At 39.7% G+C, this 144,179-nt stretch overlaps 2 protein-coding genes across 7 annotated transcripts; one reads left to right on the forward strand and one right to left on the reverse strand.

Annotated features, from left to right (window-relative positions):
- Positions 1-15,196: 15,196 nt before the first annotated feature.
- On the reverse strand, positions 15,197-23,921 carry GPR65 (G protein-coupled receptor 65). The gene is made up of 2 exons (XM_060003360.1): positions 23,857-23,921; positions 15,197-16,823 (listed from the first exon to the last, which is right to left on the reverse strand). The coding sequence occupies exon 2, from the start codon at positions 16,366-16,368 to the stop codon at positions 15,343-15,345; it is 1,026 nt and encodes a 341-aa protein (XP_059859343.1). The 5' UTR covers positions 16,369-16,823; positions 23,857-23,921; the 3' UTR covers positions 15,197-15,342.
- A 13,454-nt stretch (positions 23,922-37,375) lies between these two features.
- On the forward strand, positions 37,376-96,467 carry GALC (galactosylceramidase). 6 transcript variants are annotated; one of them, XM_060004092.1, is made up of 17 exons: positions 37,376-37,570; positions 54,362-54,430; positions 54,691-54,754; positions 56,323-56,436; positions 58,448-58,587; positions 60,477-60,515; positions 64,678-64,808; positions 72,012-72,167; positions 73,113-73,237; positions 74,868-74,995; positions 80,157-80,246; positions 80,962-81,048; positions 83,112-83,262; positions 84,273-84,453; positions 88,555-88,718; positions 90,131-90,207; positions 95,795-96,467. In XM_060004092.1, the coding sequence occupies exons 1-17, from the start codon at positions 37,376-37,378 to the stop codon at positions 95,939-95,941; spliced, it is 2,058 nt and encodes a 685-aa protein (XP_059860075.1). In that variant the 3' UTR covers positions 95,942-96,467. The 6 variants fall into 6 exon arrangements, with proteins under 6 accessions (XP_059860075.1, XP_059860078.1, XP_059860080.1 ...); XM_060004095.1 differs by having other exon boundaries at positions 58,448-58,530; XM_060004098.1 differs by lacking the exon at positions 37,376-37,570 and adding an exon at positions 37,800-37,805.
- The last annotated feature ends 47,712 nt before the right edge of the window (positions 96,468-144,179 follow it).

Here is a 144,179-nt window from a genome sequence, read left to right on the forward strand (position 1 = left end):
GGTGTATCTGGACCACACAGCCTAGAAGGATGCTGTCATAGAAACAGACTCTTTTCCCTCCTCCTTTTGGTAACAATATTCTGATTTTCCATTGAGAAGCCACTCTCTCTTCTCCTTTCAGTCTCTGAGCTTAGGGTTTGACTGTCTTATACTCCAGGAGCATGTGTCATCTATGAGAGAAACTCTAACCACAGTGACTGGTTTAAAGCAGTGAACAAAGGCAGGGGAACCAGCATCTTGAGTCAGGAAAGAGACTCTCTCTTCCCACTGGATTTTCTAAGTTGTGGAACCTTAGGCTGGAGGTGCCAGTAGCCATCTTTGACATGACATAAAAGCCAAAATAGCAGAAGGTGGAAAGGAATGATGATGAAATATGTCTTCCTGGCAAACTGAGTTGAGCATTTGAATTCAGCCATACCCGAAATTTCCCCTGGACTTTACTTCTCTGGGCCAATAATTTTTTTTCCCCTCTGACAGTTTGATTTGTTGCTTGCATCCAGAGGAGTCTGCAGTAAAGGAAAAACCTGACCTGGGAGGCTTGAAAGTTATTCCAGTCTCTGTCATTTAGGAGTTGTGTAAATTATTTTACCTCTGTGAGCTCAGGTTCCTCACCCATAATAGGAGGATTTTGTTCTAGATGTTCTTCACATGCCTCTCTAGAGCAGAATATGGAGAAGGAGAAAAAGAGGCCAACCTTCCAACTCAGTTGGAACTAAGAGGAAAGTCATGTCTCAAAGCGAGCTCATTCTCTGTTTCCAGCGCATCTAGGACAGCAGACAGGTAGCCCTGCTCTCCATCCAATAGCAGCTACTACAAAGTATGACCATACCCAGCCCTTGTCAGCTCCATGGATATTCCTAGGAGCTCTCATCTTGTCTTCCCTTCTTTAAATCAACCAAGTACACCACGTAATTTTCATGATATCTCTCTTCAAATCTAATTAGCACATCGAATGACCAAATAAATCTTCAATGCCTACTGTAAGTAAGCTGAGGTGCTAGGTATTGTGGTTATTAGCATTCTATCTTTGTGTGTATCCTCCTTGGGAGGGGCAATTCATTTCAACAGATGAATGCCAGAGGGGGGGAAAATGAGTTTTGAAGTAAAGAGGAAGGAAACTTTTGAAGAGTAGGTCATCCTCCTTATTATCTATCCATCCATTCTTGCCACACACAGTGTCCTGGATACTGTTTCTGGGCTGTTCCCAGTAGCTCCATTTTCTGCTATTATTTTCCAGTGGAAGAAACTTCAGCTTAAATAAACTAGGCTTATACAAAATGAATGTAACAGCAAAATCCTACACACTTTGTCACATTTTTGTTGAGTTTCAAGGACACATTTTTACATGGACATTTGGATGTGGAGAAGAAACTATTATTATCTTCTTTCTCCCCCCATTCCCACTGAAGGTGGGGAAAAAACTGAAATTTTCACATTGAGGATATTTCAGGCTCTGCTGCTTAAACAGTCTTTTAGAGATTTGTTTAGTATCTTTTGGATAAATACTCAAAGTCAAGATTCCTGTTTCCTCTTAGGACTCACCTTAGATATCCACAAGATGACTCCAGGGTGGAAAGGAAGCTTAGCTGTCCTCTTTGTGGTGAGGAAAGGGGTGATGTCCACCTACAGGTCCTGATGCTGTCCCCTGGTCCCCTCTAGCCTTTGAGATGATGTCCTGTCCATCCACTGGGGATCCTCCTGGTAGAAACTGCTGACAGTGCAGTCAGCATGACTTGCGATGTGGTGGCCTACTGGGGTCCAGGGTTTCTCCGTCACCTTGGTCCTCACTAAAGCTGCAGATTCTCTGGGTCTCAGCCACCTCCCTCCATCCTGGGTCTATGGTTTTCCACCATATAGCTTCTGCCACAGGGTCAGTTTCCCCCTGCTCTTCCCACCGCCCTCCTCACTCTTCCACACCTTTCCACCTCTGGGAGCATGTCAGAGTGTTTGGATACCTACCCTGCCCCACATGAGCTGACCGTTCCCAGATACCTTTTTTTGCACCCTCATGGTATACTACCATGTCTATTTTTCTCTTCTGTTGCCATTTTCTCTTTCTATTTTTTGCAGGAGTTCTCTGAAGGTGGTCTCCTCCTCAGGCCCCAAACAGGAAAGCCCCCTCTGCTTCTGCCTTTCCTCCTTGACCTCTCTTGATTTGACCCCAGGGGCATGTCCTCTCTCTTGCTCTAGCTTTCTCTACCTCATGGCTTCCTCCTAGAATCAGAAGGTATATCTGCTTCAGCTTTCTACCCAGTGGGACATCACTTAGTAATATCTTCTTTCATGAACTATGACTCTTTGATACCTCCCTCTTTTTTCCTGGGCAGTAAACTGAGCTTTAATGATGGATGGGCTTTGAGAGAACATCAGTCATATGAGAATAGAAAGTGTAGCTGTTTAATATCTTCTAAATGTGATTCCTGTTACATCTAGAATGTGCAAAACTTTATGTTCATTTTTAGCAAGAGAGCTGAGCACGGGCTTGGAAGAGATACAGAGGTGAATAAAATGTGGTTTCTACTCTCCAACAGCTTCTGACCTGGTGGAAGAGATACAGGAGATCACTATTGGCAAAAGAACCAAACGTAGCCTCCACTTCAGTGCCATGAGACCAGAGAGGTGAAAGGCTATACAGGCCCTTAAAACCCGGCAGCTTTCAGTCTAATTGCTTCTGTTCAATTCTGCGAGTTAGAAACCACAGCCAGAAACCTACCTGGACACAGTTTTTGAAACGTAATGATTCCTGTCTCTTAGTAAACTGCAGGTAGGGACTGGCCTTGGGAGTGGGAGGGACCCACAGATATACTCCCTGCCTGCAGGCTGTATACATTTGTACCTTCACTGTGGGAGAGGCAGTACTTTTTCTCTGGTAGGTGGTAATTGACAAAGAAGATCCTGGGAGAGAGTGGCATGAGATTAGAGCTGGGGTCTCAGTGTGTAGCTCGCCCACATCAGGGTTACTGGGAAACTTGTCAGAAATGCAAATTCTCAGACCCCACCCTAGCCCTCCTGGATCCGAAGCTCTGGGAATTGGGGCTTTAAAGAAAAAACATACCCAGTTTTTCCTTTACTATTGTGTTCCATGTGTCTTCTTTAGCACTCACACAAAACACCACTTCTGACACTTCTGGTCACAAAATGTGTGGAGGTTTTTCCCCACACCAAGCAAATCCCGGCAACACCAGCTGGGTGTCCTCCAGTTTAACTCAATTCTGATACTATCTACATGGAGAGGGAGTCAGATCCCACACGTTAAGGGGTCAGTCCCAGAAGACGGCTCCTGCCTCACTTCAGAGGCCAGTCACAAGTAGCAGGAGCCCAGGTTACCCACAGCTTCTGTCCAGTTGGACTTCAGATCAGAGGTTCCTATAACCCTCCTTCAGGTTTGATTAATTTGCTAGAGTGGCTCACAGAACTCAGGGCAACACTTAGGTTTACCAGTTTACTAAAGGATATGAAGAAGGATACAGATGAACACAGGTGAAGAGACACACAGGGCGAGGTCTGGGAGGGTCCTGAGCGCAAGAGCTTCTGTCCCTGTGGTATAGGGGTGTGTCACCCTCCTGACATGGATGTGTTGCCCAACTTGGAAGCTCCACACCCCATACTTTGGGGATTTTTATGGAGGCTTCCTCATGTAGGCATGATGAACTATGAACCCCATTTTCAGCCCTTCTCCCTTCTCAAGAGAAAGGAGGGTGGGGTTGAAAGTTCCAAGCTTCTAATCATGGCTTGTTCTTTCAGGTGACCAACCTTCATCCAGGAGCCATTCAGGAGCCCACCCAGTCACTTCATTAAAATTCCTATCACCAAGGAAATTTCAAGGGTTTCAGGAGCCCTGGTTCAGGGATGGGGTCAAACGCCAAATATTAGAACACGAGATGCTCCTGGTGCTCTTGTCACTTAGGAAATTACAAGAGTTTTAGGAGCTCTGTGCTAGAAATGAGGATGAAGACCAGATATTTCTTACTATAAATCACAGTACCACAGGGGCCCAGCACTCTGTTTCAACAAGCCCTCAGGGTGGTTCTGTTGCACGTGAAAGTCCGAGAACCACTTTCTAGACTCTAAAACTGTGCAACTCAACACCCGGACCCAGGGCCTGGCAGCATTGGCATTACCTAGGAATTTGTTAGAAATGCAGTATCTCACAGTCCACCTAAGATTTACTGAATAAAAATCTTTTAAACCAAGATTCCCAGGTGATTCTTATAAACATGAAAGTTTGAGAACCATTGCACTTGTGATTGGACCTGTAGTCAACCTGACTTGTAGGTCACAGGTAGACAGGATTATTTTAAAGAAAGGTATGTTCTCCTCTCTCTCTGTTCCAGTGGGCCCCCTTTAGTCAAAACCTGGGCATCTGAGAGACAATGATCACGCTGGTCTGAATCACCAACTTGCTGGATAGCAGGGAGCAAAAAATTATTCTCCTTGTGAATTAAAGATATATCCACTTCTTCCTGCTTAAACTGTCTCATTGGGTTAACTCAGTTACTTTGGGGTAGATGTTCAATCTTTCAAATATACTCCACCTCTCCTAGCTCCTCCCATGAAGGCTGTGTGAAATGGAAGATGCTTATATAATCTTGTGGTGCCAGGGGAAAGGCAGGGTTAAGCTACTCACATGGCATTCTGTGCAAATTAGAAAAAGATGAGTCTTCCTTAAGACACTCTCCTTCCAGTGTTGGGACATTGTCACACTGATTTTGTTAGAACTTGTTGCTGCCATATGCTCTAAAACTGCCATAATAAATGTATGAATCTATGATGTCTGTGAAATGAGTGTTGCCCTACAGACATGGATTTCTTGTGCAGTGCTCAACCTGCACAACTGTAGGCTGATCTCTAGTTTTGTACCACATTGCTGTGTATCAGGATGCATACGGGACTTCTCCCAGAGACTTGCAGCTCCCTGCAGGGAAAGCAGATTATTAGCATTGACTATTCCCCCCTACACACTCTGAAGTTTCTGCTGCTCCTCAGACCATGAGGTTCCACATTTGCCTCTGATGTCCTCATTGTAATTTTTACTACCTCCTCCCTACAGTCCACTGGAGTCAGGCGGCCAGGCTTTTCCATTTTCTTGCAAAACAGGAACTTTTGTTTACATCATGACTGCATCGTCACTTCCCTTGGCTTAAAGAAAAATGCAAATTTAAGTCATCCAGGCCTGGTTCTTGGTATGAAATGGGAGCCCAAGGGATTTTAAAAATTCTTTTCTTTCTCCATAATGTCTAGCTTTTGAGACTCTGCTCTCGAGTGACTCACAATTAATATTAGCTTCCCTTTTCTAGCTAAAATTCCCCCTTTTCCTGAAGCGTGAAAACATATTGCTCCAGGGGATAGGCCCCTCGGGCAGCAATATTTTCTAGATTTGAAAATATATCAGGAAAGGTCTCACAAAAAATTGTGTTATTGTACCTTTCTCTTGTGGGACCTTATTGAGGGCTATAAAAGAAGCCCAAAGACTCCAATGTCTTGAGTTTTTCCTAACAATTCCCTAATGGGAGAGCCTTGGTAGGCATTTTCTGAGTCCCAGGACATAGCAGAAAACAGTTGATGAAGCAGTTATTTTGCTACCATTTAGTAACAAGGGCTGCCAACATCGTTCTCAATGGTGAAAAATTGAAACCATTTCCAGTAAGATCAGGAACAAGACAAGGTTGCCCTCTCTCACCACTTTTATTCAACATAGTTTTGGAAGTTTTAGCCACAGCAATCAGAGAAGAAAAAGAAATAAAAGGAATCCAAATCGGAAAAGAAGAAGTAAAACTGTCACTGTTTGCAGATGACATGATACTATACATAGAGAATCCTAAAGATGCTACCAGAAAACTGCTAGAGCTCATCAATGAATTTGGCAAAGTAGCAGGATACAAAAGTAATGCACAGAAATATCTTGCATTCCTATACATTAATGATGAAAAATCTGAAAGAGAAATTAAGGAAACACTCTCATTTACCATTGCAACAAAAAGAATAAAATACCTAGGAATAAACCTACCTAAGGAGACAAAAGACCTGTATGCAGAAAACTATGACACTGATGAAAAAAATTAAAGATGATACAAATAGATGGAGAGATATACCGTGATCTTGGATTGGAAGAATCAACACTGTGAAAATGACTATACTACCCAAAGCAACCTGCAAATTCAATGCAATCCCTATCAAACTACCAACAAACTAGTTCTGTTTGTTCTACAGAACTAGGACAAAAAATTTCACAATTTGTATGGAAACACAAAAGACCCCGAATAGCCAAAACAATCTTGAGAAAGAAAAATGGAGCTGGAAGAATCAGGCCCCTGGACTTCAGACTATACTACAAAGCTACAGTAATCAAGACAGCATGGTACTGGCACAAAAGTAGATATATAGATCAAAGGAACAGGATAGAAAGCCCAGAGATAAACCCACACACATATGGTCAACCTTATCTTTGACAATGGAGGCGAGAATGTACAATGGAGAAAAGACAGCCTCTTCAGTGAGTGGTGCTGGGAAAACTGCACAGCTACATGTAAAAGAATGAAATTAGAACACTCCCTAACACCATACACAACAATAAACTCAAAATGGATTAAAGACCTAACTGTAAGGCCAAACACTATAAAACTCTTAGAGGAAAACATAGGCAGAACACTCCATGACATAAATTACAGCGAGATCCTTTTTGACCCACCTCCTAGAGAAATGGACATAAAAACAAAAATAAACAAATGGGACCTAATGAAACTTAAAAGCTTTTGCACAGCAAAAGAAACCATAAACAAGATGAAAAGACAACCCTCAGAATGGGAGAAAGTATTTGCAAATGAAACAACTGACAAATGATTAATCTCCAAAATATACAAGCAGCTCATGAAGCTCAATATCAAAAAACAACCACCCTATCCAAAAATGGGCAGAAGACCTAAATAGACATTTCTCCAAAGAAGATATACAGATTGCCAACAAACACATGAAAGGATGCTCAACATCCCTAATCATTAGAGATACGCAAATCAAAACTACAATGAGGTATCACCTCACACCTGTCAGAATGGCCATCATCAAAAAATCTACAAACAATAAATGCTGGAGAGGGTGTGGAGAGAAGGAACCCTCTTGCACTGTTTGTGGGAATGTAAATTGATACAGCCACTGTGGAGAATAGTATGGAGGTTCCTCAGAAAACTAAAAATAGAAGTACCATACGATCCAGCAATTCCACTACTGGGCATATACCCTGAGAAAACCATAATTCAAAAAGAGTCATGTACCAAAATGTTCATTGCAGCTCTATTTACAATAGCCAGGACATGGAAGTCACCTAAGTGTCCATCGACAGGTGAATGGATAAAGAAGATGTGGCACATATATACAATGGAATTTTACTCAGCCATAAAAAGAAACGAAACTGAGCTATTTGTAGTGAGGTGGATGGACCAGAGACTGTCATTCAGAGTGAAGTAAGTCAGAAAGAGAAAAACAAATACTGTATGCTAACACATATATATGGAATCTTCAAAAAACAAAAAATGGTTCTGAAGTAGCTAGGGGCAGGAGAGGAATAAAGACGCAGACATAGAGAATGGACTTGAGGACACAGGGAGGGGGAAGGGTAAGCTGGGATGAAGTGAGAGAGTGGCATGGACATATATACACTACCAAATGTAAAATACATAGCTAGTGGGAAGCAGCTGCATAGCACAGGGAGATCAGCTTGGTGTTTTGTGTCCACCTAGAGGGGTGGGATAGGGAGGGTGGGAGGGAGATGCAAGAAGGAGGAGATGTGAGGATGTATGTGTATGTATAGCTGATTCACTTTGTTATACAGCCGAAACTAACACACCATTGTAAGGCAATTATACTCCAATAAAGATGTTAAAAAAAAAGTAACAAGGGCTGCTAATTTCATAAGCTAGAGCTGTCCCTATTGTCCTTTCCTTCAGACCTCTTCAGTCCTATTTCTTCAACAATCTTAGTCTGTAACTTACATCACCTTCACCTTCACTTCCATGTGCACTTCCACATTCCATTAGGACCCTAATGGAACCCTTTGGGGTTCAAGAAAGGAAAAAAATCTGACTCAGACTGATTTACAGAATAAGGAGGCTGATGTGGTTCACATAATTGCCATGTGTGGAGAATCATTGTCTCAGAAGAACCAGCTCCAGTGCTCTGATTCCCTGACCTGAGGGAATTCCCTGACCTGAGGAAACTCTGATTCACTGAGTTCTTTCTTCCGTATGTTGGCTATTTCATGACCACAAAATGGCCACGGAGATTCCAGGAAGCTCATCGTCATTTGACATCATCCAGAGTGAAACAAAGAGCCTTTGTCCCAGCATTCTAAGCAGGTTAAGCCACCTGGACACCACTGAACCAATCATAGTTCCAGGGAATTGATCTATTTTGATTGGCTTAACTTAAGTACATGCTCCACTCCTAAACCACGTGGATTTTGAAGAGAATGTCGACCTGATGCACAGGACTCTGGGTCATTAGCTGGCTTCTAGTCAGTCTTGTCAATGAGCCCTGGCCCCAGGATAATCAGGGAGGCAGCAAAGAATAACTGAGGTTCAAAGAACCACTGAAAGCTTAGATAATGTCATTGTCAACTGTGATCATTAGAGACTGGAAATCAAAGGTCCCTCCTCCATTTTCTTAACATCATGTAAACCTCCCTGATTCTGGTGTGAACCTGAAAAAGGACAGCCCAGTAATGACTGAGATGGAATTTCCTATAGCTTGGTGGTATGTGGGCTGGGAGTTACATATTTTTTTTGTAGCACTGAGTCAGTGAATAGAGGCAGTCATGTCATTGTATAGTCTGCAACAAAATTTAGTCCATATATGAACAGCTGACTAAAAATTTAAGGGAAGAACAACCTAAAAAACAATTTTCATGAGCACAGAATGATAGATGTTAATCAATATAATACCTATTTTTACCAATTTAAAATGAATGTCATTGAAAATATTTGTTTCTATTTTACTTTAACAAATGTAAGAAATATTAATAAAATCTTTCTTAAAACTATTTCTCCATAACCTCATTTTCCCATATAATCTTAAAGTTTTTCAACTGGAAGTACAAATAGTTCCAAGGGTTTCAGAAACTGAACTCTGGGGTTAGGACAAAGGGTGAAATTGTACCATTTTTAGTTCATTCCGTTAAAGAACTTTATTCACTTAACAAACAATTCCGATTACCAGTGAGAACACCCTTAATAATAGTCCTTTTAGGAGTCAGAACAAGATTTGCAGAGCAAGAATCTCTGCTTATTCCAGACCCTGATTTGGCTTGGCAATTCTTTCATCCAAGGGGAACTGGATGAGTTTTGAAAAGCATTAGGTCTTTCTGTCCCATAGTCTTTTTTTCTTTTTTCAAAAAATAAATTTATTTAATTTTGGCTGCGTTGGGTCTTTGCTGCTGCGCGTGGGCTTTCTCCAGTTGTCTCGAGTGGGGGCTATTCTTTGTTGCAGTGCGTGGACTCTAGGCCACTGGCTCAGCAGTTGTGGCTCGCGGGCTCTAGAGTGCAGGCTCAGCAGTGTGGCACACGGGCTCAGTTGCTCCGCGGCATGTGGGATCTTCCCGGACCAGGACTTGAACCCATGTCCGCTGCATTGGCAGGTGGATTCTTAACCACTGCGCCACCAAGGAAGTCCCTGTCCCATACTCTTTTTGAACATAGGGTGTCACATGCTCCTTTCTTGGGTGAACTGCCAGAGAAGCACAGAAGGCATTGCCCCAAAGATTCAAAACAGATTTCCTTAGCATCAGCGAGTGTCACTTCCATGAATGGGTGAGTGGTATGACAGAGGATTTTTTGTTATTTATATATATATATATATATATATATATATATATATATAAACATCTTTAATGGAGTATAATTGCTTTACAATGGTGTGTTAGTTTCTGCTTTATAACAAAGTGAATCAGCTATACATATATCCCTGGATCTCCTCCCTCTTGTGTCTCCCTCCCACCTTCCCTGTCCCACCCCTGTTATATATATTTTTAAAACACTAATAAAGCTTAACAGAGCTGGCACTTATCATGCACACGCTTCTAAGGTTGCCGGTACGCCGCTCTGTGGCATTCCTACAGAGGCACTTTTTAGTCCATTATCTCAATTCTTTGATTTGATCCATTTAACTATCAAAAGAAAACAGGGTTTCCAAGTTAATCTATTTGTTAGTAAGTGTCAGTAGTCTTAGAAGCAAGATCAGAAATTTTACAATAATTTTGAAAAGGTTTCTTTTAGAAGGATGTTTACAAGTTCAATCACATTTCCAAGAAGGATTGATGAAATGCTGAGAACTGAAGTTAATATTTTTCATATCATGGGCAAGTCCAGTCATTGCAGAACAAGATTTCTTGATTGTATTTGATTTTGAAATTAACTGAACACACATTTCCTAGATAATGAAATTTGTATTTTTATTTAAAAGTTTGCACTGAACAATGACATGCAGACTTCCCTAGCCCATTTCTATATTGGCTTGCTTTTTGAACACCTAATTACAACATTATTTGAGGAATCATAACCTATTTTTTAAATGTGTAAAAACCCATTGGTGCTTCATAAAGAGCTTAAGAAAATTATAGGCAGAAGAAAAGTAGATTATAAGCCATTAATGTGTTTAATGATATGCAAATGGTGTTAAACTAGAAGATGATTGTATTACTGTTCTTTGGGGAAGAACAGATTTAAACAATTCAAAATAACAGACGTAAGTTTTTAGTGCTGAGATCTAACAGTAATAAATTAGAAATGAAAGTCATACGTGTATTGAATTACATCTTGACTTTCATAGATTATAATTTCATCACAGTAGACAAAATTGCAAACTGCTTACAGCTCATATGTTTTATGTTTCTCTTCATGTGAAAGGTGGCCAGTACTTTCTTCTATGGGTAAGTTAGCTGAATTAGAACAAGTCATCAGTGTTATACCCACGATCCTGCAGAAATGATATGATTTAGCCTACGTTCTCTCACATGTAGACTGACCAATTTAACCAACTGGAAAAAAAAAAAATTAGAATGACATAGGGAGTTTAAACCAAGTGAAATTATCTGATGGTTACTGAGCTTTCTAGAAAGCAGAGAAATAAATAATGCAAACTGAATTTCAGCAGTTGCCCCTATTCATTTCCAATTCATAGGGAATCTTTCTTGTTTCTTGGATGGAAAAATGTCATTCTAAGCTCCTCTTTGCTTCTGGGGGGTGGCAGCTAGCCGTGAATTACAGGGTCCTGAATAGAACACGATCAACACCTAGTGGCCACAGACAAGTCTTGAGTGTGATTTTTCTTGGCCAGCAACAAGTGATGTCGTAAGAAAAGGATCTTTGGAAAAGAAGAGGAATCTTAGCTCCCACATCACTTTTCCCTCACCCAGGTTTGACCCGATGCTGCCATTGCCACCTTATTACTGCAAACAAGGGGCATTCAACTAACGCAACTAACAAATGCTACCATCACACTGTCGTGATGGGTAAGCTGTATGAAATGTGAAAGAATAAAAGAAATAATAGGGGTCAAAAATTTTTTTTTTAACTTGAATTGAATCAAGTGTTTATACCATGAACGAAGAATAAAACAGGACATCCCTGCTTTCGTTTAAATTAACCTTATGTTATTTTCCCCCCAGGACATGTAAATAAAACATCTCAGTCAGAACTAGATTTTTCCAGAATAGTAGAGCAATGGAAACAATGCAGATACAAGTTTTCTTACCATGGCTTCCTTGGCAGCCACTTCTGGTAGAAGGAGAAAGAAGGGAGGAGGGAAGGGAGGGAAGAATCTCAACAGTGTCTCCCAGCTGCTGACTCAGTAAACAAGAAAATAAAACACTCATGCGTGCATTATTTCAGAAGGCAAAGAGGTCATATGTGTTCTACTTGTTGCTATTAGACATCTTGCAAAAGAGTACAAACATAGGTTAAAAGGTCCCAAGGAATTTTTGTTTGTTTGTTTTTGTGAGGTGAGGCAGGTTGTTGGAGTCTATGAGTACGTGTTCTTTGTGTGTTGTAGCATCTATTCGATGAACAGACTTCTGATTCACAGCAGAGTCACCTGATGGACCTAGACAAAGAAGTCTCTAATCACAAAGGCCTTCACAGGTCAGGGTGTTATTGTAGCTGATGTGTTTCCATAGCAACCTGTGGATGGGTTTCACCAGAAGAGAGGCCCACGTGTAAATGACAGAATGATGACAGTGATGTTTGGGCAAAAAAGAAGCCCAGGGCAAGATAAACATGTTTTAAACAGAAATGCCTACAAGCTATGTATCACAAATTCTATTTAAAAGTAGGTACTGTCTAGTTAAAAACAGGCGAAGTCAACAGAGGCAATTGGTAAATAATTATGTATTTGATCATAACATTAAGGATTGGAAATATACTTTCTTGGGGAGAACATTTAGCTTAAATTAAAAAGAGAAAAGGGAATAAATCAGGTCGGAGAGACAAATTTTCTCAGGATGCTCCTAGGGAAGTGATGCTATGTAATTTGAACAAAATGAGGTGATTTTTTTATGTCTTTTAACTTCTTCACCCATGAAGCTTCTCCCAGACTAGGTAGAGAAAAGGGAGGTTTTAAAAAGCTCTTCTCAGTCTCTTCACTGACCTATCCAAGATGTCTAATTGAGTTCATTCAAATAAAAAATAACATTCTGAATAAAGAACAGAAGGTCAAAAACTTAAATTAAAAATGGATCTCTACCTGTTTATGGTGATGTACATAGCATGTGTCTCCTCAGAAATGTGAACTCCTAGAAGCAGGCACTATTGAGGATGTAGAAGCAACAATAAAGGCCCTTAAGTTACCATAATGGACTTGTTGAACCATCTGGGAGAAGTAACCATAGCAGTGTTGTGTGAGAGCCAGCCCCTACTAGCTCACGCTGCTATATTCCTACGCTCAGAGTGCCTCCAGGGACTGTTCTGTCTTGTGGGTAGCTATCCACTAATCATGATGAAGATGAGAATAACTGATAATAAGAAACATTTAGAAAACTCATCATAGTTTACAAAGTGTTTTCACATCTACTTGTTAAAAGCAAGTGATGCTACTCTCCCTGCTGTTTATAATAAATTGAGCCTTAGGGAGAGCTGAACATTTTTTGAGATCAAACGGTTCATAAGTGGATAACTGCTGGTGTTCTAATCTAGGTCTTCTGACACAGGCGTCCCAGGTAATAATAGCTACAAGGTCTTATTCCTTCCAGAAATCCTTTTAGTTTAATGGAGAACTGTAATCAGGAACCTATAAAGCCGTTCAAGACTAAAGGATTAACTTCCCAATGTTGGGATTGTCCATAATTTTAGATCATGTCTAGAGTGCTTTACCCTAAATCATACGAGCATCCTCCTAATGTGGGTTCTCCATGGTTGGCCCTGCTTATAGGTTTTGGCGGCCTGGTTCATTTTGGAACTTACATGTTAGATCAATGGTTTTGCTGTTACTTATTAAATAGAACGTTCTTACTAAGGGGGCCATAAATTTGTATCTGCCACATCTCTTGATATAACCAACTGAGGTCAAGTTCTAACCAGTTCTCTGTAACAGATCAGCTTAATTGCTATCTATATGACTTATTTTATTTCCAGAGGTATTAATTTATGAAATAACTCTCCTCTTCCTCCTTATTCTTATCTTAAATCCAATGACTATCTTGAACAACTCTCGATGTATATATGCCTTTTGCATCCCTAAAGAAAGAAATGGTAAAAATGTCAAAAAAAACCCCAAAAAATAAACGCGTGAAGGAGGAAGAGCAACTCTGGAGGGAAGTCGGGGTTTCTGGGCTCAAGATGTGGCTCTGCTTCCAACGAACTGTGTGACCTCAGACAAGACAATCTGCATCTGAGTTTCCAATGTGGGCAAAATTGTTCCTGGATCTTTTACTTTCACACGTATTCAATGTAGGTGCTGCCAATAATTTATCAGGAAAGAATCGAACAGCCCAAACTATTTTAGTTCCTTTTCGTTTCATTGGTGTATCTTTAGCCTTTAAGTATGTATAAGTGTATCTCAGGGTGCCCAGACTCAATCTATTAATTCTCCAGAAACTTTATGATGAGAAAAGTGCAAAGAGCAGAGAAAGCACATAGGGCCTCAAAGCAAGGTGGTTTTCTCTTGTGCACCCAAACTGTCATGGACAACTTTAATAGAAAATGGAGTCAGTTTGTGCACTAACTGAGTTTTTTCAGTGTATATCTAGAAATTCATTATTTGTCTTTTTTGTTATCAGATTTTTGTTTTCTAATATGAGGGCACAAATGATACCAAGACATTTACTATCTGATCAATTTTGGGGACTGGAAGGAACAGATAGTAAAGAGAAGGGAGAGAAGGAGAAAAGGAGAATAGGAGGATAAAAACATCTTCGAAAATCTTAAAAAATACTTTGGTTAAGAAAAATGTTTACCTGATGCCTACTTAAAACTAGGTGGAGTAATTTCTGTAATGAGAAAATATAAATATAAAAGAATATATTATATCAAGATTCTCTAAATACTCTAAACCCCCAAAGAAGTCTCTGAATGTAAGATTTAATATAATAAATGTCTTTTTTGTTTATAGTATATCTTTTTGTCTAAACATTAAACTTCTAATACTGTACTCAACAGCAAATTTTGAAAGAATCAAAATTTTAAAAATTGTGATTTTAAAGAAAGTAAAAAGTTCTCTGATTAACTGAAAGAACTTTCACAAAGCTCATGTCCTTTATATCATGGATGAGGCCTTCAGACTGTCACTCAGAGACTATTTACTTTTATAAAGAACACTTACAAGCTCAGTGGCTATGTTTCCAAACTGATACAAGCTTCAAAAGGCTTATGAGATCATTTCTGTTGTAACCCCAGTACTTACCACAAAACCTAGCACATAGAGTGGGCTCAATAAATGTTTGTTATCTAATGAGAAGATTAGAAGCAGTATTTAGTAGTTGGTGTTGTTGGCTGGGAGAAATGATAGTCTGAGATCCATAGAAAGAGTGAGAAAAATCACAACAACCAGACACGAAGCTCACCAATTTAAAAACACACGGTCCAGTACATCTTACTGGACTGAGCGATTAGAGCACAGATGCAAAAGCAATTGCCATTCTACAGTGATGACCCTGAGTCATTAGGAATATATTCAATTTTGTTTCATTCTTGTTTAATAAAAGTCAGGGAGCTATAGAGCACACGTTTGAAATATTTCCATCGGAGAGGATTAAAATAGTCCCTCAGTGGGAACCTTTACTCCCCTCTCATGCTGAGATTTCCTTTTGAAAATATAATCTTGATGGTATAATATTGCATATCTTTAAAAAATTAGACCTTGGTTCTATTCCAGGATGTCTAATTCCACAGTATCTTTTGTAGACATAGAAAGTATGCTTTTTCCTTGTCTTTTTGATTTATTAAGCTTCTTAGTAAAGACTCTGAATACATTCCACATATCCGATCTTCCTGTTTCAGTTACGAAACAGTACAGAATTGGATCAGCAACACAATTTAAACTTGTTAATGCAACTGTGATTCTATAGATTTTATAACTCTGCTTCCCAGGCTTGTTATGGTCAAACATACGTTCATCTAAGCTCACATCATGCTCTAAAACGCTGCGAATCAGCAACATCACATGAAAGGGGGTAAAACACAAGATAAAAGTCAACGTGATACTAACAAGTAGTTTTATGATTCTCTTCTTTTCACTGTTTTCTGTAGCTTGATTTTGCTGCACAGCTTTGTAGACTTTCTGGTTGCAAGCCATTATGATGACCAAAGGTATTATATAGCCTACACACGTCCTAGCAAAGTTAAACCGGATTTGCCATTTCTCCAAAGGATATTTGTCATAGCATAAAGTAAAGTTAGACTTTGTGGCATCACAATATTCAACAGCTGTTTCATCTTCCCACAGAATGACAGCATTGAAGATGGTTTCCAATATCCAGATGAAAAGGCTCACCATGAACGCACATCTTCTTGACCTAAGAAAAGAAAACTTCAAAGGGTAGACAACTGCTAAATACCGATCAATCGCGATGCAGGTGAGGAAAGCTGTGCTACTGTAAAAGTTCATGTACATGAAGAAGGCACTCCCTTTGCACAGGGCAGGAGAGAATGTCCAGTTGTCTTTATTCCAAGTATAATCAATCCATAGAGGGAGAGTTAAGGCATACAGCAGATCCGATAAGGATAAACTGAAGAGGTAAATGCCTAATTCATTTTCCTTCTTTGCTTGCAGATAAGACACATATAGAGAACCGATGTTGGCTGGAATGCTGACTATTGTCACAAAGATGTAAACAACTGGAAACAAATAGTGATCCAAGTCATGCTGTTCTTCAATACATGTGCTGTTCATGTTTTCTTTTTTAGGTGCTGATTATATGTGTTCTTAGATGGTAAGTACCAAGATAAGTCTTGTCTCTTGGTAGTTTGTTTTCAACACCTAACTCTCTTTCACTAAGATTTCTTCAGTTGTCCTTTGCTTTCAAAAGTTCTGATGGATTCATCAATGGTCATAAAGGATGAGTGGAGATCAAGTTTCACACAGGTATCGATGGCTGGAAGTCAGGATCCAGGTTCCCGGCAGTTACTAAAGTGATCAGTGATTTTAATGTGCAGAAGTCCATGTGCTTACCCACAGCTTGCTGATGAAGAACCCTGGAGGATTCGTCACATTATCCATCAGTTTTCATAGAATGCTGTCTTCAGTTTGGTTTTCTTCGTGAAACTCAGAGGAGACTGGTGCGAACGTGAATATAGAAGGCTTTATTTTCACAAAGGTTGACATCTCTTTTTAAAATGCCTTCGTTTCTGTAATGAAAGACAAACTAGAATAGTTTGGGTGCTTAAAAGAGACATCATGAGTTTTGAAACAATCTTATTTTATTTCATTTATTGAGGATATCAAAATGCATGAAACTGCATACAATGAAGGTGTTTAAAAAGGGAAAATTGTCTAATTGACTTCAGTAAATGAAATCAGGCTGAGATATTTGACCTTTTTCAAATAAGAATTATCCAAGGGATGCCAGGTTAGAGGGAATTATATTGCTCACTAGACACAATCTAAGCACGCAAAACTAAAGTTAAAAGTCATTTTAGAAGCTAATTTAAAAAAAAGATGGCGGATTCAATTATTTGTTTGTAATCAGTAAATGCATTTGAGTGTATGGTAAACTGTATGATTATAGGATTTCAATTTTTTTATTTCGTGTGCAATCTATGTATAAGGCACTTATTTGCAAAATATGCTTATTAGCCAAGAAAAAATTGTCACAAGAAGTTTGATAAAGTGAAGCACTTGAAAATATAGCAGTTTGCTGAAACTTTGTAAATAATTAGACAACACTACCTCATTTGTTTCTCCTTTGCTTTCTTTGTGGGCTAATTTACGTTATCTTTCTCGTACTCTTGTGAAAGAGAGGGCAGAATGTGCTCCATTCTGGGTAAAATCTGTGGTCATCAGTTTCTACATTTATACCTGATTGTTTACTAGGTTAGCTTTCTAAAAATGTCTGATGTACATCCACGTAGGAACAGAGAATCCATCCTTCTCTCCATATTGGAATAGAGAAATACTAGCTTTATTCCTCTGCTAGTGAGTCCTGTTGGTGCTTTGGATGATTTATCTGAGAGGAATCTTCACAGAAAGCTTTGTAGAGTCACCATGTAGGGGGAGGAAGACATGTCCTCTTCCTGTGTGCTGTGAGGCCTACAGGACCTCAAAACCGTCCCTTTCCAAGTGTCGACGCGCCCTTAGCACAAAAGAGACCTGCCACCACAAGGCACCAGTATTCTGCTGGGAGAGTAAACCATATCCAGAGCCCATAGGATACGTCACTCTTAACACAAAATGGAGCACTAAAATTCCTGAAATCACCTAATTTTTCCACACCTAAAAATATGAATAAACAGTCTTTTATTTTTTAAATTTTTATTGGAATATAGTTGATTTACAAATGTTGTGTTAGTTTCAGGTGTACAGCAAAGTGAATCAGTTATACGCATACATATAGCCACTCTTTTTTTTTTTTTAAGATTCTTTTCCCATATAGGCCATTACAGAGTATTGAGTGGAGTTCCCTGTGCTATACAGCAGGTTTTTATTAGTTATCTATTTTATATATAGTAGTGTTTATATGTCAATCCCAATCTCCCAATTTATCTCTCCCCCTCTTAAACAGCCTTTAAATAAATAGGGAAACCTTCCAGAGAGGAAAAAAAGGAAGCAGGAGCTAAGATCAGAGAGGTAAGTGAGCAGTAAAGCTCTGGGTATCCTAAGGCATACGTGGATCTGGAGGAACTAACTAGAGCTTTGACTGCAGAGAACAAGTGACAGAGCATGGGCCAGTGGCAGGGCATGGGCCAGTGGCAGGGCATGGACCAGTGGCAGGGCATGGGCCAGTGGCAGAGCATGGACCAGTGACAGAGCATGGGCCAGTGACAGGGCATGGGCCAGTGACAGAGTATGGGCCAGTGACAGGGCATGGGCCAGTGGCAGAGCATGGGCCAGTGACAGAGCATGGACCAGTGGCAGGGCATGGGCCAGTGGCAGGGCATGGGCCCACACAGGTAGCATGGGGTCCTCGACATCCCACTCATGCTGGGATCCAGGAGCCTCAGCCATCAAAATAAACAAAATAACAAACTTTACAGATATTTGCAGACAGACAGCAGGGAACGTTGGCAAATTCCCTGTCTTACCTTTGTTTCTGTGAGGAGCTATCATAAAAAAAACAATCCCTGAGTACTCATGGCCTCTGGCTGGTCCTCACTTGGGAATGGGGTCTGAGTCTATACTATTAATCTGGTTCCATAAACTTCAGGCCAATAGTGAATTAATATTGGATCTATGTGCTCAACTTCACTAGTCGTCAGAAATCTACAAACTAAAACCACAGAGGGATACAACTACACACCCACCAGAATAAACGGAATGAAAAAAGATAGCAAATACCAAGTCTTAGTGAGGATGTAGAACACCTGGAACTCCCATATACTGTTGGCTAGAAAACTGTTTGGCTCTTATGCAAATCATATGGTTCAGCAACTCTACTTCTAGGTATATGCTCAATAGAAATACATCCATGTGGTTCCCAAAAGACGTGTGGTAGAATTAGAATGTTCACAGTAGCACTATTTGTAATATCCCCCAACTGGAATGCCTATTAGCGTTAAGAGAGGTAAATAGATTGTGCTATATTAACACAATGAAATCTATACATTAATGAAAATGAACAAATTATTGTTACATGCAATAACATGGTTGAGGCTCAGAAACAATGCAGAGGGATAGAAAAAGGCAGGCAGAAAGGGTACATATTATCTGATGAAGAACCAGGTAGTGTTAATCTATGCTGTCAGAAATCAGGGTAGCAATCCATTTACTGAGGGCTTTCTGTGTGCTGGACTCCATATAAAATGGCGTGCATATTTATTATAATTTATGTTTTATTGTAACTCTGTGCTGTTTATTACAATCCTATATTACAAAGAAGAATTGAGCCACATATTAGGCAATTAGCCCCATATTGCCTGTCTAATCTTGGTAGAACTTGGCTGCAATCCTAGGTTTAACTCTAAAGCCTCTTGACTCAACTATTTTGTCTTCTGCCTTTTACATAAAAATGCCTTAGATGTCTGAGGTATTTTTGCTATGGCACAGACTAGCTTTGTTGAAAAGGAAGAGAATATTTTCTACTTTCCTCCTAAATAGTAGCACTGATGGATTCGTACAGGTCTTTCAACTCTAATGGCTCTTCTAATTAAAGAAAACAACGTGAATGAAAATTTCTGCAAACTAGATATAAAATAATCAACCCTACATTTTCTAAAAGATGTCACTTTTATGTTCTCTATTAAACTGTGTGGACTTCAAATAAACTTGTGAGAATCATCACCTTACATCATGTCTCACACTCTGACAATGTGTCCTTATGTTTCCGTATATCTGTCAACACATTTTCTGTGGAAGGTTAAACACGTTCCTTTTCAGTAATTTATATAATGGATAAGGCAACATTTTATTTAGGCTTTTATTTTTCCTGTACTTGATTTTAGAAACAGATGGCTAAAAAGGAGCAAATATCCTGCTACCACGGGGAGGGCGGGAGCGGGGTGGGAGTGGGGGGAAGATCTCCCAGTTTTTTGAGTCAGGAGGCTGAATTTTGAAGGGTCTATTGTTTAGATCAGGAATCATCTGTGAATTGGTTTAAAGCCGAAATTAATTATCTTTCACCACTCACAATGTGGTAATAAAAAAATGTAAATAAGACCAACTGGAAGTGGGAAAACCATCATGCATTCCCGTTCTTCTCAACAAAGCCCACCTACATTGTTGCAAACAACTATGTAGAATGTCATATTAAATATTTAGTTATAAAAAACAGAGAAAGAGGGCTTCCCTGGTGGTGCAGTGGTTGAGAGTCCGCCTGCCGATGCAGGGGACACGGGTTCGTGCCCCGGTCCGGGAAGATCCCACATGCCGCGGAGCGGCTGGGCCCGTGAGCCATGGCCGCTGAGCCTGCGCGTCCGGAGCCTGTCCTCCGCAACGGGAGAGGCCACAACAGTGAGAGGCCTGCGTACCGCAAAAAAACAAAACAAAACAAAACAAAAAAAAACAGAGAAAGAGGAGTCAGATGGCTGTTATCTTTGGCGGGGGTGGTGGTGGTGGTGGTGGTGGGTGAGTAATGACAGGAAGAGGGCACCAGCAGGACTTCTGAGAATTGGGTAATGTTTTGTTTCTTGATATGAGTGTTGAGTCCATGAACAAGTTCAGTTTGTAAAAATGAATCATGCTGTACACCTAGGATATGTTCCTTTTTGCTGCATGCAGATTATATTGCAATTAAGGTTAAAAAGTGAAATCAAAAGGCTATGTGAGATGAGATGTAAAGAATCTTGACAACTAACATCTGAATAACCTGCAGATACAGCATATATGTCTTCCTAAGAAATGGTATGATTTCACTTCTTTCCTCACATATAAAAAGTAATTTATAGAAACACAACAAAACAAACAATAAACAACTTAAATAATCTGAAAATAAATTCACCCATAATAAAAGTTTACCATATGAAAGAATAAGTATTCTAGGCACGTGGAAGAAGTAAATACAAACCATGCCTTGAGGGAAGCTTCCTCAACCCAGGCTTTAAAGAGTTCTCACAGATCTTGTTCTAACAAATATAGACTGATTAAAACCCCCCAACCCCAAACACACTCGATTTTAAAAATAGATGGATAAAAAGAACAAATATCCTGCTACCACACTAGAAGAAAACACACACACTTACACACATACAGAAATTAGCTTCTATGTGTGAGATTCAGCAAAAGCAAGAAAGAAGAGTACTAGAACCACAAAAGCTTTAGAGATAAAATTAATAGATATATAACACAAAACAAGTATGTTTAATACATTTAAAGAAATAAGAGAAGGAATCTGAACACATGAGTAAGGCTCAAGAGACTATAAAAGATGACTGGGCATATTTTTTAAAAGATTGAAATAGACCTTTCAGAAATTAAAAAATACAGTAATATAAAATTAAAAATTAACACAGGGACTAACCGACTGCCTAGCTCCAGCTGAAGAGAAAATTAGTATATTGTAAGACAGAGCTAAAGAAATAACACAAAATTACCAGAGTGCTAAAGAGACAGGAAAATACCACACAGACATGGAGGATAAAGTGAAAAGGTCAGCGTATGTATAATTAAAGTTCACAAGGACAGAAGACAGAAAGTAGGGGAGAGGCAACGTTAGAAAATATGCTGACTGAGAGATGTCTGAAAGTGATGAAGGACATGGCATCCTCAGATTTATGAAGCTCAGCAAACCCCAAATAAGATTAGAAACAAACAGAGCTGGAAATCTATACTTAGCCGACATTGCAATCAAGCTGCAGATCACCAAAGACTAAGAAAAAAAAGAGCCAGAGAGAAAAAATGGACTACCTACAAAGGATGAAATTTTGACCGACAATGACATTTTCAACAACAATGATAACATAAACCAGAAGACAGTGGATTGATATTTCCAAATTGTTATGAAAATATATGTCATCCTATAACTGAATACCCAACAGAACTAAATTTCAAAATGAGAGCACAAATGAGGATATTTTAAGATAAACTACCACTGAGAACATTGGCCCCCAAAATCCTCATTAAAGAGACTTCTAAAGAACATAAGTGAAGAAGGAAAATGACACTCGAAAAATGTCTGAGATGCACAAAATTTAATAAGATACAGAGGATGGAACTCTGACGGTTACGCAACATCATGTCTATCACTAGGCTCATGCGTCTGGGGAAGAACACTTAAACCATGAAAATATTCTTCCTTAGAAGAAGGACTTGGGAGAACTGGGTGATGAGCAGGAAGGTGCCCCTTCCTGCTTTGTCCATGTTACTCAACAAATGCTCATCTTAAAAAAAAAAAGATAGGAAGGGTCAAATGGAAAAATAGTTTTGAGAGGACTTACAAAATTCTCAGTGGAATAAATTCCTTTCTCTGTAGAAATATTTCCTGCCTTAACTAAAACAACCATAAGACTGAATGGTTTAATGAAGCAGATACTGGGTGTCTTCTGGGTTGGGCAACAGAGGCAGTGTTTCTGGGGGCTTGTGGTTACACGTGTGAGGGCTCTGGAGACTCAAAGGTTCTCAGCAGCTCTTGGGGGATTTGTGACCATGTGTGTTCCGTCACCTCTCTAAGTTTCAAGTTTCACAGGCGTAAGATAGCAACCATTTCACAGAATTCTTGTGAGGATTAAATGAGATAACACATGAAACTCACTACTGAGCACATGGTAAGCCTTCATGACATGTTAACTGATATTGTTCTAATGACAACACTGGCAGCCTGTGTTGTTCCCTACATTTCCTGAAAGCAGATCATCTTTGGCCACCTATCCAGAGCATAGCAGAGAAACCAGAGGCACTCAGTATATAATTTATATAATAACATTTCACATATGATACCAAACGCTGCAGAGGAGAGCTGTTAAATTAATTTGTGTGAATCTGAGATTTTAACAGAATACGTAATTCTTATTATTCATACATCTTTTCAGATATTATTTTGATTGCTTTAATCATATTTTGAGAAAACTGTTTTTAGATCCAGTGCTGAGAAATTTGGATAAGTTTTTAATTCTGATTTTAATTTTTACCTGATGCCCAAAGAAGATAATCCACAGCTCCTAAAACAGTACCAACCATTGATGGTTGGTAAAAATCAGAATTAAAACAGTACCAACCGTTGATGACAATGATCAGAAGATAAAATGTTATAGGAAACATTTGCCTTCATTTATCAGTTGAATAGCTACTTATTAACACTCTACTGTGTGTCAATGTGATACTCATCTCTTAAGAATTATTAATTAATTAATACATACTAGAAATATTAATTAATACTGGAAATATTATTTTCAAATTTCACATAGTTTCTGATGGTATAAAAACATATCACTAGACCTTTATACTGCTGAGGAAGTGGTGCTAGATAGCTCTACAGCCAGGAGTTGGTACATTTCTTCCCTAACCACTTAATTTTCATTTTGCCAATATACTGTTTCCTGTAGAGGAAATGGAGCATAAGCATTCCTCTTTTATATTTTGATAGTGTTACCTATTTCTAAATGTAAATTTTGACATCCTTTACTACTGCTCAAAGTAGAGAAGCCATGTGTCATCCTCATTTCTCCCCGTCTTATAATACTTTGCATGACCACATTTATACAGCCCAAACTAGAAAAAAGTGTTGCAAATATTACTGACAATCATTCAAAAGTATGTTATCTACTTAATCTTATTTTTTAATCTTACACTTACCCATGTTTCTTGGGATGACGATTTTGTTGACCGAGGAGCCAGATAAATCTGCTTGCACCCAGAAGAGAAACCAATATTATTGAGGGGACAGGAAATTGCACTCATATTTCATCACAAACCAATGAGGAAGCAGCATATTAATGAGAAGGATGTACATTATCCAAGTTTGAGCAACAGAAGTCTCCTAAGTATTTTAAAAGATGTTTTATGTATTATTTACTGTAGTATAATTTTTATTACTCACTTTTCTCTTTGCATCTTAATTACAATTGTATATTGATACTATATGTGCTTTGTTTGATAGAATATGTACTAGAATCTCATTCATTCATTCACTCCCTCCCTCACTCATTTGTCTGTCAACACATATATCTATCCTCCTCTCCTAAGAGACCACTATGCTGGCAGATATATAGGACCTGACCCTAACCCATAAGGAGCTTATCACTTAGGGAAGGAGAAAGCGCTAATAACCGCAATGGTAAAAATAGTAAAAATGGATAAATACTCCAAGAGAGGTACAAAAAGATAGGATGAGTCGTTGGATGTGTAGAATAGGAGAGGCTGTTGTAGATGGAATCAGGGTGATCAAGATCCTGGGAGAAAAACAACAGAGAGAGAATGCGGATGTGTGTATAAAGAGCATGTTCATTGCTTAATGGCATGATGGTGGGGTCAAGGTAGCCAACCAGGTAAAGTTTTTGTTTTTTTTCAAAGGGATTATATATTAGCTATACAGTATTTTATTGTAGAACCATTTTCTCCTTTGATTTTCCTCTTGGAAGAGAAGATTCCATCAGAAATTGCTAAACCATGCTAAAGCCACTTGAACTAACTGGCTTAGGCAAATCAATACTTTTATGAGACTTGAAACTTTATTTGAGAAAGACATGGGATGTTATAATGAAAATTCACTTAGTATAGTAACACCTTGTTACTATACTGTTAACTGTTAACACCTAACAGTTGTTGCCAAATCTGTAAGTGATCTTTTTTTTTTTTCCGGTACGCGGGCCTCTCACTGTTGTGGCCTCTCCCGTTGTGGAGCACAGACTCCGGACGCGCAGGCTCAGCGGCCATGGCTCACGGGCCCGGCCGCTCCGCAGCATGTGGGATCTTCCCGGACTGGAGCACGAACCCGCGTCCCCTGCATCGGCAGGCGGACTCTCTACCACTGCGCCACCAGGGAAGCCCTGTAAGTGATTTAATGTGAAGTGAAATTAGCTCCTGGAACTTCTGAGATATAAAAAAGCCAGAGACTTCACTTTTGAACCTTGCTTTAATAAACTTTTATTACACACGAAGAGGAAATTTTTACTTTATGAGGACAGAATTAATTTGGGATGGAAAAATTTAACTTCATTTTGAAAACTGTAATCATGACAATCTGAGCCTGCCTTTGTAAAAGGACATTAGAAGTTCCTGTTGGTAGGGTTTTTAAAATTTCTCCCCAGAACTGGAAAAGATGATATTGTGATATAACCAAGATTTTTAACCTTGAGGTTATTCAGGATGTAACAAGAGTATAATGGGTTTCCTATACTTCCTTTGTAGGTCTTTTATTGAAAATAATAAAAGTAATCATTTAGGTTTATAAAGTACATTTGCAAAGTAATTTAGCATATAGGAACTTAAAAATTCAGAATACTTTCTATTTTTACTGAAATAATAAAAAATTTAAGTACAATGTAGAAAATTAATAGTAAGACAAGCCTTTAAAAAAAAAATGAAAGCAATGATTTCAGTTTACTTGTCACTCTAATCCAAAATTCTCATTTTTGTTCGGTTTTGCACATCCACTTATCTGTGGCTTCTATACATGGGTATCTCATGACACTCACAATTTCTTATTTTACTTAAATAGACTATACTTCTGCTTTTAGGGAAATGGCATCTTAATATCCACATCAGATTTTTATGTATTTTGCTCTTCAAAAGAAAAAAAGGATGTTGTTACAAAGCACAGGAAACGCAAACTTTCACTTCTGATTAATTAGGAGAAAAACTGTGGCTGCCTTATGCTGAAACTTTGTCAGTTCCACATAATAGGACATTTAAGAACCTGTAATAACTCTGCTTCTTATTTAGTCCAGAATATTTGACAATACTGTATTTTCAACTACAGAGCTAGCTGATGAAGAGATGGAAATTCCAGAGCTGTTGAGTCTCTGACATTTAAACAACTCCAAGGTGAGAAAAAGCCAATTAGAAGCATTCAGAATACTACCTTGAGGGGTTTGGTGTTCCTGGCATGTTGGTATCTGGTTTCCTGAGGCCACAGAATGGACACCCAACACTGGCCCGTGCAGGGCACTTGGGCTGCCCATGGGGAAAAGGGGGAGTGAATGTGGTCTTGCTTGGCTCCAACTTCTCCGTGGGGCAGACAGTGGAAGAATCTAATCTGCTGATGAAGGGTCCTTTGCATCCACATTTTCCACTTGCTGCAATTTCACTAGTTCAAGTAGCAGCTAAACATGGCAGGGAACATTCTGAAATACTGATTTATTTTCCCAGGCTTACTTCCTTTTACCCCATCCCTATTCCGCCCCCCCCCCCCCACTCAATTAGCCATTTTGCATTTACTGCCTCAAGAGAAGGAATTCTTGGCAGAAAAATACGAGGTTGGGAGGAGAAGACAATCCTAGGTTTAGAGTCTCAAAGGATTCATGCAACTCAGGAGAATGAAAAGGACTGAGGTGCAGACAATCTGCTTGGAAGAATATCTGTTGAGCTAAAACAAATCTTCCGGCCCCCAAGAACAGATAAAAGGTTTTTCCTGCCGGTGGGGCTGGGGCTTAGGGTTGTGAGAAGGGAAGTCATGAGAATTCAGATGTGGTTGCCTGATACAGGGACACTGCATCCTGACTGTTTGTACCCTCTCCCCTGCAATCCCTGAGGTGGGGGTGGGGTGACAGTTACTCTGATGAACTGCATGATGTGGGAGGAGAGTGATCCTGTCTCTCATGTCCAGGGTGAAGTCCAGATAGGAGGCTATCTCAGGACTACATGTGTGAGAGGCCTGAGACAAACTTACCACATTCCCCTGTGCCCTGCACAGCGCTGGTCAGGGCACATGAGGGGTGCACAGAAGTGATGCAGAGCCTCAGCCCACCTCATGGCGCTTCCAATGGCCCAGTGTGTCACAGAAGAAGCCTTGTCCCCATTGATGGGGGACAACCCAGGTGAGTCCTGCATGGGCTAACTACTGAGGACCAGAAGGGAATGAGGACATCTCACGAGAGGCCAGCATGCACAGAGGGCAGCCTTGAGAATTGGGGCTTGAGCTAAACCTCTCCAGCCTTACCTACATACAAACTCCCTGGATCCTAGATGGTGTTATGGACTGACTTGCATCCCCTTACCTCTCTGCCAAAATCCATATGTTGAGGTCCTAATCCCTAGTATGTCATAATGTGACTGTACTTGGAGTTAGGCTCTTTAAATAGATGACTAAGTTAAAATAAAACTGTTAGCATGGGTCCTAATCCAATCTGATCGGTGGTGTCCTTATAAGAAGAGGAGATTTGGACACACAAAGAGACACCAGGTATGTGCATGCACAGAGGAAAGACCAGGTGAGGACAGAGAGAGTAGGTAGACATCTGTAAGCCAAGGAGAGAGACCTCAGAAGAAACCAACCCTACTGACACCTTGATTTTGGACTTCCAGCCTCTAGAACTGTGAGAAAATAAATTTCTGCTGGTTACACCACCCAGTCTGTGGTGTTTTGTAATGGCAGTCCTAGCAAAGTAAACACAGGCAGAATCCAGAGGAAGAAGACGTAGGATCCTGAATTGACTGTGATTAAGTGTCCACCAGTTTGGTAGAATGGGGTATTGAAATGGAATTTTAGTTGAGTTACAGAAAGATAAAGAATATTTTATTTCTGGCATCTCTGATTATGGCCTGAGATAGGAATCCACTTCATGTGTTTGATTTAAAATGTGTAATTCAACAAACATTTATTAAGCCTTTGAATAGAACTACTGAGCAAAAATATTTTTCTCATTACTTGTCAAGGAGCCTAAAATGTAACTATTAGATGACTTTTATTTGGGGGAGGGTCTTGAAACTTTTACCAGCAGGCTTCCTTTCTAAGGATGCAAGTTTATCCCTTGTGTTCGGGCGGGGGGGGGGGGGCGGCATATTAAGTTGTCAGATAAAACCTTACTTGGCTTCTACATTATGGCAAAGCTCCCTGAGATCCATTTACATCAATGGTTCTCCAAGTATGCTTCTTGGATTAGCAGCATCAATGTCACCTCTGAACATTGGAGAATTAAAATTCTCAGTCTCACCCCAGGCCCAGGGAATCAGAAGCTCTGGGGCTGGAGTTCAGTGATGTGTGTTATAAAAAACACTCCGAGTAGTTTTGATGCCAAAAGTTTTGTTTTATTTAAGGAACAAAGTTATTTTTTAAAATAAACAAATAAATTTATTTATTTATTTATTTATTTATGGCTGTGTTGGGTCTTTGCTGCTGCATGAGGGCTTTCCCTAGTTGCTGCGAGCGAGGGCTACTCTTCCTTGCGGTGCGCAGGCTTCTCATTGCAGTGGCTTCTCTTGTTGTGGAGCACAGGCTCTAAGCATGCGGGCTTCAGTAGTTGTGGCACGTGGGCTCAGTTGCCCCAAGGTTTGAGAACAACTGGTGTACAGGATGGTTGCCTGAGTAAGAGACTGTTGGGGTGGGTGGTGGAGAGGCAGGGAGAACAGAACCTCTAAAAAGGGAAGAGTATGGAAACACTTTATGTTCAAATTCTTGCTTGCTTTTGGTACTTTAACCCTGTCAGAAAGGAAGAAATTTTTCTCTACCCTTCTGTGTTCCTCTGGCTGGTCCAAGAATGAAATTGACATGAGACAGATTAACAGGAGAAAATAAAACAAAAGTTTAATAGCATGTATGCACTGGAGAGGCCCAGGAAAACTGAGTAACTCACTAAAATGGCTGAAATCCTCACCTTAAGTATTATCTTCAGCTAAAGACAAAAGAGGATGTTGTGGGTAGTTGTTCAGGACTGCAAAGGGGAGGAAGGCAATTCATATGGAGATGAAAAAGCAAATGTTTGGTAAACAAATGTTTGCTGGGTCGTGCAGAGACAATGGGGCACACAGAGGACTCTGATCTCTAGGTTCTGCTGAGTTTCCCCCATCACAGTCCACATTTGCAGATATCTCTGGTGATAGCTCTAATCTGGGAACAGGCCCTTTATCCAAATTCTCTTAGACAGTTAAGGGGGGAGGTAGCAAGAAAAACTTCCCAAGTCTTCTGTTTCTTAAAAATAATCAGTCTAAATCAATTCTCATACCAAAGAGACACATTTTGGGGTGGCAGATTTTGTTCCCCTACAGCCCTATTATCCCGTCATCAGTATTTAAATTCCATTCTGCATCATTGTACCATTAGTTCACTTGGCTCTGCCCTTTTCAAAACAGTTGAGCTAATACAGCCTCTCATTTCAGATTTGTAAATGATTTTAACTTAAAGCTTAAGTCAGAACGTAAGTATAGTAACAGTTAAAATGGAGATATGTTATCAGACTAAGGACTAGAGTCTTTAATATCTTAAATACCTTTTCAGAAGATCTAATATGTATTTCATGATGTCTGTAAATTACATAAATGCCTTTTAATTCCTTTGTTATACTCATTGATTGAAATAACCAAATTTAAGAAGATTAACTCCAAATAGTTTCCTCTGATGTATTGCGGATGTGCAGACTGCTGATTAGCTTAATTTTTAAAGTCAGGATAAGAAGTGTAAGTCCTTGTGGAATTATCTGTTGAGTTTGCTTATGGTAGGGATAACCAGCTAATCGTTTAAGTTTTAGGATCGAAAAAATATTTCATGAACTTAGATTTAACCAAGACATGTACTAATATTTAAGGAGGTTCAATCCAAAGGATAGGGCAGAGAAGTAGAAATGATTGGCAAAAATTGAGTCAACTGGGGCAGAGGGGCTAGGGACAGACAGGAGGGAGGATCTGAAGCCAGCTTAAGTGTTGTGGGTTCTATGGCATCTGGACTGGGGAAGGCAGGTTCTGTTACCCAAAGCTGTGGGTCATACCAGAATCCATAGAATGAGCAGAGCAGAGCAGAGATTATAGTGAAAACCCAAGAGTGATAGGAATACCTGCCATTTTACAGAAAATAATGCTAGAGTGTTTATTTTCCTTGGTGCTTTTTTAGAGGATGCTAAAGTATCTTTGCAAACGTGCAGTAACTGAGTAAATCCCTTATATCATTTTATCATACCCATTTCTATGAATAAGCCCTCAAAATATTAGTTACTGCAATATTTAATACTATATCATATGAGTGGTTTGCTGAAATGCATCATGGGTAAGTGTTGTGATTTTAAAATATGTTCACAAATTCCTTGGCACCCCTCCTTTCAAGAGGTGGAGCCCGATTTCCCTCCCCTGGAGTGTGGGCTAGACTAGATGACTCATTCCTAGAAAATAAAGCAGAAGTGATGGTGCACTATTTTGGAGACTAGGTCGGAATAATCCTGTGAATTCCTCCTCATGCTCTCTCTCTCTCTGCTCACTTGGTCTTGAGTGATGCCAGCTGCCCTGTCGTGAGAAAAGGTCCACGTGGTGGGGATTTGAGTGAGCCAACAGTACTGAGTAACCATCTTGGAAGTACATCTTCAAGCCTCCAGATAATTACAGCTCCTGCTAACATCCCTACCGCAACCTCACTAGGGATTCTGAGCTAGAACCACTCAGTGAAGGTGATCCAGAATTCCCAACCCACAGAAACTGAGAGATACTAAATATTTGTTGTTTTCAGCTACTGAACTTTGGGTACTTTGTGACACAGGAACAGATAACAAATTCAGTATATATATTGTTGAGTTGATGTGAATGTTGTGACATGGAGAAATTATGAATTTGGGATTAATTCAGGCAATTGTCAGTGTTCAAGAAATTTCCCCTTTTTATAACAAAAATACTCTGTTAACTCTCTGGGTTTATGGCATATACTTAACTCATTTTAAACAAAATTTCCTAATAATCATGGTTACTTATTGCTGATTAAAAGACAACTGTCTGAAAAAAAAAAAGAAATTTTAATCCTATGGTTTGGACATGCAAGCAGTACAGACGGTAGGTGTATAAGTCAGCTCAGGCTGTCATGACAAAATACCGTAGACTGGGAGGCTTCAACAGTAGAAGCCTTGATTTTCTCATACTTCTGGAGGTTGGAAGTCCAAGGTCAAGGTATCTGCCATTCAGTTTCTGGTAGGGGATCTTTTTCTGTCTTGCAGACAGCTGTCTTCTCACTGTGTTCTCACATGGTAGAGGTGGTGGGGTAGAAGGGATGAAGTGAGAGAGAGAGAGGATGCGAGAGCGGGGGGCGGGGGGAGAGCCCGCAAGAGCGCACTCTGGTGTCTCTTCTTATAAGGACCCTAATCTTAGTGTATCAGGGCCCCATCCTTATGATCTCATTTAACTTTAATCACCTCCTTATAGTTTCTATCTCCAAATCCAGTCACAATGGGGGTTGGGGCTTCAATATATGAATTTTAGAGGGAAACAATTTAGCCAGTAATCAAAGTCTGAGATGGGGTGGGAAAGCAGGTTGTTGTCCAAATTATCCTCTCCTGAGGTTGGGGAGAAGTGCAGTGAATGGGGGATGGAAACCAAACAGCATTCGAGGCTTCCATGGGGCCAGAATGCAGAAGGGGGAGGTCTTTCATCCAAACTGTTGGTGTCAAAATCAATTAAGCAAAGTGAGAAGCCAGGGCTGCTGAAGTAGCCTGTGACTGGAGGGATAGAGCCCAAAACAATACTGGCAGTCAGAGTATGGAGACGGGAGTCGGAAATCTAGGGAGGAAGATCACAGCAGTGAATGTAGAACAAGTACTGGCAGGTAATTCTTACAAATAGGCATGAATGCACATGGTGGGGTTATGTTTGCTGCAGGCTGGTGCCTGGGATGAGTGGCCACTACTGTTCTGTTTCTCCTTGCAGGACACCTCTGACACCCAGTGTGTGTGGGTTTTCCTTCCACCAACAACCAGTTCTCCAGTACTCCAGACACCAGCTAGAAGTCCTTCAATTTAGTTCACTTCTGACACTAATTACCTGGAGTACGCACCAGATTCCACAAGGTAAGAGCTCCATCCCACAGGGCTGTTTCCACTTCAGATGCTGGTCACAAAACCTCAGTCTCCAGTACTTTGGACCAACTGGCTGTCATTTGGGGGTTCCCACAACCCACTCCTCAGGTTCAATAATTTGCCAGAATGGCTCTTGGAACTCAGGAAAGCATTTTACTGACATTTACCAGTTTGTTACAACTGAACCACTGTTAGATATTGTTACAGGCTGAATTTTGTCTGCCTCAAATTCATATGTTGAAGCTCTAACCCCAGTGCCTCAGAATGTGACTGTATTTGGAGATAGGGCCTTTATAGATGTGATTAAGTTAAAATGAAATTGTTAGCATGGGCCCTAACCCAATCTGACTGGTATCTTTATAAGAAGAGGAAATTTGGATACACAAAGAGACACCAGGGATGCGCATGCACAGAGGGGAGACCGTGTGAGGATGCAGAGAGATGGTGGCCACCTGCATGCCAAGGAGAGAGACTTCAGAAAAAGCCAAAGTTCCCACCACCTTGATGCTGAATTTCAGAACTCTGAGAAAATAAATTTCTGTTGTTTAAACCACTGTTTTGTTGTATTTTTTTATGGCAGCCCCAGCAAAGAGTGGATATCCTTCAATCTCATCTTTAGCAGCCAGAGGCAACCCAGGGCCTGGCATACATGAGATCTGCTCAGTCCAACCCCAGCATCACTGGCCACATGTGGCTATTGTGCACTTGACATGAGGCTAATCCGAATTGAGGTGTGCTATCTGTGTAAGACACACTCTAGATTGTTGAAACCTTCGTATGAAGAAACCCCCACAAAATCTTTAATATATTTTCATATTGATTACATATTTATCAATAATATTTTGGATATCTGGGGTTAAATAAAATGTATCACCAAAAATTAATCTCACCTGCTTTTTTTTTTAACTTTAATGTGGCTACTAGATAATTTCAAATTATGTATGTGCTTTGCCTTACATTTGTGGGATGGAATTGTACTAGATGTTTAAAAAAAATCTTTTGAGCCATGGGAACCTCTTGTACCCTTATTTTCTTCATGCCTAAGACTTGAAATTAGGTGGACTCTAGAATTCTTCCCCTGGTAGGAGTGCAGAAAACGGTATTGACGATCCAAAGAAGAATAGACATATCACAGGTGAAATAGGAGGACAGCAAAACTTCCTGGAGTTCCTTTATTGGAACTAATCCACGCATTAACAATTACCAACAGGGACTTCCCTGCCGGTCCAGTGGTTAGGACTCCACACTTCCACTGCAGTGGGTGTGGGTTCAATCCCTGGTGGGGGAACTAAGATCCCACATGCCGCGCAGTACGGCCAAAAGAAAAACTAAAACCCAACAACAACAACAAAAAACCCAAAAAAACAATTACCAACAAAAGAACTACAGGTGGTGAAGGCAGTGTTTAAAGTAGGGTAAATGCAGACCCAGAGGCTGAGAATTCTTTGCAGTGATCACAACTGGTCTTGATTATTACCTGGTGTATCAGTCAGGGTTCTCAGCTGCAGACAACAGCACCATCTTTGGCTAACCTGAGCAAAAATGAAAGACTTAGAAATCAAGATAAGGCACAGAATTACTGCTGAGGCTGCAGAACCTGTCTTGTTAAATGGGCCAAAGGACTAGAAAGACAGCCCAGGTCATCCTGCCTGAGCAATAGGTTAGGATGGCACTTCTCACCCTACTGCTCCTGGCACTTGAAGCCCATCTGGTGGAGCCTCTATGCCACCACCTCCTCTGCACTCTGACACTGCTCCAGGGTGCTTTCTCAGCTGTCCATACCTCTAATCACTCTTCCAAGATCAAAGTCACAGGTTTGGGGAACTGACTGAGGGAGCTGGGTCACTGGGGCTCTAGAGCCCATGCTGCTGGGGGTGAGAAGAGGGAGGATGTGGCACCTTAACTCCTGAAAGAGGTGGAATCTGCCTCCCACCAAGACTCACATGAGGGGAATCAGCCACACGGGACATGGATTTGGATGAGTGTAGACAACGAAAACAGAAAAAAAAATTCAGACCAGTACAAAGACAGGAAGAATCCTTTTCCTCAGGACTGTCTTAGTTTTGTGGAGAGCAATAAACTCAAGAGCTACACTATAGTTAATCTGTATTCTATTTATGTTATTATTTATATAATAAACCCTTTCATAGCATGCAGTATGATCATATATATATATAAATATAAATATGGTGGTCACTCTTCTAAATGTTTCATAAATATTAATTCTGCTAACCTTCAATATCAACTTCTCTATCATCATCTCTATTTATGGATGGTTAAACTGAAGCCCAAAGAAGTAAAGTAACTTGGCCAAAATCACACAGCTAGTAGGTGGTAGGAGAGAGTTGAAGCTATGTAGTCTGGGGTTCCAGGGCTGATCGTTTAACTACTATACCACACTGCTCCTTACTATAGCAATTTTTATCTGTAGTTATGCTTAAGAAGATGTTTAGTAAGCAATATATAATTTATTCCATTATGTGGGTTCTATCCTTTGAACCATTTTTACTGTCTTTATATATAAAGCCCTGAGTTTACAGAGAGAAGTCATTGAATAGCGGGTGATGTAATTAACAACTGCAATCAAGCAACTTACATACAAGTTGTAAAGATCAGATAAATGACAGATGTTACAGGATAGTTCATGATAAGAAAATACTTCATACTTTTGGCCCCAGAGGACTCTTACTTTAAGAAATGTTTCCAACTTCTTTTATAAATAATTCTTTTTTCTTACCCCCTTATATGATTTTTCAGTGATTTTCTAAAAATCAAACTTTTATTTTGTTGTGTCAAGATATTGAGTCCTATCCAGACCCCTGGTTATACAGGAATTTACTCATGTTTTCTAATAGAACTTGTAAGGTTTCATTTATTTACATTTAGAGCTTTATCCATTTGGCGGTTATACTTATGTGTGGTGTGAGGTATAGATCTAAAATTTGATCTTTTCCCAAATAGTTATCCAGCTGTCCCAATATCATGTTTTAAAAAGCCCATCCTCTTCCAGTGATTTAAGACACCATCACCTAATTCAGACTTCTAAAAGTAAAGCCATTTCTTAAAGTGAGACAACAGACTTTATCAATAACGTTTCATTAAAAGGCAAGATTGCTCACTTTTCTCAAGACCATCTGATTTTGATCACTTCAGAAAACTGAGAAATTTGCTGTGGCTGAAGTACAGCTGTGATACTCAGAAACGTTGCTTATTTAAGAGAAAAACTGTCCTTACTTTTTAAACTCATCTGACTTTTGAGAACTGAGAGACGCTTCTTTCCTACTGTCTGGTGTATATCAGGGACCCTGAAACCACAGAAGCAAGGGAAGCCGAACACACAATCACTTGTCTGATAACGGCCGTTTCCCTTTATCTCATGTCTTGAGCACATCTGAGTGCCATGCCCAGCAGTTCAAGGATCTCTCTTTCTCAGCTTGTATTTACTGCTTTTTTATTAGAAACTTTTTTTTTTTCCCCCGGTACGCGGGCCTCTCACTGTTGTGGCCTCTCCTGTTGCGGAGCACAGGCTCCGGACACACAGGCTCAGCGGCCATGGCTCACGGGCCTAGCCGCTCCGCGGCATGTGGGATCTTCCTGGACCGGGGCACGAACCCGTATCCCCTGCATCGGCAGGCGGACTCTCAACCACTGCGCCACCAGGGAAGCCCTATTAGAAACTTTCTCGTCTAATGGTTTCCTGAGCGTAGATTAGAAATTTGCAACAAGAGACATTTTCTCTGGTAAGGAATTACTTTGGTTATGAACTAATGGGAACTAGTGGTACATATTTACTGTTAAATATTCTGTTTCCTCTTTTACAAATATCACACATTGCACAAATATTTGTGGTGTGCCTTCCAAATACAAGGTGCAACAGTGTGTTACAGAATGACATATGCTGGGTTCTGGTTTCAACTTCCCAGTTTCGCTTGTATGGTATTTTTTCCTCTATTTTCTTCTAGTTACATGATTATGCAGATGTTACATGCATATCCCAGATATAAAATCTCAGGGTTGGTAGGAAGCTTAGCAGTTACTTGATTTATCAGCCACGTCTTGCAGCCACTGGTGCTCCGCTCATGTTTAAAATTTTATTAGAACAGATGGATCAGAGTGAGTTCAGAGAAGGTACATCTATGGAACTTGACAAGTTACTGACTTGAATCACAGAATGGTGATTGTAAGGAAGGTAGTTCAGATAAGTGCTGTATGGGGAAAAGAAGAAATGGAAGAAAACAAGTGGCCAATATACAGGGAACTATATAATTTATCATACAAGCCAGAACATTTTTGAGGGTGAAAGGGATACTATCAATAATTATGTTAGGACAATAGACACAAGCTGGGACTGTCCTTGGTAAATCACAATAGACCTATAGTAATTTAGGAAGGTGGAAAGAGTAAGCATACTGTCCATTAAGAACCTAGAGCTATCATAAGGGCCTGACGAGTGTGTTTACGGGACTGCCCAGATAAATTTTTCCTCCTGGTATAATCGTAGTCTTGACACTTAAATTTACGTTTGCAGTTAAGGGGCAAAACAATCAGACCTGGGGATCAGAGATGCTTTCTCTGCAGCCTCTCAATAGTCTCTTCAATTTGTTTCAATACCAAGGAAATCAGATATCTCAGACCAATGCCGGATGTGGCAGGAATCCCAGGACAATCCACAACTTCCCTGCCAATTTAGGGTTATCTGCCTGGAACCATTTCAACTGGCAGCGGCAAGTACCTTATGAAGCAACCAGGATGAAGCTGTTACCAGAATGAAGTTGTTACCAGGATGAAGTTGTTACCAGGATGAAGATACATGTCAGCTAAGGCTTGCTAAGTGTGTCACGCATTCAGCTAAGATTTACTGCCTGTCTGTTGCCTTACTCGTATTTCATTTAATCATATGTCCCCATGCGGCTGCTCTTCTTGCTTCATCTTACGTAAGAGGAGACTCAGGCTCATAAAGTTAAGTGACTCTACCAAGGTGACAGCTGAACAGGGACTAGGATAGAGACTCAAGCCTGCTCCTCTTTCTCGTTCTGCCACGTACTGGCAGGTGGCAGAAGCGCCCGGAGACGTTCGGGGAGGTCCATAATAGGCCACGCACTGCCCTGCTCCCTTGGCCTTGGACATCCACCTCCCCTTCGATAAAGTGCTCCAGTGGGTGAAGCCGAAGGAGAGGCAGCGAACGGATACACGCGAAGGCTTAACTCGGGCCGTGAAGTTCGGCCGAGTAGGAAAGGCTCGCTCCGCCCTCCCCCAACATTACGGCGGCTGCGTCAACAAGCTGCGGCCCACACTCAACATGGCGGCGGCGGCGCCAGCCGCCTCCTGCCCTTCTCCATCATGGCGGCAACCGGACCCGCCTCCGCGGGCGCCGGAGTCATGTGACCCACACAATGGCTGAGCACCTACTCCAGGCTTCCCGGCAACGCCAAGTGAAAGTCATGACAGCCGCCGCGGGTTCGGCGGGCCAAGCCGCGGTGCCCCTGCTGCTGTGCGCGCTGCTGGCGCCCGGCAGCGCGTACGTGCTCGACGACTCCGACGGGCTGGGCCGGGAGTTCGACGGCATCGGAGCTATCAGCGGCGGCGGGGTGAGCAACGGGGGCTGGGACGCACGGTTGGCGTCAGGGCACAGCTCCGTCTCGCCCCACAAGCCCCCGCGGCGTAGCCCAGCGTTTCGACGCTCTCCCGTCGCGGCCCGGCTGCCGGCGGCCGCCCTTCGCCTGGCTGTCCGGACCCGCCGGCCGCGAGGCTGTAACCTGCGTTTGCTGGTTTAAAATGAACTTGTAGAGCCAGTTAGATTTAACACATCCGGGGGTCCACCGAGTAAGTGACAGGTCTAGATAGTGACAAGGCTGGAGCTCAAACCCTTCCTTTCTCTGGGCAGCGGGGCCTGTGTGTGTGTGTGGGGGGGTCTCTTCGCCTTGGAGAGGGCACTCTGGGAGGGTCGCTCCAGAGACGGCCAGGGAGCCGAGGAGCATCCGTCTGCTGAAGAGGATGCCCCAGTGGGATGCTCTGGCTGTGCCTCTTCTTTTTTAGGGAGGGGGTTCGGGAGTCCTGGACCAGTACTGCAGGATGCGGTTGGGCTCTTTCAAAGGGTCAACTACCGAATAAGTTTTTTTTTTTTTTTTTTTTTTTGGCGGTACGTGGGCCTCTCACTGTTGTGGCCTCTTCCGTTGCGGAGCACAGGCTCCGGACGCGCAGGCTCAGCGGCCATGGCTCACGGGCCCAGCCGCTCCGCCGCATGTGGGATCTTCCCGGACCGGGGCACGAACCCGCGTCCCCTGCATCGGCAGGCGGACTCTCAACCATGGCGCCACCAGGGAAGCACCCGGATAAGTTTTTGTTTGGAGGCACAGCAGGTATCTCAAGGCCTCTTTAGGAAGGTGAGAGGCTAGAAACTGTCTGGGACTTTTTTTTTTTTTTTTTTTTCTTTTTCTAATGGCAGGCTACACCAGTATCAACTGATAGTTTAGGATTGTTTACTGTTGGAGGATTGTTTTCCCCTGGGATGGCAAAGGCCTAAGGGGGTGAGTTGCCCTCTGGAAGGGGCAATGCCTCATTGGTGGCTATTTATGTGTGTGAGGAGAGGGAAACGGTGGGTCACCAGTCAAGATAGTGACTCACCACCGTTAAGATGCGTAAGAATCACCTGGTCGTTTGTTTCCATGCAGACTCTGGCCTCCCCGCCAGCTCCCATTCTGACTTTACAGTTCTGGAGTGGGGCCTGAGAATTTGCTTTTTAACAAATGCGCCAGTGCCTTCTCATACTAAATGTTGAGAGAACTATTTTCCTGATTCAAGGATCTCTGGAGCAAGCGGTTTTCTGTTTTTTAAATAAAATTTTAATTTAAAGATAGTTTCTGATGTACAGAAAAGTTGCCAAGACAATACAGAGTTCTCATATACCCTGTAGCCAGTTTTCTCCTGTTATCAGCATCCCACATTAGTACGGGACATTTGTCCCAACCAATATTAATTACGTTAATGAAAGTCTGTACTTCCTTTCATATTTCCTTAGTTGTTACCTAATGCTCTTTTTCGGTTTCAGGATCCCATCCAGGATACTAATTGCATTTAATTGGCATGTCTTTTTAGTCTTTTTTAGGCTGTGTCACTTGGGATAAGTTTGTATTATCTGGGCATTTTAAAATACTTATGTTAAGGGAGACATGAGGGCCATTCCAGCTTAATGCAACATTTGTGTGGGCACAGCTGGTAATTTCCTTAGTTCCCTAGTCATGCTGATGGGTGGCTCCTAGGCCTGGGAGCTTGCCACAGTAGCTTGATTGTTCTTGGCTCCTAACAATTTACTTAGTCCTGTCTCATGCTCTTTGTAACCATTGTCTTGTCTTTGTTTTATCCCCTTGTGTTTATAGCTTTTGGGTCCATGGGGTTTATGGTGGCAGATCTTTGGGTGAGAGGGATTTGCTTTTTTGTACCCCAGATCATAGCTAAAACTGATTTTATTTGAAAATGGTAAGGCAGAATTCTTGAATTGGTTGAATGGGTTGTTTGTTGGGTTGAGTCAGATTGGTGCTTGTATCCTTAGATGCAATTCGGAACCAGCTTGAATGCTTGCTTGCTGGGTGGATGTTTTGGGCTGGTCTCAGCCTATTGATAACCAGTGCTGTGGAGGGACTGGTCCTTGTGCTTCTTTTTATTCTTTTTTTTTTTTTTTAACGTTTTTATTGGAGTGTAACTGCTTTACAATGGTGTGTTAATTTCTGCTTTATAACAAAATGAATCAGTTATACATATACATATATCTCCATATCTCTTCCCTCTTGCGACTCCCTCCCACCCTCCCTCCCTATCCCACCTCTCTAGCTGTTCACAAAGTACCGAGCTGATCTCCCTGTGCTATGCGGCTACTTCCCATTAGCTATCTATTTTACATTTGATAGTATATATATGTCCATGCCACTCTCTCACTTTGTCCCAGTTTACCCTTCCCCCTCCCCATGTCCTCAAGTCCATTCTCTAGTAGGTCTGCGTCTTTATTCCTGTCTTGCACCTAGGTTCTTCATGACTATTTTTTTTTTTTTTAGGTTCCATATATATGTGTTAGCATGTGGTATTTGTTTTCTCTTTCTGACTTACTTCACTCTGTATGACAGACTCTAGGTCCATCCACCTCACTACAAAACTCAATTTTGTTCCTTTTTATGGCTAATATTCCATTGTATATATGTTCCACATCTTCTTTATCCATTCATCTGTTGATGGACACTTAGGTTGCTTCCATGTCCTGGCTATTGTAAATAGAGCTGCAATGAACATTGTGGTACATGACTCTTTTTGAATTATGGTTTTCTCAGGGTATATGCCCAGTAGTGGGATTGCTGGGTCGTATGGTAGTTCTATTTTTAGTTTTTTAAGGACCCTCCATACTGTTCTCCATAGTTGCTGTATCAATTTACATTCCCACCAACAGTGTATGAGGGTTCCCTTTTCTCCACACCCTCTTCAGCATTTACTGTTTGTAGATTTTTTGATTATGGCCATTCTGACCGGTGTGAGGTGGTATCTCACTGTAGTTTTGATTTGCATTTCTCTAATGATTAATGATGTTGAGCATTCTTTCATGTGTTTGTTGGCAATCTGTATATCTTCTTTGGAGAAATGTCTCTTTAGGTCTTCTGCCCATTTTTGGATTGGGTTGTTTGCTTTTTTGATATTGAGCTGCATGAGCTGCTTGTAAATTTTGGAGATTAATCCTTTGTCAGTTGCTTCATTTGCAAATATTTTCTCCCATTCTGAGGGTTGTCTTTTCATCTTGTTTGTGGTTTCCTTTGCTGTGCAAAAGCTTTGAAGTTTCATTAGGTCCCATTTGTTTACTTTTGCTTTTATTTCCATTTCTCTAGGAGATGGGTCAAAAAGGATCTTGCTGTGATTTATGTCATAGAATGTTCTGCCTATGTTTTCCCCTAAGAGTTTGATAGTGTCTGGCCTTGCATTTAGGTCTTTAATCCATTTTGAGTTTATTTTTTGTATGGTGTTAGGGAATGTTCTAATTTCATTCTTTTACATGTAGCTGTCCAGTTTTCCCAGCACCACTTATTGAAGAGGCTGTCTTTTCTCCATTCTATATTCTTGCCTCTTTTATGAAAGATAAGGTGACCATATGTGCATGGGATTATCTCTGGGCTTTCTATCCTGTTCCATTGATCTATATTTCTGTTTTTGTGCCAGTACCATACTGTCTTGATTACTGTAGCTTTGTAGTATAGTCTGAAGTCCAGGAGCCTGATTCCTACAGCTCCGTTTTTCTTTCTCAAGATTGCTTTGGCTATTCGGGGTCTTTTGTGTTTCCATACAAATTGTGAAATTTTTTTGTTATAGTTCTGTGAAAAATATCAGTTGTAGTTTGATAGGGATTGCATTGAATCTGTCGATTGTTTTGGGTAGTATACTCATTTTCACAATGTTGATTCTTCCAGTCCAAGAACATGGTATATCTCTCCATCTATTTGTATCATCTTTAATTTCTTTCATCAGTGTCTTATAATTTTCTGCATACAGGTCTTTTGTCTCCTTAGGTAGGTTTATTCCTAGGTATTTTATTCTTTCTGTTGCAGTGGCAAATGGGAGTGTTTTCTTAATTTCACTTTCAGATTTTTCATTGTTAGTGTATAAGAATGCAAGAGATTTCTGTGCATTACTTTTGTATCCTGCTACTTTACCTAATTCATTGATTAGCTCTAGCAGTTTTCTGGTAGCATCTTTAGGATTCTCTGTGTATAGTGTCATGTCATCTGCAAGCAGTGACAACTTTGCTACTTCTTTTCCCATTTGGTTTCCTTTTATTTCTTTTTCTTCTCTGATTGCTGTGGCTAAAACTTCCAAAACTATGTTGAATAATAGTGGTGAGAGAGGGCAGCCTTGTCTTGTTCCTGATCTTAGTGGAAATGGTTTCAGTTTTTCACCATTGAGGACGATGTTGGCTGTGCGTTTGTCATATATGGCCTTTATTATGTTGATGTAAGTTCCCTCTGTGCCTACTTTCTGGAGGTTTTTTATCATAAATCGGTGTTGAATTTTGTTGAAAGCTTTCTGTGCATCTATTGAGATGATCATATGGTTTTTTTTCCTTCAATTTGTTAATATGGTGTATCACATCAATTGATTTTGCATATATTGAAGAATATACATTCTTGCATTCCTGGGATAAACCCCACTTGATCATGGTGTATGATCCTTTTAATGTGCTGTTGGATTCTGTTTGCTAGTATTTTGTTGAGGATTTTTGCATCTACGTTTATCAGTGATACTGGTCTGTAGTGTTTTTTTTTTGTGACATCCTTTTCTGGTTTTTGTATCAGGGTGATGGTGGCCTCGTAGAATGAGTTTGGGAGTGTTCCTCTCTCTGCTATTTTGGAAGAGTTTGAGAAGGATGGGTGTTAGCTCTTCTCTAAATGTTTGATAGAATTTGCCTGTGAAGCCATCTGCTCCTGGGCTTTTGTTTATTGGAAGATTTTTTTTTTTTTTTTTGCGGTAGCGGGCCTCTCACTGTTGTGGCCCCTCCCGTTGCGGAGCACAGACTCCGGACGCGCAGGCCCAGCGGCCATGGCTCACGGGCCCAGCCGCTCCGCGGCATGTGGGATCCTCCCAGACCGCAGCACGAACCCGTGTCCCCTGCATTGGCAGGCGGACTCTCAACCACTGCGCCACCAGGGAAGCCCATATTGGAAGATTTTTAATCACAGTTTCAATTTCAGTGCTTGTGATTGGTCTGTTCATATTTTCTGTTTCTTCCTGGTTCAGTCTCGGAAGGTTGTGCATTTCTAAGAGTTTGTCCATTTCTTCCAGGTTGTCCATTTTATTGGCATATAGCTGCTTGTAATAATCTCTCATGATCCTTTGTATTTCTGCAGTGTCAGTGGTTACTTCCCCTTTTTCATTTCTAATTCTATTGATTTGAGTTTTCTCCCTTTTTTTCTTGATGATTCTGGCTAATGCTTTATCAATTTTGTTTATCCTCTCAGAGAATCAGATTTTAGTTTTATTGATCTTTGCTATCGTTTCCTTCATTTCTTTTTCATTTATTTTTGATCTGATCTTTATGATTTCTTTCCTTCTGCTAACTTATGGTTTTTTTCTTCTTCTTTCTTTAATTGCGTTAGGTGTAATGTTAGGTTGTTTATTTGAGATGTTTCTTGTTTCTTAAGGTAGGATTGTATTGCTATAAACTTCCCTCTTAGAACTGCTTTTGCTGCATCCCATAGGTTTTGGGTTGTTGTGTTTTCATTGTCATTTGTTTCTAGGTATTTTTTGATTTCCTCTTTGGTTTCTTCAGTGATCTCTTGGTTATTAAGTAGTGTATTGTTTAGCCTCCATGTACTTGTATTTTTTACATACTTTTTCCTGTAATTGATATCTAATCTCATAGCATTGTGGGCAGAAAAGATACTTGATACAACTTCAATTTTCTTAAATTTACCAAGGCTTGACTTGTGACCCAAGATATGATCTATCCTGGAGAATGTTCCATGAGCACTTGAGGAAAAAGTGTATTATGTTGTTTTTGGGTGGAATGTCCTATAAATATCAATTAAGTCATGTTGTTTAATGTATCATTTAAAGCTTGTCTTCCCTTATTTATTTTCATTTTGGATGATCTGTCCACTGGTGAAAGTGGAGTGTTAAAGTCCCCTACTATGATTGTGTTACTGTCGATTTCCCCTTTTATGGCTGTTAGTATTTGCCTTATGTATTGAAGTGCTCTTATGTTGGGTGCATAAATATTTACAATTGTTATATCTTCTTCATGCATTGATCCCTTGATCATTATGTAGTGTCCTTCTTTGTCTCTTGTAATACTCTTTGTTTTAAAGTCTATTTTGTCTGATATGAGAATTGCTATTCCAGCTTTCTTTTGATTTCCATTTGCATGGAATATGTTTTTCCATCCCCTCACTTTCAATCTGTATGTGTCCCTAGGTCTGAAGTGGGTTTCTTGTATACAGCATATATACAGGTCTTGTTTTTGTATCCATTCAGCCAGTCTATGTCTTTTGGTTGGAGCGTTTAATCCATTTACATTTTAGGTAATTATTGATACGTATGTTCCTATTACCATTTTCTTAATTGTTTTGGGTTTGTTATTGTAGGTCCTTTCCTTCTGTTGTTTCCTGCCTAGAGAAGTTCCTTTAGCATTTGTTGTAAAGCTGGTATGGTGTTGCTGGATTCTGTTAGTTTTTACTTGTCTGTAAATGTTTTAATTTCTCCGTCAGATCTGAATGAGATCCTTGCTGGACAGAGTAATCTTGGTTGTAGGTTTTTCCCTTTCATCACTTTAAATAGTCCTGCCATTCCCTTCTGGCTTGCAGTTTCTGCTGAAAGATCAGCTGTTAACCTTATGGGATTCCCTTGTATGTTATGTGTTGTTTTTCCCTTGCTGCTTTTAATATTTTTTCTTTGTATTTAATTTTTGATAGTTTGATTAATATATGTCTTGGCTTGGATTTATCCTGTATGGGACTCTCTGTGCTTCCTGCATTTGATTAACTATTTCCTTTCCCATATTAGGGAAGATTTCAACTATAATCTCTTCAAATATTTTCTCAGTCCCTTTCTTTTTCTCTTCTTCTTCTGCGACCCCTATAATTCGAATATTGGTGCGTTTAATGTTGTCCCAGAGGTCTCTGATACTGTCCTCAATTCTTTTCATTCTTTTTTCTTTATTCTGCTCTGTGATAGTTATTTCCTCTATTTTATCTTCCAGGTCACTTATCCGTTCTTCTGCCTCAGTTATTCTGCTATTGATCCCTTCTAGAGTATTTTTAATTTCATTTATTTTGTTGTTCATCATTGTTTGTTTGCTCTTTAGTTCTTCTCGGTCCTTGTTAAACATTTCTTATATTTTCTCCATTCTATTTCCAAGATTTTGGATCATCTTTACTATCATTATTCTGAATTCTTTTTCAGGTAGACTGCCTATTTTCTCTTCATTTGTTACGTCTGGTGGGTTTTTACCTTGCTCCTTCATCTGCTGTGTGTTTCCTTGTCTTCTCATTTTGCTTAAGTTACTGTGTTTGGGGTCTCCTTTTTGCAGGCTGCAGGTTTGTAGTTCCCGTTGTTTTTGGTGTTTGCCTCCAGTGACTAAGGTTGGTTCAGTGGGTTGTGTAGGCTTCCTGGTGGAGGGAACTAGTGCCTGTGTTCTGGTGGATGAGGCTGGATCTTGTCTTTCTGGTGTGCAGGCCCATGTCTGATGGTGTGTTTTGGGGTGTCTGTGACCTATTATGATTTTAGGCAGCCTCTCTGCTAATGGGTGGGGTTGTGTTTCTGTCTTGCTAGTTGTTTGGCAAAGGGTGTCCAGCACTGTAGCTTGCTGGCCATTGAGTGGAGCTGGGTCTTGGTGTTGAGATGGAGAGCTCTGGGAGATTTTTGCTGTTTGATAATACGTGGAGCTGGGAGTTCTCTGGTGGACCAATGTCTTGAACTTGGCTCTCCTACGTCAGAAGCACAGCCCTGATGCCTGAGTGGAGCACCAAGAGCCTGTCATCCACACGGCTCAGAATAAAAGGGAGAAAAGAAAGAAAGAAAGAAAAAGATAAAATAAATAAAGATTAAATTAAAAAGTTATTAAAATAAAAAACAAAAAATAATTATTAAAAATTTTTTAAAGTAATTAAAAAAAAAAGAAAGAACAACCAAACCAGAAAGCAAATCCACGAATGATAGCAAGTGCCGAATAGTTTATTAAAAAGAGAAAAGAAAAAAAAAAAAAGGACAGAACCCCAGGACAAATGGTAAAAGCAAAGCTATACAGACAAAATCACACCCAGAATCATACGCATACACACTGACAATAAGAGAAAAAGGGAAAAAAAAAAAATCATTACTCCCCAAATCCACCTCCTCAATTTGGGGTGATTCATTGCCTGTTCACGTATTCCACGGATGCAGGGTACATCACGTTGATTGTGGAGATTTAATCCGCTGCTTCTGAGGCTGCTGGGAGAGATTTCCGTCAACCATAGTGACCTGTGGTTGCACACGGGCTTCTTGGTGGCTGCAGCAGCAGCCTTAGCCCATCTCTGGGGTCTGCACTGTTAGCCGCGGCTTGCGCCCGTCTCTGGAGCTCCTTTAAGTAGCGCTCTTAATCCCCTCTCCTCGCGCACCAGGAAACAAAGAGGCAAGAAAAAGTCTCTTGCGTTTCTGGCAGTTACAGACCTTTTCCTGGACTCCCTCCTGGCAAGCTGTGGCCCACTAGCCCCCTTCAGGCTGTGTTCACGCAGCTCCCTCCCACTGGTGCAGGTCCCGTCCCTATTCTTTTGTCTCTGTTTTTTCTTTTTTCTTTTGCCCTACCCTACATGGGGAGTTTCTTGCCTTTTGGGAGGTCTGAGGTCTTCTGCCAGCGTTCAGTAGGTGTTCTGTAGGAGCTGTTCCACATGTAGATGTATTTCTGATGTATTTGTGGGCAGGAAGGTGATCTCCACATCTTACTCTTCTGCCATCTTGAAGCTCCTCTCTGTGCTATTTACTATGATTGCAAGATGCCCTCAGTGATAACCGTCAGAAAACCTTGAAAATAAAAAGTTTATTACTCACAGGCCCTGGAAAGCACATGGCACACCTGGGCCACACAGGGAGGTTGTAGGTAGAGAGGGGGGTGTGGGCCTGGGGTTCTGCTTTCATTAGGGTCAAGGGTGAGGCCTAGGGTTTTGTGCGCTCACTTTTTATTGGTGAGTTCAAAACCTAAGAGTAGAAATTTAAAGTGAAGGAAGAGAAAAAAAAAATGACCCTAATGATGGTCAGTTATCGAAATCAACCAAGATCTCAAACAAAGAATCCCCCCCACCCGCTCCCGCCAACCCCAGCCTGGCTCTTTATCTAGTTCTGTGGCTGGCAGTGTGTTTATTTGAGATAGCTATCTCTGAAGTGGATAACCCTGGAGTGGATGCCTTGCAATCAAAGCTTAAGTCCTGCCCTTCCATTACAAAAAAGGAAAAACCGACTGTTGGGGATTACACTACAATCCACCCTTCATGCCTAGGCATCAGAGTCAGTGGTGAGGACGTTAACTGCCTGAGTAGCTGATTTACTCAAAGTCAGGGATAGGGCATGTTGTAACCTAGAAAGGATTTTAGTAGCACTCCTATAATAATTATATCGAACAAGCAGTAGTCCTGAAATCCAGCTGGTAGCCATTGACCCAAGCTTAAAGGGTCACACCTTGAAACGAGATCAGTGATGTTGGGGCCCTAGGGATCCATTCAAAGATTAGATAATGTTATGATTAACATCTTGGGACATCTGGTGTAAGTAGGTTTGAATCTGTGCTGAGTTGGTGGATTGCAGGTGTGTTTATAAAGTTAGGCCTCTATGGTGCAAATATTTGATTCAGGTTATTTCATAAGAGGCACTTCTACGGAAACAAAAGAAAAACAATGGTTAGTGGTTGGAGCAGATTATAAACCTAGTCTGAGGCCTGAGGGTAGCCAGTTGAGATTTCTAGATGTAGGACTTGAAGCATATTCAGACGGGGTGGGGACAGATGGTGGCAATCATAGATTTTCCTGGTTTGTAGTCTGAATATCTCTGGTGGTGGGGGGGTTCTTTCTGAGTGGTGCATGCAGCAAGAGGCACAAAGATTGTTCATACATGAACTGTTGTAGTGATTTCTCTGGAGTTTATATCTAGTTGTCCCACTTTAGCTTGCATGGCTTCAGGAAAAGGGCAATTTTAGTTCTCAATAATTCCAAATCAGAAAGGTGGGAAAAAGTTGGAAACAATATCTGGAGAGTTGTAGCCAGATATTAGAGGAAGTGAGAAGAATTCAGTCTTCAGTCCAGTTTACAGGTAGAAAACAAACCTCAAAGGCAATTAACAGGACTAAAATCTGATATCCACAGGGTGTCCTATAGTTTCCCCTTCCCCCCACCTTTTATCAGAGATAACCCAAATAATGCTAATTTACTTGCAAAATAAGTCTGGCCTGATTATTTAATAATTAATTAATTTATTATTTATTAAGTGCAACAAGAATAGTGATAGACCATATAGGCTCTTTCAAGTATACTCTGCTGGACCTTCACACAAGGAATCACAGATTGGACTCTTAGAAGTCTCTCTCAAGGTAGGAAGCCAAGCTATGAGCTTACCATCAGACTTTCCCTGCAGTACTGATAGATTTGGGTGAATTCCTTTCTTCTCGAGGTCCACCGAATATCCTGAGGTTCCTACATCTGCCAGGAAGCGACCTTCCTTACTCACCTGGTAAGGCTTCTGTAAGCAAGTTGCCAGGCTGATTTTTCCAAGGAGCTTTATTGGCTCCATAAGTCAAGCTTAGTTCCTTAAATCTGTCTGGTCATATCTGAGTCTATGTTCATCTCTCTCAGATATGACATTCCAGTTAAAACCTTAGTAATATAATCAATGTTTCCAATTGTGTCCTGTTATAAGGAGGACAGATTCTTAGGAACTTATGCAAATAAATATATTGCTATGAAAATGAGAATACTCGCTAAGAGTTTCTAAATTCTGAAGGGATCAGGTAGGGAGAAATTTGTTTTATCTTTGTTTATAAGGGTACACTTTACCAAATTGCTGTAAGTCATAGACAGCTTAGGAAAAAGGGTTTCCTTAAGTCTGGGGGAAAAAAAAACATTCAAGAACTAATAATGTTTCAGATAAAAAGTCATAAAAATTATAATTATCCTCATCAGTTCATTCAGTTCCTTGTAATTAATTCTGATTGAACCTGATCTTTAGTTAGCAGTTTTATGAATCTTTTTTTTTTTTTTGCGGTACGCGGGCCTCTCACTGTTCTGGCCTCTCCCGTTGCGGAGCATAGACTCTGGATGCGCAGGCTCGGCGGCCATGGCTCACAGGCCCAGCCGCTCCGCGGCATGTGGGATCTTCCCGGACTGGGGTACGAACCCATGTCCCCTGCATCGGCAGGCGGACTCTCAACCACTGCGCCACCAGGGAAGCCCTGAATCTTTTTTTACCTTAGAGTTCTGTAAATTCTTACCCAGTTGAGCAATATGATCTGAAAATTATCAGAATCCTGTACTTTAAGTTAGAGTCCTTTTCACAAGTCTTCTTGAAGATGAAGCACTTTTCAAAGAACACTTTTGCAAAAGTGTCAGAGTAAATAATTGTCTGTAAATGACAAAAAGACTTAAACACGACCATGTTAAAGATCTGATAAAGTTTATTATAATGCAAATGACAAGGAAATTAGGTTATTTCTGTGACATACAACATTTTAAGTTAATAACTAGAATTACAAGTGATAACATTATACCAGGATATAGCAGGTATCTAGGAATTTCATGTAATTTCTGGAACACATATATTAGTAACATATATCAATACAAATATAACCCAAAGAAGGTTTAGCATTATGTCTTTGACAGTGCTTCCCATGCAATTTAACATACCAAATAAGCCTAATTAGTTTAATGTCTGTCTTTTTATAAGGAGAAAGACCACATCTTTTGAGATGTTCCAGGGCCCATCTGGAAAATCTCAAAGTTATTTTGAGGTCAAAAAGACTTCATTTAGAATTTGATTTTGGGAAGTTTGTCAAAATATCAAAAGCTGTTAAAACACTTGATTAAATAGGATTGTTGGTCACTGTGAAATAATACTTAGTTATCCATTTAACCAAAATGACAAGAACTTCACAGGCAAATACATAAAGTTACTTATTTTAATCCCAGTTTAACCCCCCCACCCCAAACACACAACCTTAGCTCTTTTAATAGAGAAGACTCACGTTTTTTTTTTTAAGTAATTAAAGATTCAGTAAAGATAATGTGAAGCATAGAATATTATTTTGATAAAACACAGAATCTTTATTTCCTAGGCAGATTACTTAAAAGGTAAAGAAAAACCTTTCACAGGCTTATCAAGAGCAGACCAATAGTCTAATAAAAATTTGTCTTCTTAGCAGATGAAAGATAATTAAGTTTTAGTTTTACATAAGTACACTATTAAAGTTTATTTAAAAAAATCCTTATAATAAATTTATTTCATTTTTAGCTAGCTTGACTACACAGGTAAAATTCCCTCTCTTCTTCTCTCTCTCTCTTTCCCCAGCTTCTATATCCATTCATTTTGTCTACTTTAGGACAAAATTACTTTCATTTCCCTAACAAAAATACATCTCTCTACCTCATACCTTTTCTTAGCCAAAATACATCCTACTTCCCTTGATAGAATTGTTTCCCTTATTATTTCCAGTATTTTAATTACATATATTAGTTAGAATGCTTGACTCTTATAAACTTTAATTTCTAGTGAAAACTAGGAAGTAAACAATTGTGAACTGTTATACCAGTATTCTGTAGGTTGGCAAATTTATGAATATATTTTATAATTTCTAGAAGCATATACTTCTTTTTTGGTACAGTTTTTCATTGTAGCACAAGACATGTTTTCTAACAGATCTAAATATCTTTTGTTTCTCTGTGATAAGAAACCAAAAGTAGATAAACCTATGTTCAGTAATTAATGTTTTAGCATTTTATATTATTCGGAAATTATCTATATATTTAATTAATTTCCATCATTTAACTTAGCAAAACTCTAAGGTTTCAAGTTACCGACGAGATTTGGGTGACTATTTTTAAGTAGACGTACCAGAAAACATAATTATTTTTGAAAAGTGGATGCCTTGGTGATCAGAGATTAAGTTTTGCATTTGCATTACAAGAAGGAAAAGCCAGTGGATAACTTGGTCTGTAGTCTGATCACAGATCTGACCTTCTACTGTGGGAAAAAAAAATCTTTTCCCTAACCCAGCTGATTTTTACATTTTTATTTTCTAATGTTGCAATCTCACTCATAGGTGCTGGTGCATATTTCAAGGTAAACAGTAGACTAATGGGCTAATGTATTTATTCTTTACTACTACCATTCTCCTTTCTATTTTTGTGGTTTAAACCTGGAATAGCCAGTATTTCTTAAAATGAGGACTCATAATGTCCTAATATCTTTACTTTGATATTAAATCCATTGTTTAACTTGCTGAAAATGGAAATGTTTTGTTATTTTATGTTTACTAACTCAGTTTAAAATTATTAAAATGAGAAGAATTGTTTCGTAACTCAGAATAGGAGACTGTTATCTATTCTAATAGTGTCCTTATGTGTAATGCATCACTCATCTTAGAAGTTCGGTAAATACGATTGGATGAAAATGGTTGCAAGACTATATTTGTACACCACTTTAAACTTCTTTCTGAAGTCCCTGGTACCTAGCACAGTTTGTGGCAATAAGTGTTTGGAATCTTCATATTTGATAGGGAAGGCAGTATGGTGTACATGGACTGAAGAGCAGATTGCTAGGGATCTGTTCTGGGCCCTGCCACTCACTGTACAGCCTTGGGCAGGTTACTTAACTTCCCTGTATCTCAGGTTTTTTTCTGGGGACACAGTGATACCTACCTGGTAGGAACATTGTGAGGATAGATGTCAAAGCACAGGATGGCATCTGTCACATGACTAATTTTGGTTAGTATCATTCTGTTTCATAGATTAGTGGGGAGGAAGTTATTCTAAGGATTTTAAATGAAAAACGTGTTCCAGTTTGGGTATACAATGCCTGCCATTTGTTGAGAGCTTACTATGTTCCAGCTACTGTGCTAAGGCTTCCTGGGCTGCTTGTAAAGAGCTCCAGGCCTTATTCAGGGAGCGTGATTAGTAATTTGGTAATTTGTTATTGCTTCATGGTACGTTTCAACGTTTGGCTGTACTGCTCCTAACTGACTATTGCCATTGACTAATGCTTTTGCATTCGGTGTGACTGTAGGCTTGCAATAGAGTAATGATGTGGTGTGGTTACTCAAAGTTGGCACTTTCTGTGTTAGCGATAGAAGAGCACAGAGAGAAAAATAACCCCCAAACAGTGAAACACACTGTTCTAACAACAATGTATATCGTTAGCATAATGCAGAGCAGGCAGCTTTGTTTACCGTGGGTCAAGGATAGGTTAGTGTGCATATACAGCATTCATTCACTTTAATATTTGAGCCTCTGCTAGTCTGTAAGCTCTTTGAGAAAGTGACTATTTTTAAAAACAATTTGTGTATACAGTGCCTGTCAATTCTTGAGAGCTTACTATGTGCCAGCTACTGTGCTAAGTCCTTTACATATACTTTATTTTAGTCTTAGGACAGCTGAATGAATAAGATAATCCACTTTATGATAAATTGCCCTTGGTCACATTGCTTGTAAATGATGTAATCAGGATACCAGCTTCATGGATGCAAAGCCTATATTATGTTGCCTGTGCAGTGCAACAAATGATAACATAAAAGCTATTAAATAAATGGTTATTGAATAATAGAATAAATGGGGATATGAACTTGAATAAGACACAGTCCTTGTCCTCAAGGAACTTAGAGGTGAAACAGAAAAGTAAAGCAGTGATGAGGGTGCAGGGATAGAAGAGTTATGGTAGCCATGTGGACCTTGTGCCAAGGGAGTCCACAGTCCAATCTGCGTCAGTGGTCCCCACCCTTTTGGCACCAGGGACCGGTTTCGTGGAAGACAATTTTCCCATGGACTGGGGGAGGGGGGATGGTTTCGGGATGATTCAAGCGCGTTACATTTATTGTGCATTTTATTTCTATTATTATTACATTGTAATATATAATGAAGTGATTATACAACTCACCATAATGCTGACAGGAGGTGGAGCTCAGGCGGTAATGAGAGCGATGGGGAGCGACTGTAAATATAGATGAAGCTTCGCTCGCTCGCCCTCCACTCACCTCCTGCCGTGCGGCCCCGTTCCTAATAGGCCACCGACTGTACCGGTCTGTGGCCTGGGAGTTGGGGACCCCTGACTTACGTCAAACTTATGGGGAGGAGCAGAAGGTATTCTTCCTTGAACAGGTGGAGTTTGACCTGAAAGCTGAAGGATGAATTGGATTTGGCCAAATGAGGGTGTAGAATGCATTCCAGACAGAAGAAAGAGAAAAATTAGTTTGTTAGACCTAGATAGATGGTGTGAGAGTGATAAGGGGTAAAGTGTCAGAGTTAGAATCCAAATAATTAAGGGATTTGGGTATAAAACTGAACAATCTGAACTTTATCCTGAAAGCTCTTGGGGGAGGGAAGTCTTGGCATGTTTAAACAGAGTAGTTTCATGGTTAGGTTTTTGTTTTGGGAAGATTAATCTGACAAGTAGTATGGAGGATAAAATATGGGGAGGCAGATGGGAGACCCTGAAACCATTTAGGCTGTTCTAATAATTGAGGAGAGCCTAGGAAGGTAGTGGGGTTGAAGATGAGGGGATGGATTTGAGAGATATTAAGGAGGTCTTGGTGACTGAAGATAGATGGAAAGTTTGATGAAAGGGTGTCCCTAAATTTATGGCTCAGACAGGTGTTATTCTTTACTAAGATAGCAAATACATGAGAAGGAAACAGATTTAGGAAAAAGTGCTACGTTTGGTTGGGGATGTGTTGAGCTTGAAGTGGCTGGAGAGTAGCTCCATGGGACTGTGTGTCAGTGGCAGGGGCTGAGACACCAGTGGTAGCATATATGAGAGTAAAATAGAACTTCAAGCCCCATGGAAGTCAAGTCTTGCCCTTGGCATACACCTGGGAAGGTGTTGGTTGTTTCATGTTAAAACCTATCTCTTTATTCCCCTTGCTACTGTTGCCCCCCAAAGTATACATACTTGGTGGGTTATTGATTTTGTGATTTCTTTGTTCAAGCAGTCATCAGCCATGGTTTAGGTATGATCAAGTGTTATTTTCTGCATCTTCCACCTCTCTCTTTCTATTCTGATGGAAAGTCTTGTGTGAGGTTTCCTTGTGTGAGGTTTCCTTAGTACAGCCTGGCCTGGGGAATCACTCTGTGGTCATTCTTAATAGCAAGAGGTAGCACCTATAAATCTCTAATAAGAATGAGGAGAGTGGAGGTTCCTTTAAGCAGTGCTGCTTGTAATATTTTCTTGCAAGACGTTGAGGGGAAAAATTACCTGAGATTCATCTTTCCCATTCTGGCCCCCAGATGTTGTAGTTGACAAACAGCCTTAAGACAGAGAAACTGCTTCATTTCTTCTAAAAACCACTCTGTGAGTCAAGGTCCTCAAGATAAATTTGTAATAATGAGATTCATCAATAGACTTAGCAAGCTTACCTCCCAGCCAACCCTCATCTCAGTAGAAGAGAAATCTGGTTGTTGCTTGGAACCTATGTTTTAGCTATGGGACAGACAACAGCCGTATTTGCCCGATGATGGGCAAAACCAAGACAGGCAAACAGATAACCTGGGAAACGACTTTCCACAGCTCAACGCTGCCCAAGAGCTGGCTAAATATGGGCATGCTAGATGGCATGCATAAGCACTCTGAAAAGGTGTTCATTATTGTATTTGTTTTATTCATACTTTTGAAAACTTTTTATTTTTTAGGCAACCTCCCGACTTCTAGTAAATTATCCAGAGCCCTATCGTTCTCAAATACTGGATTATCTCTTTAAGGTAATGAAAAAATAATTATTTAATGCTTTCTGTGATATCTTAGAAACTGTGGTGAATTTCACTAATAGTCTTTAGTACCTTCACCATTCTGGTTTTTAAAAAACTAGGCAAATTACTTTTGGAATAAGTTGCTGTTTATTTGAAGTTTTGCTTTGGTTTTCTCATCTGCAAAACCAAAGGCAGTGATTAGTAATTGTCTTAAAGTGTTTTGTCCTTCATACAATGAATCACAGTGTTAATATTGTTACTTCTTTCCCCAGCCGAACTTCGGTGCCTCTTTGCATATTCTAAAAGTTGAAATAGGTGGTGATGGGCAGACAACAGGTAGGAGTATTTGTGGAATGGCATCGTTTTCCCCCAATATTTAAACCTATATTTAAACTTATGGACTGTGGTTTCAGAATATAAAGAATGCCAACATTCTTGATGTTGATTACTGCTTAGATTGTTCTTTATTGTTCCTTCTTCATTCTAATTATTTTTAAAATATTATATCAAAATATGCATTTTTTCCATACAAAGCAGCTTGTGGACTTTAGATTGCTTATTTAGTTGAAGTACTAAGTAGTAAACAAATCCACAGTTTTTATAAACTAATATTTGCTAGACAGAGCATAGGGAGAGTTTGGAATTTTACTGAGAAGTTAAAAAAAGAAAGATTTCAATGTATAAAATATGTAAGATGTTATTAGCTTTAAATAAAATATGTGGCAAAAATATAAGTAATTTCAGAGATATTTCAGAGATATAGCTTTTTTGTCTTTTAAAAATAAAATCATTTTCAACCACTAAATTTTCAATCTTCATTGTCATAATTTTGGCTTTGTGTAGTACATGTAGTCAGTTAAAAAATTTATAGGTCTCTGGTTTTCAGGAAGAAGAAAATTCTCTCAATGATTGTATATAACTTATTTTTTATCAGTTAGATTCCATTATAGTGAACCTTAGAGTATTGTCTATATACCCATGTACCTGTTAGTGACTTGGAAGTGGCTTTTGTTAAATAGATATATCTGTGTAGTGGAATTGGTATTTAATTCATGCTGAAAGAAACAATGCAAATGAAAAACAAAAGAAAATCCCATAACAAGACTATCCCCAACCTATTATAAAAGACATGCATTTTATTGTCAAACCCTATTTTGCAGAAGTGATAATGACTGGCCACCTTCATTTGCTGAAGCTAAATTAGAGGTAGAGATACAGAAGCAGGTAGTTCTTGTGAATTCTGATGTTCACCTTTAAGAAGAAAAGGGCTAGGGCCCCTCTCCTTCTGAGGCCTTTCTTAACAAGGGCAGATGTTTGGAAATGTGGTAACACGTGAGGACTGATGTCACTTACCTACCTTGACACCCTGTAGAGGTTAGTATAGAATTTTCTTACAGTGGGAAAGTGTACTCATTCCTTTTTTCTCAAAATTCTGTTGTCTTGATTTAACAAGGCATGTTACAGGCTCAAGGCCTGGGGTATGGAAATTGGGGCTTTGGAGCCCAGGATTCACATCTAGGATTGAGAAGCTGGAAGCTGAGGTGATCTGAGCTTAAAGGTGGACATAGGGATTTGAAAACCCCAGAGAGACCAAATCCCAGCAGAATATAGTCCTAGGAATTTTCAATTATATGAGTTGATAACACTTTTCTTAACACTGCTTACAATAGAAAGCTGTGATTTTATAATTTAAGACCTTTATGTTGCTTATGGTAATGAAAAAATGAAATAATATGCTTTGATCATCCATCCTTAAGTTATATAAGATTATTCTTATGTGCCCTACGTCAGGATTGGATCTGGAATACTACTTCTCTGAAATGTGTGTATGTGTGTAGGGGAGAGTGGCCTACAAAGTGCCATTAACGGATAGTTTCCTTTGTGTTTTGCTCTCTCCCATTCAGATGGCACTGAGCCCTCCCACATGCACTATGCATTAGATGAGAATTATTTCCGAGGATATGAGTGGTGGTTAATGAAGGAAGCTAAGAAGCGGAACCCTAAGATCACACTCATGGGTAAGAAGTGAAGTTTGATGTACTTTTGTAGTCTGTTTTCCTTTAATTTTTAAATTCTGAATCATGTGTGTGGAGTATCTATTAATACTGTAGTATTAATAATGTTGTTAATACTACCAGTATGCTACCAGCAGCAAAGCATGTGCCAGGCATGCTTCCTTCTTTGCTCATATATATTGTGTCTGATATTTATCATACCTCTGGAGTAAGACACTACTCTTCTCATTTTACAGAAGCAGTGGAGGCTTAGAGAGCTTATACCACTGACTTAAGGTCAGAAAATTAGTAAATGTCAAAATCAGGTTGAGAATCTTATTCTGTTGTTTTCGATTTTTTTTTCTTTTTTTTGTGGTGCTATACTAATTTCCTCAACAAAATTTCTCATCAAAATTTGTAAAAGGGCAATACTATTTATAAAATTGTATACTGTATGCAGCAGTATATCCCAACTATTTGCAAAAATTGTGTGCTACATGCAGTAGTAGACCCCATTTCTAGATGAGGTACATACAAAAGTTTTTTTTGGTTTGTATGTGTGTTTGTTTTGAACCTCGAGGATGTGGTGGTCACTGTTCTAGGCACTGCGGATGCCTAGAACAATCCAGGCCCCAGTTCCTGTCCTCGTGGAGCTTAGATTCTAGCGGCAGGATGGCTTCTTAAATGGGACTGTACTCCTCGCACTGTTCTCCTGTAGCAGTGCACAGACCTATAAAAGATTTCAAACATACACAGTGGTGACATACTTTTATCATTTGAAATGAATTTGATTTTTTTAAACAGGCTTATACATTCAGGCTAAATTACATGAGTTGAGATCCATTTTATAGGACTTAATTTCAAGTTATTTTAAAAGTCATTTTCAACCATCTAATTAAAGGACAAGCCTAAGTTTTTCTAAATTAAAAAAAAAAATGTGGAGGTCAGTGTGTTCTTTCTAAATGGACTTTTGTAAGAGATTCCAGAAATGTTTTGAGCAGTAAAAAGCATCATTGACTTCAGCACATACTTGCCCATTGTGCTGTTTTCAAGGTCAGTTCTAATTTAAATGCAGAAAATCTGGCATGCTGAACCATGTCCTAACAAAGACTTCACATGGTGGGCCTTCAGAATGTATTTGGCATTTCATTGTTTTAAAACATTCCCTTATTTTAATGTCACATTTATTATTTGGATACACTTAGGCATTCTTCTAGAGTTTAGAAAAATAAGCATTTTGTCACTTTGATTTTAATTTTTTTCAGTGGTGAACTAGATTGGTAATATATATTAACAGTTAAGGAACTTAATGTTGACCTTATTTTAATATTAATATATTAGTAAGAGAATTAGGATTTAGAATCTTAATTAGTGCTTCTCTACTCTTCTCATTTTTGTTTTTTGATTAATAATAACTGGGGTATTGGAAGAATGTGGATTATTTGTTCTATATCGTGTAACAAAGGTATATTTCCCTATTGAGTCAATGGCATTTGTATTGACATAGGACAAACTAGTTTTGTTAAATTTGATTACCTGACTAATTAGTCTTTAAATAGCTTCAGGTTGTAAGAAGATGTACTAGTGAATAAGGAATTTATATTGTACTTACCTCATAGAAATAGTTAAGCATAAGCCTTTCAAAACTCTTTGATTTGACCTTAGAGAACAAAAATTGAACATTGTATATCTTTTTAGCAGGAGGTGTGGAAGTTAAATTAAATTGTAGGTTACATTTCTTTATATTGGTAAGTATCATTGAGAGAGGTGTTTGTTTTTGTTTGTTTTTATTTGTTTTTCTTGAAAGAGCATTTGGAATTATGGAACCTGACTCTCGGGGTCAATAAGGAATTACTGTGTTCATAAACTGGAAGGGATTTTGAGAATTTGTGCATGATGTGTAATCTTTCCTTTAGTCAGATCTTTATTGGCTCTTTGCTTAGCCTGTGTTTGTTCTTTTTGATTTATTTTGCTTTGTTTTTAATAGTGCCAGCACTCTTATACCTACTCCAACTTTGCCTCTTCCTCTCTGCAGGGCTGCCATGGTCGTTCCCTGGATGGCTGGGGAAAGGTTTCAACTGGCCTTATGTAAATCTTCAGCTGACTGCCTACTATGTCGTGAGTTGGATTGTGGGCGCCAAGCATTATCATGATCTGGACATTGATTATATCGGAGTTAGTAATATATTTTTTAGAACATGATTAACCTTTGGACATTTATTTATAATTTTTAAAGTAATTTGTGGCACTTTGTTGCCTACTTTGTGTCATGAGACTAATTTGTTCTATTGGTGTCTATTAACAAATTAACTACGTGTCACCATTTATTCTTTCTCTCTGCCCATCCAAATTCTTCCCACTTTAGAAAACTGTACTTAGTATATGCCTCCCGGAACTATTTCTTTGTTTTCGTTATTGGTACTACCCCAGGTCAAATTCTCCTTCTTCCAAGCTTTCCCTAGTTTCTCTAGTTCTTAAAACAATATTGTGTTTACTATATAGTTTAATGAATGATTAATCTCATTTTGCTCCATGAGTAATCCGTGGTCCTAAACCAGAGGGTGGCCGACTTCTTCTTAAAGGGCCAGAGAGTAAATATTTTAGGCTTTGTGGATCAAAAGGCAATATTAAGGATATTATGTAGGTAATTATATAATCATTTAAAATGTAACCACTTAAAACTGTTAAAATCCATTTTTAGCTTTCAGGCTGTAAAAAGTACAAATGGTGGGCCAGATTTGGCAAGCTGGCAGAAATCTGCCTACCCTTTTCCTAAACCGTTATTTAACACCTTTTAATGATTTAAAAATGTAAAACATGTTACCTTGTGTTTCTAGCCGGTCTGTTGGCAGGCTGGAGGGATACGTCACCCTGCACTGTACCCCATAGAGCCTCACACACACTCATAGTGGGTCTCTATACACTTTTGCTTGTTAATATGCTGTCTGTCAAAACTGATTTTAAAAGTTTTCATGCAATTAGCAAGCAGTTATTGAGCTTCTACTGTGTTGAGGCATTGTGACTATTATGTTTTAGGGATACCAAGATTAATAAGCTCTTGAGGAGTTCAGTGAGAGAGGCAGACACTGGAACAGATAAACTACAGTATCACAGGACATGATATAGGACATGAGGATGAGCCAAGGGCTCTAGGAAGCCAGAATCAATATACTTGTTTTTGTTATCCTTCCCCAGATTACAACAAAATTGTTTGAGAACTTTCTTAAATGTCAGGGTATGTTTAACCCATAGTGAAACTAAATGTAGGTTTGGGTCAAACAGCATTCTGTTATGGTAAAGTCACACTTAGAAAATGTTTCTGGTAAATAATGGGTTATTCACATCTCTTTTAGACTCTTGATAATCACAAGCTATGGTGAGGAAGCTTCTTTGATAAGAACACTTTCCAGTATCACTGGAGGCTGAAAAGAGTACCTGGAGGCTAGGCCCATCTCTCAGCTACAAACTGAAAGTCGTGGAAGTTCTCTTTTAACTCTAAAACCTCCTGCTACATGATTCTAAGCCTGAGAGATTTGTGCATGTTCCATTTATCTGTCTTCATTAAGAGTTTGCTTTTGTTATGTAGCACATCGTTGTGATTCTCTGTGTGCACTAAAGAAATTACTCCTGTACATTGTCCTTATTAATACTTGGCTTTGGGGTGTGTGTGTAGGGATCTTATAAGAATTATTACAACAATCCTGTGTCTGTTAGGTCTCCAGTGCCTGCTATAGTCCTCGGCATACATTGCCTTGTCAATCTTTGTTGAATGATTCAATGGATATTCCATTTTTAGAAATCTCTGGAATTAGGTGACTTTTTGAAAAATACCCACCAAATATTTTAAGGTTTTTAAAAATAATATTTTAATTAAAAATTATGTTGTCTTATAAATATCTATAAATTTAATAACAGGACATTCCCTTAAGTAAGAAAAATGGATTTTCAGATGATAAGAAAGATGATGAGAGATAATATTAATGGAGAAAGGTTAATACTAATGATAAATTTGCTTTCTGACACAAAAACTTTCAATTCTGACATTTTGACTTTCTGTTTTGCAGATTTGGAATGAGAGGGCATTTGACATCAATTATATCAAGGTCTGTACAACTTTAAAGTCTTTTTATCTTTAACTTATTAGTGAAAAATTCCTTTATGGTTCCACGGAAATTAGTAGTAGGAACACCATATTTTTTATAGCACAGTTATTTATTTTGCTAGTTATAACATAAAATTCAAGCAAAATGTTAATAATATTTATATTCCTGATTAAGGCATATGTAATTCCCTCTATGCCCCAAATTGCCTTTGTCTGTAGAGTTGTGTTGAGTTTTCCTACTTAAATATTCATTATTTGTGGAATTATGATAATCGCTATAAAAACAATTGTATCATTTTAGATTTTTAGGACTTCAAGAAATGTAGATTTTTCTTTCACCGTCATATATCAAAATTTATAGTATATAATCTCATTCTTGTTTTCTTTGGAATGCCTATTATATTGGAGTGTGTTAGATAGATGTTTCTATTTGTGATTAGCAAATAGGTAGCAACTAACATTTGCAAAGTGTGTTACTTTTTGAGCCACTTTTCCTAAATATTTATCTCTATTTAATTCTTACTACCTCCTTTATGAGGTAACTCCTATTATTTCTATTTTTCAGAAAAGGAAAATCTGAGAATAATAACTCCTTCTGTCATTGGAAAACAAATGGCAGTTTAACTTTTCAGGTGGAGATATACTTTAGTTTACTTTATGGGTATATTTGTCTTGTTTTATGTGTCTTTTCTCCAAGAAATATAATTTTGTGGTTATATTTTCTTTCAGTTTAAAAATTTTTTTTCTTTAAATTGAGTGTCTTATGTTTTTAAGCAGGTAATATCCACTAAATTTCTTTCATTTATTTATTCATTCAGTCTGCCAGGAAGCATTTACTCAACACCTAGTTTGTCAGGCATTGTGTACATGCTTGGAATACAAGGATAAAAAGTACTGTTTCTTCCCCAAAAGAGTTAACATCTGGGGACTGTAGAGTCCCATATGAACAACTAAGATATCAGCTATAATTTCTTTGGCACAATAATGCACAGTGTTGTCAGAAGGTACAGAGAGGAGGTGACACCTCTGCATGAGTGGATTTGGGAAGTCTGTTGGAAGACTAGTTGGAATCTTCAAGGTGGGATAGATAGGAACTCCCCAAGTTGCTAAGGCAGGGCCATGCCTTTGAGAAGAAGTGAAGACTGGGAGGTAAAGGGATTTGGGGGAAGAGCAAGTGGAGAAAGATGGATTAGACAAGTGGGGGCACTGAGCCATCAGTAGGCCATTATGTTCACTGCAGTAACGGCGCAATTTAATCACTAGTTGTGGGGAGGAGAAGGTATAGATTTAGAGGACTGAATGCAGCCAGAGCCAGGTAACTCAAAGTTAACTCCATGCTGTAGGCATTACCAGTGAAATGATGAGAGTGTGGTGGTGTGGAGGTGGGACAGTGGAACTAGTGTAAGATTGAAGCACAAGAGTTGTTCATGGAAAGTTATGACTGCTGTGAGTGCAGGTAGGTCTGATGAGAGCAGCAGGGGGACAGAGCAGAAGCCAAGTTAGTGGCTGTGTCCTGTGTAACCCTATAGTCAGGTGGACCATGTTGCTGCAGTCATGGACTTTCATCTTCCCAAATTTGACATTTCATAGTTTTTTTTTTCTCCTTGGGATTATACATGTCTCTTTAATTGTGTTCATTTCATTTGATGGAAGCATTAGAAGCATTAGAATTTAGTTTCCCTTTAAACTAATGGTCTGCAACTAAGGTGGTTATTTTATTTTATTTATTTATTTTTTTACTATTAAGAGTCTGTTGCTGATTCCATTGCATTCTATTTCAGCTTACCTGATTTGAAAGACTGTAATTCCTGTTCTAAGGCTCATCATCAGTGTTTCAAACAGTTCAGACTTCATTTCCTTTTCCCTGAAACTTTAGTTTACCTGCAGTAACATGTCTCAGGAAATAACTTTTAGTTTGCATTTGCCATTTTTGTAGCAAGATTTTATTGGAATCTGTGTCCTGTTTGTTAAAATGCCTATTGAAAGGGTTCAATAATGGCAGATGAATGTAGGTGTTCAGGTTCGATAAGCTTAATGAATATATATTCCGTATAGTATAATAAGATGGCCCCTGGAAATAATGAGGATTTGTTTTTAAGAGTAGAAATAGGGAGGGAGGGAGACGCAAGAGGGAAGAGATATGGGAACATATGTATATGTATAACTGATTCACTTTGTTATAAAGCAGAAACTAACACACCATTGTAAAGTAATTATACCCCAATAAAGATGTTAATAAAATAAAAAAAATAAAAAAAAAAAAAAAAAAAAAAAGAGTAGAAATAAATACATTACAAACAAGCAATGTATGTAAAGGTGGCAAGGCTATTATTTCTTTTATTTTTGCTATTTACATTGTATTTATGATTTACTCCGGTTTTCAGTGATGTTTTAAAATTGTGTCTGGAAAATCCCATCTAGAATCTGAGGGTGGTGGATGGAAATGGATGTGTGAGTCTCTGGACTCTCATTCAGTCCAATCAGAACAGCTTCCTTTTCATTTCTCTTATAGGTAGGGTTTCTATCTAGGCTTTTTAGGGCAGAAAGGGATGGGTTCCACAGCAAAAACATTTGGAATACATTAGATAAAACTTTGCTCAAAGAATGCTGCTATTCATACTGATTTTGGCAATCTATTATAAAACATAGCTTATAGGCTTGTATAGTTTGGAGTATTATTTGAATATATACTTACTTAAAAGTAAGCAATCTTATAGGTGATGGTCTAGGAATAGCACTAGAAAAACTAGATATAATATTGCGATAAATGCAAATGTGACTAACTAAGTTGTTCTCCTTCCTCTCTGTAAGAATAAGAAAGAATTTCAGGGTGATGAAACTCAAGATTGGTCTCCTAATAGAGAGCTTGGGAGTCTCAATCCTACTGAATCTTGAAAGTTGGTCTTTATTTACTATTAAGGATCTGTTCAGATTTCTTCCAGAGTGGAATTGATTCATTATTTGCCTCCTAAAAGAGCACATTAATTGGAAATTTCTTTAGTTCAGAAAAGCTAGAAAGTGAAAAGAGAACTTGTGAAAATCTTTGTTCTTTCTTATCTTAATTAATTCAACCAATGTTTATTGAGCACCTGCTACTATGAACCTGACAGTTCAGAGTGCTTGGGGGTATAGCAGTGGGTTTATGCATACCCATTCATCAAGAACTACTTCTGTTTTGAAACTAACACGGTATTGTGAAGCAATTATACTCCAATAAAGATCTATTTAAAAACAAAACAAAACTAGTTCTGTTTTGAAATCTGAACCTCCTTCTCCTAGGTGAAATAATGTCTTTTCTCTTGTTTTATATTTTGGCAATCTATACATTTCAGTATACGCTACTCTCTGATTTTCTAGGACATTCTGTTAGTTTTAGTGTCCTGGTGAGTGTGTTTGCCACCTAATGGTGAGGACCCCATCTTGTGCTTTTTTTAGAGTCCTCATGGGGCCCAGATACAGAACTAAATACCAGAGTAGGCACTCTGTGCTTTGTTCATGTATTTCCTGTTACAGTTAGCTTGTTACTTTTAATCTGGTGGGTAGATAGTCCTACAGGCAGATTTTATTGCCTGTCCTGTGTATACCTATTAAAGACTTGAGGATAACAGCAGAATATTTCTTATTTCTACTTCTAGTATGGTACAAAATACTAAGAACTGTAATCTTTTCAGTAATGGCAGAATATTTAAAGACATTGGAAAATACTCAAAATAAACTAAGTTAAAGCATTTTATTTACCAAATGGTGTATTTAATTTGATCCTAATTTATTGTGTCTGCGTAAGAGAATTCATGAAAGAATGCATACCAGGGTAATAGTGGTTTTTTTGTGGGTAGTACTGCTCTGATTTTTTAAAAAATATTTCCACCCTTGCACCCAAATTTTCTATGGCTAAACATAATTTTAAATTCAGAGGGAAAATCCCTCTAAAACATTTTTACCTCTTCGTTTTTTTTTTTTTTTCTCCTTACATTCCCATGAAGTGGATTATCTTAGTGATAATGCTTTTTTCCCCCCACACGGGGCACATTTCTATTGAGAAATAATATTGACACTATCATCCAGGATGCTGAGTTTGAAGACATTTTAGCTTTCTTCATTGTAATTCAGACGCTGAAAACTCATTTTTAACCTTTCCTATGTTCTGCTTCTCTCTCTGAAAGGTGTTAAGAAGAATGCTGAACTATCAAGGTCTCCAGCAAGTGAAAATCATAGCGAGTGATAATCTCTGGGAGCCCATTTCTGCTTCTATGCTGGTTGACTCTGAGCTCTTGAGGGTGATTGATGTCATAGGGTAAGGAATGTTTTACTTTGAAAACTAAGTTTCTGACTGCTTGCTGTGGATATTGACTGTGCCTTTGTTTTTGCCTGCTTCTCCCCATTTGATTATATTTTCAGAAGGTAGCTTTCTTGTATTTATTTAACCAAAGCATGTATAAATGATATTTCATTCCTTTTTTCTTTGAAATGTATATACTTTGGGAATCTTTCTATGACAGTGGAATAATGTACTGGTAACTTAAAATATTGTTTTAATGTTTGGAGTAATAAAACATGGCTTTGTTTAGATTAAGGAGCAGAGTAGTGTTTACATTTTAGACATTATAAAGGCAGTGCTGTGAAATTAGTTCCTAACCCTCAGACTTCCTGTGCTTGGGCGTTCATGAACACTTAGGTAAATGGTATGATATGATCACTGACCGTGACTTTTGTCACATATCCTTATCAGTATGGCTTTGACCCTGCTCCTTAGTCCAGTTCTGCCTTTCAGCCTTTGGGGCCTTGACCTCACTGGGTTCCAGCAGTATTTTTTTTTTTTTAAGTGTATTTGAATTTTGTCTATCATGATAATGTATATAAACATTTGAAAAATAGAATACATATATATGTGGAGTTTGTTCTTTATTCAGTGTGAAGGCTCTGCTTGAACTACGTGTGCTTTTTTTTTTAACGAAGAATTTTCAATGTGCACAAAAGTAGTCAGAATAATATGGTGGATATTCATGTTCCCAACATTCAGCCTCCATAACTATGAACCCATGAACAATTCTCCATTCACATGCCTATCCATTCCTCTTTTCTTCCTCCTCACATTATTTTGAAGCAAATCCCAGACATTATATTATTTCTTCCATAAAAACTTTACCATTTATCTCTCAAGATAAAAACTCTTTCATTTCACCATAAATAATACCATTATCACAAGAAACTATGTGATGGTTTCTTGATATTATCAAATATCTGTTATTGTTATTTTATAGTTTTATTTGATTGAATCTGGATCCAATTTAGATTCATACATTATGATTAGTTGATATCTAAGTCTCTTCTAATTTTTTGGTTCTTTCTCCATCTCTTTTTTTTCCTTTCATTTGTTGAAGAAACTGGATTGTTTGTCCTGTAAAGCTTCTCACAGTGTGGATTTTACTGATTTCATCTTTGTAGTTAAGTTTAAAATGCTCATCTATCCTGTTTCTTGTTAGAAATTTATAGAGGCGTGATTAGATTAGATTTAGGCTTATTTATTTATTTTTTTTTTGGCAAGAAAAGTAAAATGTATTTTAATATTTTATACATTGAAATTAGAATGTAATTTTTGCCTTTATCATTAAAACTTGCATAAATAGGTCAAATCTTGAGGGAAAAAAGTTGTGTTGATCTTGAATATATTTGGCTAGGAAAAAATAAATGAAAGTGTGGGTTTCACTTTATTGATGTTGGTATCTTATGCAATGAATTCTCCTTTGAGTGCTGCTTTAGATCTATCTCATAGAGTCTGTTTTTTTTATCATTATTTTCTAATTTACTGCATTATGGTCATTTAATGCTGAATGTATTATTTAATTTTTTTCATAAACTTTCCCAAGGTCTTCTTTTTATCTTATTAGGGTATATTTTCTATCAGGATACGAGAACTGAGTGTATATTATCCACCTTACTGATTGCATTGTTTCACTCTTCTGTATTCTAATTATTCTGTTCACTTAAACTATCCAAGGTTACTAAGAGTGTTAGTTTCCTCTTATTAGTGAGTTTCTATTTTTCCTTTCAATCTCATGAAATTTCTGCTGTTTGAAAGTTGTTGCTGTGTTATTTGGTACATAGGTATTAGTAATGTTTTATCTTTATTATGGTTTGTAAATTATTATTAGAAAAAGTCATTCTCTGTCTCATATTATGCTTCTTGGTTGAATTTCGCTTTGCATGTAACTAAGAGAGAACTCTGCCTTTTTTTTTTTTCATTTGTATTTGCCTGATAGAATCTTTGCCCATACTTTTATTCTTTACCTTTCAAGGTAATTTTGTTTTAGGTGTGATGCTGCATATAACATAGGTTTAGATTTTGTTCTGAAAATCTCCATATTTTAGTGAGTTTAACTCATTTATATTTATTGATATACCTGAAGGTTTTGTTTTCTTTTCTACTGTGTTTTTCATTTAATGATTTGTACTATATATATATATATATATATATATTTATATTTATATATATAATACACCCCCCACACACATTCTTTTGCTATGTGATTTGTTTTCTTTGCTCTTTTAAAATGAAGTGTCTTTTTTGTTATTTAACAAGTTTTGATTCTATTGATTACATTTATGCTGATACCTTTATACCAGTAGCTCTCAACTGGGGATAATTTTGCCTCCTACAGAACATTTGTCAATAACTGAAAATATTTTTGACTGTCACTGGCGTAGGTGCTACTGGCATCTGATGGGTGGGGGGCCAGGGTTGCTTCTCAGCATCCTCCAATGCACAGGATAACTCCCCCACAACAAAGAATTATCCAGCCAAAATGTCAATAGTGCTGAAGTTGAGATCTGCTCTATATTAATAATCTTGGTTCTCTCTCTATTTAGATATTGTCTAGTTGTTTACTGTAATTAATATTAAAATTATTTTATAACCACTTCTTCCTCCCCCTCTCTCCTACAATGGAATTTTAATTACCAGAGTTTCTTAATCTTTGTGCTCTTACATGAGCATAAGCTTGTATGATCTTGATTTGTCAGCTGCAAGTTGTAATCTTTTACTCCCAGCTAACTGGCAAACGTAGTTTACATTTCACTTTCTTTCCTCTTATTTTGTGTCAACTATATTAGTTATACATTATTAGAAAATGTAATGTTTATATACTATTTAATTACCCTTTCTTTTAGTCAAGCTCTACTGTTAAGCATATTCAGTGCTCACCTGTAAGTCTTTTGCTGAAGTATCTCCTTTAGTCTCTTGAGTGTCAGAAGCTTAATATCTGCTATATTTCTCAGAAAGTGCTAATGGAAACAATATTTCTTGAACTTTTACATGTTTATTACTATATATCTGTGGCCTTTAGACTCAAAGGACAGTTTGGCTGGGTATAAAATCCTTGACTCATATTTTCTTAATTCTTGAGTATCATAAAATTTGCTCCGTTGGTTACTTACATAAAATGTTGCTGTTGAGAATTCTGATGCCAGACTTATTTTTTCTTATAAATGACTTGGCATAATTCTGGTATGTCCAAAGTATATTTCTCCTTAACTTTAGAGTCTAGTACTTTTATACTGTTTACCATTTCCCAGTAAGTATTGTACACCCTTTGAATATCTATATTTCAGTATTTTCTTTTTTCAGTAAGTTTTACTTAAATCTTAATTTAAATAATCATCCTGCTCCATTACTTTGGTTTTCTTTGTAGAAAGCCCAGTTACACATATTGGATCTCCTTTGCATATTGTCTTTATTCTATATTTCTCTCAATTTTTTTATCTCTTTATTTATTAGACAGTGTCTAATCTGTGTTCCTTCTACTTTAGTCTTCATTTCTAAAATGCTTTTTCTTTTTAAAATAATTATTCTGTAATTCTCTCACTTTAGTTTTACATACCTCTGTTGTCTAATAATTTCATTTCCTTACAAATTATTAAGTATAACATACAAACACACACACATACATACATATAGAAGATCATAAGAGTATATCTTAATGAATTATCATAAAGTGAACATACCTATACAAGTACCACCTAGGTCAGGGAATAGAAAATTATCAGTATCTGTGAAGCTCTCCTCTTGGAAATCTTTCTAAGCAGTAGCCTCTCATTTTGCACCAAAGGCAACTACTAATCTGACCTCTATCATCATAGACTAATTTTTCCTGTTTAAAAACTATTTAAATGGCATCTTAGAGTATCTGTTATTTTGGTCAACACTATATTTATAAGATTAAGTCATGTTGATTTTAATTACTGTTTCGAATTCAATTGTAGGAATATAACACAATTTATCCATCTAGTCTTTGTTAAAGGTCATTTGGATTGTTTCCAATTTTTGACTCTTGCGGTACAATGGAATTTTGTTCAGGAGATGTTTATTCTGTGGCTCCCATCTCCATAGAAAGAGTATGCCTCCCTGCCCCATTCATGTTGTGCTTGACCTGCTCTATGTTTGCAGATTTTTGTTTTGCAGTTACAGTACTTTCTGGGGTCTGCTTCCTCTGGGCCCCATTCTCCCTACTGTGTAAATGTTGTCTCTCCCTCATCCTAAGTGTTCCTGTCTTATTCAATTTGGATTCTAATTTAAGCAGCTTCTTCTTATGTCGAGACTCTACCGTTGCAGAAAGGATTGTTTGCTATCTATTTCTGAAATAGTTAAGGGTTTAAGCTTGTATTGCCCAATATGGTAACCACTAGCCACTTGTGTTTATGGAGCACATGAAATATGGCTAGTCTGAATTTAGGTATGTTGTAAGTGTAAAGTATGCACTGGATTTTAGAGATGTAATATAAAAAAGTAAGTTATTAATAATTTTTATATTGATTTTATGTTGAGTGACAATATTTTGGATATATTGGGTTAAACAGTATATAATTAAAATTTCTCTTCTGCTTTTTAAAAAATGTAGCTACTGGAAGATGTAAAGTTATCTGTACACTTCACATTGTATTTCTATTGGACAAATCTGGTTTAAACTGTCACAGTATTGTGTTTGATCTCTTAGTGAATTTACCGTTTTTGGCACTTGGCCCCAATTTCAAGCCTGTAAAGACATTTTCACTTTAGCCAGTTGTTCTCAATTCTTCCATTCAGGATAGAGTCTGCTGCTGGGGGGTGGTGAGTACCTGTTAGTCCCCTTTCACTTCCACTGTTTCCATATTCTGTCTGTTGATCCTGGCCAGTCCTGATGCTGCAAGGCTCCTGGGGATTCCCTGTCACCTAGATTTGATGCGGATATTGTCTGTGGGTTTTTACTTTCTGTCATCAGGTTGGTCTGTTTGGTTTCAGGAGGAGTACTGGGGGAGTTTCAGAAAGTGGACTACCATGGTCCACCTCATTCATAAGTTCTATTTTTCTTTTAATACACATATATTTTTCTGTTAGGATAAACCTTGGTTTACTTTCATTGATCTTAATCTTGTCATTTAAAGTTTGAAAAATCATGCCATGAAATGATAGAGATGTTTTTGCCTAATTATATGCATTTAAAAAATTATATTCTTAAAGAACTTATACATTTTGTTGAACTATGGATCTGGACATTGGGAGAGACCTGGATTTTAGTATCAGTTCTGCCCCTCTTTTCTCAGATCATTTGATAAATCAATCAGGTTTAAAATGTAACAGTTTCATTGTTTTTTGAATGAGGGATATGATACCTATTTCTGTAACTTTAAAAGAGATACTTTTTTAGATTTTAAAAATAGTGCATGCTCATTATAGAAAATTTGGAAAATGTAGAAAGCCATAGAGTTAGAACTCAAAATCTTAATATCTAGAGATCATTAATAACATGATAGCATATTATTTTACAGGCTATTTTTTTTATATAAGTACTTTTTACCAGAGACACACCAAATGTACATTTGGCTGAGTGATAACTAGATGAGTCTTAAAAATAGTATTTGGTTGAGGTGTCAAAATCAAATATCATGACCATAGAATGAAGTTCTGGGATATAGAATAAATCTAAAATGTAAAAGTTTATTAAAATTATATAATTTCAAAGAACAATAGTCAGATTATCCAAGTTGGGAATTGTAGTACCAGAACAATAATTTCTTAACCCTGTTAGGTGCTGGCTTGCTCTTGGGGTCTCTGTTGTATATGTTTACAATACTGAATAGATGCCTGTTTTCAACTGAGTTCAGTGACTCAACAAAACCTTGGTGGAATCTCATTTTTTCCCTAATTCTTTATATTCTTTATTATTTATCCATTTCTTCCTTATAAAATCCTGGAATGCCAAATTAATGTTGTGCCTTAATTCGTCTTTACTAGTATAATTAATTCCCAAGTAGGATATTTTTTTCTTAAAAATTCATGATCTAAATGGAATTAAATAAGTAAAAACTAAAGGTTTTCACAATCATTCTTTTCATGTTATGAATACTACTACACCAAACCACAAAGATTAGAATTATGATATAATCCAATCTCTGTTATTCTGCTTGTATTATTGTTAATTTATTTGTAAATAGTTGTTGGCCTAGAAAGTATACATTCTTGTCCCTAAAGTTATTTGGTTCATGTGCTCTCTAATTCTTATACTAACTGGTGGTCTGTTTTCTATTTTCCATTTGAAATTTCTTAATTGTTTTTATATTCAATAATCAGTCACTTCCACAATCATCATTATGGCAGTATTTTACTCTTAGAACAGTAAATATACATTTATATTTAGGCTGACTCCTCTCAAATGCTAGAACAAGAGAGGGGTTCATTAGTCTGGGGCAGGGTTTCTCAACCTCTGCACTACTGATATTTTTCACCGGACAATCCTTTGTTGTTGGGACCTGTCACGGTGTTACAGGATGTTTAGCAGTATCTCTGGCCTCTACTCAGTAGATGCCAGTAGCAAATCCTGCCCTGCCCTGCCTTCTCCACCAGGCAAAAAGCATTCAAGTTGAGAACCACACTGCTCTGGGATAATAACTTCTAGTTTTCCCAAGATTTATTCTTGTTATTCAAAGAAGAATTCTCTGTGCATTTTTGTTTTAGTGTTTTTGTTTTTGCCTGGGAATAAACAATAAATGCCTCTCTGTCTACGAGGAGTGGGAGCAGGGGAGGATATACTACATTACATAATAGACCCATTAGTCTTATTTTTCGTTTCTTTCTTACTCCTTCCTTCCTACTGTCCAAGCTCTCTGTTTCCCCTGGGAAGTCTGAATCCTGTCTCCACCTCATTCATCTTTGGAGTGTTCTAGGCCTCTTCTGCTGCCTCTACCTGTCAACATCCTTCCCTCCATGTTATGGTTTCCAGAAAGAAATTTCTCATCCATTGCTATCTTCCTTCCCATTCTGTGTGTTATAGGTTTATCTCATTCTAAGGGTGTTCTGAGACACAGGGTGGGAAGAGGATGCTTACAGTCTGACAGCAACCTGGAAGCTGCCCATTATTTTAAAATAGAAATCTTGGAGAAGATGTGTATTTTTATTCACTCAATAAATAGATATAAGTGCCATGTTCTGGCCTTTTTACATTTTCTCCCACCCTTTCTTTTCTAGAGCTCATTACCCTGGGACCCGTACAGTAAAGGATGCTAGGTTGACTGAGAAGAAACTTTGGTCTTCTGAAGATTTTAGCACTTTAAATAGTGATGTGGGTGCAGGCTGCTGGGGTCGCATATTGAATCAGAATTATATCAATGGCTACATGACTGCGTAAGTTATTAGAAACTTTTAAAGGTTTTTATTTTGAAAAATTTCAAAACACGATAAGTAGAAAAAAGTACAATGGACTTCCGTAGTCTCACAACCTAAATGCAATGATTTTAAACATTTGCCTTATTTCCTTCATCTATACCTAAGCTGTGTCAACTCAAAAAAAAAAAAAAAAAAAAAGCAAGAAGAAGCTGCAAGTAATAGAGCTTATTTGGGGTCTGATATATTGTCTCAGATATGGTTAAGTTATCTCCCTGGCCTGATAATAGCTGTTTGTTCTTATGTTCTTTTATTCCCTTAAAATCACTTACTACTGAGACTGTTCTGTAAGGGCAAGCATTGTGGCCAGGCTTAGATCACAAAATGGCTTAGGCCTAAAATGGCTTCTCTTATGTCAAGAAAGTTATGTCTGGTTCTCTTCCTCTGGGGAACCCTTACCCTATTTGCCTACACCATCATTTGAACCCTGGCAGTCTGACTCTAAAAGTTCTCATTTGTAAAACTTTGCAACAGCTCAGAGTGAAGTTCATAAAATTATGTCTTGAAACTGGGGCATTTAGAATGCTGACCGTCAAAAGGAAAGCAAGTATGGATAAAGCCTTTATTTGTATTTGACTCACATTTGTGACATGTCTGGTACTGGTAGGTCATGATTCATCTTCTGGTTACACCATTCGTCAGTAAAACTGTACACCTCATATACATTTGTATTTTTTATTATATGATTCACCATTAAAAATATTTAGATGCATCCAATACTTGATTTTTCAAAGTGTGGGTGAACTTTAGGCAACTTATGTTTTCTTGTTTTGGGTGGTAATTTTTTGTCATTTACATATGTTTGTGTAAACTCTGATAAGGTCTTTTTTACTATAGGCTTGTAGATATTTACATTTTTATTACAAGCTGCTTTGGTGTTTCATTTTTATCAAACAAATCTTTTAGCACAATTGCTTGGAATTTGGTGGCTAGTTACTATGAACAGTTGCCATATGGGCGTTGTGGACTGATGACTGCTCAGGAGCCATGGAGTGGGCACTATGTAGTAGAAGCTCCTATCTGGATATCAGGTATGGTTCAGATTCCATCTCTCAATCCCTAACTTACTCTCTAAGAGACAAAGCAGAAAACACTTAGAGGGGATTATATGAACACTGTGTATGTGTGTGTGTGTGTTAGTTTTAAGTGTGTCTCTGTTTCAAGCAAGATTTGTCATAGTGTTTTGTAAGAACCTTTTGGGTAACTGTATTCCATTCTCAATTATTCTATAACTAGACTACTTTCTGTATTCCATTCTCAATTATTCTAAGACCAGGCTTTTTTTTTAGTTGATGTATTTTTCTCAGAGTTTTGTAGTCATGACATTATGTAACCATGACATTATACTAAACTCAGGTTGTTATTTCAAAAATATGGAAATATTAAGTTGGATTTGTATATCCTGGTTGGTTAACCCCTTAAATGTTGAAATAGTTGGTCCCACATTATCTATGTGAACTAATGTACTTTTCTAATTTTGTCACTGGTTAATTGTGTCAATTAACACAATTAACCTCCCAAAATGGACAAGGAATATTGCTCAGTACATTTTCAGGACCAACTTTGGAGGTGCCCAATAAATACATATTGTGGAAATAAACTTGTTTTAAACCATAAAGCTTAGTTTTTGGAATATTTTGTTAACTTTTTAAAAACCATATTCTTTGTAGTTATATTAGGATGGGTTAAATAGAGATCATCAAAAGTTGGGAGGGGATAACTTTATTTTTTACTCTTGGTTAAAAAAGATCTACTCAGTAGTCTTGAACTGACAGAGTGTGGTTCATTTATTTTCACCAGTCATTCTAAGAATATTCCCATAATTGTACCATTTAACTAGAAGTTGAAGCATGAGGCTGGTGAATATTCTTCTCCAAAATAGAAAATGGCTGTTAGACTCAATCAGACTTGGGGTGGAGAAGTTTTCCTTCTACCCTCCTAGGTTCTTTGGCTAATCTAATAATTAAATGGATATAAGACAGATCACCAGGAAAAAAAACACATTTAATTTTGTACATAAAAATATGAGACTAGGGCTTCCCTGGTGGCACAGTGGTTGAGAGTCCGCCTGCCGATGCAGGGGACACGGGTTTGTGCCCCGGTCCGGGAAGATCCTACATGCCGCGGAGCAGCTAGGCCCGTGAGCCATGGCCACTGAGCCTGCACGTCCAGAGCCTGTGCTCTGCAACGGGAGAGATCACAACAGTGAGAGGCCTGCATACTGCAAAAAAAAAAAGAGACTCAAATTTGCAGTCAGGCAGTTGAGGTTTATAATGCCATCCTGAGCTAAGGAATGGGATAGGGACCTGGAGCTTCAGAGGGGAGGAAGACAGTTCATAGGAAGAGAAGAGCAGATGTTTGCCCTGCCATGCAGGTGAATCTTTCAGATACAAAGTTGTCTCTGGTAGTAGCTGTCTTTCTGTGCCAGGTCCCCTATCTAAATTCTTTCAGGCAGTTAAAAGAGAGAGAAAAGTTTTTCTTTTGTCTGCTAGGTCTTGATTGCCATCAGCTCAAAATAATCCACATGCTAAAGTGGCACATTTTGGGGTGGCATGTTCTGTTTTCTTTCAGACTCAAATCAGTAAACAGCTTTTTATTTTTTGACGGAATCCTATTATCACAGTTTTAATCTTATTTGGGTCTTTCTCTGCTTGTCTATAGCTCATACCACTCAGTTTACTCAACCAGGTTGGTATTACTTGAAGACAGTTGGCCATTTAGAAAAAGGAGGAAGCTATGTAGCTCTGACGGATGGCTTAGGTAACCTCACCATCATCGTTGAAACTATGGTAATTCTTTGTTGTTTTTATTGGATTAATTCACTTTGTTAGTATTGGAAAATATAGCATAAAACACAACTGAACACCTTCTTAAAAAAAAAAAAGAAAACAGGGGAGCTATTCTCCTCTGCATAGGATCCCAGGACTGGGACAGCCAGTCTGTGGCTTGACCTACTCACTCTCCAGGTTGAGAGCAAACCTTCTCTTCCTTTCAGATCCCTTCCAGGGGTGGAGGACCCAACCTTATGCCTTTTTTGCCATTCTACCCAGTTACGTGGAGATCCTTCTTGCAGCTTTGATTGTATAGAAGTTCTTCTGCCAGTTCCTAGTTAGTTTTCTTTGAGAATTGTTCCACAGGTAGATGTACTTTTGACACGTTTGTGGGGGGAGGTGAGCTCCACATCCTCCTACTCCACCATCTTGATCCAACCTCCTCTGTTTGTTTCTTTGAATCTAAGTTGTCTTTCTTTTTGACAGCATATAGTTGGATCTTGCTTTTTGAAATATTTAGTCTGACCTTTTGATTCAATTGCTTAATCTATTTACATTTAATGTTAATATTGATATAGTTGGATTTACATCTTTCAGCTTACTTTTTAGTTTCTATACATCTCATTATTTTGGTTTATCTATTCTTCTGTTACTGTTTTCTTTTGCAGTAAGTCAATATTTTGTGATGTAATATTTAAATTCTTTTAATTTTTTTTTTTACTATATTTTAGTGAGTTATTTTCTTAAGTGGTTGTTCCAGGATTTAGTGTAGAAATCTTGACTTATTCGAGTCTACTTCAGATTTCTATTAACTGCATTCCAGTGAGATATTCATTTTTCAAAAGGTAGTTTTGCTTAATATAAAATTCTAGGCTGACAGTTTTTCCTTGAATGTGCTGTCTTCCATTGTTTCTGGTGATAAACCAACTATTAATCTTATTGAGGTTCCCTTGTAAATGATCTTGTTCCTTTCAAGATTTTCTTCTTTTCTTTGACTTTCAGCATTTTTACTGGGTGTCTGTATGTGCATCTCTTTATATTTATTCCTCCTGGAGTTTGTTGAGCCTCTTGGATCTGTAGATTAATGTTTTTCATCAAATTTGTAAAGTTTTCAGATACTTTTCTTTGAATATATTTTCTGCTCCTTTCTCTCTCCACTGTTTTCTACTGTCCCATTGTATATATGTTGGTGTACTTAATGGTATCCCACATTTCTCTGAGGTTCTGTTCATTATTCTTTATCCTTTGTTTTTTTTTTCCCCTCAGTTCCTCAGGTTGCACAATTTCTATCGATTGTTTTCAAATCCTCTGATTCATCTGCTATTTCAAATCTACTGTTGACGCCTCTAGTGAATTTTTCATTTCAGTTATTATATTTTTCAATTTCAGAATTTCCATTTGGTTCTTTTAAAATTTTTTTGTCACTTAATTGATATTGTCTGCTTGATGAGACATTGTGATTATATCTTCCTTTACTTCTCTAAGCCTTGTTTCCTTTAGTTCTTTAAATGTATTTATATTGGTTACTTTGAAGTCTTCAACTGTTAAATCCAGCATCTGGTTGCTCTCACAGGTGGTTTCTGTTGCCTAGTTTTTGTGTATGGGCCACACTTTTCTGTTTCTTTGAATGTCTCCTAATTTTATGTTGAAAGCCAGACCTTTTATATAATATATTGTGGTAATGCTGGGTACTGATTCCCTCCTTTCCTGGGGTTTGTTGTTTGCTTGCTTGTTTGCTTAGTGATTGGCTGGAGAAATTTAGTGAAGTTTATTCCCTCCACCCACCCCGTCCCCCGCACTGAGAGGCCTCAGATGTTGCTTCTTAGACAGTGCAGCTTTGGGCAGGTGCACCTCTCTGTTATTGCCTCACTGATTACTGGTGGATTGCTCTATTGTTTTCAGCAATGCTCAGGGGCTTAAATTGCTCCATAAGCTGATCCAATTAAATTCCAGCTTATTTGCAGAGGTGGATTTTGAGGTTAGTGTTTTAGGTTTATTCTGACATCAGGAGGGTTCTTCTTAGCTTTCTTTTTTTGTGGTTCTCCCTGTCAAAATAGCTGGGCAGTGGTTTAGCTTATGCATCTAATGAAGCTGACAGTCTCTTTTTATTTGCTTGCCACCAAAACTTCCATTATTTTTAAGAGCACCCTTACTCTTGAACTTCCCCATGCTCTGCATTAAGTACAATCAATTTCTTTGGGGAGACTTTCTGAACTCTTTGTTTTATAACCTGTCTCTCTCCCTGGACAAAATCCCTGAGCTGAAGCTTGGAGTTGGGGATGGGGACAAGGGTGTGTTTCTCTCTTAGTGACACCTCTGATTTAGGAGTATGGTGCTGGGTGGGGGTTTGGAACCCCCATATTCTCAGTGTGCCTTGTTTAAGGTGAGTCTGCGAATGGAACCTGGACAGAGGAAGGGAACCCTCAGCCTCTTGGCCACACTCATGGCTACTTGTCCTCAGCATCAAGTAGCTGAGGGGAAGGGGGGTGAGAAATGCTGATATTCTGTTTCTCTCACGAAGATATTGTTGTCTTCATCTGGGAGCTGGGAGGGAGGGAACCCTGTGTTCTTGGCTGTACCTACTTGGCATGGAGTTTCTGTCACTCTAGGCTGAGAGGGACAGGGAGGGAGTCGATCATGGTTTAAATGCCATGAGTTTTAGTAGATTTTATTGAATAAATGTTTCTATATTTGTTGCATGGCCTTAGGACCATTTCCAGAGACTTTATTGTAATTATTATTTAAATAGTTTTCATCAGGTTCACTCGGAGTAGGTTCATGGAGCTCCTCCCATTGCCATTCTGGAAGCAGATCTCTCCTTTATTCATTATTCATTCAGTGTTTTGAACATATTTAAATACCTGATTTAATGTCTTTGTCTAGGAAGTCTAATATCTAATAAGCAATGACTAGGGTTTCTCAGACATAGTTTCTGTCAACTGCTCTTATGCCTGTGTATGGGCCTTTCTTTCCTGGTTCTCTGCAAATCTCATAATGATTTGTTGAAAACTAGACACATTACATAAAATAGCATGGAGACTCTGGAGATCAGATTCTTCCTCCTATCTGGTATTTGTGGTTGTTGCTCTTTGTTGTGGTTGTTGCTGTTTATTTGCTTTGTGACTTTCCTGAACAAATTCTGTAGTTTGTTAGCTTTATCGTTTGTGGCCACTGAAGCCTCTGCTCAATTATCTTAGTGGTCAGATCATGACTGTACAGATTTCCTTATGTTTGGAACTAGCAAGTGTCCCAGCCTTTGCTGATGGGCTCTGTGTGTACAGTTGGGGCATGCCTCAATACTCAGGCAGGCAGTTTACAACTCTGCCTTAGCTCTTACTTCCTGTTTGAGCAAAGCTCCCAGGTTGACTTGAATTTCCCAGTAAAGCCATCTATCTGGGACCGCAGTTTTCTCTGTGGGAAACTTTTTAACTACAGTTTCAACTTCCTTTACAGATATCGGGCTATTCAGTTTGTCCATGTCTTTTTCATTGAGCACTGGGTTTTTGTGTCTTCAAAGAAATTTGTCTTTTTAAGTTGTTAAATTTCTGGGCACAGAGTTATTGATATTATTCCCCACTATTCTTTTAATATCTATATACTCTGTATTGATGTCACCTTTCTTAATGTTCATAATTGCAATTTGTGTTTTCTTTTTATCCCGATTTCTTGATTAGTCTGGCTAGAAGTTTATTCAATTCTGTTAATCTTCACAAAGAGTCAACTTTTGGTTTCTCAATTATTCTCTCTTGTTTTTCTGGTTTTTGTTTGATTTATCCTTTCATCTCTATTATTTTCTTTCCTCTGCTTACTTTTTTTAAATTTAATTAAATTTTTTTATTGAAATGTAGTCAATTTACAATATTATATTAGCTTCAGATGCACAGCATAGTGATTCAGTATTTTTATAATTATGCTCCCTTTAAAATTATTAAAAAATAATGTCTATATTTTCCTGTGTTGTACAGTATATCCTTGCTGCTTATCTATTTTATACATAGTAGTTCGTGTCTCTTAATCCCATACATACCCTATGCTGACTTTGGTTTTAATTTGCTCTTCTTTTCCTAGTATCTTAAGCTAAAGTCTCAAACCCTTTCTTCATTTCTAATCTAGGTGTTCAGTGCTATACATTTTTTTCTAACTACTCTTTTATTGGCATCCCACAAATCCTGATGTGTTGTGTTTTGCTTTTCATACAGCTCAAAATTCTTTCTAATTTCACCTTTTATTTTACTTTTTTTCTTTGAGGCATGAATTATTTAGAAATTTGTTATTTAGTTTCTAAATATTTTGGAATTTTTCCAGAGATTTTTGTTATTCATTTCTGATTTAGTTTTATTGTGGTCAGAGAACAGACTTTCTGTGACTTGAATCTTTTTGAATTTATGGAGACTTCTTTTATGGCTAAGAATATGGTGTACTTCAGTAAATGTTCCCTGTGCACTTGACAGGAATATGCATTCTGCAATTGCTGGATGAAGTGATCTATAGATGTCAGTCCAGGCAAGTTACTTGGTAGTGTTGTTCAAATCACCTGTGTCTTTGTTGATCTTCTGTCTAGTGGTATATCAGTTATTGAGGAAAGGTATTGAAATCTCTAACTGTAATTGTAATTTAAAATTTTCCCACAAAGCCTGTGCCAGAACCTTATATTGTAAGTCCTCTGTGATTGTTGAATCCCCTAAAGTCGGGATGATGTCTCAGACTTCTTTTGATCCCAGCCCATTGTACTGATTATTTTGAAAAAAATGTTGCTGGCAGTGAGATTTGTTATATGTATTTAGCTGACCTCAGTTGTGTATTTGAAGGTTGTATATAGGTGAGATGCCTTTTCAGTGAAAATGTCCCAAGATTTACTTTTGTTTTGATGTATATTACTTGGAAAACAGAACATAAAAGTTAATCTGTGTGCCATCAAATGACTGGAATTCAAAGTTTGATTCAGTCAAAATGCCATTGAGTTTTACTTTGACTAGGCATACACACAATAGACATTCAATAAAGGTTTTTAAGAAAAACATCTTTAAAAGTTTGAAATAAACTGTTATTTGCCACCTATTATGTGTCATTTCTGTTAATCTATAGGCATTAAATGTCTGTTTGTTTTTTCCCCCCCAAATGGCTTGTATATCATTCGGATAACTTACATGATTCTTTTTTTTTTTTTTTTCCTACTCAGAGTCATAAACATTCCATGTGTATACGGCCACTTCTTCCCTATTTCAATGTTTCACGACAATTTGCTACCTTCAGCCTTAAGGGTTCTTTTGTGAGTAAATAAGTGGAACTTTTATTTTGATTTTGATTTGAGAATTTATATATTTTATCACGGGCTAGCAGTTCTTAAGTGAAGTCTTACAAGTGATTAAGAGTTTGCATATGAATGGGTAAATGCCTTGGTGTCTTATGTCTGCTGACTAGTTTTGGTCAAACATACAGAAGCCACTAGGAGGTAATGCTCTTTGTGGTTCTGAAGAATCCTAACAAAGGTCACTTGCAAGAAAGTTGTTCTTTTTGGTAGAGCATCATTTGTGCAGTTGAGGGAACTTTCAAACATTGATCTTTACAGTACTCTGTACAAAAAAAAGAGACAAGATTCTTGTTATTTCTACCTATTGTTAGATTTGAATACAGAAATACAGTGCTCTTTCTACTAATCGTGTAAGAATTGTTTTTTAATGCCAGAAAATTCTTAAAGAACTTTTTACATAGGTATAATAATGAGTATTTTTGAAGCAAAGACACTAAAATCTTTTTGAACATTTGCCAAAAATCTGCAGTATTTTTAAGAAATAAAGTATTTGCTTGAATAATGTCTTCCTACTTTCAAAATGTTTACTATTTAAGATTTGAGGTGGATCTTTGGTAAATAGAAATAGAATGCACCTTGTCATTGATTCATTCTTGCTGGTACAGATTTTAGAAATCCTCAAAGAGGAGATGATGAATCACTCAACTATGCTTTCTTTGTGTTTCCTCCTTAGAGTGAAATACCGGAGCTGCAGGTGTGGTATACCAAACTTGGAAAACCATCGGAGAGATTTCTTTTCAAACAACTGGATTCTCTATGGGTAGTTTTAAGTCAATTCCTATAGTGTGAGCATTGCAACAGTAAAGGGAACAGGAATTTGATTAATGAATTAATTTTTAATTTCATAACTGATTTTATGGCTGAAGCATAATAGAGGTAAAGTTTGCCCCCATTCTTTTAAATAGAAGTCCTCTTCAAGGCAGTATGGTTCGGTAGATGTGTTTGTTCTTGGTATTTAGTTTGTCTTGGTGAATGGTAGCAACCATCACTTGGTTGCTCGTCAGAAATTTGAGTCTCATTTGAGACTGTCATTCCCACCCACCCTTTGCGTACCATCAGTGACCAAGTATAGACAATATCACCCACATATCTCTCCTACCCACTCCTTATTTTCCATTCCCACGGCTACTGCTTGTTTCAGTTCCTCATTATGTCTCTCTCAGATTTCGGGAACTATCTCTTGTTTTCTCAGACTCCCCGCCACCCATCACACTACTACCAGAATGATGCGTCTAAATGCAGATCTGATTTTTGTCAGTCCCTGCTCAAATGCCTTAGTGATTTTTCCTATAAGTTCACGTTCCTTAGTGTGGCGTGTGACCCACGTTATCACCTCATGAGGTAAAAGACTGCTTTCCTTTCTAGATGCATGTCCTACTAAACTGACCTTTCCTCACAGTCTAAACATCTTGCATTTTTCAGAGCATGGCATGCCAAGTTAATTACTTCTGTGACTTTGCACATGCCTTTTCTTTGTCCTAGAATGCCTTCTGTTCATATCATTGTCATCCTTCAAGACTCAGCCCAAGTGTTGCTTCCTCTGAAGCCTTCCCCACCAGTCTTGGGTCATAGCCACCTAGGGATATGTACTTACCTAGTAAACACTTTCCCCACTACATTGGATGCCTCGAGGATTGGGTCCCAGCCTTTTATACCTTTTTTGTCCCAGGTGCCTAGTGTAGAGCTTAGCAAATGGTGGTTTCTCATGAGTAAATGTTTCAAAGAATGAATTGGCCCATGCAAGCACATCGCTTCACCTGACTGACACAAATCTGCTACTTTTTATGGTAATTATTAAAGTTCTGTGACTCAACTAGTCAGTATCAATAACTGAACGCCCACTGTATATTAAATTTGAAAAAAGGAATAGTCTCTAATTTTTGCACAACACATTGCTAGAAATAGCATAATAAAACTGATTTTCCCCATAGGAAAAATAATATCATTTGGAGTTCTTCCTAAGCCAGAATATGGTATTAGATATTTCATAGATCTGACCAACAATTTATTAAAGCAAAGGTATGATATAAACCTCTAATATAAAGTAGAAAAAAAGAGCTACTCAGGTTTCATAAAGTGGACATAATGTTTAGCGCCTGTGACAATTATACAAAGGACTTCAGTGTCTTCAGAGGCCTGCTTTTACCATAGGACACCTATGATGTAGGGAAGGTTTCTCGTAGGTCACTCACTGAGCTTAGAACTTTATAAACATTTTCTCATTTAATCCTCACAATAGCCCTATGAAGTATGTTTTCTTCCCCTCATTCTATAGATGAAGAGATTATGGCTTTATATGCCAAGGTCATAAATGTGACCTAAATGTAATTTGTTAATTGAAATACGTATTGAACATGTAATGAGTAGGACTTTTTTTAATATAGTAAACGTTTTCTGTGTTTAACAGCTGAGTCAACAATAAGATTTTATGGATTTTTCTACCTTAGCAAAGTCCTAAAAAATAAATAAGCAGATCTCTTAGTTGCAGGTATTGAATTATACACAGGTGTTAAGGATAGTACAGTCTAAGGGAAAAGACAGAGTAATGGAAATAGATTTGGGGATCATCTAGTCCTTCTTCCTTCTGTGAAAAGAAATTCTTTTAATATCCTTTCTAGAATGTTTAATTGTATAAAATCTTATAAATAACTTAAGAAAAATGATTCCAAGGGCCTTGATATTGAGTGTGTCCTTCACAAGTAGTTAGGAAATTCTAAAAGAAATGAGTTTGGCTTATCTTAAGCTTATTTTTTAAAAAGCTATTTGACCCAAATGAGATGAGCCAAAGCACTTGGCCTGAACACAGCATCGTTTCTTTCTCAGCTCCTAGACAGCGGTGGCAGCTTCACGCTGGAACTGCAAGAGGACGAGCTGTTCACACTCACCACGCTCACCACCGGCAGCAAAGGCAGTTACCTGCTGCCTCCGAAGTCCCAGCCCTTTCCCTGTGTCTATAAGGATGACTTCAATGTCGGTAAGTTTTTGTACTAAAGCTTAACTTGGTTTCCAATTTCAGCAGTAGTGGATAGATTCCTACCTGTCAAACCGGTGCCTGATGGAGTGGTTGTGAGAACTACATTAATTTAGCTCTAAATCTCTACGTGGTAAACGGGAACTAATTTTTGTGTTACTTCAAGATAAATCGCAACTTGAGGGTCCTGTAAGTTTCAGTGCCAGAAAAAATGTAGAGGTTATTGTTGGAATGAAAGTTATACAGATCTTACTCAACTTTCGGTGGGGTTAGGTCCTGATAAACCCATCGTAAGTTGAAAATATCATAAGTCAAAAATACCAAACCTCATAACTCAGTCTAGCCTACCTTACATGTGCTCAGAAAACTTACATGAGCCTGCAGTTGGGCAAAATCATCTAACACGAAGCCTAATAAGGTGTGGCATATGTCGTGTTGTTTATTGATGACTGTACTGAAAGTGAAAAGCAAAGTGGTTGTCTGGGTACAGAATGGCTCTGAGTGTATCTGTTGTTCACCCTCGTGATTGCGTGGCTGATGGAAGTGTGGCTCCCTGCAGCCTGCTGCCACTACCCGGCATCACAGGAGGGCATCCTGATCAAAATTCAGAAGTTGAGGTACAGTTTCTGCTGAATGCATACTGCTTTCGTACCTCTGAGAAGCTGAAAACTTGGTAAGTCAGGGCCGTTAAGCAACTTGCCTGGGGAACCGACTGAGCTAGAATCCGAACCCAGGTCTGCTTATTCCACAACTCATGATCTTTCCTCTTAAGCAGTTGCATGGATTAAGTATGTAAAGTCTGTAGGTCAAACTGATCACATTGATACTTAATAAAGATGATGTAAAAGTCAATAGCTCTTTAGTAACCTAAACCCTAAACTTTGACTGTTTATAAGTATCATTTACTTATTTAAAACTTTTCAAAAGTATATCAAAATGGACCAGAAAATATCAGAGAGGAGAGATTCTGTAAGATTTGATACTAAACAAAGAATTTATTGTGTTCTGAACAGATTACCCATTTTTTAGTGAAGCTCCGAATTTTGCTGATCAGACTGGTGTATTTGAATACTTTATGAATATTGAAGACCCTGGAGAGCATCGCTTCACGCTGCGCCAGGTTCTCAATCAAAGGCCCATCACTTGGGCTGCTGATGCATTCAACACCATCAGTATTATAGGAGATTACAAATGGTATGTAACATTGACATCCTTATGTAGATCTGGCTGCAATAACCTTGTGATGTTGTCAGGTACATTCTGAAGCCAGGACTTTTCAACAGTTCTTCTGTCCAAGAACCTAATAGGTGTGTTATAATTGTTGAATATCGTGGTGGCCATAAACCAGCCAATTGTTTTATTGCCTAAGTGTCCTTCCCTCAGATTTGCCCAATTTAATAGTAATTGTTGCAGGATCAGATTGATTTTAATATAAAAATTGAGGACCTTTGGACCCAGTGATAATTTAAGATTTATTTATAAGCAGACTTTGTGATTTGCGTGTTGTTTTTTAAGTTTTTGTTTTTGCTGGAGAGTTGATTTGTTGAAATGGTGTTGCCACCTGCTGGATTCATACTTGAATTACATTGTTTTAGCTTTTGTGGAAAATCTATTTACCAGATGACAGTAGATGGCAACAGTAAAAAGCAAATCAGCTTTTAGTTAGCTAGAGAATTCCACTCTTTTATTTAGGCATTTGATAAAGAGAGAAGATGTATTTATTCTTCACTTAAAATATAATGGCCAAAGCAAAACTGAGAAGTCAGTTATGGAATTCCAGTGTACTGACTAATTATAACTGTTTTAGGTGTTTCTTTTCTATTTTTTCTTTTAACTAGTATAATGCTACTGTGAAACATAAAACACAAGCATTTCAGGCTTAGTGATAGTAACTATTAATGTCAAGTCACCAAATAGCCATATCTGTAGCTTGGAAATTGGGCAGGGAAGGGAAGATAATTTGGAAAAGAGCTTTGAATTGTTTATCTGTAGAATGCTGCAGAAAGTCTCTATCCTTTCTATATTGCCTTACTCCCTGTTATAAATCCCAATTCTAGTCCCAAGCTCAGATAGTGAGTCTTAAGAAACTCCTATCCAGAGCTTCTAGAACCCTTACAGCTCCTTGGAGAGTTACTGGGGGTAGAGTAAAGAATTCTTGCCTAATTTAGAATAACTTCAATGGCTTATCTTCTTATACAACAGAAATACTGTTTATCCCAACATCTCTGTACCAGACACTTTATCTGGACATTCTGGTCATGTCAGCGGGGTTTGTGATTTCGTCATTTGTTACTAATGGTCTTACAGTAAGACAGGTGGCTGCATTTAATTGTCTAAGGGATGGTCCCTGTTATTTTGATCACTGGTCGGGAAGCCAGCCACCATAGAAAACCTTTAAGTTTCTGTGACAACCCATATCCCCCACGCTCATGAACACTACATAGGGCTCTCTCTGAACCCCAAATCTATTGTTTCTGGCTGGGACTCCAGAAAAACTGGGAGACTCTTTCATTGTAGTAGAGAAATGATGTAGAGCACCATCTACAGATTAAACAAAACTCTTCATACCTTTGAAGGTTTTGCAGTATTTAAATAGCAATACTCAGTCTTTACTATTGCAGTGTGTAAGGAGGTGAAGAGGAGGATGGGGGAAAGTGGGGAGAGAAGGAAGGAGTGACATATTCTGAAAGAAAAAGAACCAGGAAATGGCAATTATACATGTCAAGAAAGGACTATTTTTGTCTTTCTTAAGCCCTGCTTTCATCATGTTCTTTCACTGCTCAAGAATATGCAGTGGGGCTTCCCTGGTGGCGCAGTGGTTGAGAGTCCGCCTGCTGATGCAGGGGACACGGGTTTGTGCCCCGGTCCGGGAAGATCCCACATGCCGCGGAGCGGCTGGACCTGTGAGCCATGGCCGCTGAGCCTGCGCGTCCGGAGCCTGTGCTCCACAACGGGAGAGGCCACAGCAATGCAGTGACTCTTTCCTGCTACCGAACCAGATCTGCACTTCTATGCCTGACTTCCAAGATCTTTTAAAATTTGGTCTCATCCTATTTATTTTGTGTTATTTCCCATTATCCTATCCTGGATTCAAGGGAGCCAGATCTGTTTAGAGATGTACACACATCCCATGTTCATTTCTGTTCTCTGGCTGTGATGCCCATTTATTGCAGAGAAAGGAGGGAATGAAAACTGGGTAACACTGAACACTGGTATGAGCTTCCCATAACTACCTTTTGGCAAAGGTAGCATCCTCTTAACCTTATAGACTGGGAAACTGAGGCTTCGGGGTGAGACTTGTTCAAGATCCCATACTTTTAAATTCCAGAACCAGGGCAAGAGGCCAGGTCTGTTTGGTGCTGTAGCCCATGCTCTTGGACTATACCTCACAGCCTTGTTTTAATCATTGTCTTCTTCCTGAGAGGAGGAAAGGGAAAGTTAGTAAGTTAGTGGAGTTTATCCATAGTGCTGTTCTAGTAAATCGGCTCTATGTGCGCACAGTGCCATCAGTTCTTAGAACTGTGTTTAGGACAGACCTTCTTTCATATTTAGATTTAGTTAAGTATCAGCACAGTAATTTGACTATAAATGGTAGACTTTACCAAAGCTGTTAAAGACTTCCATCTTGTTAGTAAGCTTTGGTTGGGATCTGAGGACAATCACAAAATTATCTTTCGCTGCACAGACCTGAATTCTGCATCCTTTTGATCAAATTTGCTTAATTATGTTGGCTGGTTTTTGTTCTCTCAGCACTTTCAAGAGATTATGGCTGTGGAAGACTAAACCAAACTTTTATTCTATTTTATTCATTATCTGTAAAATTGCCTGTAAGTTGTGATGCAAGAATCACTTATTCTGGACTGTAATGTATAAAAGGAAAACGTTTGATCTTCTCTCACTCTACCTCTAAATAGAATAAGTTTTTGGTGCTGACAGGATCTGTAGCACTTTCAAACTTCTGATGAGCCAGCAGGGAGGTAGGAGATGTAAGGAACAAGGCTGATCCTTGGTGGTTTCATGCTGGTGATAATCTACAGAGAGAAAAACTCCCTCTGCTGTGGGAGGACATACAAGAGAGACTGGGCTTTAGTTACTTGGCATTTGATTTTCCCGTAAAGTAGCCCAGCTTTAATTAAATGATTAAATGTAGATTTTCCTGATGGTTGTGTACCTGCTGTAGGTGCTTCTTTTTTATGTTTTCCTTTACAAAGTAAAATTTCACTGTGCAAAATTCACTGACAGGAAACTCTGAGAAATGTAAAAGTCACATAATTTCTCCCCATTTCCAAAATATATTTCTTGGCATTCTTAGTTTTATTTTAGATAAATTGCTTGCTTTATTACATGACTGTGTGCAAGCTTTCTAATTCTTTTCCATTTGCACTTAGAATTTGAGTGGGAGGGGAATTATTTTCAGAGGTCGTATTGGATTGGGGTGGTTATTTCATTGCAGAAGGAATCCAGTAGCATTTGTAAAAGGAAGCCTGGAGGCGATGTCATTGTTAAAGCTCTGGTAGTTCCTGGTTGGCTGAACCTTTCTCATCCTTTGATCTCCTGTCAGTCATACCAAAACCAGGGTTTTACTGCCTCTGCACAGACTTAGGTACTCTGTAGGGGAAAACGGTCCTCCAAGTGAGATTCCTGGACCAGAAGCATCAGCATCACCTGGCAATTTGTTAGACATGCACACTCAAGGGGCCCACCCTAGACCTACTGAATCGGACCCTGAGGGGTGGGGCTGAACTGAATAAGCCCTCCAGGGTGACTTCAATACTGCTCAAGTGTGAAAAGCCCTACTGTAGGATCAACGTAGAGTTGACTGTGTCTTGTTAGGGTTAAATGTAAAAATTAGCCTCAAAAGCAGCTTTTGTTCTCCCAGAGGTTCCTAGCAGTCTCCACTGCTTCTCTTTGCTGATGGAAATGTAATAAACCTTTTTGTTCAGAATGATGTGGAAACTTATCTTTTACGTATTCCTAGAAAAAATGGCTTCTCCTTATATTCTTAGAATGAGAAGTTATTTTATTATAGAAAGACAGGAAATATATTCTTAAGAAGCTTGAAAACAGTAAATATTATTTTCCAACAGTAAGTCATTAAAAGAGGCAATGAAATGACTTGACTTCCGTCATGTAAAACTTGAAACCATCATCAATGAAGCCCATCCCTGGTATAAGTGTGGACTTAGCAAATCACGTACCTTGATTAGAAGTTTGGAAGCATGTGACTGTGAAAAGAGCCATTTGTGCTACATTTGAAATGACGTAATTAAAAGCACTAACACTTTGATTTTGCAGGTCCAATTTGACTATAAAGTGTGATGTGTACCTAGAGACCCCTGAGAAGGGAGGTGTGTTCATTGCTGGAAGAGTGAATAAAGGTGGCATTTTGATTAGAAGTGCCAGGGGAGTTTTCTTCTGGATTTTTGCAAATGGAACCTACAGAGTTACAGGTGATCTAGGTAAGTGGCTTCTTCGATAGCACATGGTTACTATATGATATGTTGCTATATCTGTCTGTTACTTATGGTAGTAATGAAGGAGCTTTATACCTCATCGTGTTCGAACATCTAATTGAGAAGAGATTCAACACGTGTAAGCAAACGCCAAACGATTCAGAATTATAGTGTTAATTAGTACAGACAGAGGCACCTCAGTGAAAGAGAAAATTGTGCAAAGCTTATCGGCTATTGTAGAGTTGAGCTAGGCTGTCAGAGTAGGATTACCAGAGATTGGGGTGTGGTGGTAGTAGTAGGGAGAGAATACTCAGGAAACACTATAACTAAAAGCAAGACTATAAGAATGTTGCTGGTGTGCTTATGGAAATACAAAAGGAAGGATTGATTTGTTTAAGATGGAGAATTCCTATTTCTTAATTTAGTCAATAATTTGAAAACAGCTGGGCTTTTCTCATTCATCTTAACAGTCCTTGTCTTATGTAGAATAGTATTTTATCCAGAATTGGTGCTTAGAATCCGTTCAAGTTGAATCCCATCCACTTCACTTTGGTTTGGGTACACACCGCTCTGTTGCAACTAGACCTTATTGGTGGTGACTCGTCTTGATTCATAGTCTCTTGACTTTCGTCCTGCATTAATAAAAAATCTTCTCTCCTACAGTTTGTTCCCCTATGCCTCTTCCTAAGGTGAAAAGGGCTCCAATAATAAAATAAAAATTAAAGAGGGAGTGGGTAATGAGGACATTAGAATAGGAATTGCATAATCATAGCATGACTGATCTGGAAGATACCTTGCATTTTCCAATCCAAAAGAGAGTGCCAGAGAGGTTAATTGCTTTACCCAAGGTCTCAAACTGAGGTAGTGGCAGAATTGGAGCTAGGGATTTAAATCTCTGACTTCAGTCCCCACTGCTCTGTGTCTTAAACTGCACACTGGACATCTCATCCTGGCTTTCTCTCAGGCATTCAAATATAATACGTTCAAAAATTAGCTTATTATTTTCTCTCTAATTCTCAGCGAGTGCCATTACCATGTAGCCAGGTACACTAGCTGGAAATCTTATGGTAGGTTTTGACTCTTCCTCCTTATCCTTCATATTCAGTCCAATCAGGTGTACATGCAGACCTGAACTATACACGCTAGTGCGTCATTGTACCATGCTTGGTTTGTAAGTTTATTTTGCTCGTTCTCTTGTGAGCTCACATATGGCTCAGAGTAGGATCTCTCTGCATGCTGGATGGATGCCTGAATGAAGGATGTTTTGTTTTAAATCAATTGTAGGTATGGAAATGTCAATCTTTATTAAGGCTGACTTTACTACATACAAATGCGCCTAAGAACCCCCACTGAGTTATGGGATTCTGTGATTTAGATTCTAAAAATACATCAACTGGGATAATCTCTTTGTGTTACAGCTGGATGGATCATATATACTTCAGGACATGCTGACGTTACAGCAAAAAAATGGTATACACTCACTTTAACTATTAATGTAAGTATTGCTGATCAGAATGCCTGAGGTAAAAATATTCTTTTCTTGTGATTTCTGTTATCTTGTGGTTTCTGTTATCAAAAGGGGAAAGTACGATAAATAGTGGAAAATAGGCAGAGAGTCTGCCGTGATACCAGCAAACCACCAGTCCCTGGGATGATAGTGTGTGTCTGGGTAAACCCACGCGAGAACCATCAGCAGCTGACTTTATCACCCCCAGTATTTTGTTTTGTTTTGTTTTTGTTTTTTAAACTCAGGAGTAATTGGCAGAATCAATAATTGAACTATTTTTTTTTCAAGTTTTCTTAAACCAAGATTCTTATTGGAGCTAATAGGTATAAGCAAAGTCACATAAATTTATTTTTTGATGGTTAAGAATGATTTGGTTTTCAGCTATAAGCACACTTTTTTAGAAGTTAGTTTCCATGACTCTTTGTCAGAGATGATACCAGATTGACGGTAGTATGGAAATCTAAAAATATTTGTCAAAATTATTGGTTGATCATGAGTTATTGATTGACATGCTTCCACGGGATGCCGTGTAGAGAAGTTCTTCTGTATAATATACTGCTCTCTGCCAACAGTCCTGTCATAATTTTCTTTAGGTTACAATAGAGATAAAAAATGGAATTCAAATAACTTTTTGAACTTGTTCTCTTCTCTTACTCAACCACCAAAAGTGACAGTACTAATTTTTCTGGCAGTAACAATATTTACTGAAAATCCAGTTTGGGTGTGATACAGTTTATATAACTAAAACCACACTCGATGGGCGTAACCTCGTTCCTAGTTCTTCCCTTTTGCAGTGAACTGAGGCAGTAAGGGCTGGCTTACTTGCAGATAGAGGGGAGGCATCTTTTATGTGCCTTTGGTGTGAGGTGGTTCCTGCTGGAACAAATAACAGTACACATGTGCTGTTATTTGTTTAGGCAGATACTAGGTCTTGGAATTGGATTTTAAATTTTAACAGATCCTGCCCCTATTGCTAGCCAAACTATATCAATTTTTATAGCAGTTATAATAATATTTGATATTACTGATTTTAAAGATTTTTTTCAAATTAATAGACATGATTTTTATTTCCTTGATAATTAGGGAGGTTGCACATCTTACTATGTTTATTGGCTGTTTCTGTTTTTTCTTCTCTGAAGTTACCCATTCACACTCTTTCCTCATTTTTCTATTGTGTTGTCTTTTTCTGATGGATTTGTATGAATTTATTATATATTCTGGGTAGTAACTCGTCTGTTATATGTGTCACAAATATTTGCTTCTATTCTGTCACATGTATTTCAATTTGCTTATGGTATATTTCGTGAATAGAAGTTTTAAACTTTGCTACTGTCATATATTTCACTTTTTTTCATTGCTTTTATGTTTTATTTAAGAAGGGCTTCCCCTTTCTCAAGGTCAGGAACATTTTTTCCCCAAAACCAAATAAAGTTTAGGATTTTTAAAAATGTTTAAGTCTTTAATCCATCTGGAATGTATTTGTGGTTCATAAGGAGAAGAGCCCAACATAATTTTTTAAAAACAAGTGGATAGCCATCATATTTAGTACATAGACTGTCCTTTTGCCCATGATTTAAAAGCCATGTTTTCGACATAACAAATCATCATGTGTACATAGGCTTATTTCTGAGCTTTTTTTCTGTTTAATTGCTTTGTTTGTTATTATCCAACATCCCACCTTTAATTGTGTTTACTTTCTAAAATCTTTGGTTACATGGTTTACTTCCTTCAGAGTTCCTTCCTGACCACCTTCTGAAAGATAGCACCCCGTCTCACTCTCTGCCCCTCTTCTCTTCCTTAATTTTTCACTGAAGCTCTTGTTACATGTTCTGTTGATCGCTGTGTGTTTGTCCTGCTCCGTTCACTAAAACCAAGCTCCTTTAATGACGGGCGTCTGTTTTATTCATTGCTGGCTCTCTGGCACCTAGAAAAGTGCCTGGTGCACACACAGTCAGAGCAAGAACCCTTGTAGAATGAATGAGTGGATATCTGGTGAGGCAAGTTCCTCATTATTTCTTTTTAAAAATTACCTTTGCTATTTCAATAGTATATTTACTCTTCTATTTGAATTTTTAAAACATCTTTTCAATTCCATGAAAAATGCTACTAGTATTACTCTGAATTTATACAGCAATTTGGGCAAAAGTAATATATTCTTTTAGAATAATGTGTTTCCAGGGACTTCCCTGGCGGTCCGGTGGTTAAGACTTCGCCTTCCAATGTTGGGGGTATGGGTTCGATCCCTGTTTGGGAAGCTGGGATCCCATATGCCTTGCGGCCAAAAGGCCAAAAAACATGATAGAAGCAACATTGTAACAAATTCAGTAAAGACTTTTTTTCTAAAAAAAAAGAATAGTGTGTTTCCCCATTCAAGAACATGGTAACAAGAACATGCTGCGTCTCACCATTTATTAAGATCTCCCGCTGTGTCCTTCAGTTTTATTTTTATAGTTCTTCCACATTACTTGTTAGGCTTATTTTTAGTAATTTTATGAATTTTTTGAAATTTTGAATAGGATTTAAAAAGGTAAATTTCCTGAATTTTATTAGATATTTTGCGTACATGTTTAAAAAAAAGGGCTTATCAAAAACACCTGCCTCCTTCCTCACTGCTGTTCCTGCCGCCTCACCCCATTCTGTGTTCTGCTCCTCTGACACAGCCACTTTGAACTATTTCAGCTGTTTTCTTCTGGTATGTCTTTTATATAATGTGATTTACTACTTTTAGAAGTTAGCTCCAGTCTTGCTACTGGGATGGGCGGGGATATTGCTGACTTACACCTGCTCCACCCCCTACCCCATTATTTCTTGTTCCACCAACTCTGGGCACATAATCCAGAGCGGTCTCTGAGGCGCCCATCATCACATCAACCTGTTTTAATTCTTCACAGGCCACTTATCTCTTAGGTATCATGTGTGTTTGTGTGTCTCCTTCTACTAGAATGTAAGCTGTATAAGAGCAGGGACCTTGTTTTTCTTGTTCGTCCTAAACCCCCAGTGACTTAAGCAACATTTGACATATAAATATTTGTCGCATGCATGAAAAACAAAACAAAACAACATCTTTTATGATGTTCATTTTCCAAATTACTGCTAATATGAGGATTTTATGATTTTGAAATTGGCCATTTTTGAATTCTTCTCAGCACACATCAGATGCTTTATCTTAGCGCTGTTGCATGGGGGTTAGAACGATAAACTTTGAAGTCTATTAATAGTCACTTGCAGATATTTTATTTTGCTCCGCTTCTGTTTTACCATCATAATCTCATGAAGACACACCCTTATGCAGATTGAATGGTATCATATATAAATATATATATATATATATATATATGAAAGTTTGTTACAGTACCCAATATATGGTGAGCACTTTAATGAGTCAAGTTAATATTCTTAGGAGTAGGTGTGTTAGGAACCAGACAGGTCAGCATTCATATTTCCTTACTGATATATGCTGAGACTTCCAGGAAGTTATTTCACGTTTTTGAGCCTCTGTTTCCTTATCTGTAAAATGGAGGTAGGCTCTGTAGGTTGTTTTAGAGTTAGATATTTTTTATTTTTCACTCGACACATTTTTATTAAGCATCTGTTACATGCACTGTTCTAAGTACTGGGGATACAGCAGTGAACAAGACAGACAAGGTTCCAGCTCTCTCAGAGCCTGTATTCTTCTAGGACAGGGATTATTAAACTTTTTTTTTCTTTAAAGAGCCAAAGAGTAAATATTTTAGGCTTTGTGAGCCCTTTGGTCTACATTGCAGTTGTTCAGCTCTGCTTTTGTAGTGAGAAAGGAGCCGTAGACTATAGGTAGATGAATGGGTGTGCCTGTGTGCCAATAACATTTAATTTATAAAAATAGGTGGCTGGTCTGTGGGCCACGGTTGGCTCACTCCTGCTCCAAATAAACAAATAAATAAAATTATGAAGGAAAAATGAGATAATGAGTTAGAGTAGCTTCCCTGCCAGATTCTCTAGATAGAGAGGTCAGGGAAGGCCTCTTGAAGTGGGTGACGTTTGAGCTGAGAGCTGAGTGGTGGGAAGAGCAGTCTGAGCACAGGGCACTGCTGTGACTGGTCTTGTGTGACGAGCTGCCAGAGGATAGGTTGGCTGACACCCAGGGGGCGAGGGGCAGGGGGAGGATGAGCTTTAGTGCTGAATATAATTTGTGTACATAAGCTCCTTGGCTCAGTGTTAATATTCAGTATCCCCTATGTGGCAGAAGATGTTCAGTAAGCACGTCCAGAGCTGAAGGTAGCTGTGCAGGTGTGTAGTAGCAGAAATGTATGTGGCTCTGAACGTGGAATTGGGCAACTCAAATTCAAGTCCTAGCGTTGCTGGTAAATCTGTGACTTTGATTTTTAGTCTCATTAAGTCACCGTGTCTCCATGCATAAAATAAAATAAGTAAATGAAGGCCCATTCCAGTATAATTTTATGGCTTCAGAGCAGATTTTATTTTGATCCTTGGCCTAGTGCTTTGGATCTTTTGCTCTTCACTCTTTGAAATTAGCTAGTTTTAAATGTAGCTGGAATGAGTGTGCTGTGAATATATGCTCATAAGCATGCTATAATAATGATAATAAGAGCTGTGTGCCAGCCACTTAGCTAAGTAGGAATGGCAGCTGTCTGAGGAGGACGTTATTTTTATCTTTCTCTGTCAGTGACTAGGAAGTTGTTCCTGTGGGTATTTCTCTTCTTCCATCCACTCAACCCCCTGCCTCTCCCCAGTCATCAGTTTAACTGATGGTTACTGTTTTTCTAACTTAAGTGTAGGCTCTTGATATAACTTTGAAGTGGTATTCTGTACATGAGGATAAAGCAATAAAACGAAGGTTAATTACTCCTCTCCCAGCTGGGCTGAGGCTCCTTAATGAAGACCTTAAATGAACATTTTGAGGGACTTCCCTGGTGGCGCAATGTTTAAGACTCTGCGCTCCCAGCGCAGGGGGCCTGACTTCGATCCCTGGTCAGGGAACTGGATCCCACATGCATGCCGCAACTAAGAGTTTGCATGCCACAACTAAGGAGCTGGTGAGCTGCAACTAAGGAGCAGGTGAGCCACAACCAACACCTGGTGCAACCAAATGAATGAATGAATGAATAAATAAATAAGAAAAGCCTTTAAAATAAATAAATAAATAAAACATTTTGACCCCAGCAGTCCTGTCTGAAGAGCTGGTGGCTGTAAGCTGTCAGTACAATGCATGTACATGCCACTACGTGTAAATGACAAATGGTTTTTTATTTTAGTGAACTTTTATCTAAAATTTTATTGTTATGTTATGGAAAGTGTTACATTTCTGCAAGTTTTACAGCATTTTGGTGGAGTACAAGGAAATATTGAGGTATTCTTGTACCTTGGAAACTGTTTATATAAATAGATAAGAATTTCCTTTGAGAAAATTTTTTCTGTATTTCAAACTTTTGCTCAAACTTGTGGAATCATTTTGCTGTGGTAAATCTTCAATGAGAAGGATATTTGTTGCACTAAGTAGGTGGGCCATCCATTAAGAAACAGACTTCAGAGGATCAGTTTCATGTGTCTTTAAGGGATGTGTTTCTCCCCACTCCAGGGTGGTTTCTCTTCTGGCACGCTGAATGGCAAGCCTCTCTGGAAAAACGTCTCTGTGAACTTCCCGAAGAATGGCTGGGCCGCGATTGGAACTCACTCCTTTGAATTTGCACAGTTTGACAACTTTCGTGTGGAAGCCATACACTAATACTCACAGAGTGCCATAGAACGCTCTCTGGATTTTCTTTCTTTTTGGTTTTGGTTCAGAGCCATTTCTGGTTTTGATGGATCAATATAGGAGCCTTTTGGAAGCTACAAAAAATGGAGAGTAAATGAGGAGAAAAATATATTTTTGCTTGACCATCTTGAAGATTTTTTTTTTAGAATTCCAAGGGGAAACAGATGAATCTTTAATATAACCCGATACGTCCCGTACATAGGGCACTAGGTACGTTGGTCAAATCCTGCAGAGTCGTTTGGGTGTTCAGACCTCGAAGCCTTGTGTTAATGCTGAGGTAGCTCTCGTCATCTTATTTGCACATGATCATGCAGATGGCAGGGACTTGATCATCACTGTGATGTATCTATTCATGCTGACTGTGTGTCTAGTGAGCTGGTGTCCTCGTCGTGGGTAATGCTGCTGTAACAGGAAGCTGAAGAACACTGGAAATACTGCTTTTTTTGTTGTTGTTCGTATTACCTTTATTTCATTTTTATTAAAACAAAATTTTTTAAACGTCTTTATTGGAGTATAATTGCTTTACAATGGTGTGTTTCTGCTTTATAACAAAGTGAATCAGTTATACATATACATATGTTCCCATATCTCTTCCCTCTTGCGTCTCCCTCCTTCCCACCCTCCCTATCCCACCCCTCTAGGTGGTCACAAAGCACTGAGCTGATCTCCCTGTGCTATGCGGCTGCTTCCCACTAGCTATCTGTTTTACATTTGGTAGTGTATATATGTCCGTGCCACTCTCTCACTTTGTCCCAGCTTACCCTTCCCCCTCCCCGTATCCTCAAGTCCATTCTCTAGTAGGTCTGCGTCTTTATTCCTGTCTTACCCCTAGGTTCTGCATGACCTTTTTTTTTTTTTAGATTCCATATATATGTGTTAGCATATGGTATTTGTTTTTCTCTTTATGACTTACTTCACTCTGTATGACAAATGCTAGGTCCATCCACCTCACTGCAAATAACTCAATTTCGTTCCTTTTTATGGCTGAGTAATATTCCATTGTATATATGTGCCACATCTTCTTTATCCATTTATCTGTCGATGGACACTTAGGTGGCTTCCATGTCCTGGCTATTGTAAATAGAGCTGCAATGCACATTTTGGTACATGACTCTTTTTGAATTATGGTTTTCACAGGGTATATGCCCAGTAGTGGGATTGCTGGGTGGTATGGTAGTTCTAATTCTAGTTTTTTAAGGAACCTCCATACTGTTCTCCATAGTGGCTGTATCAATTTACATTCCCACCAACTGTGCAAGAGGGTTCCCTTTTCTCCACACCCTCTCCAGCATTTATTGTTTGTAGATTTTTTGATGATAGCCATTCTGACCAGTGTGAGATGATGTCTCAAGGTAGTTTTGATTTGCATTTCTCTAATGATTAGTGATGTTGAGCATTCTTTCATGTGTTTGTTGGCAATCTGTATATCTTCTTTGGAGAAATGTCTATTTAGGTCTTCTGCCCATTTTTGGATTGAGTTGTTTGTGTTTTGGATATTGAGCTGCATGAGCTGCTTGTAAATTTTGGAGATTAATCCTTTGTCAGTTGTTTCATTTGCACATATTTTCTCCCATTCTGAGGGTTGTCTTTTCATCTTGTTTATGGTTTCCTTTGCTGTGCAGAAGCTTTTAATTTTCATTAGGTCCCATTTGTTTATTTTTGTTTTTATTTCCATTTCTCTAGGAGGTGGGTCAAAAAAGATCTTGCTGTGATGTATGTCATAGAGTGTTCTACCTATGTTTTCCTCTAAAAGTTTGATAGTGTCTGGCCTTGCATTTAGGTCTTTAATCCATTTTGAGTTTATTTTTGTGTATGGTGTTCGGGAGTGTTCTAATTTCATTCTTTTACATGTAGCTGTCCAGTTTTCCCAGCACTACTTATTGAAGAGGCTGTCTTTTCTCCATTGTATATTTTTGCCTCCTTTATCGAAGATAAGGTGACCGTGTGTGCGTGGGTTTCTCTCTGGGCTTTCTATCCTGTTCCATTGATCTATATTTCTGTTTTTGTGCTAGTACCATACTGTCTTGATTACTGTAGCTTTGTAGTATAGTCTGAAGTTGGGGAGCCTGATTCTTCCATCTCCGTTTTTCTTTCTCAAGACTGCTTTGGCTATTCGGGGTCTTTGTGTTTCCATACAAATTGTGAAATTTGGAAATTCTGCTTCTTGCAAACCACTTCAACATGTTATGCTTACACTCTAAAAAGTATTTTTTTCTTTTCCTTTTTAAGATGAGGCTTTTGAATTATAGATATATGGAGTGGGATGATTTGAAGAATGCCCCATTAATAAACTACCTCTAACGCTATTTCTACAGTAATAAATATTAGCAGATTAATTGAGTTATCTGCATTTTTTAATTCTCTTGGGTCCGACTTTTAGTCTCGTGACCCTTATAACTCTCTGTGATCATTTTCCCAGGTGACTGGAAGGAGGAAGAAAACCCTATGTAGCCAATGCTGTGAGTGGGTCCAAAGGTAAAATTGTAGCAATTTTCTTGTGTTTCATTTCATTGTGCCTTTCATTGTCTGTCTTCTCTTGTGGCACTGGTGACAGACTAAAATAACTAGTGAATACTTTTATCTCCTCGTGCCTGGAAGGAAAGGAACACCTATCTACTTTATAGAATTGGATCATCCTCTAATATTTTGTGTGGTTAGAAGCATTTCTTTTGTTAAAGTACAAATATATTTAGGTATAGGTGAGCATATTTCTAATGCAGTATAATTTGTATCTAATCATTAGTGTACCTCCTAGAAGCAAATCAATCATTCATGTGGATAAAGTAAATTCTGGAATTTTTTATAATGAAAGTTTAAAACTATTGAACTAATTCTACAATTTTGGAATTTGTAGTGATTTAATGTAGGCTAAACTGATATGAAGTTTTGTATTACTATTGGAGACAAGAAGCTAAATATTAGAGTAAATCAGATTACAGAGAAAATTTAAAAATTAAAACCAAGTCTAAGTGATTTCCAGTTTAGGTCCCTACATATTTTTTAAAATTAACTTTCTTGAGGTATAACTTACATACAATAAAATGTTCCCATTTTAAGTTTACAGTTCAGTGAGTCTTGATGAATGGATATAACCAAGATATTGAACATTTCCATCACTCCAGAAAGTTCTCTCGTGTACCTGTGCAGGCGTTTCCCCTCATCCCCACCCCGATCCCAGGCAACCATCAATCTGATTTCTATTACTGTTGTTAAGTTTCCTTTGTTCCAAAACATAAAAGTGGCATCATACACTTTGTACCCTTTTATGAATGTTTTCTTTTACTCAGCATAAAGTGTTTGAGATTTGTTTATGTGCTGTGTATTTCAAAGATTTGCTCCTAATTTCAAAGAGTACTCCATTGAAGGGGTATACCACAATTTGTCCCCCCAGTTTTTGGTATTACAAATAAAGCTGTTGTGAACATTTGTGTACAAGTCTTTGTGTGGACATATGTTTTCATTTTTTCTGGGTAAATACCAAGGAGTGAAATTGCTTCATCTTTTGGGGAAGTGTATGTTTAACTTTATAAGAAACTATCAAAACTGTTTTCCAAAATAATTGTATGATTTTACACTCCCATTAGAAATGTTTGAGAGTTTCCGTTGTTCTACATTCTTGACAATGCTTCCTATTGTTATTCTTTCTAATTTTAACGCTTTCTTGTGAGTTTGTAGTAGGTGTATTAGCTGCTGGGCATCTTTTCAAGGACTTATTTCTCATTCATGTATTTTTTTTTGTGAAATGTTTGTTCATATCTTTTGCTCATTTAAAAAATGTGGTACTCTGTCTTATTGAGTTGTGAGAGCTCTTTATACATTCCAGGTGCAATTTTTCTTTTAAATCAGATATGTATTTTGTCAATTTTCTCCAAGTCTATATCTTTTGAGGAGTACAAAATTTTAATTTGGAAGTCCAATTTATCATGTTTTCCTTTTATGGTAGGTGTTTTTTTGGTGTCCTAAGAAATCTTTGTATGCTCCAAGTTCACAAGGATTTTCTCTTTTGTCTTCTAGAAGTGTAATATATTTAGCTTTTACATTCAGGTCTGTGATCCACTTTGCGTTATTTTTGTACATGATGAGAGGTGAGGATTGAGGTTCATTTTTTTCCTATATGGATATTCAATTTTTTCCAGCATCATTTGTTGAAAAGACCTTCCTTTGTCAAAAATCAATTGACCACATATGTGTACAACCAATAATAAACTCCCTATTCTGTTCTACTGATCTGTGTGTCTATCCTTAGGCAAATACCACATTGTCTTCATTACTGTAGCTTTATAGTAAATTTTGAACTCAGTTTAAATCCCCCAACTTTGTTCTTCAGAATTGTTTTGGATAATTTAGGTCCTTTACACTTACATAAATTTTAGACTCATTTCTGCAAAGGCCTTTTTGGAATTTTGATTGGGATCACACTGAAAGTACAGATGGGGAGAATGGATATCTTAATAATATTGACCCTTCAATCCATGAGCATGTTCCATCTCCATGTTTTTAGGCTTTCTATAATATCTCTCAGCAATTTCTGTAGTTTTCAGTGTACAGGTCTTACACATATTTTATTAGATTTATCCTTAAATCTTTTATTCTTTGATGCTATTGTAAATGGTGTTTTCTCATTTTATTTTTCAGTTCTTTGTTTTGCATACATCAAAATACAGTTGATTTTCTTTTGTCAACCTGCAGTCCTACTGCATTTCTAAATTCACTTATTTTAGTAGCATTAAAAAAAATCCTTAGAATTTTCTGCATATACAATAATATCATCTGTGGATACAGATAATTTTACTTGTTCCTTTCTGAAACATATAGGTGTTGTTTCGGGGGGCTCTGAAGAGCCCAGTCCTTTATGTCTCAGTGCAGAAAGAATTCAGTGAGAGGCAAAGTGATAGATAAGAAGTGATTTATTAGAATAGGACGCTTGTGAGGCTTACAAGTGGGCGGGCAACAGGGTGCTGTGCCCGAGAACTTGGTGGGCTGCAGCTTTATAATCAAAGGAAAAGTGGGGAGGGGAAAAGACCACTTTCTTCTTCATTCTGAGTAGACGTCATGCTTTCGTCATCAGCTTCTCCTCCAGGTTGGGCAGGGGAGTTTTTTTGTCTTTACATGGTCAAGCCAGGACTGTAAAAATTATTTCAGGTCTCTGTACAACGAGCACCTTTCCATAAATTATTGTTCTTTATGTGTGCAGAGAGCATGTCCTAGGGATCATTAACTTACTGAACTCACTGGGCAAGATGTGGGTCTCATGCCACCATTGTTTTATTGTTTTGGGGCATGTCTCATGCTTTTGTCGCATGGTTTTGCTGCTAGGCAGGCCTGCTTGGTTTTGTGGTTAAGTAAACCTGCTTTATTGAGTGATCATTAACTTACAGGGGCCTCCCATACTTTTTTTTTTTTTTTTTTACTTACAATACCCTAATGGGATTAACTAATTACCTAGTTTGTCCCTTTACTCTGTCCCTATCATTTTCAGTATGTCTGCTTTATTTCTGATGTTCTTGTCTTATTGCGCTGGTTAGGACTTCCAGTACAAGGCAGGGAAGAAGTGGTAAGAGCAGATGTCCTTGCCTTATTCCTGATCTTAGGAGAAAAGTATCTTTTGTCATTGAGTGTGATGTTAGCTGTAGAGTTTCTTTTTTGTAGATTCCCTTTATCTAAGGAAAGTTACCTTCTATTTACAGTGTGCTGAGAATTTTATTACGAATAGAGATTTAATTTATTAAATGCTTTTCCTATACCTAATAACATAGTTATATGATTTTTCTCCTTTATTTTACTAAGGTGGTATGTCACATGTTTGATCTTTACGTATTAAAACAACTTTGCATTCCTGAGATATAGCATGACCAACTGGGGTTTATTACCCTGTTTATATAGTAGTGAATTTGATTTCTGGGTATTTGGTTAAGGGTTTTTGGTTCTATATTTATGTGGAATATTGGTCTAGTTTTTTTTTTTTTTCGTATAATGTCTTTGTCTGGTTTTGGTAACAGGATGATGCCTTATAAAATCAGTTGGGAAGTGTTCCCTCCTCTTCTTTATTTTTTGAAAGAGTTTGTGAGTTTCTTAAATCTTAGATGGAATTCAGCAGTTGTATTGGTCAGGGTCCAGTCAGGAGGCAGAAGCTACACTAGGAAAAACTTAACATAGAGAGATACTAACTAGTAATAGGATTAACTACTAAGGAGTGAAGAGACACCTAAAGAATACAGAAATGGCAGATGTAGAGACCAGCCACTTCCTTGACTGGGGAGAAGTGCTCAAGGAAGGAGCACATTTGGAAGAGGGCTTCCTTGCAAGGCCGGGATTCAGATCTCATTGGGGGTGGTTTGGCTGTGGCACTGTGGATGGCATAGGACTTAGCTGGGATGGTGAGCACTGGGTCTGGCAAGCAGGAAACTGCCTTCCGGGCTGTATTTGAGACTCATTGGGAAACTGCCTCCCAGGATGCTGCTGAAACTCTCTACAAAGTTACCTTTTGTGGTGCTGGTGAAACTTTCTGGGAAAGCTCTTGGAGTGTTGGTGAAAACTACTGGAGGGTAAGTACTGGCTGTCCCAGCCCTCACTGGAAGGGGTGCATCACAGGGTGTCCCCAGGGCTGCTATTAGCCCCACACCACAGGAGCAGGAAGAAGAAAGCACATGGTCTCAAGGATGAAAGCTCCTTTCCTCTGAATGTCCCTGCAGTACCCTCCTTGCTCTCCGGCAAAAGAGAAGTGTTTACAGACCCCAGCTCCAGTATCACAAAGCAGGTCAAAGAAGAGGAGTTGGGGCTGAGAATCTCTAACAGAAGCAGGGTTCTCCAATTTTTAAATTTCTTATGTCAGTTTTGGCAATTTATGTTTTTCAAGGAGTTTGTCCATTTTATATAAATTGTCTATTGGCATAAACTAGTTTACAGTATTTCCTTTTTATTGTCTGTAAGACATTCCTGATATGGCCACTTTGTGCTTTTTCTCTTTTTATATTTATTAGTATAGTTAGAGTTTTGTAAATTTTATTTATCTTTCAAAGAACCAGATTTTGGTTTCTTAGATGTTTTTCCTTAGGTTTCTTTATTTTCTATTTTATTGATTGCTGCTTGTACCTTTGTTAGTTATTTTCTTCAGCTTACTTTGGGTTTAATTTTCTCTTTTTCTAGCGTCTTAAGGTGTCAGCTTAGATTTTTGATTTTGGATCTTCTTTTTCTTAGATATAGGCATTTAATACTAAAATTTTCTCTAACCACTAATGGTAACTGGATCTCCCATATTTTGATATGTCATGTTTTTATTTTCATTCAGTTCAAAATGTTTTCTAATTTCCCTTGTGTTTTTTGACCTTGTGTTAATTAGAAGCGTGGTGGTTAATTTCCAATTATTTGAGGATGTTTTAGATTTCTTTTTTATTATTGATATTTAACTTCATTATGTTAGAGAATATGCTTTGGTCAGAGAATATTCTGTTTGATTTCAATTATTTTAAATATATATCAACTTGTTTTATGACCCAATTTATCTTAGTTGATGTTCCCTTGAAAAAGAATACAGATTCTGCAGTGTATGACTGTAATGTTTTAAAATATTAAGTCATGTTGGTTGATAGTGTTGTTTAAGAAGTCTATGTCCTTATTGATTTTCCGTCCACTTGTTCTATCAATTATTGAGAGAGGAGTGTTGAAGTCTCTGAATACAATTGTGTTTTCTATTTCTCCTTTGAGCTCTGACAGTTTGATTCTTTTGGAGCTTTTAGAGCTTTGTCAGGGCAGATCCAGACTAGCCTTTACTGCAGGTCTGGAGTAGCCCTGTTCTTAAAGCGTGGAATTCTCTGGGAGTTGAATGAGTTCACCACTATACAGCTCCACTATAGTTCAGATCTTGAGGATCTCCCAGCTCTGTGAGAATTTTAATAGTTGTTCAGCTAATAGGTCCTTTGTAACTATTCTCTCCCTGGTGATGCTTTGCCTGGCCCATGGAGATTCACACTATGAATACCTAGCTTAGCCTAGAGCCAAAGATGCAAATGGACCCCTCTGCAGATTTCTGGACCTCATTCTGCGTAGCTTCCTTCTCTCAGGTGCTCTGCACTGCAAATTTCAGGTGTCTCAGCCTCCTTCAACTCTGAACCTATCTCCACAGCTCTGTAAGACCCCGCCCCCATACTCTGTATTTCCCCTCTGTGTACTGGAATCTGATAAATTCCTCCACATAGAAATAGGAGATCACAGGGCTTGCCTCATTTATTTCCCTTCTTTCAGGGATCACAGTCCTGGGATGTGTTGTCTACTTTCTGAAACAGTTGGTTACAGCGGAAGGACTGGTCCATTTCTAGTTACTATTCTTTCATAGCTGAAAATGGAACTCTCCATTCGTTTAATTTAATATTTAGCCTTCATGGTCTTTTCCAAAATCTTTTAACACTAATAATATGAACCACATGTTATTATAACTTGGACGCTGTTTCAGGTGGCAGCTTGAACTTCTTAAGTAGCTTTTAACCCTTTGGGTAAAGAATGTCTCATGCTTCTGCATTCCCTGTATTGGTGCACAGTATTAATAGGTGCTCAGCAAGGACTTGATTTCTGGTCAGGTTTGATTTGATGCACTGTGTTTATATATGGGTACTGGGAACCATGAATTGTATTTATTAAAGCAGACAAACCAAACCTCTAGATGAAAACACTTTGTAAACGGCTAAAGTTACTTCACGTACTGTCTTAGCTATTTGGCTGCTAGAACAAAACACCACACAGTGGGTGGCTTATAAACAGCAGACCTTTATTTTTCACAGTTCTGGAGGCTGGGAAGTCCAAGATCCAGGCAACAGCATGCTCCCCTTCTGGTGAGGACTCCCCTTCTGGCTCATAGCAGCCCTTCAGTGAGTCCTCATACAGTGGAAGGGGCTAGGGATCTCTCTGGAGCCCTTTTATGAAAATAATAATCCCTTACCCTCATGACCTAATCACCTCCCAAATGCCCCACATCCCAATACCATCATATTGGGCATTAGGATTTCAACCTATGAATTTGGGGGAGACATAAACATTCAGATCATAGCACACACCTAAAAGTCACACTTGGAGGAGCGCCATGATAACAGTATTGAACGTGAGTCCTAAGGTCTGGGTTCAACGCCTGCTCTCTTACTCATTGGCTGATTGAATCCCTTAAGCCTTCTGGACTGACGCTGCTGTTCCTATAAGCAAAGAAGCGAGGCTGGTTGCTGAGACTCCTTCCGGCTCTTGCTCTGTAATTCTGTGGCTTGTAAATCTGCGTTTCTTTATTTAATTCAGATTTTGCTTATCTGAAGAGGTAATTTCTTTTCCAAATCAGTACGGTTTGCTATCCTTTGTTTCCCATAGAGCAGCTGATCATACAATGCCTTGTACATTTTCACTGCAGCAAAATGGCTTCATCGAGTGAAATCATTTTGCAAATGGTATTTTACTTCATTCTAAAGTAATATAGATAAGCTTTGTGGCAGATTCCATTCTTCGAGATATGTGACCTGCTTAGAAAAGGCTAGTTTATCATTCTCACAGGACCATTAGTAATATTTCAAACTATCATGGTGTCCAAACATTGTGATAAGTTAGACTAGAGTCAAGAGGTAATCAAGAGGCATGATTTAGAAGCCACAGTTTTGCTCATAGGTGGATTCTTTCTAACGCTTGATTTTTCTTTTATCTTGATATTTTTCTTTCACTTGAAAGAAGTACTTGTTTTCTCTGTATATATGTCAGAAATATAATTTGATTTTATTATTCTGAAAATAGCCTTTTGGCTTGATTCTAGGCCATGGGTAACTTGAAACTGTCTTAAAACACGTTCTCCTCCTCTTCGTCCTCCTCCCCCTCCCCTCCCCCTCCCCTCCCCTCCCCTCCCCCTCCCCCTCCCCTCCCCTCCCCTCCCCTCCCCTCCCCTCCCCTCCCCCTCCCCTCCCCCTCCCCTCCCCCTCCCCTCCCCCTCCCCTCCCCTCCCCTCCCCTCCCCCTCCCCCTCCCCTCCCCTCCTCCTCTTCCTCAGCCCACTCCTCCTCCCCTTCTCCCTTCTCTTCCTTCTCCTCCTCCTTCTCCCTCCTTTTCCACCTTCTTTTTCCTTCTTTCTCTCTTCCTCTCTCTTTCCTTCCTTCTCCAAAAAAAATTGAACTTGATGCTCCATATAATTGATAATTGTTACTCAACTAGAAAAATGCAAACACTTTGAAGAATTGTGGGGATTGTTGGGTGAGAAGCTTGAAGTGATTTCATTCCAACAGGATATTTATAATTTTCACATTCACTGAGGGAGGGAAGCATGAAATTCAGTGATTTGAAGATTATACTGGAAAGACAGTTTATTACTTTCTGCATCTGTTTGACAGATTGCACTGTTTAATGTTTTTGAATTGTGTGGTATGTATTGAACACAATGTGGGGAGTGTTTTTGAACCCGTGTTAAAGATTGATATGCAAGGTGGTACCATGTGCTTGTATGGCTCTTCAGTTTGGGGGACACAGTGGCACCCTCCCAGGTGGGGTCGCACACTTTCTGGCCCTGAAGGCTCATAAGATTTCTTAGCTGCTTGTGATACTGTCTAACAGGGGTGGGAATATGGTCAGATTGTTTACAAATGGGATTCAGGGTATCTCTACCCTCTTGTCTCTTTCCAATTGCTCTGGAGACTAGATGTGTGCCTGGCTACTCCTTTTGTGTAACTGGTAACAACCCCAGGATCATTTGAGAATTTCCTGTAAGACTGGGTAAGTTGAAGATCAGTTTCTCAGGTATAGCCTCCCCTGGCCAGTCCACGCCACAGAGCCTCCCAAAGTCTCTTCCTGCGTACCCTCTGTGACAGATTTACATAAACTGTGATTACCTTTGCAAATAATTAAGGTTTGCAAAGAAAATTACCTAAGATGCTAGAATGTTTAATTTTATGTGTCAACTTGGCTAAGCCATGATACCCAGGTCAAGTATTATTCTAGATGTTTCTGTGAAGGTAGTTTTTAGATGAGACAAACATTTAAATGAGTAGACTTTTAGTGAAGCAGATTACCCTCCATAACGTGCCTGAGCCTCTTGCAGTCAGCTGAAGGCCTTAATTTAAAGAAAGACTGAACTTCCTTGAAGAAGAGGGAATTCTGCCAGTGGATGGCTTTTGGACTCAAACTGCAACTCTTCCCTGGGTCTCCAGCCTGCTGGCCTACTCGGCAGATTCTGGACTTGCCAAGCTTCCCAGTTGTGTGAGCCAATTCCTTAAAATAGATCTCTCTAGATGTATACATCCTGGTGGTCCTGTTTCTCTGGAGGACTCTAATACAGATGCCTTTATCATAGAAGTGCATTTTGGCATTCTTTAAATGGAAGTAGATAAAATCTTTCATTTGGAGTACTGCATTACATTTTCTAATAAAAATGTAACTTGAAACCCAAGGGTTTTGGGCTGTTTTTTTATAGAGGATAGAAGAGTGCATGGGAAACCTTCAATGATCATAAACATTTGTGAATGAAAGTAAAATGAAAAGCCTACAATTACTCTGTGATGACATTTCCCTCCCCTAGCAGTATAAAGGGTGTAAGAACCATTTACCTAATCCTCTAAAGAGAGTGCATATGGCTTGCTGGCTTATGGTGATGTTTAAGTAAAAAGCTTGCTAAAAAAAACTGACTTTTGAAAATTACTCTTTTGCATGTTTCAGTAGCATTTTTCTTCCCATATATGCTTCTTGTTGACTGCTCTTCCTGAGGGGAAAAAGGGCCTGGCCCTTTGCATTTGAGAAGATGTACTGGAAAGACCAATTGACATGTCATTGACTGGAATTTAGTAACATTCTAGCCAGAGTCACCAGAGAGGCTGGGAATGAAGGTCTTTTAGCTGTGCACGTTGGCACTCCAAATAAAATTGGGTTCAGTTGCTCAGGAGAAAGGGAAAGTGAATACTGGGGCCAACAGCTACCAGCCTCTGCCACCTGGCGCTTGTCTTTGTTAGTGTTATTTAAAATCTCAGTCTGTGGAAAAGCATTTTGCCTGGTGGTTTTCAGTCCTGCTACATTAAATCTGGCAGACCTGCATCATCATTGTTTCTAGGGAAAAACAAAAGCCACGTACACACACTTCAAATTACTGGAAAATGTTGGAGCTGGCAGGGATCTTAGAGTCTGGCACTTGATCTTCATGTGGCGGAGGAAGAAACTAAAGCACAGAGACGCGAAGTGACTTAAAAGTTACAATGCACTGCGAAGACTTCTTGGAAGCAGGAAGTTGGTTGTCTCAGCCTGTACCTATACCCACCCCACCCCTCACCCCAAACCCTGTCATTTCAAGTTTAATCAAAGTCACAAAGCTATCCAGCCCTTCAGGGCTGCATTTGTTTCTTTCCATGAAACTTAACTCTACAAATACCTGCCATCTGGGAATAAGCAAGCCCAAGTAAAAAGCTGCAAATTCTTGCTGTACCGCTCACACTATTTATTTTTAGCAGCGAAAGGATCATTCCCACTCTTAGCATCTTGAAATAATAAAAGCTGGCATGTATTGAGAATTAGTTTGTAAGCTCCATGGAAGCAGGGATCAAGTTTGATTTTCCTCATCACTCTATCCGTTGTGCCTAGCCCAGTCTGTGATGCGTACTACAGAACACAACAAATAAATAGCTGTTGGATGAGTGGACGTAGTGTTTACAAGGTGGCAGACACTGTGTTAAGCACTTTTTATGGGTTATCTCATTCCGTCTTCATAACTATCCCATGAGGCAGGTAATATTTAAAACTAAAATTTGAAAATGTGCCCAAGCATACAAACATAGTGAGTGTTAGGACCCGGACTGCTCTGTCTGACTCCATCCTGAATTACTAGGGAGGCTGGAGGTTTCAGGGTTGCCATTGATTATCATATGAAATGTATAAAACTACTGTTAGATTAAATATGGGGAATTTTAAAAGCCTGACTAGCTGGCATGTTATCCAGCACTAAAGATAAGTTACTGAGCCTTAAAAAATAATGGAAGAATAAAATAGGAAAAGACTGACCTGCTGGATTAGCTAAAGATGGTTGGGTATTTGGGGAGGAAAAGAATGAGGTTGAGTGGAGAATAATTATGCAGTAAAGTTTCTACCTTATCTTGTTTGAGAGTCCAGGGACTCTCTTCTGAACCGTACATTCCATTTGAAAATGCCATCCTGTGGTGTATCACTTCTAGATCATAGATGAGAGACATTGAAATCTTATTTCCAGGGTTTATTCCCATGATGCTGAACCTTTCAGAGGAAATGGTGCATTTGCACAGATGCAGAGGAGAGCAGTGAGCCCCAAGAACTGACTCTGGTTTCTATGCCTCAGGCACTGCTCTTCCACCTCGTTGGGACAGAATTTTTCTATTTTTGTGTATGGGATTTTTTATTTTCCCCCTGAGGCATTACTAATGCCAGAAGTCTGTGTTAGGTGGTGAGGATGAGATCCTGTTTCTCAGACTCCTACAGCCAGACCTAAGCCATTGTGTCTGGAACAGAATCCCTAAAGCTGAACCACAGGACTGAGTTGGTCTAGGGCTCAAGTCTTTGAGTGGATGTGGGTTGGAGACCATGATGCCACATTCCTTTAAAGGTTTTATTTTTTCCCTCCCTCCGTATTTCCAGAGCCTGGTTGTTCTCGACCATGGGTGCACATAGAATCATCTGAGGAGACCTAAAATATGGATGCCCAGGTTCCACCCCTAAGGGTCTGGTTTAATTAGTTTGGAGAGAGGTCCAGGCACTGGCATTTATTTTAAAAGCGTCCCAGGTGATTCTGATGTGTAGTGGGCGTTGAGCGTCATTCTTATAGGCTCCTGCCCCAGTGACCATTGTTTTTCTTCGCCTTTCTCCCCTTCCTGTGTCCTGGCTCATGCAGCCTGGGGGCGTCTTCTGATATTGGATGGCATTTGTAAGGACTGTTAAAGACTGTGCATTTGATTGGGGTGGGGAGGACAGGACACGGAAGGCTTCTATGAAATCACAGAGTGAAGTACATATAACAGTGGACTATTTTTTCTTTTTAATTAAAAATTAATGAATATCCCACATGCCGCGGAGCGGCTGGGCCCGTGAGCCATGGCCTCTGAGCCTGCGCGTCGGGAGCCTGTGCTCTGCAATGGGAGAGGCCACAGCAGTGAGAGGCCTGTGTGCCGAAAAAAAAAAAAAAAAAAAAAATTAATGAATAAACCTAAGGAAAGAAATAACTAAAACTAAACAAATGTGAACTAGAAAAATTTTATGGCTTTTCTGTAACCAGTAAATCTGAGCACAGATTATCTTCTAACAACTGGAAAAAAATAGGCTAAATGAATGCTTTTGTAAGAAATGGCCTTAATAAAACTGACTCAAGATGAATTGAAAAGAAAAAAGAAAGCGATCAATTATCATGGAAGAAATTGAGCCATTTGCTGTAAAACGTCAGATACAAACAGTGTCCGCTTGGATAATTTTAAAATATTGAGGACCAGATGGTTCCAAGGCTGTTTAAAAGTGTTCTAGAACAGGGAAAAAGAAGTAAAGCTTCTGAATTATCTTTCTGAAACAAGCACACCATTGGTATAAAATAATGGGTGAGGGTAGCTCTTAAAAACAGTTAAGGGATGTGTGTATATGTGTAGCTGAGTCACTTTTTTATAAAGCAGAAACGAACACACCATTGTAAAGCAATTATACTCCAATAAATATGTTTTAAAAAGAACAAAACAGTTAAGCAATTTAATCTTTCCTAAGAACATTGATATAAAATTCCCAAATAAAGCATAAGCAACTAAAGCATAGCAATGCATAACAGGTGAGCACCATGGCCTAGAGAGGTTCATTTTAACAAATCAAAGATGGATCCGTAGGGGAAATCTGCTAAAGTAATTGTCTATTTTGATGCGTAAAGAAGAGGGAAAGGTATGGTGATTTCAATAGATGTGGCAAAGGCATTTGATAAAAGTCAATATATATTCTGGATAAACAAAACAGTAAAATAGTAATAGATCATATTAGGGAAATTTCAATAGGTTTTCATTATGCCTGATGGTGAAACACTAGAACCAGTTTTTAAAGTTAGAGAGATGGGATGCCCACAGCAATAACCACTGTGATTTAACAGATGTAACAACAAGTTTAGAGCACCAAGTGAACAATGCTTTCTATGTTCCAGGCAAATCACTGAATTCTCCCAACACCTTGCAAGAGAAATGCTACTATTCACATTTTACTGGTGAGAAAATAAAAGCACAGAGAAGTAACTTGCCCAAAGTCACACTGCCAGGAAGTGATAGAACTAGGACTGGACTTTGTGCCTACATTGCCTCTTTAGGAACAAAATTCTTTTTTTTTTTTTTTTTTTTTTCGGTACGTGGGCCTCTCACTGTTGTGGCCTCTCCCGTTGCGGAGCACAGGCTCCGGACGCGCAGGCTCAGCGGCCATGGCTCACGGGCCCAGCCGCTCCGCGGCATGTGGAATCTTCCCGGACCGGGGCACGAACCCGTGTCCCCTGCATCAGCAGGCGGACTCTCAACCACTGCGCCACCAGGGAAGCCCTAGGAACAAAATTCTTGATAATAGGAGACTTGAATAAATGGAGATTGGAAGATGATTTTGTAAGGATGACATTCCCTCTAAATTTATTAATGAATTAAGCAATTCTCTGATCGTAATTCCAATAAGATTTTCTTCACTTGAAAAAGCAATTCTAAAGTTCCTCTAGAGAAATAGATATTCAAGAATAGCCAGAAAAGATCTGTAAAGAAGTATAATGAGAAAGAACTTCAAGTTGTAGTCATGCAGTGCGCATGATAATGGCCCAAGAATAAACAAATAGGGGATGTAGAACAGGGGTCAGTAACCTAAGACTAGCAGGCCAAATACAGCCAAGCCAATCCCATCCATTTACATATTATCTATGGCAACTTTCATGGTACAAAGGCAGAGCTGAGTAGTTGCAACAGAGACCATTTGAGCAGTCCAAAAATTATTTACTGTCTGTTCCTTTACAGAAAAAATTTGCCAACCCTTGTGATAGAATGAAGTCTGCATTCAGGTGTCTATGGATGACATTTAAAAATCACTGGGATTATTTGGTTACAGCAGTTGGCATAGTTCTTGTGCCCCTTTCTCCTCCAATACACACATACAAATTGCGAATAGTAATAATTGTACTGAAAGAAAATATAGCGTTTATCAACTTGCCATGGAAAAACTTTTTCCAGGGATGCCATAAATGAAGATAAAGAGTTTAAAAATATGACTACAAACAAAATATTGTTTAAATGGCAAGGGAACAGCAGGAACAGTATTGTAAGTTAAATGGAAAACTTGGAAAAATATTTTAAGACATGTTTAGCATGGTTTAACATTTAGTGGTTCAGTTGCAGCTTATAGGAAAGGGAAGGGATTTAACACAAGGAATTAAGCTGTTCCTGAATTGTTGGGAGGGCAGAAGGAGGAGATCTCAGAGCTGGCCTGCGAGGGCAACTGCTGCTCTGGTTCACCCAGGATGTTGCAGAGGAAGCTGCTGTCTCCTGCCATGGTCACTGGATCCCAGGGTCACCGTTGTGAGCCAAAGATCAGGAAGCTTTAGCCAGCACTGTTGACTCACAAGCCCCATGGAGCCCAGTGACACCAGAGCAACAAACGTGAATGCCACATGTGCCTGGTGTGCTGACCCAGTTTCTCAAGTTTCCTGCCAGCATGTCCCAGGGGTAGAACGATAGCACATTTGCAATCTTAGCTGCAAGGGAGTCTGGAAAGTATGGTTTTCAGCTCTCCTGGAACAGGAGGAGGTTAGGGTAGGTGCTGAAGGAGCCAATCTACTGCCCATAATTGATGCCCCCTGGCAAGTACACAGTGAGAGCTGTGAGAAGCTAACCAGTAAAAGATAAGGGTGCTAATTTAAAAAACAGGCAAAGGAAAAGACATGTAACTCAAAAGAAGAAAACCAGGAGGTCAATAGAAATGAAAAGCTGTCAACCTTATTACAGTCAAAAACTGCAACTGAAATTACCAACGACAAAATTGGTATTGGCCAGGATGTGGGGGGAAGAGGCACCCTCATTCCGCTGTAAGGTCAGAAAACCTTTGTAAAAGCAGGTCAATCCCCTGATTTAGCAATCCTGCTTTGAGGAGTCTCTGCCAAAGAAGGAAATCATCTCATGAAGGTAGCAGGAGGCATATCCAAGCATCAGAGTACTGCTATCAGAGTGTTGCTCTCAGTTGCAAAATATTGCAAACTAAATGCCCATCAAATGGGGACTGAGGAAATAAATGGCAGTACATTTACACCACAAAATAGCCTTTGAAAAAGAGGGGCATTCGCAGGGACAGTGTCATGTGGCAATTAAGTACACAGGCTTTGGAACTAGAGAGCCTGGGTTTGAATCCCGATTCTACCACTTACTAGCTTTGAGATCTTGGAATGTACTCAGTTTTGCCATTTGGAAAACAGAGATAATAACAGCAAAGTAGACATAATAGATAACTTTCTTGGCTGGAGTTTTATGAGAATTAGATGAATTAATACAATGTCTCCTTTTGAGTTCTCAGTGAATATTAGACGTTATTATTTTTGTTGCTCAAGATCAATGACCATCACATGACATTTCAAGTGATAAATTAAGGTTTCAAAAGATCAAGTACATTATGATCCATTTTATGTAAAAAGCAGTGTACCTGTGAGCCCACACACATTAAATAATAGAGGCAACGAGAGAATTTTCCAGAGTATGTTCACCATATTAACAGAAGTCCTCTTTGAATGGGAGTTCTGGTGATTTTACTTAGTTTGCACTGTCTTGTATTTGTGTATGTGTATGTATGTGTGTTTATAAGGTACCATGTAGTGTTTCAAACAGAACCCCAAGGTCCCTGAAGAGAAACTGGGAGTGTCAGCCATGAACACGCTGGACCACAGCAGGGAGCCAGGGTCTCATAGCAGGAGTCAGGCACCGGCTCAAATCACCATGGCAACCACGATGGAAAGTTAAAAAAAGCAGTTTTGCGGGAAGAAAGCGCCTCTATCATTAGTGACATAAAAATAAGTTATATTTTTAATATTTTTGACAGCAGCCTTCTTTCCTCCATCACTGAAGCCTCAAAGCAAGAATTCCAGTCCTTTGGCCATAGGTGCAGACAAATAATGAATAATTTGACATATAGGCTCTTTTCATAAACTGTGCTCTTTGGCGGATTTTTCCTGTTCTGGTGATCTGTGGACTCTAGAGATTACTGTTCAATACACGTGTTGGAAATGAGGCATCCAAACGAGTGGTACTCTCTTCAGAACAGAATCAGCAAATCGAGTTATTTGAAAGGTGCTTCGGAAGCTGGATGAGAGGAGAACCCCCACTTCTGCAGCTCTGACCTGTGGTGGTTTAGCTTCTGCCTGACCCCTCTAGTGATAGGTGTCCCTAGTTGCCTAGAGATGTCTTCATTGTAGGAGAGTTACAATCATTAGAAATTAGCTGTTTTGAGCCCCAAATCTGCCTTTCTAGAACGGCCACCAATTGTTTCTAATTCTAGGTCAGAATCAACTCCCAGAAAGTTTAATTCTTGTCCCACTCCAAAGCTTTTCAAATACAGAAAGGTGGCTGGCATGGACCATTTTGGATAATGGTATCCATTTATTGTCTGTGGAGGGGATTTCCGGGGTCCTCAGGTCTTGGGCATGTGAAGGTGAAGCAGACACCCCCTTATAGTCTTGTTTGAAAAGCTGATGTATTATCTCCTCATCTCATCTCCTCCTGACATTTCCCTCTTGATCTAGCTATGCTTCAAAAACCAGGACATTTGCTATGCCTCTGAGAAGGTTTCTTGGTTCTCTCGGGAGCTGCCAGCCTCTGCTGTGGCGCCTTCCCCTATGGCGAGGGGGTTTGTTGTTGGATCCATTTCCTCCCTAAGGCTCACAGTCACTCAAGGTGGTGGTGGTGGGGTGCCGTCCATCTTTGATTCCCAAGTGCCCATCCGACTCTGGGACTCGATAACTGTCGTATGTTCGGTGTGGCTGGCACTGAGAACAGGGGGACAAGCCCCCATGTCTGGTGCCCCTGCTGGTGCCACCTAAGATGACATTCCTGTTCTGTTGGTTGTTAGTGAGTGTGTGGTTGAGCTGCTGACAGATGAGTTGTCATCAACTGAGATGTCACCGTGCTTTGAGGGCTTCAACCAGGGAACCAGGGGGTCCTCCCTGGGGCTTTTCCCATCTTTTCAGTGTGATATGTTTGAATTCTGATGCTCTCACCCATTTGGTCTTGAGCTGTTAAGATAGTGTAACAGACTGGTGTTGGCCGTGGAGTGCAATCATCTCTCCCTAGAATTGCCCACAAAGCCCCACGGCTGACACCCAATGATGCTAAGGACCCCATGTTCCAAATTCAGAGAACTGCTAGCAGGTGGACCCAGCCCCTCTCTGCAGGGCTTTCCAAGAGAACACCAGCTGGAGAAGTGGCCTTATCCTGTCACCCTAACCTCTCCTGGTGGAGAGGGGCTGGGGGCAAGGAAGAGGCAGCCTCTTGATGTGTGTGTGTGTGTGTGTGAGCATTATTGGTGAAGAGAGACCATTCCTTTTGCTCTCTTTCCCAAAATAAGGGGAAGGAGGCTCTCAAATCCAAAGAAGGAGCCTAAACCATCCCGTCTCCCACTAGTGTGGGAACTAGTGGTTCCCTGCCCGGGTTCCCAGGCTGCTGGGCTGTGTAGGTGGACTTCCCAGAGACAGCTCCACTGACGCTGCACAACCTCTGTGGGCCTGGCAGGGGCATCCTTTGTTCTAGGACATGCCCCAGAAGGGGTGGCTGGCTGCCTGTCTCAGATCTCCCTGAGAGAGAGTACCTACTGGAGATGGGTCCCTGCAGCCTCCCCTGGGGTGCCTCCTCTGGGGGTGCTGAGGGAGCTGGGATAAGGACAGACCCAGCAGGGCTTCCTGGGGGGAGAGACCCTGAGGACTCCTCTCCCTCACAAGAATCCCCAAGTGTGCTCCTGAGACTCCATTTTGAAGCCCCATCCCACGGAGACGACTGATGTCTCGTCAGACTTTGACATAGAAACAGGGGCCACCAACTGAGAGGGTCTTCGGCCCCAGGCAGCTCTCTGTCTTCCTGTTCCAACACCACAGCAGTAGGAAACAGAAGAGAGACAGAGAGAGTGAGGGGGGACCCACAGGGCAGAGGGTCTAGGCTGCCTTGCAGAGAGGGCTTTGAATCAAGTATGAGTTTGAAGAGTTCAAATGAAGATTGAGTCTTCAGGAGCTGGAACTATACTGTTCTAATAATTGAAAGTGACCAAAAAGTGATGGAATGGCCTGAGATATTATTACAATCCCCTTCTCCAGCAGGGAGATATTTGCAGAGCAGATTCTTTTGGGCAGAGAATTTACTGGAGAAAATAAGTCCATTCCATGTTCGTATCACCACTGAGTGGGACCACCAGAGAATCAGCTTCTTTGGATATATTTATAAAACAGTTAATGAATCCATGGAACTGTACCGTCATGGTCATGGAGGATTCTGGGAGGCTGGATCATCTTCCCATTCTTAGCAAGTCACCTGGAAGTCCCCCGGTCTGGTGAAAGAGGTTGGGAAGAGAAGACCTCTCTTTACTGTATGGGCGTGGATGGGTGTGGTGTCATGACTGTGTGCAGTGGGCCCTGGGGGCCTGCAAAGAGTGGGGTCCTTTTCCTGATCAAAGGAAGGAGATTGATTAGGAATGTAAGATGGAGTTACCCAGCCAGTTAGCTATGAATAGGGCACGTTCCTTAGACCAGAAAATCACAGCGGGTCAGATGAAATTAGGAGTGTGGAGAAGTTGCAGAATCCATTCTCTTTCTTTTCTTTCTTTTTTTTTTTTTTTTTTTTGCCGTATGCGGGCCTCTCACTGCTGTGGCCTCTCCCATTGTGGAGCACAGGCTCCGGACGCGCAGGCTCAGCGGCCATGGCTCACGGGCCTAGCCGCTCCGCGGCATGTGGAATCTTCCCAGACCGGGGCACGAACCCGTGTCCCTTGCATCGGCAGGTGGCCTCTCAACCACTGCGCCACCAGGGAAGCCCTCTTTCTTGTTTCTTCATTTCTTACTCCCTTCCTGCCTTCCTTTCCATCTCTCGTCTCTCTTTCTTTCCTCCTCCCTCCCTCCCCCCTCCTTCCCTTCCTTCCTCCCTCCCTCCCTCCCTTCCTTCCTTCCTTCCTTCCTTCCTTCCTTCCTCCCTCTCTTTCTTTCATTGTGTTTCCCTCCCCGTGCTTCTCCTTTGTAGAATTTACAAGCACATAAACATTTGTTTAATTTCTGTTTTTTGTCTGCCTTCTCCTAGACCACAAGCTTCTGAAAACACAGCCATGTCAGTTGGGCTCATTATTCTATCTCTGTTACCTGTCCAATAATGGGCACATGGCAGGCACTCAATCAATATATATTGAATGAATAAATACATGAATACTCGATGGTGATCATTAAAATAATAACCTTTAAATTGCTAATTTTATTATAAGCTAAATGTCCTAGTCTCAAAGGTATGATCCAAATAAGATCATGTTTTCCTTTTTAAGTACCCGCACTGTAATGTTCTGTGTCTAAGCCATAGGCGTCCCCTCCCCAAGGGAATTCTGGGGGTTGTGTGAGGGGCTGTCTGTCACTATATTTAGGGTGTGTGTAAATGGTCAGACCATAAATATTTTAGGCTTTGCAGGCCATAGTTCTCTGGGTACAACTGTCAACTCTGCTGTTTCTGCACTAACGCGTCCACAGATAAAATATAAATGAGTGGACATGACTGTCTCCAACAGAACTTTATTTATGAAACAGATGGTTGGCCTGGGTGTTGTAGTTTGTTGATTCCTGTTCTAGACAATAAAACAGATATTTAACATGGCAGGTATGACAAAGTGCTAAGAATAAAAACAAGACATGGTGGACAGCAGAGGACAGATTGTGTGGGAAGTTATGCTGAGTAAGATTGGAAATCCTTGGACGATTTAAACAGGGAAATGGTCTGCTCTGACTCCCAGGTCCAGTGGAGTACATTGCAGAAAGGGTGAACACTTGGAGACCAGTTGGAAGGTTATTGTGATGGTCCAGATGCAGAGGGGTGGAGGTTGGTACCGGGATGGGAGTGATGAGGTGGTAACAAGTGGTTGCATTCTAGGTAGACTTAGAAGTTGACCAATAGACTTTGCTCATGGTCTAAATAAAAGAGGGACGTTCAGGGATGACTCTAAGATTTTAGTCTGAGCAGTTGGAAGAATGATTTTTCCAACTACTGAGCTGAATAAGAGGGGAGGAGGTATGGGTTTTGGTCAGAAGACCAAGAGTTCTGTTTGGGACATGTTAAGTTTGAGATGACTGTCAGACACCCAAATAAAGCTGCTGAGCAGGCAGGTGGATAGATGAGTCGGGGATTAAGGGGAGAGTCATCAGCATGTGGATGGTCCTTGCAGCGTGAATGAGATCAGCTAAAGAATGAGAATTGCATGGAAAAGAGGTCCAAGGATTGAGCCCTGGGAGGTTCTGAGTTTGGAGGTCAGGAAGAGGAGAGCAGGGAGAGGAGAAAGCAGTCAAGGAGGCTGAGGGATGGGCGGGGGTGGGGAGGCAGCGTGATAGCAGAGAGGCAAGGGGGAGCCGGCTCAGGGCGGGGGGCATGAGTGGCATGCCCACATTTGCTTCTTAAGCCCTGCACCCGGGGCTTCCTGTGATTAGATGCTGGAGCTCAGCTGGAGAGCTCTTTGCATTGCCTCTTGGACTCTGCATTTCATGTCCCCCTGTGGTTCTGGCTGCTGCTTTCAGCGAACTCCCAGGCCATCACTCTTCCCTGATCCTTTTATTGCCTCACCAGTTGCATTTTCTTTGCAACTTGGCAGGGAAATCATACCTCCCAAATTGCTCATAATCCTTGGCTAAGCTGACTCCTTTTGTACTGAAAAAAGGAAGCCAGCAGAGCCAGAGAATGATTTCTGGAACAAAGAGGAACATTTTCTAACAAAAATACAGGCACATCATATACCCTCCACCCACCCCCTTTCCCTACGCCCTGGGGCAGGATGAACTCTCCTGGCCAAGAGAGCAGCTTTCCCCTTACAGCGTGAAAATGCAGCTCCCCTGAGGGCTGTGGGAAGCATCCTCAGTTTCCCATGGAGGCAGGAGCAACAGGAATGGTCTTTTCTGAGCCTGTGATTGTGTGCACAGAGCAAACGTGGGGTGAGAGGGAGGGTGGACAGAGGTGAGAGAGAAGGGCCCGGGGGCCCGAGGAGGCCGCCGAAAGGAGAAAGACCGAGGCAGAAACCCTGAAACTGGAGGCAGCAGGCTTTTTGTGTATCATCTTGAGTATCTGTGACTGAGAACTGGCCCCATGTTTAAGGTCATGGATCCAGGGAGTTGGTCCCCTCCTTCCTCTCTCCTTTTTCCATCACAACAAAGATGACACCTGGCATTCTGAGCTCACATCTGCTCATGCTTTTGTTCTATTTTTTCCTACTCTGTTCTATTCGGGTGTCTGGCATGAGGGACTGAGGTTTGAAAGCAACACTCCAGCTGTCCCCTCCGTGCCCACTCCTACTGAATTATCCTGAAATCCCTCCTGCTGGCATGATCCCCTCTGGTTCCCCCTAAGAAGAGTCTGGGGCAGGCTTCTGTCTGACACGGAATCATGCCCTTGGCACTCCACGCCCCCCAACAGTCTTCTTGGATTTTTTTTTGTATTTAATAAATGTAATTTGCAGGCATTAACCTAGGGAATTATTTCTGTGTAAGCAGAGAAGAGTTTAGGTCTTTGGTCAGAGATGTAGAATTCACATGTGTTTGGGGGCAACGTTTCTGACAATAGAATAGGAAAGGAAAAAAGCATAAGCTCGCTCACAGAAGATAATCACGTGTCTTCTTGTTTAAAACAATCTCTTCTGTTAAATTCAGTATTTCGGGCTATTCAATTTATACCCAATACACTTACTTTTGGCATACTTATGAAGAAGCGAATGTAACAGATATGTGTTTCTTTGGCTGGCAAGTTAAAAAAACAAATGAAAATTGGAATTTTATCTTTTAAATCATTAAATAAACTATTACAGGGATGCTTTTTTTCCCCCAAATTAATAAAACTAAACTGCTTTCTGGAAAGAAGATTATTTTTAAACCTAATGTATGAACATCCATCATCACAAGGTAATATTTTTAATACTACGAGCATATTCTTAATTTATTTAAAAAATTTTATGCTGGTCATTTTGTTAGATTATTACTTCTTACTTATGTTTCAGTTCCTACTTTTAGAGAAATATCAAACATAATTTATATTCTTTACCAGATATTTCTAATACCTGAAGTCCTTTTTAAAAATTGAAATATAGTGACATATAATATATGTTAGTTTCAGGTGTACTACATAGTGATTTGACATTTGCACACATTATGAAATGATCACCTAGATAAGTCTGGTAACCATCTGTCACCATACAAACTTATTACAATATTATTGAACACATCTCTTATGCTGTATATTACATCCCTGTGACATTTATTATAAGCGGTTTGTACCTCTTTTTTTTTAACATCTTTATTGGAGTATAATTGCTTTAAAATGTTGTGTTAGTTGCTTCTTTATAACAAAGTGAATCAGCTTTATGTATACATATATCCCCATATTTCCTCCCTCTTGTGTCTCCCTCCCACCCTCCCTATACCACCCCTTTAGGTAGTTACAAAACACCGAGCTGATCTCCCTGTGCTATGCGGCTGCTTCCCACTAGCTATAGGTCTTACATTTGGTAGTGTATATATGTCAGTGCTACTCTCTCACTTTGTCCCAGCTTACCCTTCCTCCTCCCTGTGTCCTCAAGTCTATTCTCTAGTAAGTCGGCATCTTTATTCCCATCCTGCCCCTAGGTTCTTCATGGCCATTTTTTTTTTTTTTTTAGATTCCATATATATGTGTTAGCATACGGTATTTGTTTTACTCTTTCTGACTTATTTCACCCTGTATGACAGTCTCTAGGTCCATCCACCTCACTGCAAATAACTCAGTTTCGTTTCTTTTTATGGCTGAGTAATGTTCCATTGTATATATGTGCCACATCTTCTTTATCCATTTATCTGTCAATGGACACTTAGGTTGCTTCCATGTCCTGGCTATTGTAAATAGAGCTGCAATGAGCATTGTGGTACATGACTCTTTTTGAATTATGGTTTTCTCAGGGTATATGCCCAGTAGTGGGATCTCTGGGTCATATGATAGTTCTATTTTTAGTTTTTTTTAAGGAACCTCCATACTGTTCTCCATAGTGGCTGTATCAATTTACATTCCCACCAAGAGTGCAAGAGGGTTCCCTTTCCTCCACACCCTCTCCATCATTTACTGTTTGTAGATTTTTTGATGATGGCCATTCTGACCAGTGTGAGGTGATATCTCACTGTAGTTTTGATTTGCATTTCTCTAATGATTAATGATGCTGAGTATTCTTTCATGTGTTTGTTGGCAATCTGTATATCCTCTTTGGAGAAATGTCTATTTAGGTCTTCTGCCCATTTTTGGATTGGTTTTTTTGATATTGAGCTACATGGGCTGCTTGTAAATTTTGGAGATTAATCCTTTATCAGTTGCTTCATTTGCAAATATTTTCTCCCATTCTGAGGGTTGTCTTTCATCTTGTTTATGGTTTCCTTTGCTGTGCAGAAGCTTCTAAGTTTCATTAGGTCCCATTTGTTTATTTTTGTTTTTATTTCCATTTCTCTAGAAGGTGGGTCAAAAAGGATCTTGCTGTGATTTATGTCACAGAATGTTCTGCCTATTTTTTCCTCTAAGACTTTTATAGTATCTGGCCTTAAAAGTTTTTAATCCATTTTGAGTTTATTTTTGTGTATGGTGTTAGGGAGTGATCTAATTTCATTCTTTTACATGTAGCTGTCCAGTTTTCCCAGCACCACTTATTGAAGAGGCCGTCTTTTCTCCATTGTATATTCTTGCCTCCTTTATCAAAGATAAGTTGACCATATGTGCGTGGGTTTATCTCTGGGCTTTCTATCCTGGTCCATTGATCTATATTTCTGTTTTTGTGCCAGTACCATTCTGTCTTGATTACTGTAGCTTTGTAGTATAGTCTGAAGTCCGGGAGCCTGATTCCTCCAGCTCTGTTTTTCTTTCTCAAGATTGCTTTGGCTATTCGGGGTCTTTTGTGTTTCCATACAAATTGTGAAATTTTTTGTTCTAGTTCTGTGAAAAATGCCATTGGTAGTTTGATAGGGATTGCATTGAATCTGTAGATGGCTTTGGGTAGTAGAGTCATTTTCACAATGTTGATTCTTCCAATCCAAAAACATGGTATATCTCTCCATCTGTTTGTATCATCCTTAATTTCTTTCATCAGTGTCTTATAGTTTTCTGCATATAGGACTTTTGTCTCCTTAAGTAGGTTTATTCCTAGGTATTTTATTCTTTTTGTTGCAGTGGTAAATGGGAGTGTTTCCTTAATTTCACTTTCAGATATTTTCATCATTAGTGTATAGGAATGCAAGAGATTTCTGTGCATTAATTTTGTATCCTGCTACTTACCAAATTCATTGATTAGCTCTAGTAGTTTTCTGGTAGCATCTTTAGGATTCTCTATGTATAGTATCATGTCATCTGCAAACAGTGACAGCATTACTTCTTTTCTAATTTGGATTCCTTTTATTTCTTTTTCTTCTTTAATTGCTGTGGCTAAAACTTGCAAAACAATGTTGAATAATAGTGGTGAGAGTGGACAACCTTGTCTTGTTCCTGATCTTAGTGGAAATGGTTTCAATTTTTCACCATTGATGATGATGTTGGCTGTGGGTTTGTCATATATGGCCTTTATTATGTTGATGTAAGTTCCCTCTATGCCTACTTTCTGGAGAGTTTTTATCATAAATCGGTGTTGAATTTTGTCGAAAGCTTTTTCTGAATCTATTGAGATGATCATATCGTTTTTATTCTTCAGTTTGTTAATATGGTGTATCACATTGATTGATTTGTGTATATTGAAGAATTCTTGCATTCCTGGGATAAACCTCACCTGTTCATGGTGTCTGTTCCTTTTAATGTGCTGTTGGATTCTGTTTGTTAGTATTTTGTTGAGGATTTTTGCATCCATGTTCATCAGTGATATTGGCCTGCAGTTTTCTTTCTTAGTGAGTCTGGCAAATGGTTTATTAATTTTGTTTATCTTCTCAAAGAACCAGCTTCTAGGGCTTCCCCAGTGGCACAGTGGTTAAGAATTCACTGGTCAATGCAGGGGACACGGGTTTGAGCCCTGGTCTGGGAAGATCCCACATGCCATGGAGCAACTAAGCCTGTGCGCCACAACTACTTAGCCTGTGCTCTAGACCCTGCGAACCACAACTACTGAAGCCCGTGCGCCTAGAGCCTGTGCTGCACAACAGGAGAAGCTACCACAATGAGAAGCCCATACTGTACAATGAAGAGTTGCCCTCGCTCGCCACAACTAGAGAAAGGCCGTGTATAGCAATGAGACCCAATGCAGCCAAAAATAAGTAAATTAATTTTAAAAAAGAGGAAAGACAGATACTGTATGATTCCATTAAGAAAAAAAGAAGAACCAGCTTTTAGTTTTATTGATTTTTACTATTGTTTCCTTCATTTCTTTTTCATTTATTTCTGATCTGATCTTTATGATTTCTTTCCTTCTGCTAACTTTGGAGTTTTTTTTGTTCTTCTTTCTCTAATTGCTTTAGGTGTAAGGTTAGGTTCTTTATTTGAGATTTTTCTTGTTTCTTGCGGTTGTATTGCTATAAAGTTTCCTCTTAGAACTGCTTTTCCTGCATCTCATAAGTTTTGGGTTGTCATGTTTTCATTGTCAGTTGTTTCTAGTATTTTTTGATTTCCTCTTGATTTCTTCAGTGATCTCTTGGTTATTTAGTAGTGTATTGTTTAGCCTCCTTGTGTTTGTATTTTTTACAGATCTTTTCCTGTAGTTGATATCTAGTCTCATAGCATTGTGGTCAGAAAAGATACTTGATATGATTTCAGTTTTCTTAAATTTACCAAGGCTTGATTTGTGACCCAAGATATGATGTATCCTGGAGAATGTTCCATGAGCACTTGAGAAGAAAGTGTATTCTGTTGTTTTTGGATGGACTGTCTTATAAATATCAATTAAATCCATCTTGTTTAATGTGTCATTTAAAGATTGTGTTTATTTATTTTCATTTTGGACGATCTGTCTATTGGTGAAAGTGGTGTGTTAAGTTCCCCTACTATGATTGTGTTACTTTTGATTTCCCCTTTTATGGGTGCTAGCATTTGCCTTATGTATTGAGGTGCTCCTATGTTGGGTGCATAAATATTTACAATTGTTTTATCTTCTTCTTGGATTGACCCCTTGATCATTATGTAGTGTCCTTCTTTGTCTCTTGTTATAGTCTTTATTTTAAAGTCTATTTTGTCTGATATGAGAATTGCTATTCCAGCTTTCTTTTGATTTCCATTTGCATGGAATATCTTTTTCTATCCCCTCACTTTCAGTCTGTATGTGTCCCTAGGTCTGAAGTTGGTCTCCTGTAGACAGCATATATATGGATCTCGTTTTTGTATGCATTCAGCCAGTCTATGTCTTTTGGTTAGAGCATTTAATCCATTTACATTTAAGGTAATTATTGATATGTATGTTCCTATTACTATTTTCTTAATTGTTTTGGGTTTGGTTTTGTAGGTCTTTTCCTTCTCTTGTGTTTCCTGCCTAGAGAAGTTCCTTTAGCATTTGTTGTAAAGCTGGTTTGGTGGTGCTGAATTCTCTTAAATTTTGATTGTCTGTAAAGATTTTAATTTCTCCTTCAAATCTGAATGAGATCCTTACTGGATAGAGTATCTTGGTTGTAGGTTTTTCCCTTTCATCACTTTAAATAGTCCTGCCACTCCCTTCTGGCTTGCAGAGTTTCTGCTGAAAGATCAGCTGTTAACCTTATGGGGATTCCCTTGTATGTTATGTTGTTATTCTCTTGCTGCTTTTAATGTTTTTTCTTTGTATTTAATTTTTGATAGTTTGATTAATATGTGTCTCAGTGTGTTTCCCTTTGGGTTTATCCTGTATGGTACTCTCCGTGCTTCCTGGACTTGATTGACTATTTCCTTTCCCATGTTAAGGCAGTTTTCGACTATAATCTCTTCAAATATTTTCTCAGACACTTCCTTTTTTTATTCCTCAGGGACCTCTATAATTCGAATGTTGGTGCATTTAATGTTGTCCTAGATGTCTCTCAGACTGTCTTCAATTCTCTTCATTCTTTTTCCTTTATTCTGCTCTGCAGGTAGTTATTTCCACAATTTTTTCTTCCAGGTCAGTTTTCCATTCTTCTGCCTCAGTTATTCTGCTATTTATTCCTTCTAGAGCATTTTTAATTTCATTTTTTGTGTTGTTCATCACTGTTTGTTTGCTCTTTAGTTCTTCTAGGTCCTTGTTAAATGCTTCTTGTATTTTCTCCATTCTATTTCCAAGATTTTGGATCATCTCTACTATCATTACTCTGAATTCTTTTTCAGGTAGACTGCCTATTTCCTCTTCATTTGTTTCATCTTGTGGGCTTTTACCTTGCTCCTTCAACTGTCGCATATTTCTCTGTCTTCTCATTTTTTTAACTTCTGTGTTTGGCGTCTCCTTTTCCCAGGCTGCAGGTTCATGTTCCCCATTGTTTTTGGTGTCTGCCTCCAATGGGTGAGGTTGGTTCAGTGGCTTGTGTAGGCTTCCTGGTGGAGGGGACTGGTGCCTGTGTTCTGGTGGGTTTGGCTGGATCTTGTGTTTCTCGTGGACAGGCCTGCTTCTGGTGGTGTGTTTTGGGGTGTCTGTGAACTTAGTATGATTTTAAGCAGCCTCTCTGCTAATGGGTGGGGCTGTGTTCTTGTCTTGCTAGCTGTTTGGCATGGGCCGTCCAGCACTGGAGCTTCCTGGCTGTTGGGTGGAGCTGGGTCTTAGCGTTCAGATGGAGATTTCTGGGAAAGCTCTCACCGATTGATATTACATGGGGCCAGGAGGTCTCTGGTGGTCCAATGTCCTGAGCTCAGCTCTCCCACCTCAGAGGCTCAGGCCTGACAGCAGGCCAGAGCACCAAGGCCCTGTCAGCCACATGGCTCAGAAGAAAAGGGAGAAAAAAGGAAAGAAAAAAAAATTTTAAATGAAAAAAAGAGTAATAAAAATTTAGAGCAACAAAACCAGTAACGAAGTCCACCAGTGATAACAAGCACTAAAAACTATGCTAAGGTAAACATAAAAATCAGAAAGAAATCAGTCACAGACATCAAACCCCAAGTCTACAGTTGCTCCCAAGGTCCACTGCCTCAATTTTGGGATGATTCATTGTCTATTCAAGTATTCCACAGATGCAGGTACATCGAGTTGATTGTGAGGATTTAATCTGCTGCTCCTGAGGCTGCTGGGAGAAATTTCCCTTTCACTTCTTTGTTCGCACAGCCCCTGGGGTTCAGCTGTGGATTTGGACCCACCTCTGCATGTAGGTCACCCTCAGGCATCTATTCCCACCCAGACAGGATGGGGTTAAAGCAGCAGCTGATTAGGGGGCTCTTGCTCATTCAGGCTGGGGGGAAGATGGTGTACAGTAGTTATAACTGGAATGCCTCTGGTGGCAGAGGCTGGCGTGACATTGCAGCAGCCTGAGGTCCACCGTGTGTTCTCCTGGGGAACTTGTCTCTGGATCATGGGACCCTGGCAATGGTGTGCTGCACAGGCTCCCAGGGGGGCGTGGATAGTGACTTGTGCTTGCACACAGGATTCTTGGTGGCTGCAGCAGCAGCGTTAGCGTTCCATGCCCATCTGTGGTGTCTGAGCTAATAACCACTGCTTGTGCCTGTCTCTGGAGCTCGTTTAGGCAGTGCTCTGACTTCTGTGGGCACACGGGGAGGAATGCCTTCTCCTCGCGCACCACGAAACAATGGTCTTTTGCCTCTTAGGCAGGTCCAGACATTTTCCCGGACTCCATCCCGGCTAGCCGTGGTGCACTAATCCCTTCAGGCTGTGTTCATGCAGCCAACCCCAGTCCTCTCCCTGGGATCTGACCTCTGAATCCCTAGCCTCAGTTCCCAGCCCCCGCCCGTCCCGGCAGGTGAGCAGACAAGCCTCTCGGGCTGGTGAGTGCTGGTCGGCACTGATCCTCTGTGCAGGAATCTCTCTACTTTGACCTCTGCACTCCTGTTGCTGCGCTCTCCTCTGTGGTTCTGAAGCTTCCCCCTCGCCCACCCCCCCATCTCCGCCAGTGAAGGGGCTTCCTAGTGTGTGGAAACCTTTCCTCCTTCAGAGCTCCTTCCCAGAGGTGCAGGTCCCGTCCCTATTCTTTTTTTTTCTCTCTTTTTTTTGCGGTACGCGGGCCTTTCACTGTTGTGGCCTCTCCCGTTGCGGAGCACAGGCTCTGGACGTGCAGGCTCAGCGGCCATGGCTCATGGGCCCAGCCGCTCCGCAGCATGTGGGATCTTCCTGGACTGGGGCATGAACCTGTGTCCCCTGCATCGGCAGGTGGACTCTCAACCACTGCACCACCAGGGAAGCACCCCTATTCTTTTGTCTCTGTCTTTTCTTTTTTCTTTTGCCCTACCCAGGTATGTGGGGAGTTCCTTGCCTTTTGGGAGGTCTGAGATCTTCTGCCAGCATTCAGTAGGTATTCTGTAAGAGTTGTTCCACATGTAGATGTATTTTTGATGTATTTGTGGGGAGGAAGGTGATCTCCACATCTTACTCCTCCACCATCTGGAAGGTCCCCCCAAGTTCCATATAATTTTGATTATTTCAGCTTTGTAGTATAGTTTGATAGTTTGAAGTCAGGGAGTGTGACACCTCCAACTTTGTTCTTTCTAAAACTTGCTTTGGCTATTTGGGTTATTTTGTGTTTCCATGAAAGTTTAGAATTATTTGTTCTAGTTTTGTGAAAAATGCCATTGATAATTTGATAGGGATTTAATGAATCTGTAGATTGCTTTGGGTATTATGGTCATTTTAGCAATATTAATTCTTGCAATCCATGAACATGATAGATGTTTTTATTCATTTGCATCATCTTCAATTTCTTTTATCAGTGTCTTATAGTTTTCAGAGTACAAGTCTTTTACCTCCTAGGTTAGATTAATTGCTAGGTATTTTATTTCTTTTTGATGCAGTTGTAAATGGGATTCTTTTCTTAATTTTTCTTTCTTCTTGGATTACTGAACGTCTGCCTTCTAGGCTTCAAATCTTGTGGTTGAGGGTTGACCAGCTGTCCCTGAATAGAGCTGAGCGCCATGAAATCGATGGGGATTCTGGATGGTTTGGATCCCAAGGCAAGGAATATACAGGTAAACTCTGTGTTTAACACAGACTGGGCCAGTAAAGTCCTTTAGATTAGTGGGATACCCATAAAGATAGAATGGTTTTAAACTTAATTAATGATTCTTTGTGTTACTGGGCTTTATCAAATCCAGAATATGGCTTTTGTTTATTGTCCTGGCTACCAGGACAAAGTAGGTCAGGGAGAAAATAGGCATGAGAAAAGTAAGGAAGAGAGAAGCATGTAGGGAAAGAATGTATTATTTTAACATCTGCTACTGGAAATATTCCCGGGAAGGGAGCTATTTTAGGAAAATATCTTGAGAAGGCATCTAGGAATGGAAGTGGAAGCACTGTGGGTTCTTAGGAGTCAAGACAACCCAAGGAATTTCAAAAGTGTTGTGTATAGGGCTTCCCTGGTGGCGCAGTGGTTTAGAGTCCGCCTGCCGATGCAGGGGACGTGGGTTCGTGCCCCGGTCTGGGAAGATCCCACATGCCATGTAGCGGCTGGTCCCGTGAGCCATGGCCGCTGAGCCTGCACGTCCAGAGCCTGTGCTCCGCAACGGGAGAAACCACAACAGAGAGAGGCCCGCGTACCGCAAAGAAAAAAAAAAGTGCTGTGTATAGATATCAGGACTTGGGGAGAAGGAGAAGGGAGGATGAAGCTGGAGAGGGGGCCAGAGGCCAAAGAAGTATGAAGTGCTTCTATTCTATTAGTCAGTGTTCTCCAGAGAAACAAAACCAATAGGGTATGGATGTATATGTATACGTACATGTACATGTATATGTAAATCTAGAAAGAGATTTATTATAAGGAATTGGCTCCCATAATTATGGAGGCTGAGAAATCCTATGATCTGCTCTTTGCGAGATGGAGTTTCCAGTCGAGGTCTGAAGGCCTGAGCACCAGGAGGAGGAAAGACAGGAAACCGATGTCCCAGCAGCTCAAGCAGTCAGGCTGAGTGAATCCAACCTTTCTCCACTTTCCTGTTCTATGCAGGCCCTCAACAGACTGGATGATGCCCACCCACACCTGAGGAGCGCCACCTGCCTTAGCCCATCAATTCCAATGCTAACCTCTTTGAGAAACTCTCTCACAGACACACCCCAAAATAATGTTTAACTTGATATCTGGGCATCTTGTGACCTTGTCAGGGTGACACATACAGCTAAACATCATGGTGCCCCTGTTGGTAAAGAGCTCAAAGGAATTTTATGCACAGAGATGACCAATGCTCAACACCAAGGGGCTGCATGTTAGTAATGTAGCTCTCCCCCCTCCCAGTTTGTTGAGATCTTTGGTGAAGTATATTGTGCACACAAGGGTATGCTTTTTCTATGTGGTGTGCTTGTGTGAATGTATATGTGCATGTGTGTGCATGTGAATGCAGGCATTGTTGTGGGTATGCATGTATGATGTATGTAAGCATGTGTGTGTATGAGAGAGAGAAATTGAGAGAGACAGAAAAAGAGAAAAGGTGGTTTGTGCAGATACAGGAAACTGCGATGTCCCCGGGGAGGGTTGGTGCAGAGCAGAACAGGGATCGGATGAGGAGATAATCCAGAAATTTAGCCAATTCGGCAGAAGCAGGACTCTAAATCAGAGGCCATGGAAAGGCATGAATCCCCAGAAATCTTGTGGATGGTTGAAATGAAATGGGGGTTACAGCCAATCTTGTGTGGATTATAAGGGACATGGTGATGCCAGGGATGCGTTCTCCATGTGTTATGGATTGTCCATTAACTTTTGGTAGAATATAAGGGCCTGAGGCTAAAAGATTGATAATCTGACCATAATTGCCCTCCACTCTCAACAAAGCAAATAATCGGGATTGTTCTTCTATCGTTATATTCCTCTGTAGTTATCATCTTTATGACAACTTTCCGTCTCCTCGTTTATCAAACACACTTGAACCTAATTTTAGCAGACAAAATTGTGGGGGGTGAGGGTGTGATTTCTGTAGTGGCTTGGGATGCAGGGCCCTTTCAATACTTTTTGGGGGCCCAAAAGTATAATTCAATAACAGCAACTTGTTTTACTTGGAACATCTAGGACACCAGTTGTGTGAGATGAATTATGTTTTCATGCAAGGTTCTGAGAGGCCAAATGACAAAACATGAGTACAGTGTTTTCTTGAAGGCTTAAATGGCTTTGCAGATGTGAATTAGTCTAGAACATCACAGGCACTCTTTTCGTGTGGGTCACACCACCCCTTCCCTATTCCACTGTTGTAGACAGAATCATTAGTATGTGTCAGCTGCTGAACTTCAGTCATCAAATACTAATCAGATAAGAAATGGATTAACAAGGAATCATATCAACTGTATTTTCAGAGTGAAAATAAAGGCAGTGCACATTTAAAATTCGCAGTGAAGCTACCACAGCTATTTAGGATGCAATAAAAGTCCATTTTAATAAGTATCACATAGTTTACCTGTAGCCCATTAATTGCATTTCAGAGATAGGCAAAGTGAAAAGTGTAATCTGCTTTTAAGCATTTTCCACTAATATAAATTAGCCAGATGAAGTATTTGGGCATGCTTGCACTGCTAAATAAGGCAGAAAACTTTACCAAACTTTTATGTTAATACTCCATAGGTGCTCGGCTGTGTTAGCAATGAATCATGCAATATAAGTGACCGCCCCCTGCCCCCCCATCGTTGGGCTTGGAAATCCAAACAGGCCTCCGTCACCTCTGCCTTTTGTTCTCTGATCTTGGGCACAACACTTCCCTTCTTTGGGCTGCAGGTTCCTCATGTGTGAAACTAGGTAAATTAATCCTATAAGTATGGTTATCAGGTTAAATGAGATTATGCACGCATGGCATATACTAAGTATTCTGGAAATGAGAGCTATCATTACTATAAACTTGTAGTACGTGTATTTAATTCAACACTGTTATTTTTAGTGTTCTATTTATTTTAACCGTTTAAGATGGAAATTTTAAATAAATTCTGCTCTTCGTGCTTGTTAGGTCAAATTCTATCTGTTATAAGAAGACATTATAACAATGGAAAGGACATTTTAAAAATTTTAAATAATTTGCCATAATACTTACATCCTAACAACAAAGCAATTTCCCTCTTTCTGGATTCCTTTGCCCGTGTATAGGCACATTTTGACATCGTCATAATCAGTCTTCAAAGCATTAGTCTATAGTTTGCAGTTTTGTAAAATGTACTGTATTTTTATGTGGCTTCATAATTGTAATTTTTAGTGGCCATGTTACATTCATTAGAGGTTGTGGACCCTAATCTAATAGTCCCTGTTTTTAGTCATTTTGATTGCTTCTGGTTTTTATATACATGGCAAAGATGAGTATCTTCAGTCTAACGCTCTCCCAACTGAGCTATTTCGGCCACCTAAGATGAATATCCTTTGTAGAAGGAGTCAAGGGATTCTAGATTTGGAGAATTGAAAGAGCTGGGTCCTTTTGATTGGGGCTGGGCAGAGGGCTTTGTAGCTGAGGTGTTTCAAGAGGGACGACTGGGGCTCCTGAGTGCTTCTAGATGCAGCAGCAGTGGGGGTGGGCTTGGGGTTTCCAAAGGAGAAGACCCCACGGGGCTGGCATACAAGGCTGCAGGTTATGGAGAGAGGCAGAGGGAACCTTAAGGTTGCCTTCTAGGTGGACCTACTCACTTCAGCAGAGAAGGAAAAGACCCAGGGAACAGGGGCAGAAGTCCCTTCCAGTAAGAAGAGGGAGTCGGCATCTTGGAGGCAGCCTCTGCTTCTGCTACTTTCAAAGTGAGCTCTTTTAATCCTGTAAAGTACTATTTGCAGAAAGTAAAGCACAGAGAGACGGCGTAGGTGGCCCAAGTCAAGAAGCTGGCACCTTGGTTGTGTGTGTGTGTGTGTGTGTGTGTGTGTCCAACTCGCCAGGCTTCCCCAAGCTGGGAGCTGCAGATCCCTAAGGGGCACCCATCTGAGTGCCTCTGGGAGTCCTGTGAACAGCCTTCGACCAGTGAAGAGCCAGTTCTATATTACAGTTAAAACCAAAAGCTCGCCTTTCCTGCTGAGTGAATGGGAACACCACAGAGCAAACAGAGACAAGATGGCCACCAGGGGCTCAGCAGTGGTCGATCACATCCTCAGGAGTGTTGCCCTGGAGGGTGATGCGTTTCAGAACAGAGCACCCCGGGGTGTGCAGGTAAAACAGTTCTTCCCTTGAGGACCTCTGCAAAGCCTGCAGGATCCACGGAGAATGGCCATTTTAGCAGTTTGTGGTGAGGAAGCCACCTTAGCTGCCATTCCCAGGCGGAGACCAAGTCAACCAAAGCATTCTGATGGTCACCATGTGAGACTTGCATTGCTCAAGTGCACAGGAGATATCGCGAAAATGTATAGATTAATTAAAATAATAAAAGGACAGCATTTTTTGGCTTATCACTTTGGCAAATACATATATATATAAATATTTCTACATTATATATTATTTTATGTGTAGCAGGCAATGTATAAACTAATGCATTGTGTATGTTATGTACTTATTCGTATTATGTGTTTATCTATTTATATGTTTGTAATCCTGGGACAGTACTTGCTTTGTTCATAGGGCAGTAAAGCTCACATATGTAGGTAGATGTACCTGAATGTGCTTTTGAGCGAGGAGTTACTTTCGTCATCTAATGCCCCTGCCCTTCTGGCAGAAGGAGAAACTAAGGCTCGGAGAGATGACTCCTTCAGGGTGCACAGCTGAGGAAAGAGCCCAGCCTCTCTGCTTTTTCATTCATGTCCTTCCTCCTCCTGGTGTGACCTCAATCCTGCAGCCATGCATGTAAAGGGGCTAAAGCAAAACATCTCTTTCCAAAGAGTAGCACTTTTGTCACAAAACAGTGTTCATAAATGTCTCAGGACAACAATAAAAAGAAAAAAAAAGAGGAAGCGATTAGGCCAGAGTTTCCGTTTGAGGTCTAGCTCCTCAAAGACACGCCGTGGAGCTCAACAAAAGGCAGGCGATTGCCCCTCTGATGGTGCTTCTTTCCAGGGGACATCTTTTCTCTTGTGAGAAGCTTCTCATTTTTAGACAAAAGCAGATAAACAGAAATTCTATTCTGACTCACCGAGTGTCACTGACATATTTGAAAATATCTTTCTACCAAGACAGGAGAAAGGGATAGTGTAAGAATTCTCTGAGATACACTCAAGGAAATCTATAAAGGAATTCCACAAATTAGCCTCCTAAGGGAAAAGCGATATCTGACATGAACCTGAGCACTTTAAATCCTTTTTTAACAATTTCCAGGAGATGGAAGAACCGCAGTTCTAAGGGATGTCCACTAGATGACAGCATGACTATGGTTAAAGTCTCAGTAGCTTTCTCTGCATGGAAAAGGGGATTTATTACTCTGATCAGAGGTTGGAAGTCAAAGGTTTTATGGATACGAATATGCTGTTAAAATATTATAAACTAAACTATATATTTACATATAGCTAATATATAATTCTTACTATTATTGTGTGAAGTATCATATTGGCTTTCTTACCTTAATTCTTACTATCTTTACTCATATCCATGTGTGATTTAGGCAGGTTTAATGTTATGGCTAAAAGTCCTTTGTTGGCTGCCACCACCCTTACTTGAATAATCCCAACGTTTGCCTTTGTTCTTCAAATGCTAATTTATTAAATGGTTTTAGCGTACATTAGCCACACCTCTGTGATCCCGCTAATTACTGGTCAATCCTGATTTTCACTCAGTTGTATGATGTAGTCAATTTCTTCTTTTTCTACCACAATTTAATATTAACTATAGTCTGATTTTTGATATTTCATGGATGCAATATGTTGTCATTATGTTTTCACTGAGTGCCAGGCCGTGTGTGAGCTGTTGGCAACGCAGACCAAGGTTTTCACGGCGGTTACGCGCTAATGAGATATACCACGACACGTAGGTAAAGTACATCCTTCAGTACTAAGTAAATTCTTGTTTTATAAGTCCTTTTAAGATTTAGATACTTTCCCTGTTGATGATGGAAAATTCTTTTGGAAAGAGCTGGGTGATCAGGAAAAGGGTTTGGACCTGACAGCATCAGAGGTGGCTTTCCAAATTCAAGGATTATTAGGAGAACACCGACACCAGACATGTTCTTTAGGGACCAGGGCTGTGCTGCAGCTGTCCGCTATTGTCACCATCTGTCATCTTTAGGAGACATCCACATGGACAAGACAAAATGTTAGAAATGTGTAGACAGTCTGGTTAATTTAGTTAGCTGAATAAATGAATACACACACAGACTGGTGACGAACAGAACAAGTTGTGCTAGGCAAAATAATTCTTTTCTGTCTTAAAGCACTTGATAGTTGATAAAGCATGTTCAGATATATTACATGTGAGCTTAACAACACTATGCCCAGAAAATGCAGCAATGTGCCCCAGCTGCCAGTGAAGAAAGAATTCAGGAGTAGAAGGATAAAACATGTCAAGTGCCCATCGGAGGTACCCCATCAATTGCTATTTTACTGTGGTTACTATTTACTAGGAGTCAGGTCATTGGTGTCCAGGCATAGCAGTCTTACATCACGCTCTATCTGATTCAAGACTTTATGACTTGAGGTCTCCAGGTGATTCTTTAAGTGCCAGCTCTGACTGTGTGTGTGTGCCTGATCTTCACATTCCGCTCCTGGGGTCTCTGTGTATCTGTTCCACTTGTGTTTTGGTGAGTCATGAAGGAAGAGGCGTGCCTTGTCCAGCTGGGGCTGGCAGGACCTGAAACCAAACCAGCATTATTACTGGGCAGAGGGTAAATGAAACAACAGTGTTTTCCAGAGAAGATGTGTGGAAGGACTACCCCGCATGTGATCAGCCTGGAAAAGGCTTTTCTTGCTGTGGCCAGTGGGACTTAAGAGCGATACTTATTTATAACTCGGGGCAGCAGGAGGGCTCAGGGGTGCAGTGGCTATGAAAGAACATTGAAATGTTAGAGGGAAAAGCTGTTCGCCATAACCTTATAAAATGGGCTTTCTGTTTCCAACAACAAAAACAAGCAAACAGAAAAAGAAATCTGTGAAAAAGTAAAAACAGCAAAATGATGGAGGGGTGTGAGTCAGTTCAGAGGAAAGGTGCCAGGGTTTCTAGGGGTTGAATTTTCTATAAACAAATATATTTAGAAAGTGGCAGTACCTTTTGACATTTGCTAAGTGATTTTGATGATTGACTTTTCAATTGAGTTTCTGTAGCGAGCGAAGGAGTGGTGAGAGGAAAAAGCAATTTTCCCAATGGGAGTATAAAACCCTTCAACCTAATGAAATGTTTTCTCTGGTTTAGAGATAACAACCCACTTTTGGGTTTTATGCCTAATATTGATTCTTTGTGTATTTTTTATAGAGGCCTTGATGAAATTCAGTTAATTGTATTTTATTAGACTGAGAGATTGTCTTTTTTAATATTCTCCAATCTTCCTCACCCGTGGTTCTTCCTACCTTCTCCTTTCTCCCTATCAATAGTTTAACTTTGATGGGTGGTTTGTGGAGGTTAAAAAAAAAATCAAACTCTCCCTCTACCTTTTTGATCTGCTTCCTGTTTGCACAGTTGCAAAAGCGCTGAAAAAGCCAACTTCCTTTAAGCAATAAGATGCTGAAATATGGTCATTAAATCCCGATGGGTTTTTCATTCTGCACTCATAATTTTAAGGAGAACCGCTTTCTGAGATGGTTGGATAAATGTAGAAAATATAATAAGGGAGAAGTGAGGTCCCAAGGCAGCTTTTCAATCTGCAGGGTGCTGAGTTTATTTACAAACACCAAAAGAACTCATGAGTTATCAGGGTTGCCTTGCCAAACCATGGTGACTCTGGAATACAATATGGCAGGTTTGGGGGAGTCAGCAGTTTGGGGGCTGGCGGCAGGGGCTGAGGCGTCTTCCATCTTTTTACGTCTCAGTGTTTTACCTAGAGAAGGCATTATCTTGAGAGAAGTACTTTGCTGTTGGGCAATAAGATGACTTAGTTCTTGGCATAAAGGGTCTCGTAAAAGAATTGGGCAAGAAGGCTTAGTGGTTTATAGAAACTGTCATCTTTCTTGACTGATGGGGTGGGCATAGGAAGCAGAACTAAATTTAGAATTGCTCAAAAGATAAAAAGGTTCAGATTTATTTAAACCAAAGAATAATGAAAATGAAAGGTAATAGAGAGACAGGATATTATGGTGCAAAGAGTTCTGCCTTGGTATTTATAAATTTATTTATTTATTTTATTTTTGGCTGCGTTGGGTCTTCGTTGCTGCACGCGGGCTTTCTCTAGTTGCGGTGAGCGGGGTCTACTCTTCCTTGCGGTGCATGGGCTTCTCATTGCGGTGGCTTCTCTTGTTGCAGAGCACAGGCCCTAGAGCGTGCAGGCTTCAGTAGTTGCAGCACTCGGGCTCAGTAGTTGTGGCTCACGGGCTCCAGAGCACAGGCTCAGTAGTTGTGGCGCATGGGCTTAGTTGCTCTGCGGCATGTGGGACCTTCCTGGACGAGGGCTCAAACCCATGTCCCCTGCATTGGCAGGCGGATTCTTAACCACTGCGCCACCAGGGAAGCCCCTGCCTTAGTATTTAGAAGCCTTGGATTTTAGTCCTGGTTTTTTGACTTAGAAGCCAAACGTACTTAGGGAAATCACTTAACTTCTCTGAGCTTCAGTTTTCCTATCATATAAAAGGGTTTTCTTGGGGCTTCTTTGGGGCTGGATGAAGAACTCTACATGTGCTCTCTAATTTAACCATCTCAAGAACCTCATGAGGCAGGAACTATTATGATGATTTCTATCGCACAGATGAAGAAACCGAGGATCATCAAAGGTTAGTAACTTTCCTGAGTCAGTGACTGGGGTAGGATTTGCATAGTCTAAGGCTGGTGTCTGAAACATACATACTATTATGGTAGCACCATGCTAGTGACATAATCCTTGCCTTGCTTACATGATCGTGGTATGATCAGATAAGTTTATACTGGTAAAAAGTACCTATAAAATAAAAACTTATGCATACAATTAAGTTGATATTGTTTCCAGTTTCTTATTAATAGCTTCCTTAATGCTGGCTGTGGAGAATGTGTCTTCCTTAGACTGTAGACTCAAAGGCCTTGAGGTTGTTCTGCACTGTGGGTGTGCTATTTTCCTAGGGCTTCTGAAACAAAGTACCACACTCTGGGTGGCTTGGAACAGTTCAGTTTTATTGTCTCAGAGTTCAGGAGGCCGGAAGTTCAAAATCAAGGTGTTGGCAGAGCCATGCTCCCTCTGAGGGGGTGAGGACTGTTCCAGGCATCTCTCCTAGCTTCTGGTAGCCTCAGGCGTTCCCTGGCTTGTAGATGGCTGTCTTCTCCCTATGTCTCTTCATATCGTCTTCCCTCTGTGCACGTCTGTGGTCAAATTCCCCCTTTTATAAGGATCCCAATCACTTTGGATTAGTGCCCACCCTAATGACCTCAATTTACCTGGATCATCTGCAAAGACCTTATTTCTAATGAAGGTAACATTTACAGATACTGGGGATTAGGATTTCAACATTATTATTTTTTTTTTTGAGGGTGGGGAGGCGGGGACACAATTCAAACCACAACAGTGAGAAAGCACAGGATGAGATCTGGAGTCAGGCACACCAGAGCACAAACCCAGCCTCCATCGTTTACTAATGTGAGGTGACTGTGTTAGTTTCCTGTTGCTGCTGTAACAAGTTACACACACGTAGTGGCTTGAAACAGTACAGTTTTCCTATCTTAGAGTACTGGAGGTCAGAAGTCCATAAGGGGTCCCAGTGGGCTAACGTCAAGGTGTTAGCAGGGCTGTGTTCCTGCTGGAGATTCTGGAGAATCTGGAGAATCTGGAGAATCCATTTCTTGCCTTTTCCAGCTTCTAGGGCCTGCCTGGACTCCTCGGCTCATGGCCCCTTCCTCCATCTTCAAAGCCAGCAATGTAACATCTTCCAATCTGACTTTGAATTTGACTTTACCCTCTGCCTCCCTCCTCCATATTTTAAGTCTCCTTGTGATTCCATTGTGATTTCAAGGATCCTTGTGATTACCACCTGGATCATCTAGCATCATCTCCCCATGTCAAGATCGTGAACTTGATCTCATATGCAACGTCTTTTTTTGTTTTTTTTCTTTGCGGTACGCGGGCCTCTCACTGTTGTGGCCTCTCCCATTGCGGAGTACAGGCTCCGGATGCGCAGGCTCAGCGGCCATGCCTCACGGGCCCAGCCGCTCTGCGGCACGTGGGATCTTCCCAGACCGGGGTACAAACCCGTGTCCCCTGCATCGGCAGGTGGACTCTCAACCACTGTGCCACCAGGGAAGCCCTGCAACGTCCTTTTGCCATGTAGCTCACTCACAGGTTCCAGGGATGAGGATGTGGGCATCTCTGGGGAGAATTATTCTGCCTTCCACGGTGACTATCCTAAGCCCCCTCTGTAACTCGGGAATCCTCCTGGTTTTACTTCAGAGTATTGTTGAGAAGGTTGAAGGAAGCCTTTCTTTTGATGCGCTCAGGCCAGCGCCTGGCAAAGAGCAGCGACTCATTTCCTGTTAGCTGCTGACATTATTATCCTTTTCACCCATGTAATGGTTGAATGGAAAACGTTCTCTTTTCAATTCTTTTAAGTAGAGGGGAAACCTGTGCAAATATTTCTGATGTTTGTATGTATCCAAAACAAAGCATGGGTGTTCTGTTTTCTGAGCAATCAGTGAAGCGCCATGTACCTAATGGTGTGTGGGGGGGACTTGAACATCATTTGTGTTGCCTACGTGTCAGTTTGTTCGGTTCACTATTCAGTCAAGTGGCAATTACTGGAGATTGTGCTTTGGGAAACTAGCCAGTTTCACTTGGCGCTCCTAATATAGTTAAATATTCCATTTTTAGGAATCTTAATGTTTAAGACATTTTAATGGCTGCTGTAACACTTATTCTATCACCTCCCAATTCCCAGCCTCAGTTTAAATCATTTTGGAGTGTTTAATGTGTCTTATATAAGCAGCCCAAAGCCATACCAATAGAAGGGAATAATAAAAATTACTGTTTTTTACAACTACAATAACAATATAAATAATTGAAGAATACTTTGTCGTTTTACAAAAGGCTTTCTCATAGACTATCAAATAAATGACTGATTTGATGGTTACATGAGACTTCTAGTGTCTAATGAGGAGAGTGATTGGGGCACTGGCCTCAGAATGAGACCCAACTGATTTTTAATCCAACCGTTGCCCCTTATGGACTCTGTGATCCCAGCCAAGTCACCTGGTCCTCTCTGAGCTTCAGTCTCCTCATCTGTCAAGTGAGGCAAACAGCACAACTTCCTCATGGGTTGTAATGAGGATTCAATGAGAGAATACTCATAAAGCGCTTGGTCCAGTGCCCAGTACATCTTAGTGTTAATAGAGGCTACCATCCAAAGTAAGGGGGAAAACCACAGGCAAGACTGTGAACTAAACGTGGGTTCTGACTTCCTCCTGACCACTCACCTCCAGCCTCAAAGAGGTTGGAAATATGGGCAAGAGGGTGGGAGATGAAAAAGAGAATTGAAGATGGAGGTGTTGGGGGGGGTGAGTTGGTCTCCTAAGGGTGCGTCACCTCAGGTCCAGAGAGGAGGGCAGTAAGGAGTCTGCCCAGAGAATGTACTACAACATACTATGTGTCTCTGGCAGCTTGGTGGGTACCACAGACGGATATACGACTCATCTCCAGGATCCCAGAGGGCGAGAGACTGGCCAGTTGCTGAGAGGATGGAGTGATGGAGAGATTGCGGCTGCCTTGGGGTCAGCTGCACTCCCAGCGCTTCTCTAGGCAAAGGAAGTGGGCCCTGTGGAGCAGATGGGGCCGAGCTTGTGGACGGTGGGGCTGTCTTAGGTTTTAACCAGGATGTTAAAGCCAGCAGGGGTGAGGTGCCTCCCACCACAGAGGAGAGGGGGCTCTGGATTTCCAGGGGCTAAAGCAGGATGCGTGAATGTCGGCTGGAAGAGAGGCATTTGTCCAAGTCAACAGAACTACAGCAGAGCAACCCCCAGCTATGGGGCCAGGGAGGGCATGTTTCAGAGGCTCAGGGGAGAGCCCCAGGAGGGAAGCTGGGGGTTCACGCCAGGTCATCCCGAGATGAAACTCCTTTTCTTCTCTCCCTCCCTCAAGCTCTGATCCAGAAGGGTCAGAAACCATGATTAACAAGCTTGAGGAGAAGGGCTGAATGTGTAGGATGGGAAAGAGAAGGCGAATGCTCCCTCCTCCCAGGCAGGCAGCCCACCTTCTTGCCCACAGTGAACACGGAGAAGCTGTGAGTGAACAAAGAAGTGAAAAGTTTTATTTATCCATTCAGACCCAAAGATATGAATTACCCAACCAAGACTTCTTTGATTACTTTAAGGTGTCTGGAAGAATCATGTGACTTGCCCTAAATCTGATACAGGGGCAAGAAAAAACCAGTTCTGGGAGATGAACCCATAGAGCTGGTGAGAACTGAATCTGCCCCTTGATCATATCCCACAAGTTATGTTTGTGCGACACAGTGCTTCCCTCGTTACTTCTCACAGTAACCTGGAAGGCAAGTATTGCTGTGAGAACTGATAGTGATTCCACAGATGAGGTCGTCAAAGCTCAGAAGCCTGAGGGGTTTGTGCAAAATCCCAGAAGGAAAACAAGCAGAGACAGGACCTGAACCCCAGATTCCTGATTCTACTTGTTCCACAGACCTCAGGGCTCCCAGACCCTGGTGAAAATGGTTACGGAACCAAAGTCCATGAGGACCCTGGAGCCCAAAGCGTACTGTTGGAAAGTCAGAGATTTCTTGGCAGGAGCCCTGCATCTGGTTTGCAAGGTGGTAGCATCCTCCTAGGTCAATATGTGTTTAAATCGGTTGTTTTGTGACAAAATCCAGATCAAGTCTGTGCGCTCCTCTTTCAGCACAGGTATGCTTCAGGGGATTTTGTCTGAAGGAGGCGGTGCCGTCTTTCTTAGAGAAGAATGCACCATGAGTCATTGATTTTCTTAAACACCTCAGTTGTACTGCATTGTGAAATAGGGCATCGTAAATGGTATTCTCTACAGGAGAGCGAAGATGGTGAAAATGGAAACTGTTACAGGAGATCATGGGTCAGATTCCCTTCAGGGGCCTGAAGACCCCACAGGGGCTCACCTGGAAGGAAGAACTTCTCCTTTTTCATGAGAACAAATTGGCTTAACTGAGCATGGCCACTGTCCCTGTGCTCAGGGCCCTCTCCCCTGGGATATTTATGGCATTCCTGTGACAGGGGGCTCCGTGTCTGGAGGTTATGTTTGCCTGTATCTCTGGAGATGGAGAGGAACCTCCCCTGAATGCCTTGGATGAGACAGGAATGTTTCTGCCCTGGGGAGGAAATCAAAGGTGATGCTCCCCCTACCCCACTGAAGCAGGTTCTTGGTCATGCATGGGTCATGCATGGCTGCGGGGTGTGGGCTACCACAGTATGTCGCCCCCTGTGTGTATGTGAGCAGTGCCAGCTTAGGGGATCACGGCTGCCATTCATTCAAGTCATCACTCCCTTGACCATGGGCTGGAAGCAGTGATTAGAAGAGCTAGATATTGCATTGCACTGTCTTGAGTAGTAACTGAAGGAAAAGAAAAACAAACCCCAAGTCTCTGACCAGTTTCTCTCTCTGTGTCCTGAGGCGTCTGTTTTGCTGAGATGGCAGGAATCAAATCAAGGCAGCAGCCAGTTAGAGAGTCATCTCCGATTCTGACAGATCCTAACACAGAAACCTGGTCTCACCAAGGGTGGTTGAAAAAGAGGAACGTGTTTAGCTCAGAGACAAATAAAAACAGGGAGGAGGCAGGAATGCTTCATCGCCTGGAGGGGGCATAGGTTTGTTCTCTGTGACCCCAGAGATCGGGGAACGGGAACGGGGTTGAGGTCATGTGCAGACAGACTTGGCCTCAACAAAATGAATGCTTTTCTAGCTCATCCCTTCTTCTCATCCCAAGAAGTCATCGTGTTCTTTGCAGAGCACTACAAAACGGTGGGCTGAGCAGTTCTCACTCTGCCTCTGGCCCTTCTGCCCCATCTCTCCCCAGAGCTAGTTGTTATGCTACCCTCAGACTGAGTCATCCTCAGGGACTGAGGATGGGGTGGAACGCTTTTCTGGATGACAGATTTTCGAGGGGAAGGCAGATAGAGTTTGGTCGTTTTCTCCCAGCTCAGTGGGGTTACAGAAGTGAGAGTGGATTTTGGAAGCAGACTGCTCTTGGTTTCACCCAAGGCTCTGCCACTCATAAAATGCGCGACTTTAGGCAAGTTATTTAAGCTCTCCAAGCCTTAGTTTCCCCAACTGTAAAATGAGGAAAATAAAAATCACTGGTGTATTTGTACAGTTGTTATAATTAAATGTTTGTCATGGCCTGGGGCCTTCTACATAGATGGCAACCTCAAAAGGCACACCTTATTATTTTTATTTATTTTTAAAAAATTTAATTGAAGTATAGTTGATTTACAGTGTTGTTAATTTCTGCTGAACAGCAAAGTGATTCAGTTATACATATATATATATTCTTTTCCATTATGATTTAATCACAAGATATTGAATATAGTTCCCTGTGCTATACAGTAGGACCTTGTTGTTTATCCATTCTATATATAATAGTTTGCATCTGCTAACCCCAAACTCCCAATTCTTCCCTCCCCCACTCCCCCTCCCCCTCGGCAACCACAAGTCTGTTCTCTATGTCTGTGAGTCTGTTCCATAGATAAGTTCATTCATGTTGTATTTTAGATTTCACATATAAATGATATCATATGATATTTGTCTTTGTCTTTCTGACTTACTGCACTTATATGATAATCTCTAGATCCATCCATGTTGCTGCTGGCATTATTTCATTCTTTTTTATGGCTGAGTAATATTCCTTATTATTTTTTTTTTTTTGCGATACACAGGCCTCTCACTGTTGTGGCCTCTCCCATTGCGGAGCACAGGCTCTGGACGCACAGGCTCAGCAGCCATGGCTCACAGGCCCAGCCACTCCGTGGCATGTGGGATCTTCCCGGACCGGGGCACGAACCCGTGTCCCCTGCATCGGCAGGCGGACTCTCAACCACTGCGCCACCAGGGAAGTCCTAATATTCCATATTTTATATGTATACACACACACACACACACACACACACACACACACACACACACATCACATCTTCATTTGTCAATGGACATTTAGGTTGTTTTCATGTCTTGGCTATTGTAAATAGTGCTGCTGTGAAAATAGAGGTGTACGTATCTTTTTGAATTAGAGTTTTATCTGGGTATATGCCCAGGAGTGGGATTGCAGGATCATATAGTAACTCTATTTTTAGTTTTTTAAGGAACCTCCATACTGTTCTCCATAGTGGCTGTACCAATTTACATTCCCACCAACAGTGTAGGAGGGTTACCTTTTCTCCACACCCTCTCCAGCACTTATTATTTGTTGGCTGTTTAGTGACGGCCACTCTGACCAGTGTGAGGTGGTACCTCATTGTAGTTTTGATTTGCATTCCTCTAATAATTAGCAATGATGAGCATCTTTGCATGTAAGTCACCTCTTATTTGTTCCCCATTTACAATGCTTAGAAATATTGAATATAACGAAATGGTACATTCCATAAAACATGATAACATTATAATTACAGGTCCAAATACCTAGGGTTTTTAAATAAACAATTGCATCTTGGGCATTGATGATCCTGAATTTTGCTGTTAATATCCATTCTTTCCAGTTCTTTTGTGTGGTCCTCTGCTAGCACACACCAGCAGACATGTGATAATAGATTCCCAAAGTATAAGAAAGACCACTGAGAGAAAATTTAAGTTTTACATATTTTTAGATGTTAAATTCAATGTAATTATTTTTGGACTCAAACTGGGCTTGAAGTCCCATTTGGCTAGGAATTAGCCTTACAACTTTGGACAAATTACTTAACCACTTTAAATAGTTGGTGGGTTAATGTCAAGATGTTGGCAGGGCCGGTTCCTTGTGGAGAATCTAGGGGAGAATGCATTTGCTTGCCTTTCATAGCTTCTGGAGG

The sequence above is a fragment of the Delphinus delphis genome, chromosome 2 (genome assembly GCF_949987515.2).
Source record: "Delphinus delphis chromosome 2, mDelDel1.2, whole genome shotgun sequence".
NCBI lineage: Eukaryota > Metazoa > Chordata > Mammalia > Artiodactyla > Delphinidae > Delphinus > Delphinus delphis.

Bases quoted from the DNA above. Each gene is read 5' to 3' on its own strand.
- GPR65 (XM_060003360.1), bottom strand. From the start codon at position 16,368: ATGAACAGCACATGTATTGAAGAACAGCATGACTTGGATCACTATTTG.
- GALC (XM_060004092.1), top strand. From the start codon at position 37,376: ATGGCTGAGCACCTACTCCAGGCTTCCCGGCAACGCCAAGTGAAAGTC. The intron at 81,049-83,111 runs GTAGTTTTAAGT...TTTCTTTCTCAG, and splicing joins AACAACTGGATTCTCTATGG to CTCCTAGACAGCGGTGGCAG. The intron at 88,719-90,130 runs GTAAGTGGCTTC...TTTGTGTTACAG, and splicing joins CAGAGTTACAGGTGATCTAG to CTGGATGGATCATATATACT.